This window comes from Diadema setosum, chromosome 20, assembly GCF_964275005.1.
Source record: "Diadema setosum chromosome 20, eeDiaSeto1, whole genome shotgun sequence".
NCBI classification, from domain to species: domain Eukaryota; kingdom Metazoa; phylum Echinodermata; class Echinoidea; order Diadematoida; family Diadematidae; genus Diadema; species Diadema setosum.
The window spans coordinates 34,691,111-34,835,289 of record NC_092704.1 but is presented as its reverse complement, the minus strand read 5'-3'; the positions used below and the strand labels follow the sequence as shown (position 1 = coordinate 34,835,289).

General features: G+C 37.8%; 2 protein-coding genes across 3 annotated transcripts; one reads left to right on the top strand and one right to left on the bottom strand.

Annotated features, from left to right (window-relative positions):
- The first annotated feature begins 10,515 nt into the window (after positions 1-10,515).
- On the top strand, positions 10,516-26,883 carry LOC140243830 (transmembrane protein 177-like). Of its 2 annotated transcripts, none has more exons than XM_072323497.1 (2): positions 10,516-10,610; positions 25,887-26,883. In XM_072323497.1, the coding sequence occupies exon 2, from the start codon at positions 25,927-25,929 to the stop codon at positions 26,854-26,856; it is 930 nt and encodes a 309-aa protein (XP_072179598.1). In that variant the 5' UTR covers positions 10,516-10,610; positions 25,887-25,926; the 3' UTR covers positions 26,857-26,883. The 2 variants fall into 2 exon arrangements, with proteins under 2 accessions (XP_072179598.1, XP_072179599.1); XM_072323498.1 differs by lacking the exon at positions 10,516-10,610 and adding an exon at positions 23,681-23,738.
- Positions 26,884-39,383: 12,500 nt separating this feature from the next.
- On the bottom strand, positions 39,384-138,390 carry LOC140243636 (tyrosine-protein phosphatase non-receptor type 4-like). The gene is made up of 24 exons (XM_072323300.1): positions 138,318-138,390; positions 129,256-129,335; positions 128,533-128,689; positions 122,483-122,600; positions 105,552-105,604; positions 86,774-86,894; positions 85,182-85,269; positions 73,246-73,398; positions 71,073-71,239; positions 69,294-69,359; positions 68,738-68,785; positions 66,166-66,291; positions 64,192-64,248; positions 61,048-61,183; positions 59,018-59,149; positions 56,279-56,435; positions 50,912-51,060; positions 48,526-48,616; positions 47,394-47,461; positions 45,628-45,774; positions 43,833-43,964; positions 43,439-43,587; positions 41,543-41,724; positions 39,384-40,391 (listed from the first exon to the last, which is right to left on the bottom strand). Exons 1-24 carry the CDS (start codon positions 138,388-138,390, stop codon positions 40,354-40,356), a joined length of 2,688 nt encoding a protein of 895 aa, XP_072179401.1. The 3' UTR covers positions 39,384-40,353.
- Between the last annotated feature and the right edge of the window lie 5,789 nt (positions 138,391-144,179).

Genomic DNA, 144,179 nt, shown 5'->3' with positions numbered 1-144,179 from the left:
TGATACCAAACAAGGCACATTTTGAAGCAGGGAGCTGTATAACACACTTGACTTTTGTAATAATAAAAATAAAAAGAAATGAAAAAAGAGGGGTAGACCCTTGCGGTTAGCTACATGTACACCATCCACACTTGCCCAAAACTGGTAGAGATACACACTACAGCCTGTCATGCGATCCTTCGGTACAACTCTGTACAAAAGTATAGCCATCCGTACCTCATCAGCTCCACATCCAGTATACAATTATTGTACCATGATGCTGGAAGATGTGACATAAAAGACTCTGGGGGAAATTTGTAGGGCCTACATGTACATACTGTACATTTGTTTGGCTACTCAGGCTCAGAATTGAGAAACCAAATGTACAGAGTGCTTATCAGGATTGAACATAATCACATTGTACTGTAAACAAAGCCTTCTGCTATGTACAGTACATTGTACAGTTGTACACAGTTTGAAGGAGTACAGTTGTATAATGTTCACTCTACAAGTGATCGCTTTTCCTTTGGAAGATGAATTTATGTTTAATACCAAATTTTCACCGAAATTTGTTTAAAAAAGAGACATTTGGCATGAAAAGTTAATTCATGTCCTGGCTACAATCTGCACAGCGTCCACATTGTACTGTACCTTGTGATTCTGGTGTGGCAAACTCGCAGAATGCCGACATTATCTTTTCAGAATTTCACTGTGTCTTTGAATGCTTTGAGGTATCTTTCCCTAGATGTAGGCCTACACACGTACATGTGTACAATTCTGTAACATACACATGTTATGTGTAGAAGTGACATAGCAAATAAAATCCCCTGTAAACTTTTTGTCACTGGTCTAGATGTCAAGAAGCGTATCTTTTTGTAATCATTTGACTTCGATCATTTACAATGTACAGTAAATGTACATACAGTGTAATTAGTGTATGTATCCACTGAACACACTGTTTCACAATTTAATATAGCACGGTTGTACGTGTACAATACTGTAGGCGTACACTGCACAATACACAAGATGTACCTGGTAGTAGTGTGCTCTTGAATCAAACAGTTTTATTATCTGAATCTGCGGAATCTGAGATTGAATTTTGAAAACTCCAGACTTCTCCTCAAATAAAGAAAATTACGGTACCAGCATCTCTGATGAATAAATTGTATCACTTATATGTGAAATACTCACACATGCACTACATAAATCACCCTTACCCTCCCCCCTCCCCCCCCCCAAAAAAAAAAAAAAAAAAAAACTGTGATGGATTACATTAAAAAAAGATACAGGACTGCATTGTATGTCTATGTTGTAAATATATCATCGATACTGCATGAAACACACACATTACATATCATACAAGCTGTATCATGGAAAAACCAAAGGAATACTGTAAAACGAGGAATGTTCGCTTGCATTTTAATTTTGTGAGAGCCAAGATTCGTGAAATCAAAACGCACGCGAAAGTTCTTGTCTACACCATATGCATTGAATATTTAGAGGCAACTCGCGAAAACTTCATACCGCGAAAATATCTTTTTTTACAGTAGGCTCCACAGTTATTCCTAACATTGGGTATTATGAATTGAATACTGGCATACATGGGTGCGTCATACAGATGTTGTGTGTGGTATTTGTCAATATGAACAACAATGTTTCACAAGGAGTGGTCTACCGGTACTTGTTTGGTTGGTGTTGTTGTTTCTTTTTCCCTGTTGGTATACAATATGTAAGTGCAGTCAACTGCACCAGTGCTTCATGGCATATCATTTGAAGGACCATGACAACCTACCCCAGAGTGGTACATTCCAATTTTCCTTGTTTGTCAGTGTATATGATGACAACAAAAAATAGTGTGAAATTATTGTGAAAAAAAAAAAAAAAATGAGAGAAGAAGTACATTGTAGTTACACACACTAGTCAGCCTGCCTGAAGCATGACATCACATCAGAATGTGATTCTGCACACAAGAACAACAACAACAAAAAAGCACTGAGTACAATGTTCATTGTATTTGTGTGAGGGGGTGTTCACTGACAAAATTCAAGGAGAATGTAGTGTATACAAGAGAAAATCCCCAGCATATGGCAAAAGGGCTAAGAACTGCTCAGCCTTGGCAGTGGTAATTTGCATATCAATGATCTCAGATTTCTCTGTCCAAAGTTCACTACACTCTGTGATATGAGATGTACAGGTGTGATAAGGTTTACCTCCTACAGCTCTGGCAATGTAATCGCATGGACCTGATATTGCAGAAGGGGGACCCTCCATTTACAATGAAAAAAATAAAAGATAAAAAAAAAAAAAGGTTTAGCCTCAGGTATCCATTTGATTATAATGTGTCATTATGAAAGCAATATATCATACCCACAATGACTGCATTGAGAAAGCAAATAGGACTCGGAGTTAGTCATGGTTGTAGTTGTACTTGTTTAGTACCTGCAAATAAATTCACAGCTGTTTAAAAAATAGATGTACAAAAAACATTGTACAATGCACTGATACAATTGTAGCTCACAGAGCACACACAATACACAGCACATCCCTCCCCCTTTTTTTTCAGAGATAGTTGTGCACATTACTTCGCTAAGGTGATTTTGCTGTCTAAAGTTGTTTTTGCTGTCTAATTCTACAAAATATGAGGAACCCGTACAAAGTTGATACAACTGTAGGCCTACATGTATATTTTGATCCATGAAAACAAGAGAACAAGATATGAAGTAACTTTAAAATGCATTCTTTAACCCGTTCAGACGGTTTGATTTTGCTACAACCAAGGAGGTACTAGGCGAGCTCGCCTAGAACCTCCTTGCTACAACACGCATTTCCCTTTATAGACGCTTGCCCGAGTATACTTGGGACTCGTTCTCAACGGGTTAAAGAACAGGTGTTATTTGGTGCAGAACCATCCCCCCCCAAAAAAAAAAACAAAAACAAACAAACAAAAAACAACAACAACAACAACAACAACAACAACAACAACAACAAAGAAATGAACAAAGAAACTAACAAAATGAATGGTGGGATTTAAACTAAAACCAATGAGATCAAAATTTAGGTTTGATGCTACCTGAATGTTAATACCATGATGGTAATAAGGTATCCTATGAGATATAATCTTGTTTATTAACAGCAGGAATGCAATATATTTCTTATTCAAATAGTGGTAGGCCTGTGAAGGAACCAATTTCAATTTTGCTGGCATACATAATAACTTGTATTTCTCAAAATATCATATTCAAGGGAGGTTGCATGCTTAGCCTTGAGAAATAGTATGCACCAAGGTAGACATCAAGGAAGTGTGAAATCACTAGCACTCCTTACAAAGCTCTCAACAAAATTTGAGTTCTCAGGCAATAACATTCCCACCTCCCTGCAATAACCATGTACCAGTCATTGTAACCTGGGTATTCATGTCTACTGAAGTACCAAAAGCACACATTATTGGTAAAGAAAATGATCAAAGACATAAATATTATCTATTTCCCTTAGTCTTACATGTTTTCATACATTTATATTCCTGTAACAATTTCAAACATATTCCACAATCAGATTTATATCTGTTTACTAAACCTTAGAACTTTCCAAAGGGGGCAGAGTCTCGTTGAAATAAAATGAAATCACATAAAATATCCACATTATTCATTTCTAACAGACGAAATGACAGAAGCATCACTGTTCTACTTTTTTCTTTTTTCTTTTTTTGGCTGTAATTTTTGTTTTGATGGCATTATTCTATTGAATGATTAGCTGTGCCAAGATCACCCCATGAGTGCATTTGTAAGGCACTACCATAAGGGCCATGTGTCTTTAATTACAAGTTTGGGTGTGGTTGTTTGTTGTTGTTGTTGTTTGTTTGTTTTTTTTTCATTGCACCTTAATACACTGTCAGCACCTCACAGACTGATCAGCTTTGTGAGGGCCAAAGCTGTTGTGAGGGCCAAAGCTGTTGCTGTACACAAAATAGCCACGTACAAGTACAGTACATGTATCTTGCAACTCTACAGCAGAGCCTCTAACGTGTAACTTTATTCCATGTGTTTAAGCCAACCTGATGAATACTGTGAAATCATGCAACCAAAAAGGCAAAAATTCTGCAGCATAAAATCATTGACATAATTACCGGTATTATAAAGCATTGATGAGATAAAGTTCTGTGAATGGTCACAATTCCACAACTCTGTGTAGCTGACACCATCGTGTCAAGGGTCACATGATAAACCAACTCCTGTCAACATGTCTTACCTCTTAATCTTTTCACCATGACGACAACACACTGAAAAACAGGCTGCCAAAATTCACACAGGTATACAAAATGAGGGAGACAATTGTACTGTATTTCAGGTGTAGAATACACTTTGTATGTGTGTTACAGTGTGCATCCGTATGGGCAGTATTGAGACAAAAAGTTTACAGTGTAACACCAATTTCAACAGTTGTCCTAAGTGGGCCCTAGCGTTAGGGCCTACATACTAGCTACTATCAAGTGATCTAGATTTCTAGCACACGCACACGAGCAATCTACTGTACTGTAGAAGTTCTAGTGTCAAAAGTGATTGTCTAGTAGATCTAGTATGCTTGAGTGACCCGCACCTCGTCATAGTAAATGTTTTTTTTTTTCTTAAATCACACTAGTACATTTCATTACTGAAATTTCTATGAAATCCCACTCACATAAAGGAAAAATGCTGAAGATTCAAATGGAACCACAAGTTCAGTGATCGATACCAGAAATTTGCAGCTATTGTCGTCAAATGCAAACGATGCGGAATTCAGACATGTGCAGGTGACCATGATGATACTGATAACAAGTATTCCTTATTCAATGTAAGGTTTTCAAGAAAAATTGTTTGGTTTTCACCTCAGTTTGCTTGAAAATTGTGGTAACCCTGCAAAGTTTCAAGCGTACTGAACACAGCCCGGGGCAAAAATGTTTGTTCAGTGCGCTTGTAGCAATTTTACGCAGGGTGACGATATTTGGGCCCCTGAGAAGGTGTGGGCACCTAGGTCCTCACATTGATTGAGTCACCTAAGCCCTAACGTTACTTCAAATGAGGCCCGAGGGATGAGCAGAGCAATCTAACCGTTTGGCGTTGGTGTAGTAAACAATTAACAATATTTAGTTGTTGGCCCTTGCTACTGTACTAGTAAATTTAATAGTCTATTAGCAGGGATTACTAAGTATTTAATAGGGCCTAGGCCTAGGTTACTGTGTCTTATTATGAGATACACTTTGTATGACAGGACTTAACGTCAGTAGCAGCAGGCAGGCTTTCCTTTTCTTTCTTCTTTTTTTTTTTTTTTTTTTTAGATGGAATTCTATTAATACCTTACCATACAACGTACAACCAACAAGATGAACCACTGCATTTCTTATACTCATAACATAGGATGATTTCATACCACATGAAGAACAGAAATGTTAATATACCTTGACTTCAAATGTTTTGTCTGTCCCATCCAAGAATAGTACACGACAAACCAGAACATTCTTGTTTCGAGATGGTACGTGGACATGGGTTCCATGCCCGTGCCTTCCCGCCGAGTCTATTCTGTCGCCGGGTCGCTTGCGTCGGGAGAAACGTTTAGAGAGAAATCGCATCATTTTGTCCCATAAATCTTGTGACACAATCCAATCGACTAATGAAGTGGCATCAAATAAGATACGCTGAAAACTATCCGCGGAATTGAGTTCTCGTCAAAGTCATGTGAAAAGGAGCAGCCTCAGAATTTTACCACCAGGATCACCCGCCCCTCTGATAACCGCTAAGCCAACGCTGCGAGATTCAGCTGATTTTACATCCACTTTACGTGCACAGTACATACGTACATAAAGCACGAGCAATACACTACGGAGGGGTACGGTTACGCCAGAAAGATGCCCAACTTCTCGCTGGCTAAGTCAACACCGCGTACCGTGATGCAGCCTAGCTAGCAGCGAGATGTGGAACGATGTTCTCTACACAATACAGTAATTACACATTCCATGAAACGCGCGCGGCGTGCTCCCACTACTACTATGTATGTAGACGGCAGAGCGCGCGCAGATCATGTACTTAGTTTACTGCGCTGCGTGGATTTGTGTTCAAGATTGCGATTGCCGATTTCACAAGCACAGTCTAAAAAAATAACAAAATAGAAACCAATAGATTAAAACATATAGAGAGAAAATTCACTATAATTTCACTTTTCTATAGCATAATGAAAGAGCACTGGACTTACTTCATTCAGAAAGTAGGGGGAATAATGCAAGTCGATGGAATGTTTACTAAATAATGAACAATGAAATTTTGTGGAATTCTCCTTATATTTTATTTGTATTGTTGTTCATACATGACGTCATGAACTGCAGTAGTCTTGTTATCAAGCAATGACGACATGAAAACTATAAACTTTTGAGTCAATGGTTCGATTTTCCTCAAATTTTCATTGATGTATTCTACCAATTTTACTACTTTCACTCAACCCGTTGGGATTTGGTTTCCTTTAAAAGGCTTTTATTTTTTATTATTATTATTATTAGTATCATTATTATAATTATTATAATTATTATCATTATTATTATTATCATCATCATCATCATTACTTTCATCATTTTATCAGGGGGGATCCATCAACGTATGTCAGTCAAGGGACTGTGTAGGCTTACGTACTTTTCCTTTCAAATACATCATTAGGGCCTATTTGTTTGGGATATCTCTGCCATTTCAAAATCAATTTTCATCAAATAAACGTTGATTCCCTCTTGAAACTCCATGCTCTTTCATATTTCATAAGAGATTATCTCACCAAAAAAATGTTAGGTCTCAATTAAAACTACGAGTATGCGAACCCTTTAAATCTCAGATCTCCCCTCAAATTTATTTTATATGCAAATGAATAATGTTGGACTATACATACTGTTTTTCCTCTTCATTCCTATACCAGGGGCGGATCCAGGGAGGACCGCAACCGGCGCACGCCCCCCCCCCTTTATTTTTTGTTGAAACAAAAGAAATAAAAAGAAAAACATGGAGGGAGGGGTGCGTGCGCCCCCCCCCCTTTAATTTTGTAAACACGCCCCCTCTTTACGGAATTCCTGGATCCGCCCCTGCTATACTGCCCTTTGACATTGTTGTTTCTGGCATTTATCATTTACAGCTGAGCCATGACTGACGTGTCAGTTTATCGGCATAACTCAACAAAAGAAACTTAACATAAAAATTAGAAAAAGAAAACACAAACTCATCTGTCACTCATTACATGCACAAATTTTAACTAAACTTCCAACAATACTTGTTCATGAATTATTTTCCCTCAGTTTAACGTGTGTGCTTGTGTGTGTGTGTACTTTTTCCCCCTGTATTCACAGAATCCCCATTATCATGTTTTAGGCCAAAAGTTCCCTTTAAAGAAGTCGATTGTGCAGAGAAATGAAAAGAACTATATAGCAAAACTACAGGTTTGGATTTCGACTAAAATAATTATTATGATGAGGAAGTTTTGTTCTCCAAAACTCGGAGCCTATACCTCTGCCTTATATCATTAATGTTAGATATTCAATATCTAGTAAATTGTGACAAAGGCAGCAGGACATGAAATATAAAATACATTGGTATACATAATATGGGATTTTTTTTTTTTTTTTTGTATACGCATATCGGACGAACCCATGGATGGCCTATATATAATTGTATATATGTTATATTCCATCAAAAGTTATAGTGTTTCTGAATTCACACGGGGAGGACCCAATAGGTTCTTTTGGACTACATAGTGAAAATTGCATGATGTAATGTAATTATAGAAGAATACCGTGCAGCATGTTTAAAGGACGAGTTTACCTTCATAATACATACCTGGATTGAGATAATGCAGCAGTAAGTGGAATACATCAGTGGATGTTTGAGGAAAATTTGACAATCCGTTCAAAAGTTTGCAAAATTTCTCTGCAGTCACTGCTGGATGACAAGACTACTGCACTTGGTATTGATGATATCCAGAGCTACTTAGTCTCACGCATTCTGCGTGAGACTCAAGCATTTAGGGACCATCTGCACGATCTCACGCATGACACCCATTTTTCTCACGCATCGGGCGAAGTCTGCAACTTGGGCCTATAATAATGAGCATAGCTCAAAAGATTAAAGTAATAGTTGCAACTATTATTATTATTATTATTATTTATTCGGCATTTGCAAAACATTACAAGTGATAACAGAGAAACAGAATAAACAAACAAAACACATGAGAACAAAGTGTCAGGCTTTCCCTGTTGAGCTTCCCGAAAAAAAAAAATGAAGGTATATTTCCCTTTTGTCTTTCAAAATAAGTAAAAAATAGTCACTTAAGTATGCTCCTGATCGCACCATTAAGAGCTAAAAATTGTAAAAGCTCCCTACCGTGGGAGGCCACAGGGGGGAAAAAACCCCTCCCATCACCCTCGCTCACGGGCACATTCGCATGCCGAGATGCCGAGTCATGAAAATCTCACTCATTAATTTTTTTTGAACTTGGCATGCCTGGATATCGCATATACCTAGCTCGATGTATTATAAGGAAAATAAGTGAATTAGACAAAATTTCATTTTTTTTTTGGAAAAAAAGTACATTCCCTCAACTTGTAACGGACAATCATTTTTTAATGGTGATATTACTCCCCCTGCCTTCTGAAAGAGGCAAGTCATGTGCTCTTTTATGCAAGATAGAGGAAAATGTTGAATTTTCTTTATATTTTCTTTGTATCGTTCTATAACGACATCACAAACTGTATGTAGGTATAGTCTTCACATCCAGCGATTGCAGTAAACTGAAAACTATAAAATTCTTAATTTTTGAACGAATTGTCTGATTTTACTCAAACTTTCACGTATGTGTTCATATTGATGCACTCTCTCAATCCACGTGTCTATGAAGGTGGACTTGTCCTTTCATTTGACTTCAGAAATGGAAATAAAACAAAAGGAAAAGAACGGTAGAAGTTTCATGCGATTGCATGAACACGAATTAGGCCTAGCATGTTGTAGGCCTACTCAGAAAATTTCGTTTCTTTTTTTCCCCCACAATCGTTAAATCAGATGTCAATGACATGGACAAAATAAACTATATAGAATAAACTAATGGACAAAGAAAAAAATATATATCATGGTCCAGATTACACTAAGTTACGGGTTTGTATAATAACGATTGTAACAGCTAAGTGTAAATGGCCCAATTTATCTTTTATTTATGTACCAGTTATTATCTTAACAAGAATTAAACGAAATTCAGGGAATGTTGTAAATGTAGGCCAATATGGGAGACTTGCGATAACATCTTTACCCCTTAATATGCAACGTTATAATTGCAACCACGAAGCCTTATCCCTTACTCTTAGGGTCAACATGGATGCCACTTTCAAAACCCCATTCTTTGTTGTTTCCACATCCGGATCGCCTCCTGACCACTTGGCTTTGAGTGAATTTAATAAAGGCATTATTTACCATTTACAGATAAAACAAAACCCAGATCTAGTGCTTGAAAATAGACCTAAAATGTGAGTTATCGGGACAGGAACAACCAATGCAAAAATTTTAATCATTATAATCAATGTTAATTAAGTATTGTTAAATATGCAAAACGTGAACATTGTTTCTATCATAGACTAAACCGTCTACAGTTATGGTTTAGCAAGAAAAATGGCGATATCCCCTTATATTTTAGGCTTTATTGCAAAATTTTTACATGATATAGTAGGATGTATAACTGACCTACACATATGCATCAATATTTGCATCCAAAAGTACATCCATAATACTCAATTCAACAATGAGAAACGGGTGTTTTGAGTTTATCACTCCCTTGCAAGTGACTCGCGTTCATCCTAAAAAGGGATGGTATAGTTTTGGGTGAGATGGGGCTTCAGGTTTCCACCTCTTTTTGTGTGAGATAATGAGAAATCTCTTACAATATTTGAAAGAGCGTGTAATTCTAAGAGGAATTCAAAGTTTATTTTGATGAAAATATTGATTTTGAAATTGCAGAGATATCCAAAGCAAAGGGATCCTGTAGAGTAATAAAAGGTATGGGACCCACCTACTATAATAAGATCGTTTTGTTTTACATTGATTTGGGATATCTCGACCATTTCAGTACAGATTTTCATCAAATGAACTTTGAATTCCTCCTAGAATCACATGCTCCTTGACATTCCGTCAATTGATTTCCAAGTATCTAGCAAAAAGTTAAAAGGTGAATCCTCACCTTTACCAGCCGGTGGAAACTTTGACTTTTTTTTTTTTTTAAATTATGGATGGAATACTATATACTGTAGATTTCTACTTCAGACATTGCCGTAAATGTCATGCAGCGCCATCATACGCTTCAAAATGAGCAGGTATGCGCAGCTAGCTTCAACTCAAGGCTGTCCTTTCCGCGTTCCATTGCTAACCACGCACATCGCAGCGCGCTAGCCTAGTAAGTGCTAGCATGGTAGGTCCATGGTGCTACGCTAGTAAGTAACCACTATCACTATATTGAAACGAACTCCTGTACAATGAGGTAATCAAAAATACAATATGTCAGCCTCCATTAGGTGACTGTTACGTGAGGACGACTATCAAAAAGTAACACACGACACACTGCAACTTTAGATTGAAGAAACACGAATTTCAGTAAGTATATGCTCATGATTCTTAATTAGTTTCATTCACGGCCTCATTCACTTTGCTTAGACCAGATGAGCTATTAAAATCTGAGAGTAGGCGAGTGTTTCTTGTTAGACCATCTCAACATGTTTAGCACAAAACAAGTCGGTAGTCGATCTACACGCGTACATAGGTTGCACGTGCACAACGCCCATCGCACCCCAGTCCCGGTCGGTCGGTCCAGCGTCCCGCACGCGTATTTTTTATTTACACGCAAGCCTGTGGCTTTTCGCAATTAAATTCAATGAAACCGCTAGTAATACGTCTATGCTTACTCCGCTCGGGTTCGTTGCGAAGAGTTGTGTGAGTGCCTCTGCTCGCGACGATTCGATTCGTACACGTTCATCAGTGAGTATGTGCCACTGATCTCCCCTGAGATCAGTGGTGTGTGCACGGGCTGTGGAAGTTTTACCTGCCGTGGTAGACTCTCATCGAATTATTATTGTGTAAATTAATAAGTATGTAAACGAGTGCGAAAAACAAAACAATGCAAAACAAACAATCTGACAAGGAGGAGAGGGGGAGAGAGAGAATCATATTTACAGGAAAGAGATAAAAAAGCAATGAATATTCTGTGATATCTCATCAGTCATGCGCAACAGCGATCAATGTTATTGCGGGTTCCATATGGAAGACCGGATGCACAACTGTATTGGTGTAGGCTACGATGTATTTATTTCTCAGCCCCCAACCCCCTCTGTTATATTTGTTGCTATTAAAGGCCCCTAAATTTATCTTCAGACTGTTGGTATATTATTTTGTTTCTCAAACCTGCCCCTCTTTTCTTCATACTAGTTTCAAAGACTCACTGTGCATATGCATTTTCCGACCTCTCTCGACCCCTTCCTTTTTCAAATGCATGACTCGTGTATTTCTTCCCTTCCTCGATCACTGCTTGAATTATCATACAATTTATTTGTTTCTTACTACTTTCTCTGCCTCTCCCCTCCTCTCTTTCTCATTTCAAAACTTTACAATGTTTGTTAACAAGACTACTTTCTACTTTCTACATTGATCAGTTTGTCTAGAAACACTGTACAGTCACGTGTACAGTGTATAGTATTAGTATGAAGGAAAATTACACCACTATTGCATGAATTAATTATCACTTTACTCACTTCTTTTTGTTCAAACACTTTTTTTCATGAAGGTTTATACAGAGATAACCTGATCCTCCAATATCCAAGAATATTGTATAATACAAACTAGAACTATCACTCAATGTGATTTATACCCCCTACTAACAAAGTAACTGACATTTGCCATATCTCACGTCAAGTGCTCAAAACCTGAGTGAGTACAGTAAATAAATCAACAATTTCTATGATTTTCATTAGAAATACTGTTACCATAGCAACACAATGTTTGACATTAAGAAAATATAAAGTTTGCGCAGCTAAATATCATAACTGTCACCGCGATGTGCCAAATCTCAAGTCAAATGCTCAAAACTGAGGGAGTTAAGTGAATTCATGATGTCATTGTATTATGATTTTCATTCAAAATAAAATTATGCTGTCACCATATTGTGTCGAGCCCACTAATGTCAATAATATTCGACCACTAATGTGGCTGTCGTATCTTTAAGCATTTACACTCCCAATACAATGTGCCATAATTCAGTCAGATCATTTGATTGTCTTTATTCCGAGTGGTTCCCAATCGACGTTTTCTCTTACTTTTTTCTTTAATCTGTACACGTAATCTCAGTTTTATATTCGAATGTACACACTGTATGTTCCATTCTCTTGCAAAGCAAAAAAGAAATGACTGTATTTTATTTTTGTAACATATGATCGATGCAGAAAATTCCGGATAAATTCATTTGAATTTGGATCGTGTAATGTCATAACAACCACTAACAGGAAGCTTTAGATTTTAGACGCGCGGACGTTCAAAGGGGAAAAAAAAAAAAGAAAAACATGGTCTGAGCGTGCGCAAAAGCGCACGTCAACTTGACGTACGCTTCTGCGCACGCTCAGAACATGTTTTTTTTTTTCCCCTTTGAACGTCCGCGCGTCTAAAATCTAAAGCTCCCTAATGTCATAAGATGACGACGACAAATGTCATAACAACCACTAATGTCATGACACGTCGACGACAATGTCATAATGACCACTGTAATGTCATGACACGTCTACGATAAATGTCAAGATCGGATTAACACGTCGACGACAAATGTCAAAATCGGATTAACCACAAATGTCATAACACGTCAACGACAAATATCAAAATTTCCATTTTTACTGCAAATGTCATCACGTTGACGACACATTTCATAACAACTACTAATGTCATAACACGTCGACGACAAAAGTCGTAACATCGGACAAATATCAAAGTCTGATTATCCACAAATGTTATAACACGTCGATGACAAATGTTAAAATCGAACTAACCACAAATTTCATAACGCGTCGACCATGAATGTCAAATTTTCCAAATTTATCACAAATTTCAGAATGCGTCACAGGGGCGGATCACGGAATTCCGTAAAGGGGGGGGGGGCGCCTTTATAAAAGTAAAGACTGCCGCACCCCTCCATTTTTCTTTTTTTTTTTTTCGTTTAAACAAATTAGATAAGAAGAACATAATTAGGGGGGTGGAGTTGCGCCAGCCTTTCATTTTGAAAAGGTGTCTCCCCTTTACGGAATTCCTTGATCCGCCCATGAAATGCAAGCAATGAGTTTTGACATTTGTGGATGACGCAGTAGCGGATCGAGACGGGTGCATCTCCCTCTGATGCCCATTTCTGTTTTTGTTAAAACAACAGAAATAAAAAGAAAAAATAGGGGGTTGCGCCAGCTTGTAGTTTTGAAAAGTCGAGTTTTACCATTAACCTGTGGCTGAAGCAGTCGCGGATCTAGAGGGGGCGCGGCGCCCCTCCCCGTCTGTATTTTTGTTAAAATAAAAGAAATACAAATCAAAAAGGGAGGAGGTTGCATCAACCTTTGATTTTGTTAAGGTGTCTCCCCTTTACAGAATTCCTGGATCCTCCCCTGTGATGCATTAGGTCCTATGACATTTGTGGTTGACGCGTTATGAAATTTGTGGTTAATTCGATTTTAACATTATGTCATTGACGTGTTATGACATTTGCAGTAAAAACAAAAATTTTGACATTATGTCGTCGACGTGTTATGAGATTAGTGGTCATGACATCTGTCGTCGACGTCTTATGACATTATTGGTCATTATGAAATCTGTCGTCAACGTGTTATGACATTAGTGGTCGTTATGGCATTTGTCATTGACGTGTTATGACATTTACAGTAAAAAAAAAAAAGAAATTTTCACATTTATTTTGTCGTCGACGTGTTATGAGATTAGTGGTTATGACATTTGTAGTCGACGTCTTATGACATTATCGGTCATTATGAAATTTGTCGTCGACGTGTTATGACATTAGAGGTCGTTATGACATTTGTCGTCGACATAATATTTGCAGTAAAAACTGATCGGAAATTTTGACATTTGCCGTCGACGTGTTATGACATTTGTGGTTAATCCGATTTTGATATTTGTCGTCGACATGTTATGACATTAGTGGTCGCTATGAATTTGTCGTCGACGTGTTATGACATTTGCAGTAAAAATGGACATGGAAAATTTCGACATTTGTTGTCGACGTTATTGGTCGTTATGACATTTCTCGTCGACGTGTTATGACATTAGTGGTCATTATGACATTTGTCGTCGACGTGTTATGAGATTATGGTTATGACATTATTGTCGTCGACGTCTTATGACATTTGCAGCAAAAATGGAAATTTTGACATTTGTCGTCGACGTTATGACATTATTGGTCGCTATGACATTTTGTCGTCGACGTGTTATGACATTAGTGGTCATCATGAGATTTGTCGCCGACGTGTTATGACATGAAAGTGGTCATTGTGACATTTGTCGTTGACGTGTCATGGCATTAGTGGTCGTTATGACATTTGTCGTCGTCTTATGACATTAGTGGTTGTTATGACATTACACGATCCAAATTCAAATGAATTTATCCGGAATTTTCTGCATCGATCATAATATGTTACAAAAATGAAATACAGTCATTTCTTTTTGTTTTGCAAGAGAAAGGAACATACAGTGTGTCTTTTCGAATATAAAACTGAGATTGCGTGTATACAGATTAATCAAAACATGAATCCCCACCTCAGCCAGTACTGTACAGTCCCTTTAAAGAAAAGAGTAAGAGACCACGTCGATTGGGAACCACTCGGAATAAAGAAAATCAAATGATCTGACTGAATTATGGCACATTGTATTGGGAGTGTAAATGTTAAAAGATACGACAGCCACATTAGCGGTCGAATATTATTGACATTAGTGGGCTCGACACAATATGGTGACAGCATAATTTTATTTTGAATGAAAATCATACAATGACATCGTGAATTCCCCTATTCCCTCAGTGTTGAGCATTTGACTTGAGGTTTGGCACATGTGACAGTTATGATATAGCTGGGCAAACTTCATTTTTTTCTTAATGTCAAACATTGTGTTGCTATGGTAACAGTATTTCTAATGAAAATCATAGAAATTGTTGATTTATTTACTGTACTCACTCAGGTTTTGAGCACTTAACATGAGATATGGCAAATGTCAGTTACTTTGTTAGTAGGGGGTATATAAATCACATTGAGTGATAGTTCTAGTTTGTATTACAATACTTCTTGGATATTGGAGGATCAGGTTATCTCTGTATAAACCTTCATGAAAAAAAAAGTGTTTGAACAAAAAGAAGTGAATAAAGTGATAATGAATTCATGCAATAGTGGTGTAATTTTCCTTCATACTAATTTGCACGTGACTGTACAGTGTTTCTAGACAAACTGATCAATGTATAGAAAGTAGTCTTGTTAACAAACATTGTGAAGTTTTGAAATGAGAAAGAGAGGAGGGGAGAGGCAGAGAAAGTCGTAAGAAACAAATAAATTGTATGATAATTCAAGCAGTGATCGAGGAAGGGAAGAAATACATGAGTCATGCATTTGAAAAGGGAAGGGGTCGAGAGAGGTCGGAAAATGCATATGCACAGTGAGTCTTTGAAACTAGTATGAAGAAAAGAGGGGCAGGTTTGAGAAACAAAATAATATACCATCAGTCTGAAGATAAATTTAGGGGCCTTTAATAGCAACAAATATAACAGAGGGGGTTGGGGGCTGAGAAATAAATACATCCCCATCATTTTATATAGGTAGCCTACACCAATACAGTTGTGCATCCGGTCTTCCATATGGAACCCGCAATAACATTGATCACTGTTGCGCATGACTGATGAGATATCACAGAATATTCATTGCTTTTTTATCTCTTTCCTGTAAATATGATTCTCTCTCTCCCCCTCTCCTCCTTGTCAGATTGTTTGTTTTGCATTGTTTTGTTTTTCGCACTCGTTTACATACTTATTAATTTACACAATAATAATTCGATGAGAGTCTACCACGGCAGGTAAAACTTCCACAGCCCGTGCACACGCCACTGATCTCCCCTCTTAGAGGGGAGATCAGTGGCACATACTCACTGATGAACGTGTACGAATCGAATCGTCGCGAGCAGAGGCACTCACACAACTCTTCGCAACGAACCCGAGCGGGGGGGGGGGGGGGGGGGGTGCGCCAGCTTGTACTTTTGTAGAGGGGCGGCGCGTCTCTTATATTTTTGTTATAACAAAAAGAAATAAAATGAAATAAAATGAAGCTGGTTGCGCCAGCTTTTGATTTTGTATAAGGCGCCTCCCCTTTATGGAATTCCTGCAGGATCTTCCCCTGTGATACGTTATGACAGTAAATTTGGAAATTTTGATATTTCTGATCGAGGTGTTATGACATTTGTGGTTAATCCGATTTTGACATTTGTGGTTAAAGGGATGGTACAGTATTGGTGGAGATGAGAATTGGGCTTTTAACTTTTTACAAGATACCAAGAAAACACTTATGAAATAGTACAGAGTATACCACTTTAAGAGGAATTCAAAGTTTATTTGATGAAAATCGGGTTTGGAATGACTGAAACATCCAAAAACAAAGTAAAACAAAGCGATCGTAATAAAGTGTGGGTCCCACACTTATTAGAATCGCTCTGTTTTGGATATCTCAGCCATTTCAAAACCAATTTTCATCGAATAAACATTGAATTCCTCATTGAATTACTTCCTCATTCATATTTCATAAAAGGTTTCTCATTATCTCACCAAATAATGTTAGAAACCTGAAATTAGGTCTCAACCAAAACTATACAATCCCTTTAACGCAATCGCGGATCGAGAGGGGGCGCTTCCCTCTCTTGTGCCCCCTCTCTATATTTGTTAAAACAACAGAAATAAAAAGAAGAAAAGGGGGGGGGGGTTCACGCCAGTCTTTGATTTTGTAAAGGCGGCACGCCGCCTTTACGGAATTCCTGGATCCTCCCCTATGACGCGTTATGACATTTGCAGTAAATTTGAAAAATTTGACATTTGTGGTCGACGAGTTATGACATTTTGTGATTAATTCGATTTTAAATTTTGTCGTCGACGTGTTATGACATTATTGTTATGGCCATTATGACATTTGTCGTCGACGTGTTATGATGATATTATAGTGGTTGTTATGACATTACACGATCCAGATTCAAATGAATTTATTAAGAATTTTCTGCATCGATCATGATATTACAAAAATGAAATACAGTCATTTCTTTTTGTTTACAAGAGAATGAAACATGCAGTGTGTACATCCGAATCTAGTCTTGAAGTTATTAAATGTGGCGTCCCTCAGGGTATATTAAGACCTTTACTTTTCATCATATTACAGAAATTGATTTTTGTAGATCATCCGACATACTTTCTTTTATACCTTTTGCCGATGATTCAAATATTTTCTTCTCCCACCAAAATCCAATCACTCTACTGTTAATTCCGAATTAAAAAAAAAGTGACTCAATGGATAAGAGCCAACAAATTATTACTGAATCTTCAGAAAACTAACTATATATTATTCAGTAAGTCTATAGAAGTTTTACCCACATATCATCTTTGATGACGTTCACTTAGAGCGTGTATCTCATATAAAGTTTCTCGGTATTACAGTGGACGATAAACTTTCGTGGAAGCCTCATATTATTAAAATTATTAAAATAATTTCGCGTAATATTGGTATTATTAATAGACTTAAATCTCATATCCCGTTGTCTTCTTTGCTGACGTTGTATTTTTCATTAATATTACCTTATTTAAATTATGGAATCTTAGCATGGGGTATAGTGCCCATCAAACTTTATTAGATAGATTATTGTTATTACAAAAAAAAAGGCACTTCGTATTATTTGTGGCGTTTCTCCACGTTCCCATGCAGATCCATTATTTGTTAGATATAAGATTTAAAAAATCAAAGATTTGTTTTTCTTACAGCTGGGTCAGTTTACGTTTAATTATAACACAAATGCACTTTCCAGCATTTTTGATTCAATGTTTCCCCGAAATCAATATTTTCATAATTATCCCACCAGGCGATCAAATGAGTTTCATTTACCCCTTCTGAGAACATTATTGGCTCAAAATACATTTATATACACTGGCCCTAGATTTTAGAATTGTGATATAAAAAAAAAAAAAAGTTGTGATATAAAAAATTCTTTATCTTTGAATTCGTTTCAGCGTAAGTTAAAATATTTTTTGTTGAACTCATATTAAGATATATACGATTCATTACTTAGCTGGTCTTTACAGCCTAAGGGTTCATCGTCAATCATTGATTTCATCATTGTGTATTTTTTACATTATCTTATTTGTATACACTTTGCTCGGCTGACTGAGCTGAAACACCTCAATTCCCTCTTACGATCCCGATGTTTAGCGTGTTGGCTTTTCCTTTCATTTCCTTTTTCTTTCTCTCCTTCCTTTCCATTATTCTTTTGTGTTTTATTACTGTCATGGTATACCCTACTGTAAAGTCATGTAATGTCGTTGTGTTTCTATTGTCTTGTCTATTGTCCTGTCTTGTTCTCTCCTGTCTTTGTAAAAAAAAAAAGAAAAAAAGTTTAATGTATTCACAAGAATCCTTTGAGTGGTTCACACAAGCATGCTTTTCAGTGAACCTCTCAGTTCTTTCTTTTTTTCCCCTCCAAACATAACTTTGTATTCTGCCGGTATGCATGTATAATTTCCTATTTGTTAACCATTATCTACCATGTAAAGTCGAATACATGCCTATGTTATATCTTCTGATTCATTTCGTGTTATGTTTGACGAAAAAGAAAGAAGGAATGAAATGAATGAAATGAAATGAAAATGAAATGAAATGAATATAAAATTGAGATATACGTGTATCGACAGATTAAAGAAAAGAGTATGAGAGAACGCGTCGATAGGGAACCACTCGGAATAAAGAAAATCACTGACTGAATTAACGGAGTGTATAAATGCAGAAGACTGTCGTCAAGTAAGCATATAGCTTGAAGATACGGCAGTCACATAAGTGGTTGGACTCTACTGGTCGATTATTGTTGACATTAGTGGGCTCTACACATGGTGACAGCATATTTTGGATGAAAATCTTATGCAATGATATTGTGAATTCACCTAACTCCCTCGGATTTTTAGCATTTGACTTGAAATTTGGCACATGTGACAGCTATGACATATAGTTGTGCAAACTTCATTTTTTCTTAATGTCAAACATTGTGTTGACATGGTAACAGTATTCTTAATGAAAATCATAGAAATTGCTGATTTACTGACTTTACTCACTCAAGTTTTGAGCACTTGACTTGAGATATGGAACATGTGACTATCAGTGAGCATATATAGTAACACATTATTGTTAATTTTATTCAATGTTGAACAATACATTGTCATAGTATTTCTTTTTAAGAAAAGCATATATACAAAGTGATCATTGCCTGTTGAGCTAACTGCCTCAGTGTTTAGTTTTGGGGATATTAATCACATTGAGTGATAGTTCTAGTTTGTAACACAATACTTCTTGGATATTGGAGGATCCGATTACATCTGTAGTATACCTTCATGAAAAAAAGTGCTTGAACATAAAGAAGTGAATAAAGTGCATAATGACTTCATGCAACAGTGGTGTAATTTTCCTAGATAACATGTGACTGTACATGTTTCTAGACAAACTGATCAATGTAGAGAGTAATAAGTGGTCTTCTAAACAAACATTGTAAAGTTTAAGAATCAGAAAGAGAGAATGGGAGAGACAGAGAGAGTATGAAAAACAAATAAATTGTATGATATTATATATATATAGGCTAATTCAAGCAGTGATCGAGGAAGGAATACACGAGTCATGCATTTGAAAAAGGAGAGGGTCCGAGAGAGGTCGGAAAATGAATATGCAGAGTGAGTCTTTGAAACTAGTATGAAGAAAAGAGGGACAGGTTTGAGAAACAAAATAATATACCATCAGTAAGAAGATAGATTTGGGGGCCTTTAATAGCAACAGATATAACAGGGGGTTGGGGTCTGAGAAATAAAGTTAATACATGTACATACAATGTATATATAGAGGGGGTCTTAGAAACAGAAATCATGTGATATGAGAGGGAGTCAAGAGAGATAGAGAGAGCTTGTATTTGGAACAAATACTATGATGTATGGAGAGACGGGAAATGAGAGACGTTTTGGAAAGAAGAGAGTGAGGGGGTCTGAAAGACAAATACAGTACTTTTGATACAATGTATTAATTTTAAAATGAGAAAAAAGGCAAACATTTTCCAATGTATATATGATGTTTGTTCCATTCAGGTGTCATTAGATTTAAGCGATCATGTTATTTCACAACTCTCTGATACATGTACATGCATATGTACCAGCTGTAGCCTATTGCATAACTTTCAACTACTCACCCTTCAAGCTTTCCATCCATGCTCTTCTTCTCCACTCCTTTTCCCTTCAATCTTTCCTGTCAATATCTAAATTATCAATCAACGGAGATGGAAAAGTGTTACATTATATACTTACATTCTGTTAGATTACTCGTCATGTGTAGGCCTATTGTGTCGTTATGCGTTTCAATATCGGGGGGGGGGGGTAGGATTGGCTCCACCTTCAGTCTCCCCCCCCCCCACATATCAGTAAACGCAAACGTGTAGGCCTACAATTTACAAAGGCGAAAAATGACCATCTAAATGTAATTCTTTGGGAGTATGCTCAGCGCCCCTACCATCCCTTTAAAAATCACTCCAACCTGTATATATATATATGAATATAAATGAATATATATATATATATATATATATATATATATATATATATATATATATATATATATATATATATATATATATATATATAATATTCGGTCAGTGTAGCCCATTATATACACCCCCATCATGCATCATACACCAATAATATTTGTCTTCCATGGAATGTACCCTCATTTTTCATTTTTCAAAGGTTCGCCTTTTTGCCGATGATGCAATTTCTTACATGACCATCGACAATCAACATCATACGCAAAATCTTCAAGAGGACCTAAACAAAATTGGTGACTGGGCGAAAAAATGGATGATGGATTTGAACACAGATAAGTGCAAGGTTTTGACAATATCCAGGAAAAGAAGTAAGGTGCAACACGTGTATCATCTAAATAACGCCCCTCTTGAATCTGTTGAATCCGTGAAGTACTTAGGTGTAACCATTACTTCTGATTTGAAGTGGACCCAACACATCAATAATACTGTCAATAAAGCCAATAACGTGCTTGCATTTCTAAAACGCAATCTTCGCATAAAATCTTCTGATGTTAAAGCCACAGCTTACAAAACGTTGGTTCGACCAATTGTTGAGTATGCTTCTACAATTTGGGACCCATTCACCAAGAACCTAATCCACCAAGTGGAAATGGTCCAGAGAAGAGCTGCGCGATTCACTTTAAATCGCTACCATAACACCTCAAGTGTCACCAAAATGCTACAAGAGCTTGATTGGACCACTCTGGAACAGCGCAGAGAAAATGACAGGCTAATTATGATGTACAAAATACACAATAATCTTACTCCTCTTTCAGCACAGGACTATATCATCAAACAGGCTACTCAGTTAACGAGAGCCTCGCAACCACACTCCTATCAGGTACCATATTCGAGAACTGAATCGCATCGCCATTCGTTCTTCCCAAGAACTGTAAGGATCTGGAATTCCCTGTCGTCAGACATTGTTTCTGCGCCATCTGTGGGATCATTTCGAAACCGTCTAACGGTTGATCACTGTGGCTAGTTGTTTTCGTCAAATTTTCTATGTGCTTGTAAATATCTGTAAATAAATTGTATTATAGTGTAAATAGCACCAGTCTGCAAGAATCTTCAGGCTATTGAAGGAGGCAGACTTAACCAGAAGAAGAAGAAGAAGAAGATGAGATATCACAGAATATTCATTGCTTTTTTTATCTCTTTCCTTATGATTCTCTCTCTCTCCCCCTCTCCTCCTGGTCAGATTTTTTGTTTTGTGTTGTTTTCTTTTTCGCACTCTCACTCGTTTACATACGTACATGTACTACTTGGATGCAGGTCTACCACGGCGAGCAAAACTTTCACAGCGCGTACACACACTCACTGATGAACGTGTACGAATCGCAAGCGGAGGGTTCAGTGCTCTTCGCAACCAACAACCCGAGTGGAGTAAGCATAGACGCATCACGAGCGGTTTCATTGAATTAGATTGCGAAAAGCCACAGGCTTGCGTGTAAATAAAAAATACGCGTCCCGCACGTAGAAGCGAGCACGGCAGCGGCTCGCCAGCAAAAACCGTAAACAAGCCCGACTGGGTGCTGGCCTGCGACTGTATGTGACCCGCTACAACAAAAAGGTCCTAAAGTCGCGCACGGTCGAAGCCGTGAAAATCGAGTTTGAAGTCAGAGCATTGAAATTGGTCAAAACATACGATTTTCTGATTTTTATATATTATTGGAGTCTAACATGTCTTCTATCATCTGTCGAAATTTTGAAGCAAAATGATCAAAGGAAAGACCAAAAAATAGCGTTTTTCTGAGCCATGTTTTTTGGCGTTTCAACGAGGCAGAAACTGGTTCGAAAATTTGGATTGAGCGCCACAGATAGGTTCCGCCCTAGCCCGACCAGACGCTGTTAATACGCTACGCGAATACAGTGTCTGACCAGCGAGCGGGCACCTTCACAGTGGGGAACCACAACACAACTACAAAACTTATGAAAATTTATACGTTCTTTATAAACAATGTACACGTTACCAAACGTTACTCACCTTAAGTGCATGCATGTATTACAGAAGGTTCGTAAGTCCATTGAGAGCCCTCGTGATAAGTCCGTGGAACCAAAAAATGATACTTTCTGGCGGATTCCCTGACACCGTCGCGGTTCATCGTTGCAGAATTCAAAATGGCGCCTTGATCTCTGCGGAAATCTTTTGCGTGCGTGCGATGCGCCGCTTGAGTGTTGGTGTAGCAGCACGGTCGACAGCGCGACCTTTTGAAAGGGCATTCAGATCATGTGACCTCCCGAATATTGGAAATGGCCTGGCGTGAAAGACGATGTACCGTTTGTGAACCGTTCACACATGCTGCATATAACCATCAATTTAGGTAAGTTATTGAATCTAAATTTCAATACTCATAGCATAGATATGAAGTCTCATTATCATTTTGTTCGTCAGATGAGTTTGAAGTGGCAAAAAAATGATCTAAAGTATCAAAATTCAATCCGATCGCATGCGATCGTTGGACCCTCTTCGTGTTTGGAGCTTCGTTGGTACAGCCCTGTCGCGCTACGTATGTACAGCGGCGACTGGGCTGTGTATAGTTAGTTCCGCCCCTAACAACGACCAGAGTGATCTCATTGGTCAGTTTGCTGCTTGCTGCTAACCGAAGCGTGAAGCTCGCACACTGCCCAGTCGACTGGTGCGTGCGGGCGGCGGGGTGCGCTATGCTCAGCCGCTTCTCACATCCTGGTCACTGATTGGTTGGTGAGGAGACCGCCGACGCTGATGTGCTTGAATGAACTCTTCGAGGGTTGTTAGGGCTTACCTTCTATTGTCCAGAGGTGAAAACTGACTTGCGTGTCTGTTGATCGCGATTGCATCGAAAGGAAGACTTTTAGGGCGCTTTTCTCGAAACAGTGATTTTCCAAACGTCTCGACATGCTCTCTTTTAAACATCGATATCTCCGCAGCCGATTATTTTTATAAAATGTGTTATATATCAATCTAAAGCAGAAATATTAGGGGATTATATCGTGCAATTTTCAAATAATCGACCTCGCCCGACTTTAGGATCATTTTGTTGTAGCGGGTCACGTATTGTCTGTGCAGTGGCGGAGGCACCGACAGACGTAGAGAAACCGATCTGGATCTGGAAACGTTATGATGTCGTAGTAGAATCTAGAGATTCTACAGTTCTACTGGAAGGGGGCTAATGTTAGAGGGGCTGGTTGTGACATGACAGTTTGTGTTATCGTTTTTGTTTGTGACTTTGAGTGTATTTTGTTTGAATTGTATGAAGTTCATAAATAGACCCAATTTAAACGTTACGCCACGGTTAGCTGAACACTCATTTCTGTAGGGCCGGGCCTGCTACGACTGTGAAGGTACCACCTGTACTGTATCGCCACCTTTTAGAAGGATCTGTTGCTCGTTTTATCCAAAAATGAAACAAGTTCGCCAGAGTTTCACCTCAAATATGCCGTAAATACTGCAGTTTTAAATCTCGTGGTCATCCTGTTGATTCTGAATCTCTGTACTGTAGTAGTAGTGAAATAGGGCTGTTTTATATAGATCTAATAACTTGGTGCATATATGCGTGCGATGCATCAATATCTTCGTGTGGCTTAAAAAGGTACATTGTAACCTTAATTTAAAGGTAGGGAATCCCATTTGCACGCCTTAAATGAAGAGTTGTATAAATACAGTGGTATGTTGAAGGGAGTATCATTTTAGAAACTCCCATAAAGTATTGAAAGTGGAAGGTAACATTTAGTACATTTTTTTGACCGTTAGATTTTGAATTGAATTGTTTTCGGGGCTCACCGTAAATTCCAGTACATTACTAGGCTACCTTTGCAGACCCATGTACCGCATGTGTGTCCATCATGTGTATTTTGTGAATAAAGTTCATCAACACTTACAAACATTTCTATAAACATTCTTGCCACACACTCAATATGTTATTACATCAGCTCTTGTACTTTTAGATTTGTGTTTATAGATCACAAATACAGAAGAATGCAACAAAAGGCTTAAGTGTGGCTGACACACAGAACTACTGAGTAGTTGAGATTTGTGCATTATTCAAATTTTAGATAACTGTTGACTTCCAAATTTCTAAGCAGTGGCCTAAGCAAGTCCCCTGAGGTTCATATTTAATGTTTTGCTGCATTTTGGGAGATCTGTAAAAGGTATCCCCTACCTTTAAGGGGAATTAACTCCAAATATACATATGTGGATTGAGTGAATTAAGCAATATTAGTACTGTAGATAGCAGTCATCAGTGAAAGTTTGAGGGAAATTGGATAATCAGTTGAAAGGTATGAATTTTTGAAATTTGGTGACGAGAACATTTTTCCTTCCTTTGATATGTCATACAGCTGGTGAGTGCATTGTATTTATCAGATGTTGATTTTACTGTATGAGTTTAACTTTGCTGATCAAGGACTGTTTAAATAAGATCAGATGTAAATTGAGAAGGGTGAGGTACAGTCATAGAGCTGCATTTAATCGATACAGCTCTATGGGTACAGTGTACCTTACCTGGGACCTCCATAGGGACAGTGGTTAAGCATTCCCCCACAGTGGTGTCTATAAGAGGCTTCCATCTGTCAAAGTAAAAAAAAAAAAAAATCTTAAAAAACACCTTTAAACAGACAGATTTTACTGTGTATAGTCTACAGTGTGCAGGTTGCCCTATGCCTCATGAGTTCTTGTGGAAAGACTTCCATATGTCCCTCCCCCCTGCCCCCCCACTAATTTTGTCTTACAACTCTGCCTCTTGACTACCCTACAACCCACCACTTGCCAAATGAAACGTGCATGCTTGTGCTGTTTATGCAAAAGCAAATGAGTAGGGTAGGGAATGGTAAAGTTCATCGTTCATCGGGAGGGGGGGGGGGGGGGGGGGACATAATGAAGTCTTCCCACACCTTCAAACTGCTGTGTGGACATTCATTGCAATAGCCTGCACACAAGATTGTATGTTTCAATTTGCATTCATGCTTTGATGTGGTTTGCAGACCTATTCTTATTCTTTCTTTTTTGTTTCTTTCATCTCCCAGATTTCATGAATACTTGGACTGTGGGAAACCCAAATTGAAAATGTCGAGGTTGACAAGATTTTTGCGGAAGCCTCTGAATTTTGGCATCGTTGCTGCCACTAGTGCTGGCATTGTATTCAGCATCAAGACAGCACCTCATCTCTTTCCAAACTACCTATACCGTCCAGTGTTCGAGGCATATCGGACAGGCAACTACTGCAAGCTGACAGAAGAACAGAACCGGGAATTTCTGGAGGTCTGCGATGACCTGGGTATAGACCCTGCAAAATACAATGCCTTTGTCACCAGTCGCTGGGAAGCGAAGTCAGTTGGATTGCCATGGTTCCCATCTGGATGCCATATTGGTGTTCCAGCCACTTTGGTGAGTGAGCCAGACTTGTCCAACATTCGCTTCTCTGGACCCATCAAAGCAAACCTTGACAGTAGGGAGGGACTGTGGCTTAGGGACTCTCTTAAAATGGGAAAGGAGGCCCGTAAGTTTGCTATCGGCCAGCAGATCGCACTGAGTGACAGTAATCTCCCCTTCTACTCCATCGTCTTGGCACCGGTAGCCACTGTGGCAGGATTTGCAACAACATTTATTGTCCAGATACTCTCACCACTTGTTCCCATCTATGTCACTGGTCTCGCTGTGGGAACATGCTTCTACTTTGCCTGCAGCTTCTGCATGGCAGGCCTCAATGAAAGGGTGGATCTGAGAGTGAACCAGCGGCTAGCAAACCTGAGTGATGCATACGTCATGGGAGGGCTGGAGTTCTATGAGAAACTTCTGCAGCGGAACAGGGGGCTAAGGAAGCTTCTTGGGAGCCGAGGGGAACAGCTCTACACATACTACGGCAACGAAACACCAGGCCTTGTGTATTCTTCTGGAGCTACAAACATTCAGAAGAGGGACATCCTGAAAGAGCTCTTTGATCAAAAACAAAAGGAACGGAGTGCTACTGAAAACAGAAAAGCTACTGAATCATGATATTGGAACTTTCTCCAGCAAGAGATCATTTTTATGCCTCCTCCAACGAAGTGGCCGGAGGCATTATGTTTTTCGGGTCGTCCGTCCGTCCGTCCGTCCGTCCGTCCGTCCGTCCGTCCGTCCGTCCGTCCGTACGTCCGTCCGTCCCGTTTTGTTTTTGTCGATATCTCAAGAACCGTGCAGTGGTTTTGCATTAAACTTGGTATGAGGGTATATCCTTGGGGGATTATACTTTGTGTGGATTTTAGGGTCACAGGGTCAAAGGTCAAAGGTCACAGGTTATTTTGTGAAAAAAAAATTGAAATTTCATGTTTTTCTCCATATCTCGCAAATGGTTCAAGGTATCTTCATGGAACTTAGTATATGCTTGTACCGATGGGCAGTGATTATCTAGGGAAGTTGGGGGTCATGGGTCAGAGGTCAGGGGTCAAAGGTCAAGGTCAACTCCTCAAAATATAACTACTTTCCTTATATTTATGCAATGCCTGAAGGATTTTTTTAAAACTTGATGTATGCATGTATAACCCAATATATATTCTGTGGGAAGTTTCTTGCCAAAAGGTCAAAGGTCAAAAGGTCAAAGGTCAAGTGAAAGTGCTAAATTGCACTTTTTCCTCCATATCTCAAAAATAACTCAAGGTATTGTCATGAAACTTACATATTTATGCATGTTCTACCTAACAGTGATTCTCTTTGGAACTGTGGGGTCAAAGGTCAAAGGCCAGGTTTCGATAATACTATTTTACCATTTGATACTGAAATTATACTTTTTCTCAATACCTTGAAAATTACTCAATGCATACACTTGTAAAAGGGTCAAAAGTCAAGTGAAAATCATCAGTTCCCCCAAATACCTGCACTCTGACGTTTTAATCATTCATCCAATTGAACCTAGTTCTAGGAAAGTGAACATTCAGCACATTTGTGGCAAACCTGTCATTTTAATATTTTGCCAATTGTGTGAAACTGTCATCACACATTGTCAAGACATTGTACTATAGACCTATTAGGAGAACCATGTATTATGGCGGAGGCATACACCAGTCGCCGTAGCGACATTTTTTTTTTTTACAAAATACTATCATCTAAAAAGTGCAAGTCAACCATGTCATGTTATGCTGATGGTTGCATAAAACTGGTCCATTGCATGGCACTGATTATTCATTCTTTCCTTGCTCCCTATGAATTATGACACCCAATGCAAGGATGCTGTAAACTGCTTAGGGTGACTTTTGAAGATTGTTTGCTGAGGTACCTTGTACATTGGGCTTCAACAGTTGGAATAGATGTGGATTTCTTGTCTGACTTATTACGAAGTCCCTTTGAAGCAAACCTACTTTTCATTGCAAGTGATTGACAAATTGTCCTACATTGACGTAATGAGCACTGAATAAATTCGGTGATCAGGAGGTCGTAGGTTCGAGTCCTGCTTGAGTATGTACGCCCATGATTTTTTATCATGGCTACTACTAAAACACTGATCAATTCATTGCTTATTACGTCGATGTAGGGCAATCTGTCAATCAGTTGCAATGAAAACATCTCGACAGAAGAATTTCATGAATTTGAAAACCTACTTATGTTTCTTTAAACCTTTCATCATGAAATCTAATAGGACATCTCCCACTCTCTTCTGTGGTTTTTATATGCATGATGTCAGAATACTAGACATAGGAGTACCATTGGTAGACATTTATTTAAAAAAAAACCCCAAAACTAGACATCCATATTTGCTTCTCAACTCTTCATTAGTTACAAATTGAAATTTCACTCATTTTAGTCCCCTTAGACAACAGCTGATCGTCCTCCTGTTTGTATTTGACCAGTGAAGTGCTTTCACATACAATTCTTCAGAAAGATGGGCTTTTTTAAGTACATCACAGTCCTGTTTCATAAAACTTAATATCAGTAACAAATGCTATATTTCTATGACAAATTTGCTTTCGGCCGATCGGATGCAAGAATTTCAGTAGCTTGTAACAACTATCGTACACGTAACTTGTTACAGAGAACAACTTTTATGAAACGGAACCCAAGTAATATACAGTGTTTTGACCCACACCTTTCACTTCGTACACAACCATGAAAGCTCTAGTATACATGTCCTTTTGAGAAGGCTCTGATGGAGATTCTAAAAGCCTGAAGACCACATTTTGATTCACTGGTGGTTGAGGATAGTTGATTCTACGAGATCTTCCATGCTTGCAAAAAGCTACAAAATGTGATGTCTTTGTAGTACAATCATTACTTCTTCTTTCATTTGAGACAGCTAGAAGTGTTGCAAATCTGTTGCAGCCAGGTCTTTGCACTAGATGAGCAGATCCAGGAATTCCGTAAAGGGCAGGCGCCTTCACAAAATTAAAGGTCACGCATGTATACTCCATTTTTTTCTTCTTATTTCTTTTGTTTTAACAAAGAATAAAGAGGGGGCACTCGCCCAGTGCACCCCCCTGGATCTTCCACTGAGATCACACATTTCTGTCTCATTTTCTGGGTATTGGCAAGTTATTTTCTCATCCACGTTTGTTTAGAATTCCCATCAAGTGAACACTTGTGAATGTTTCATATCTAGTCATAATGACTACGGTCATGAAGTAAACCTTGCCCAGCAATTCTGTCACCTGTAATCGAGTACAGTTCAACCTTGCTCAGCAGAGGTTTGATTAAAAAAAGAAAGAAAAAAGAAACCCTGTTCTACATGGTCATTTTGCAGGTCCTTACTTTTTTTTTCTCTCTTCATTTTATACCATGACTTTAATAAACAAAGACCTGATAAACAGTTGTAACAAGGTACAGTACTTTGTCATGGGTTTTATGACCTCATTCTAAGGAGGCTTCCATGTACATGTATTTTTGCAAAACATATCAAAAATGTCACTTGTTTTCAAGCATAAAAATCATGTGTTTTTGGATTTTCCAGAATCCTAAGAATATGTTACCTCTCATTAAACATACAAACCCACTTTGACACTGTGATGATACTTTTTATATCTTGAATTGTAATAAACTGCATAAAGAAGAAGAAATGGATATCTTCCTTTTTCAAATCATTTTCAGTCACTTATGACCACATACATCTACATACTTGTAGTGGTGAGAAGATGAATGCAAATTGTTGACTGATGTTTTAAATTCTTTGATTTGAAGAGTTGATTTAGTCTGTGAACTTTTTGGTTTGCTTTATGATAGAAACGTTGCTTTGGAATAAAACGATAGGTCTGTATTATGAAACCAGAAGTTTTTGCGTGCATGAAACTTTTGTGAATTTTGTGAGGAGCCAGGATTCAACGTGCATGAAAGTGTTTGTCAACACAATGCATTAAATGCCAGTGGTGCATTGAGAAAGTTTCATACCGCAAAAAAATGCTGTTGCCTCCAATTCGCAAAAGTTTCTTGCCGGAAATGTGGCTGGTTGTACGGTAAATTCAGCCCCAACTTTTGTGGTTAAAGTGCAGGAACGCAGGAATTTCTTGGCCTTCATGCAAGATTGATTACATTTGCATTACAAAAATGTATCTCCCTTTCCTAATATCCTGAGCTGGATATGCACTAGTATCGCTTTAACCAATAGCTAGCTTTAGATGTGCGACACAAATGCTAAGACAATGGAAACAGCAGTCTGGCTCATGTGTAGAACATCATTTTTTGCCTAATATCAGAATTTTTACCAGAACTCCATTTTAGCTTTAAGGCTTCTGCTCAGTCACTAACACTTGGACAACTGAACACGCTCATGTTGAAGACCTTGACACACACACACACGCACACACACGCACACACACACAAACACACACACACACAACCACACACACACACACACACACAGTCGACACACAGACGACGTAATTGCAGACATGCATAGTTTACTCACATGCAAAGTGTAGCCTAGCAGGGAGTTAACTGGCATCTGGCCATAGATTGAAACACTTTGCTGGGTATTCTTTTTGTGTCCATTAATTTTTTTCACACCATGTAGTATCACCTGACTTAAAATTTGTACACAAGGAAATCAACTTGCATGTATGTGTTGTATTTTTGTGGTTTTGAACATCAAATCTCATTGACGTAAGTGAGTTGGTGATTTGTTGACTTAGAGATTAGGACTTACAATGTATCATCAGAATTTCATGTACAACAATCTCGGGGAAATTGCAATTCAAGATATTTAAGAGGGAAAAAAAATCTATCCCATAGAACACAGCCTGGCACTCCACTACAAACATACACATACCCACACACATACACTCACAAACTGGCACCTCAACACAAGAAGATAATAATATAATCACAAATTATATACATGAGTCTATTCATTTTTTTTTTCTAGAAAGCAATTTGTTTTGCATTTTATTACAATATCCATTGAGTACAACCATGTACAGTCAGTCACTCACAACAATCATTGTAGCTGGACATCGTGAGGATTAGAGTCATTGAACTTCCTCAGTGTACCAAAGCTAGGACATAAAAATCTCTGTCTGCTTGAGAACAAAACAAAACCAGGTGAAAAGAAAGTGGACGACCATAAAAATGATGATACAAATGATATACATATGTATAATATGCTGGGTTCTACAATGGCATACATTCATAAGGTAATTGATAAATAATTTCTAAATTTACAAATAATGTTCTATATCATAATCATATATATAACAACATGCTTCCGTCTTTGCTACACCTGTACCACACACATGTTGGTCTAGACCTAAAACCTGTAATCCAGCAAGACTGACATCATCCATCTGGTCAACTCGCACAAAGAAACAGAAACCAATCACAAATCAAATGTCAAAATCAGATAGTAGGCGGAAGGAACAAATGTTAATGATACAGTGAGTGTATTTGATGCACTTTAAGCATCAAGTCTGGACCTGGAAAAACAAAAGCAAAGCCTACCAAATCGTTAGTTTTGTCTTCTTCCAACCCTTGTTATTATCCTGTGCACACTGTGAATACATAGAAAGTAATACTTATGTATGGTTGTTATTCTACCTCGGGACTCAGGAGGTTTTTCAATAAATCTGACTGGTGTGTATAAAAACTAATAGTGTGGCAAACCTAAACTTATGAAAGACAAATTAGATTTTATAGACAATATATGATTCAGTATGGTGTGCAGGTGCAAGTTTGGACTTGTAATGTGTGCTTGCATCATTTATACATCTGTCTTGGACACTGGAGGACAGGTTACACAGAGCTGTAGCCCTTAAAGAGACACTCACAGTGAGCTGTAGCCCTTAAAGGGACACTCACAGTGAGCTGTAGCCCTTAAAGGGATGCTCACAATGAGCTGTAGCCCTTAAAGGGACATTCACAGTGAGCTGTAGCCCTTAAAGGGACACTCACAGTGAGCTGTAGCCCTTAAAGGGACACTCACAGTGAGCTGTAGCCCTTTAAAGGGATGCTCACAATGAGCTGTAGCCTTTAAAGGGACACTCACAATGAGCTGTGGCCCTTAAAGGGATGCTCACAATGAGCTTTAGCCCTTAAAGGGACACTCACAATGAGAGATGGCTGTTTTCATTTCTAAGCTCTTTCTCTCCTTTTCTTCTTTTTCTCTCTCTCTCACTCTCATTCTCTTCCAGGGCTTGTTAACCCTATTCTAACTGGGCTATTTGAGACCAAGTTTTTACTGGGGGGGGGTCAATTTGACCCCCCCTTCAGATCTCGGCCGCCGATCGCGCGATCGCCGCAAAATTTTGCCTGAACATAGAGCCGGATGTCAACTACAAGATTACATGGTCATACAATAGAAAAATTTTGATTTCATATTTTTTGATAAATTAATTATGCAAATGAACGCATGAAATCATATTTTCACCTATAACTCCATCAAAAAGACTGAAGGATTATTGAATTTTTGTGTCAGAGTTCCTCAAGACACATCAAACAATTTTCTAGTAAAAAAATAGCGCAATCAAAATCATTTTCTTTTGTTTTTTATTGTTTTGTTAATTTCTTATGTATTTTATTGTTTTTTCGATCTTTTGTTTTCTATTGTTTTTTTGCCAAAATTTGTTGGAGGCACTTTTTCAAGCTTATCTACATTAGAATTGATTTATTTCAATGGTTAAAAGTTGAAATAATCTAATTTATATCAATTAAACAAAAAAACACAGTTTGCATTGGATTTGCACACGAAATCATGAATTCGAGCGTTTTTCGGGTTGACATGCATATGCAAAACATTGCATAACTTCAGAACGGTGTACCCGGACGTCGCAAATTTGGTCTCAAAATATGCGGGAGACTCGAATGAAAAAAGTCACGAAACGACGCGGCAAAATCTTTGCGCGTTGCGGAATCATGGCGCGAAACGTCGAGGGGGGGGTCAATTTGACCCCCCCCCAGTTAGAATAGGGTTAAAGTGGGTTTACAAATTCCTACAACAACTTAAGGCATATGACAAAACATATAGTAATGAAATTCCTTAGTTTCAACACATTTGTATACGTCTTGTTTCATACAAGCAAGCACACACACATGCACACACACACACACAAACGCTCAACAAATCTTGTGAAGGCCTTCCAATGTGAACCTTTCCACTTTGTGTGAATTTCTATACCATCTTACCGAGGACCCTACAGCATAGGAATATTCTAGGCAGCCATGGACCCAATTTCTTTACATCTGCTTGATGCAGCAATATCAGTATCACCCCTCCCCAAACCTTTTCTACATGACATTTGATTTGCTTCATACAGACTGAGGACACCCATAGACTGTGTGTGTGTTCCTGCCATGGTCCTCACAAGGAGGCATTCATACACACTGGCCATAACCATACAACCCTGATATGCTTGTCCAGATTCTTTGAAGAATCAAATATTTATCTTAATTCTTCAATCACCACGGCTACACTTAGTACCCCTTTTACATCAAATCATACAGAGTATTAGATCAGGTATAACTGTATTTCAACTCTTACATTATTCTCATGTGAATTGGTCAAGGCTATTTCTGTGCATATCACACTGAAAATCTGTGGTGCCCAGTCAGATACCATATCCAATCTTTTTATGAAACCCCTTTCAGTCACACAATGGCAAATAATATTCATAACTTCTTTCCAATCACATACAAAACAACCCCTTGCCCAGAGTTGCAGAGGTCATTCTGTGGTGCTTGACTACAGGGCATATACTTCTGTCAAGTCTTCATAAGACGAGGTGTGAGAAAAACAAAACAAATGTATGTTGACCATATGTCACCACGGAAATATATGAATGTACAACATTCTAGAAATGCATGGTATACACCCAATCACACCTGTCTTGTTCCTTCCACAATACAGTTGCTGGAGAACAGAGGGAAACAGATATTCAGTAATCAATCTGTATCACTTTTCACCGCCCCAGACAATGGCATAAAAATATGTCATTCTTGAGGCTCTGTATGGTAACATTCTGATAGCATACACTGTACAAAAACCCAGTCAACACTGAAAAACAACAACTGAACTGACTCCTGGACTACAAGAGATTTCTGTTCTATGAACAGAAATGACATGTAGAAGTTAAGAAATCTCATAAACGACATACATTTCAATCACAATGATTGCAACAATATGTACATATCTCTAAAAAAATGTTAGAAAAAAAAAATCAAGTCCACTATGCATTTCTTTGTTTCATTAAAATATCTGACACATTCTGAGGACTATTCATGAAGGACAATTACAAATATATAAATTAAGTCACCACTTCTCTGCATATACATATACATATACAACATTTGCAATTGACAATTGCTAAAAGGAATAGAAATGCGCAGTCCACTTCCTTTACATTGAGATGGGTACAGTATCAGTCTAAAACTATGTACATAATAACATATTATTTTTCTCTCAAAAAGCTTTATATACAGTGTAAACAAAATTTTGCAATGCTTGTCACTGCATGATGAAAAAATAGGTATGTTGAAATATAGAGCACTTGAACACTCATCATATGCTTCGGTAGTACCAGGGAGGTACACTCTCTCACCTCCCTGGTAGTACCAAAGCTCTTCAAGTCTAGATACAACAGCTGTGCTAGAAATGTTGAAACAAGTGGGAGGCTCATGTAGAAAATGACAAGTTTAGAAACCAGATGCATGACACTTGTTTGTACAAGAGTTTCTCACAAATCTCTGAAAATGTATCTACACTACAAAATTTAAAAGGATTCAGTAAAATTGTATGTGTGAAGTGTGTGGGGGTGGGGGTGGGGGTGGGTGGGGGGAGGGGGGGCAATGATCAATTCTAAGATAAAATGAAAGATTAATTCCAAATTTTAGCCTGAATAGTTATTCTTCCTATTCAGATTTCATGCAAGATAGCACAATTGCTCAAAAATACCAGTTCAATAGTTCAAAATACACTGAACTACACTGTAAAAGTGGAACATGATCAGGGATATCCTATAGGCACTGTGTGCTAGATTCTTTGCATTCATGTGGAATTCTTTTTTTTTTTCATATATTTCCATATAACTAGGGACATACTGAATTTTGAAAGTGTGCAAGGAAAGCTGAGAAAATGACATACAAAACATGGCTCTGTATTAGACATTGGTACACCATTGTAGTTTCTCACATTGGTCCAGATTTCATTATCACTGTAATGTGATCCACTCCTGTATATGCCATATATATCACAAGGCTTTTATTTTCGCAAATTCAATGAGTAGGATGCTATTTGCAAATCTAACAATATGCAAAAATATTTATCTCAATAAAAATGTTGTGTGCATGTATACATTTATCCGCTCATTAATGTACTCCACACTCGTGAATTTAACCAACTGTCAGGAAGTCCCGATTTGCAAAAAATTAGACGCGCCAAATACATGGCATACACACATTATTCCTCATGTCTATTTGGGGCATATTTACACAAAATGACTTCTGGTAGTTTCAGAACACATACATGTAGTCAAACAGCCTTACTGACAGCTGAACAGTGTAATGTCCTTGGTATGAGGTATGGTCACAAAATGTCTACTCCTTCATTTCAACATTGATTACCAAGTCTACTGAGACAGGGCCCTGACACATGTACAAAATACAACATATTCATTTTTTTCTCTCTCTGTATTTTTTTCTTTTAATGTCTGTAGCCGCATGTATTTTTTTTGCCTTTCTTTTGGGGAAACTTTGAATCTAATTGTCAAAGGATGTGAAATTACTAGCATCCAAGTCGACCAAGTTTTCATGAAAGTTTCTGCAAACATTGTTTGACAGAACATGTAATTTGTAGAGGGCATGTCAACATTGATGGTTTCGGTGTTCAACTGCATTTGCACACCTCCATACATCTGATGAATCTTACTATGATGCAAACAGGCAAGATTTTTAATATATATAGATATACAGTATAGCATGTGTAAAAAAGGGGACAAGTCTAAAAAGTTTAACATAGGATATCCACAGTATCAGGAATTAGGGAATGTATACATAATGGAGAGTAGAAAGTTACACAAAAAATGCTTAGACACAGATAGTTAGAAATATTCATAAAGTCTGATGCAAGAAGTCTGAACAAGGTCGAACTGAAAAAAAAAAAGTAGTCGGTTTTTATAACCGAGGCACTTACATGTGTCAATTATTCTCACGATCAGGGACTTGACAATATTAGATATTGTTCACAGCACAAAATGTCTAGTGTAGGCCTAAACATGGGGGTAAAATTGTCTCTGTACACACCATACAGTGCATGTACAACACCAACCATAGCTAGGGAACACACACAATGTTCTTCACTGGCATACTTTATTTAAAATAATCTGCAGTGGTACGGCAGTGTGGTGTATGTCATTGCAACTCAAAAGGCTTGTAAGTCTGAAGGAAAGCATACCATGTTACATTCGAGATGTCCTCAACCAAAGGCTGACCCACAAACTGCAAACTTCTATCACAATCAATGCCTTCCTCCTTGGTGTGTTCCTGGCAGACTTGATCATACCTGCAGTTTCAAACTGATGACTCTTTCATTTACTTGACATTGGGGATTCACTGGTTTAAATACCAATGATAACATTTTACTCCCTTTAAATCAACATCACCATTTGGATCATTTACTTTACTGGTCTTGCAACTCCTTTTCAAGTCGCACTGCCGTCACAAGATAAAGACATTCAAGAAGGACTGAAAAGTTTGGCGATTTACCAGCTTACATTTTGCGTGCAAGCTTTGAGACTTCTGCTTTCATCAGATATTATGTAATGCACAACACGGCTCACAGAAATGGACATTGACGAGAACAGAGGGAGCAAACAGGGGAACTCCTCCTTTCAGGTGCACTAACATCTTATGGCTGAAGCCTTTTCACTTTAATTTCACAACATACACAAGAGAGCGAGAGAGTGTATCTAAAATTTACGTCAATATCAAAATATCTGCAAGTACCTACAGTCTCCCACACTGGACAGAAGAATTAGTGGAGAGTGCTCGTAATTATTCCGCAAGGCATAGTAGTCAAGAAGCGACTACAAGTCACTACTTGTGCTTCATTTGCATAGATATATAAAAACACTTTTTAATCTTCCAGTAAGAATGGATGCCCACAAAAGCAAACATTTAATGGCTGGTGGAGAGGATCTTGACTAGTGATGCCCTCACCTTAGCTTAGCAAGTATCACGGAGGGAAACATCACAAGAAGAAATGGGAATTCCCCAAAGAAGATGGCTATCTGTCAGGTTATGAGTACATTAGACATTCATCTCTCATGCTGGAACATATATCTCTCAAGCTTAAAACTGCTCACTCCTCAACTAGCAGCACAAGAAGACAATTTCACAACTGTAAACAGACTAAATAATCATGATGATGGCACTAAAATACTGAAGAAAAGAATGCAAAATTAAACTATTAAAAAGTATACTCTCTTTGCCAGTTTTCAGACCTGACAAACATGTTGAATACAATATGCTGATGTTGTTGAAATCCTGATATAGTGATAAAAGCTAATTTAAAAATGAATTCTGAATCTGCAGCTGTTAAAATTTCTTAGCAAATGATGAAAAATGATAATGCTCAGTTTTAACACACAATCTACAATGCAGACGTGAGTTTTTCTTTGGTATTGGACAAACCTAAAATAAAACTCAATATTCCCTGTAAGTGTACCCACACAAATTGCTTCAAAAAAGACTTCTGAAGGTAATGAATGTTCACTTTGAGTACAAGGATAATGTGAAAGTGTTCTGAAGCAAATGATAACATGTTGTGATGTTCAGTGCATTGCTTGCAGATCTCATGGTGGACTAAACTTTATTGGGAGAAGAAATAAAGCAGTACCAGCACATATCTCTTTTCTATTGTATGCAAAATGGCATTCTTCCTCTTTCAAGTTGAGGTGCTTTGTTTTTGTATCTTTTTACCCACTCACTTAGCAAGGCACAGAAAGGAGTCTAGTTCTGAAGACTATAGTGAATCAAAATCGAATTGATCAGTCCCTTATTTGCCACACAATTCATCACTTTTCCAAGTATGTAACATAATGGAAATAGTAGCAAAAAAGAAAGAAATATATATATATACATATCCTGCTACTATTATCACACTAAAATTTTGTGAACAAACTAGACTTCTGTCAGTACTTTCCTCTATGTAATCAAGTAAAAAGAAATGATACACTTCTCTTTTCTTAAATTAGTGGTTTGTAGAGAAAAGTCAACATTGTTGAATTACAAATGGGCGAAGATTTAACAGGTAATAAATGTAAAATTTTCATACATTTACTAAGAATATGCCATGCATACATAGTATATTCACTTTAATTCAAAACTTAACAAGTAAGTTGAGCCATTAGAAAAGGGAAATTCATGCATGGGAAATTATCATTATCATATCAGTTTGATCCACCTAATGCAAGTTAGAGTGCAGATGTTGTTTAACATTGGTTGTGATCTGATCTGCATGGACCTGTTTACTTTATATTATATATTAAAATATCCAAAGTCTGCTGAAGTAGTACTTTGGGGTATTCTTGACTCTAAATATATCACAGCAATTCACTGCATCCTTCTCTCAGTCAAACAATACAAATGCTTTATACCAAAGAATTATCACATACTTTTTCTTATTTGTGTAAATAATAACAAACAGACAACCAACCAACCAACCCTTTGTCTTTAGTTTCAGAGGAATCAAGAGGGCAATTTAAATGTGGATTATTTGATGAATTTTACGTCTATACAAGACAGTACGCAGACAGTACGGGACAGTACAAAGTGGGTGGAGAAAATTTTGCGATCTCACTGGTTAAGAGATGTGTGCTGATTTTTACTGGCGGCCCATTGCTTCACTGATGATACCCATTGTTAACATGCCATCATATACTTGTAGCAATAGTCTGCATACTTAGCAAGCAATTGCACTGATAGTAAAAGGTGCCTTTTGGCTAGCTAACCATGCCTTCTGTAAATTCACCAGGCATCCAGTAAATTTGCTGTCAGGTTACATGATTAAAAAATGGATTTCCACCAAAAGATCTGTCCACCATGCTGCAAACTAAATGATGCACCTGTTTTGTTTTGTTTTGTTTTGTTTTTGTTTTTCATGCATCAGTAGGAATAGTGTACATACAGTAACTACTGAAACAATTCCATAGTTACATTATGCACACAATTCCTACTGATGTACTCATACCTATACATCATTAGTGTGTTGTCTCTTCATGATCAAGCTCAAAAAGTCTGTTCAGGAGAATGAATGTTTATTATGAATTTATTTCATGTGAATGGCCACATCTGCACCTACTACTCATTTGAAAGAAATGCTAAAAGAAGAGAACCAATGTGGGCACCGCATTCCATCATGACCATTACATCATAATCCCTCACATCACAGCAACTAGCCCACTTCAATTTCTCATCACAACAAAATATTGCATGGTGTGAAAAGGTACTCCAAAAATATGTGCTGCAATCACCTCTCTTATATCAACTGAAATCAACTCAGTACAATCTCTTAAAAAACAAACAAGGTCGTACGAACATCGCATACGTCATTGCATTAGTTACATTGAACACTAGCAAAAATCTACAAATCTGATCTTGTCTTCATTATTTTTGCATCTTCTTTAGCAAACAACAGACATGTACACAACAAATATATATAGATATATATTTTTCATCTTTTTTAAATATACAAATCATGCCCAAAAGTAGATTTCTATTTTCTTCATTTATCACAAAAATAACTCATCTACTCTTTATCAAAATGGGGAGCAAATCTAGAGAGATGTAGAGCACCAGGCGTGTCGCTCGTTTCCGCTGCTTGAGCTCATTCTCCCTCATCTTCCCTCCTCATCCTAAGCTCGGGAGAGGCATCGCAGAACTTTGGCCACCGGTATCAACGATGCGGGGTAGCAGAGCTGGGGAGCACGGGAGAAGCATCCTTCCTTTTACTGATTGCAGACTCGACAAGCAAACAAACAGGGGAAAAACTGGCTGGCAAACGACAAATGTTCGATAAAACCATGGAAGACTGGATGGTTGAAGCTTGACTCATGACTTTTCTTCTACCAGCGGCCTCACGATCCCATCTGCATGGAGATATGAGGGAGCAACAATACAACAATGGTCCATTAATCTTGGTTTAATATACACTGATCCTGAAGGCAGATCCTGGCCAAGCTCTAGGACTGTTCACACATATTCATCTGTTCAGGCTCTACACTTTGCAAACTCTACATCAGCTCAGCATTGGCATTTTGAGTCAGAGATATAGAGGCATATGAAAGGTCACACATGTGTGAAAAGCTAGCATCAAACAAGGAAAGATTTGCACCAACAATTAGAAAGACTCTGGCTTGCCTCATGTCTGCCTGTAACCACTGGTGGGTGGAACTGGTTCAAATCTTCATAGACTGTCCAAACACTGCAGGTTGGTTCTGGCCAGCTGCGTTATCTTCACCCTATTCTTTATTTTATTTTTACATCACACTTATCAAAATCTGCAAGCCTTACATGCAAGTTTCTGCACCAAGGGGATTTTAAAGTACAGATTACCCAAACATAACTTTTTATCTACTTCTCAAGTGGCAAGCATATCTTAATGGTTAATTTTTGGTGATATCAAATCTTCTTTTTCAGCAAAAGGCACAGAACAGATACAGTAACTAAAACATTCAAAGAACATCTCAGAATTTGAGGAATGATTTCATCTCTAAAGAAAAGATATATGACCAAGATTTTGGCATCTACAATTTTCTAATCAACTGTTCAATGGCAGATACAGCAAGCGTGAATGAGCATAAGCTGCCTTGAATTCTTTTAATTTAAATTTGATCCACTGTTATCAAAACAGAACAAAAATTTGCCCCTCCCCAAAAAAAAACAAAAAACAAAAACAAACAAACAAACAAACAAACAAACAAAAAACCCACTGGTAAATAGAGCAACAACATTCATCATAGTGACAGGAAAACATCCTGTAGTTGGCACTGTGTCCCTTCAGTAACTTTTCCTCAAATGTGTATAAACAAATGTCTTTGACTCAGTTTAAATGCATTAGATTGGCAAGTTCACCTTTACACCAACCTAACATCCTACAAAAAATAGTTGATGGATGAGATGAAGAGGAGGAAGTCATCCTAGTTTGTTCACTGAAATCACCACGAAAAAAACCAAACATCTTGCCTTTCTTTTCTTGCCTTGCCTTTCTTTCCAAAACATTTGTCAGAGATTATCTTACCCATGTAGACTCGGATGATGGCCTCACAGACAAACTTGTACTGAGCAGCGGTCTGGATGAGCATCGGTCGTTGGTCCCGCATCGTCCGGACGATGTCCAGTGGGTAGACAGGTTCATTGGCCTCAATCAGGCACATTGCTGTCTCCATGGTGACTAGCACACCTGTCCTCCCTATTCCCGCGCTAAAAGGTCATAAGTTAGAAAAAAAAAAGCTCTAAATACCCATTTTTTTTTTTCTTATTTTAGCAAGTTCAGATTTACCTGAAATAACTACATAACAGGAATAATCTTTTGTTTCAAGTTTATTTCTTTTTATTTCACTTTGAAATCAAAGTTCCATATATTCAACAAGACCACTGAAAAAAAAAGAAGAAGAAAGCAAACTACCATGAAAAGTTTATTGATATTACTGGTATAATGGCACAAGTTGCCCGGCTAAGACAACTTCTATGCTTTATCATAACGGTATCTTTTCTCTTTTAAAACCACCTACCTGACAGGAATATTGACACTGTCACTATACTAAAATGAGAAAAACAGAATAACGTTTTGCAGATACACTGCCTTCAGAATTTGTAAAATTGAATGCTTTTTGATTAACAAACATTTTCTATCAAAATTGCTAGATACAGTACTTGGCTATATTGAACACTTTGCTGCTGTCAGGTGGATGTGCTGGCAAACAACATTTATAAGGATTACATGAATAACCATTACATCACAGATGCCTCGTAGGACTGGGGGGCTGATTGGGCCCTCCCCCCCCAAGATCTTGGCCGTTGACCACGTGATCGCAAGGAAAATTGGCACCCGCGTCACCCACAAGGTAATCGACAAAACTGAATAGGTAATTATTTCACAAATATTCAAATTTATTTTTAATGAATTAATTACGCTAATTTATGCATGAATTTTTAAAAAATGGCTGTAAATCTGTAATTAAAGGTAAAAAACTGCTGATTTTTGGTTTAGGTACTCTGTGTAGGATTCTTATTGAATGTACATTAAAAAAGACGGCGGTATCAAAATTTTTTTTCTCATGTATTTTATTGTTTTTAAAATTTATTGTGTGTTTTTTATTGTTTATTTCGACTTTTTGTTTTTTATTGTTTTTTTTTCGATGGAAATCATCGGCGACACTATTTCGATCATAAACAACATGAAATTGATTGATTTTGATCAGTAAAAGTAAAAAATAAAAGATATATTTATGAATTTTGATCAGGAACAGAATTTGCATTGGACTTGTACATGAAATCACGTTTTTGAGCAATTTTGGGTCTGACATGCACTTACAAAATATTGCGTAACTTCAGAACCGCGTACCCGGGCGTCGCGGCCTCAAAAGTTGCGCAAAACTTAAAAGAAAAAGTCATAAAACATCGCGGCGCTAGATTTTTACGTTCCAGATTTATCGCGAAAAATGTCGAGGGGGGGCCCAAAAAGCCCCCCCCCCCCCCAGTCTTTTTAGGGTCAACGCAGTGAATTTAAAAACCGACATGCATGTCAGTACAAGTGACCTTTTTCTGCCTGTGCTCAAAGGGAAACTATGAACTGGCTTATTAGCGCTTTCGTAATAGAAACTTTAGTAATAAGCACTTTATAAATGATATTTATCATTATTATGAGTAGCAGTAGTAGTGAGTTTTGCCACAAAGTGCTGGATTTGAAATTTGGTATTTCAAAGGTGAAGATAGTAAATTGGGATGGGTGTCTACAAACACTCTTGCAGGTGGCTTGACTCTGGACACTTGATTCTCCTGCAATTACTACAGCAAGAGGGTCTTAGACACAGGTTAGAATTAGGTAAACCTTCATGGTAGCTGCCATCATACGGGTGAATCTGTGAAATTTGAGAGAATCTGCCCAGGAAGGGTGTCTGGGCTCAGTACTGACCTGCAGTGGACGATGGTGGGAACCTCCATGCCCACCCTACACTGTCTGACCCGCAGCACAAAGTCCAGGAAGTCGGAGGAGTCGTCCGGCACACCGTGGTCCGGCCACGCCACATACTGCATCTGGAGGACCACTCTCTCCTCTTTTGTCTGCAGGTGAGGGGTGGGGCAAGACAAAAATTGTAGGAAATCTAATGCATTCAGCATCAATTGGTTTTGGGCCATGAACAAAAAATTATACATGAATAAGTTACACATTTGTGTCTACTTTGCACAACTTTATGCAAAAATTTAAGAAATGACATTATTGTATGGAACAATTTGACCACTCAAATTTGACCTCTAATCCACATCCATGGATCACCATGGAGACAAGAATGAAGGTAGAAACATACCTCTGTGTTGGCAATGATGAAATCCCTGTAGGCAAAGGACGGTGTCTCGTCGCAGCGTGTGCAGCGGATCTCAAGGTTGGGACCAAACTCGAGCGTGTCTTCATAGTCTGGCCAGTACTTGTGACATTTGACCTGGACAGGCACACCAAAGAAACAAACAAATATTGAGTCATCAGATTTAACACAAATTAAACATAGAGGAGACATTGCCTCTCTCAAACTCTATTGCAAGTCCTTTGTCTTTGACACTTTGAATCTAATGGCATGAATCAGACATCAGTTATTATGACCAATGTGTTTAGCAGTGGCAAACATGAACATTCTCTTGTTTCTTTGCTGTGATAAATGCATGAGAACAATAGCTTTAGCTCTGATGATTTGCAATGAATCATACCAATTCATTCTTGGATGACTGTGATCAGAAAAAAGGCCAGGATCTTACTCATCCATGAAAGAATCTTCAGGGTGCAACACAAACCAATGAAGTCTGAGTTTCTCACCATACAAACCATCCAAGAACACAGTGAGGTGGTAACATTGCCTTATCTACCATGTTGAATATGATTACTCTTAACCCGTTCCTTCCGCAACTCTCTGAGTGCCTTTAATGCCCCCAAACGAGATTCTTTTCGCCCGTCGACAGAGAGGCACACAGGTTGGTAATACAGCTGTTTGAAGGCAGTCAAGCGGTTCATTGTGTCCCCCTTTCTACGGTCAACTACATGTGCCCGTGAACAATGGAAATATCGATCGGGTGCGAGGTATGAATAGAGCGTGCGCTGATGAGCTCTTAGAATCTTTTGTTCTACGCAAAACCAGGTACCTGAATGAGGTGACTGGGGTCAGCGAACCCGCATTTCTAACTGATCTCAGCCTTGATCATTATGTACATGTTCGTACGAGTTTACAGCAGAACAAGCAAAACACTAAATCAGGAAAAGGTACATAATACTGTAAAACCCCCTTTTTTAAACAGCAGGAGAACAAATCCTGATAGAATAAACTCTGATCTTTTTATCAAACCCACTTTTCTGAGCATTTTAACACAAAGAAACATGGATTTAGGTCACTGAAGCAGGCACCCTTGTCTTCATTTTGGGAACCTGGTAAACTAGGTTCCCGTATATCAGTTGCTCCCACGGGAACCTGGTAAACCAGGTTCCCGTAAGGAACGGGTTAATATCAACATTTCATCCAAACCTAAGAAATAAAACACCATCCCCTCCCCCATTCTTCACTCATGCTGTTCAACCCTTTCCTACCTTCACCATTGTGTTGTTCCTGATCTAAAATCTCAAGTGAGGTTACCCACTATTCATCTTCATCATTCACAGGTTGCCTCCTATTATCCTTGGGATCATCACTGACCCACCTCTGCCTTTTGTCTGTTCAACCCCTTGCTTTAATCCCCCTCCATACCTGTATGGCCCCCTGCCTTTGATTCCCAGACTACCCCTTTTGTTTTCTTTGTTCTGTGTCCCTAGCCCCTCCCAAGTCAGTGCATGCTATGTGTAATCCATATATGTGTGTGCTCACTTACTGTATATGTTGGTCATTTTGCCTCTGACAAAGATTCTGCTGAGATCAAAAGCTCAGTCCCATTTTGACTCAATCAAACATAAGAAACATCAAAATGCCATCATGATCTTGGGGTACAATTCTACCGACACATCTACCACTCTACTCTTCTGAATTTACGTAACCTAGCTTAGAACTTTGTGTGGAATTGCACTCTGAGATCAAGATATTCAAACTTGACCAACTGGTGGCTTGGCCAGTAATACAGCGTACTTACTCTTCCCCTTTCCACATTAGTGGTAAGCATGACGATGAGTGTCGACTTCTGTTCCCACACCATGTACCAGAAATCCGAGACAGTGTTGGGAAGGGGCCCCTGGGCTGCTATGTACCTATTTACTAGACTTGAGCCAGGGATTTCCATCTGTGAGAAAGGAGGGTTAGGATACAAGAAACATAAACAATTATGCAAAAAGGAATACTCAACATTGACTACATGGACATTTTGTGAGTGAATGAAATGGAATGGCATGGAAAACAATCACTACTGTAATTGATAGCAACACTGCGGACTCGTTTACAAAATTACACATTAATGATACAGTGATACAAGCGTAATGAGTTGCAATTAAGAGAAACATATGCATGTAAATATCACTACCCTGATTTTTGATTTAGAAAAAATCAGTAAAACCAGCTGGTGTCATTCTTTGACATGTATTCAAGTATCACTTTGACTCTGCAAATATGATTAAGTATCTATGATATTTTAAATGAGTTGGATACCCAGATAATCAATGCCTTAAAAAAAGAACAAAAAAGATAAAAAAGCTTTTTTTTTCTGTCTTTGTGCAAAAAACAAACATCCATTACTACAGAAATCAAAGATTAATGTCCTTTCCACAGTCCCTACAGATTCAACCTTTTCTAGGTTGGCTGCAAATGTACTAAACATCAACCGCAAATTCCCCTCTAACCAGATGCTGGCTTTAATACTGAATAATTGTCGACTGTGCTTAAAATGCATTGAATTATCCTGATAAGAATGTGGTTATTTTGTCTAAAACATTTCTTTACTTTGAAAGTTTACTGATAAAGAGAATCATAATGCAAGAAGCAGAGCAATGATGATAGAAGGAGAAAGAATTGGTGTTGAAGTCATCACGACCGAGTTGTCCAGAGCCTAACTTTGTTTCTCACGCAGTAATTGAGTGCTCACAATGAGACACCAGCACATAGTGGTTAAGCCCTGAGACTGTCCCCATCCAATCCCATGAAGACAAGTGTGTGGTACACTGTATCATGTTGTACTCTATGTCACTATACAGCACTGCTTGCCTACTGGGTGCTCTAACTGGTGAAGGCTTTGATGATCATGGAGCTCAACTGATCACAATTTTTATCTTCAATCAAATAAAGTAACAAGTGTTTTCCTATTGGCATGACATAAGAACCAACATGGTCCATCCTCCAATCTTTACCAGTTTCTTTTATTTTCAGCTCTATAAAATACCAGATAAGACCAAACTTCCTTGAAGAAAGAAAAATATGTTAAAAGTTTGAGAACTTTAATATAACCTTTTTGAAACAAACAAACAGTCACCACTGAATAAAGAGCATGCATAAAAAAAATGCAATTCAAACAAAAAACTAACCTTTCTTATTCTATTTTTTATGTATGATTTACATTTGTACTGTGATTGAACGGGAAATGTAACATCTAAAGGTATTCAATCACTGCCTGAAGAACGTCTGGATAATTACATAAATGTATGAAACATGTGTTACTGGAGAAGGAATATTTGATATACCATAACAGTCACCATGAGAAGAATTGATGTGATTCTCTTTAACCCACTGAGGACGAGTCCCGAGTATCCTCGGGCAAGTGTCTATGGGAAATGCACGTTGTAGCAAAATCAGCCCATCCTCAGCGGGTTAATGGACTAAGCAGAGGAGAGCACATACCCAGCGTGCCCAGATACCTGGAGAAAGAGATACGTCTGTTCTCCGATTGCGGTAACGGAGTGTTTTGGTACTCACATTAATGAGGTTTGCATTGATGTAATCTCCCGTGTCGGCATCTTGTAAGATGACTCGGGTTGCATCGTCTGCATGAGGGAAACAGAAAAAGCAATAGGATGAATTGGAAAACATGGAGAGACAGAGAAGATAGGAGAAACAGAAAGTAAGAGAAGGAGATATAACAAGAAATGAAGAGAGAGAGAGAGAGAGATAAAATGAAATAGATAAAAAGAGAGACAGAGAGGGAGAGAGAAGAAGAGAGGAAGGAAGAGAGAGATTATAAGAATTGGATATATAAAGAGAAAGAGAGAGATTATTAAAATTGGATATATAAAGAGAGGGAGAGAGAGAGAGGAAGAGCAAGGAAAACAGAATAACGAGCCACAATAGGGAGAGAACAGGAAATTAGAGAGAAAATATATCAGAGAAAGAGGAAGAGAAAAAGAGACAGTGAAAGAGAAAAACCAACAAATTTAGATTCTCAGAGAATGAGAGGGTGGGGAAAGGGAAAAGGAAAAGGCAGTTCATATATAAACATTTATTGGGTATAACAAAAGGAAGGAAGAAGGGGGTGAAAAGTGATGAAACATGCAGGAAATAGGTGGAAAGAAAAGGGCATTAGAGGAAAAAGACCAGATGGCAGTTCTCAATTTTTGGCCCATCAATGCAAAACATAAATACACAGTATGTGTCTCTGTGACTCCACAATGTTTTAGTTCCATTTGATTGCCAAAAGCCATAACTCTCGAGTCATATATTTGTAGTTAGGAACTCAGACAGTGTACACACATTTGATAGACTGATGGCTAATCTGTTAAAAATAATTCACAATTGTATTGCATCTTTATTTCAACTTTTTGAAATGCATTTCTTACAATACTCACATACATGTATTAAGTAGGATCATCTATAATTCCTTTAAAGGTCCCATCTTAAACTAGTGAAATATTTTTGTAGAAACTGTTCTTCATGTATTTTTTCTATCTATACAAAATACAATTATTCATTACATTTGCATTCAGAGCCATTTAAATGCTTTGTTATACCACTAACAACAATATAACAACATAGACATATATTGAGACAACTATCAATATCATCTATATAGTTGGCTTCTATGTTTCACATTGTTTGAAAGCAGTATACTCACATGGTGATATATCTCTATATCTGTTCTTGGCAATATTCTCTGCAAGTCTGCAAGCACCCATCGTCATGCCTGGCTTTTTCCTGTACAATTGCTGAAAGACAACACAAACACACAATTTACCACCTGCAAATGATTTCCTAAAGTAACTTTGTGGAATTACAGTGCGCAGGATAGCATGTGCAGCGTTCATCAAGAAATATGGTCGAAGCACCAAATTTGACATTAGGTACTGAATCTGCTGTAGAATCTATACATACATGTATGACTCTGCATCTTTCATCTTTCTCAGCAGCGCTATTTGATTATTGATACATATGTGAAATGATGTCAAAAACTGGCAAATAATTTGAGCAAAACTGTGAATGAGATTTGTCAAATAACACATATCCTCTCTAAAGGAAATGTGGTTCTCATTAAAAGATCCTGCCAGCCACATCATCATCATCAGATATTGGATTTGGTCAAGAAAACTTGAAAAATTCTATTTCCTGATTTCATTTCATCTCTCCAAATGTCATCTGCATTATGTCAGAGACTGATTAAAGGAACTGAAGTTCCGATCAAATCTCCTTCCTAGTCGCAGTGTGTGAAGATCTTTAAGACATGCACAGCTATGCCTGCATCTACTTCCTTTCCTTCCATGTATTCAAGGATGAACTCTACTCATCTTTACCACAGTGATGACATAGGTGGATACTTGGGGTAAGCAAGACCATATTGGTATCACTGCTCTGATTGCTGCCTTCCTCTTCTTCTTTTTTTTTTCTTACAACCAGTGACTTCTTCCACACTGAATTTCTTTGCAATTGGCTTTAGTCTTTGTGTAATGTTGCTTTTTGCACAGATTGAAGGGGAATGAACCCAATATATATGTGGACTGAGTGAGTGCATCAAAATTGGTAGAATACATTAGTGAAGTTTGAGGAAAATCGGATAATCCAATCAAAAGTTGTTAATTTTTTAAGTTTTAGTGGTACCATCCCTTGATGAGAAGACTATAACAGTTTGTGGTGTCACTGCAGAATGATACAAAGAAAATATAACTTAGAGAATTCCACAAAATTTCATTTCTATGAAAAGCACACTTCCTTTGACTTGCTACTGATGTACATGTATGCTGAGGGTAATATTATTGACCCTGCTTTTCTAAAAGAGGGAAGTCAATTGCTCTTTCATTATGCTACAAATATGGGAAAAAAAATCATAACTTTTGAATGGATTGACAAATTTCTCTCAAATTTCACTCATGTGTCCTACTAATATTGCTGCATTCACTCAATCTACATGTGTATTTGGGTAAATTTCCCCTTTAAATAAATACATGCTAATCCTGTTTCTATTGAAAAGATATTCAAAACTACCTTGCTTTCTCACTAATCTGAATTTATTCATAATGGCTAATTGCCCTGTCAATGTTGTGTCTCAATTCTAATCGTTTTCAATGTCAAACACTACGTCATTGGAGTGGTGTCTCTCAAAAGTCATGGCCCTAAACCCATGGCAAAACAAGCATTTTTCCAGGAAAAGTCTGTTGTGGTTTGGTTGATTATTCTATTTGGACTTCACATGTGATTCACAGCCACAATATTATGTGAACCACACACAATTCATTCATCTGATTTCATCTACAGGATAATCTAATAAAAGGTTTGTTTCTCAATGTCACTGTGTGAGGGAGCTTAGGTTGCAGTTCATGGAAAGCCAAGCTGACGTCAATCACAAATTAAAGATGAAATCTCATGAAACTTCGGAAGGTTTAAGAATTAGGACTGCGCATATTACAGGTAAAACATAGTTTCCATGTCTGCAGAAACTGTTGATTTTTCACTCTAAAATGGAGATATACAAGTATGCATAGGAAATATGTGAAATAATGCGGAGATAACACAATTGCAGTTGGGTAACGATGAAAATGTAAAATATTAGCCAAAAAGGTACGCTGACAGTATTTGAATCTGAAAACACATCTGAACATAGTTGCTACGTAACATTTTCTGATTGATTTCAAATTGGGCCATAGCAGTATCCATTGATCTTCCACACGAGAGTGAATATCGGGAAATACTACTGCTAGGGCATGATCTATCATCACCTAACATTCTAAATACCCACTACTGAATGGGGAGGGTGCTTCTGGAACAAGTCAGGTACACCGCTCAAAATTATTTTCAACTTTTGATCTCGAAATACTCCAAAACAATCCATTATCCTGGCAAATTACATCAGTTAGACAAGTTTCTTGGTAGACCCTTCTGATATTACAAGCAAAGTTCAAGTGGTGGAAGATGAATTTTGAGCCCTTTTAAAGTGGTGCTGTAACAGTTTTTTCATTGTTTTTCTCTATCTTTACCAGACAAACCTAGAGAGAAAATTGTGGAAGACTCACATCAAACTGGGCTTGTGCCATCCCTGTCTCCAGAGCTTCCTGGAGCAGCATGATGGATTCCGTCAGAGAATCGATCTCACCGTTGATGATGCGAGGACTCTCTGGGATGTACTGAAAGACGGGCTCCTCCACCTCCTCACCGACATACACTACAAGACAGACAGACAGACAGACATAACAGAATTACCTGGTGAATGCAATGCTCAAATACATGAGGATACACCAATCATTACGTGAAAAGCAAAGGTTTTACGCATGAATACACTGAGATTAATCTGTGTTGATACACCTACAGATAAAAGTTGAGAATCAGATATTGTCAAAGACAATATTTTGGCGTGAGTAATTTTTCGCGCTCGGTCGGGTAAGACAAGTTTAGTGGGTTTTTAATTCTGCGGAATCAAGATATCAACTACTGAAACATATGGCAAGCAAAAATATTCGCGTGCTTTTATTTTTTTTGCTAGTTTCCAGTTGCGTCAAATGCGCAAAAATTTCACCCTGCAAAAATGTCCACTTTTACAGCAAGATACTACGCAATTGATGAGACAGAGGAAGGTCAACATATAGAACATGGAGTAGAGCAAAAAATTTCTGTATGTAGACCACCAACAAGTAGTTTAATAGAAAGAGATAGATAGAACAATAAGAACAAATGGACAAACTTAAACACACAGAGGTGAATAGATAGTGGTCAAATACACCGACAGCGGATTGTACACGTAAGTTGATACATGTAGCTGGATTAATCGATAGACAGATATTGCATTTCAGTATCAAAATGAAAAATATGAATGTGCAGTGCCAGATGAGAAAAAAAACTTGAAAGTACACATGTAAAAACATGAAAGTGGTTAGACCCTTCTACGAAAGAAAGTAAAAAGTGTATATTACAACCTTGTGTATGTCCACAAAGCGTCAGTTTACAAGCAATAAAAAAAACAAATACCCATAGATACTTACGAGAATTTCTCATCGAAAAATAAAAGTATATATAAACAGAAAAGTTTAATAAACTTTCTACAGGCTAATCCAAATTCAATTTTCACACCTTATTATACTTAAAGATTATAAAATGAATCACTACCACAACCACGATATTCTCCAATTTTCACATTTATACTTGAAACGTGTCCAATTTTCACATTCAGACTGGAAATATCTAATTACACTACAGTGTAAACTGACTGCATGATGGCAGGCACATGTTAGTAGTCTTGTTCTGCATGACATTATTTGAATGCTGCCAAAGGTGGGGGCCTGATACCATACAACATCCTGCCTTGTGCAATCAGGTGTCATATTAAAGGGTGTGTACAATTCTGGAAGAGGTGAGGATTTAGCTTTTAACGTTTTGCCAGATATTCAGAAACCACTCTATGAGATGTCAAAGAGCATGCAATTTTATGGGGTATCAAAAGTTTATTTGATGAAAGTCAGTTTTGAAATGGCTGAGATATCCAAAAACAAGGTGAAACAAAGAGACCCTAATAAAAGGCGTGGCCTGTCGCCTTTTATTATTATCTTTTTTTGGATATCTCAGCCATTTGAAAACCAATTTTCATCAAATAAACGTTGAATCCTTCTTTAAATTACATGCTCTTTCATATTTCATAAGAGGTTTCTCATTATCTCACTTAGGAATGTTCAAAACATGAATACCCACCTCAACCAGTACTGTACAGTCCCTTTAAGCACCATTCAGCAATTTCAATACTGAACCAGTTTAAGGCATGCAGACTCCATGATTGTTTTGTGGTCTAGCCATCCGATGCTTTTATTATCATTTTGAGATACACTGTCTCTTTGCTAAGCCACTATGATCAGTTAACACTGCATACAGGGTATTTGCACAGTCACATCGGTTTTCAAAGTTACAGATTCTTTTTACAGGTGAGCATAAAATAAAATAAAAAATTCTGGTACACAGAGGATGTTTGTTTTGAGGTCTAACCACAGTATGCTTTCAATATCACTCTGGAATACATTATCTCTCACATTACCAAGATTGGTTTACACCCTACCTATAGATTGTTTGCACATTAAACAAGTTCTCAAAACTACATATTATTTTTCAACTTGAGCTTGAAATTAGAATTATGATATTTCCTCTGAAATTTCCCCTGAACGCAATACATTTATCAAGCTTGCTTTCTAAAAAATTATACCACAAAACGTGATCATCTACCCTATCTCCACCACACATGATTCAGTATTTAGACAAATCTAAATAGAATAAACTGCATGCTTTGCTCCAATCCAATGTATGGTGTACTGAAATTGAGAAACATTGAATCTACCTCAATGAGATATTCCCCACAGTATTAAAACATAGAAAGGGTGAATATATTTGGGCTAGTCATGTGAATTGAACATGAACTTTTGTGCAATAATATAAAAGGCAAATCAATTTTACAGAGAAGCAGTTACAAGGCTTCTGATTTTCAAAATTTGCCATGGTGATTAAATAAATCTCTCTTCTTCTTCTTCTTCTACTACTACTGCTACTTTTTTGTTGTATTTATGCTTCAAGATTTCTGTACATAAGCTGGCATCTTTGCTTGCAAGGCTGCCCACATCCTTTCTGTCAGACTGCAGTGCATTTTCAATAGAGTCTACACAATAACTTAGAGTAGAATCACAAAGAAAGTGCAAAATTAAAATCTTGGGTATGTCTTAAGCTTTACAATTTCAACATGCTGTGGACAAAACATTGAACTAAGGATACCAACATAGGAAAAAATTATGATGTGTAATGACAATATGAAAATTAAGCCCTTTATAAAGTGTTTGCAACTCTTATGGTAGTATCATGGCAGAGGGTTTAATCTTCTTATATATGATCATTGATTTATGGCAAGCCACTAGGCAATGTATCAGTTTATACACGTTATATCAATTTTGTGCACTCAAGAACAAAAATATAAGGGTAAAAGGCAAATAACAACTGGTAAAATTATTCATTGCAAACAATGCCTGTGATACTACGTCTTCATGTCTATTCCTGAAAGAATTTGTGAATGCTTCTTTCCTCACCCTGCCCCATCCCCCCCCCCAAAAAAAAATCTGACTTTGAATAGTTTCATTGTTTGTTTCTTTTTTCTTCCTTTCTTGTTAAGCATCTTTTAGTGTTGTGTCTCAGCGGAAAAGCAGGAGGGAAGAATTGCACCTTCTTTTCCGTTTTCGTCTCTTACGTCAGAAAACACACAGTGATAATCTTTACATCTTGACACTACACACAGACAGACAGACAGACACATATAATTTCCTGAAAAAATCCCCACAAAAACACTGAAGGTGACATTGACACAAGCCAGCATATCCTAGGCATGAGTCATGATTGAGGCTTGTTTGTTGCCATAGCAACAGACCTCTGACAGGGTGAGTGACAGAGGAAATCATGGCTTCTCATTCATCATGTGCTGAAAATTTACAAACACACATCAACTAGCATTGTTAGCTGCAGCTCTTTCTTACAATTCATTGTCTGGGGGAATAAAAAAGCATTTGGTGAATGAAAAATGATGGCCTTGTACAAAGGAAATTCAGTAACAGGTTATGATCGATCACTGCAAGTACAATGTATAAATATTAACTTTAACTTTGTCTAATTAATGTCTACATTTGTCTGAAGAAGGGAGAGGGGAAAGTAAGATATTGTTCTACTGCAGTTAATTTTCTGTGTAACTTGTGTACGCTTTTCACTTCCAAAAACTGTACGGATGAACTTTCAAGTTTTGCTGGCTACTCTTGTGGCAGGCAGTATCACACAAATTCAAAGAAACAGCTTCTTCCTCTTCACCTCCCCCCCCCCCCCAAAAAAAAAAACGACAACATCAACAACACTGTGATTAGTGTTTTTCATTGCGTGGAAACTCTGTCTCCCTGAAAAGACTAGACTTTAAAGGTGCATGGTCCCAGTGTTTTAGTCAAATACGTACGCGGGCGCACGGCGCAAGTTTCCTATAGAGACCTACGCTATTGACTCCTCTTAAGCGCTTACGCTTTGGCCCACTTTCCCGAGTCCGAAGAAGTCCGATTCACTGTAGCCAGTGGTCGGATCACAGTTCGGCTCATGATTCGGCTGAGGGGGATGATAGCTTTAGCAAACTGCTTTTGTGATGTCATAATAACAAGCACATATGCACGCACCCTGGCATTACTACAGACTGCGCGATGCGCAAAGAAGACAACAAAGGCAACGTTACTTAGCAACACCTACGCACTTTACTCTTCATGACAGCTCAACTTCGGTAATCTTCATATCAATGCTAACGGTGATCGGGAGTATCATCAACAGCGCCATCTACACTACCGGGACTATGCCCCTTTAATATTCTACTTTATATATACTGTAAATTTGTCCAAGAGCTAGGAAGAGATCTCATACACTGTACTTCTTACATAGAAGCTGTTACACTTTTTCAATCAGTTATATGAATACAGTGGACTTCCATTATAATGAAGCTCTCCGGACTGGGAGTTTCCTTTCGTTATATCAAAATTTCATGATAACTGAACAAATAAACAATACAAATCAAAGAGTGGATAAAGTTGCGGTCTTAATATTTACTTTGTTGTAACTAGAATTTCGTTATAACCGTGTTTGTTACAATGGGAGTGCACTGTACAGCAGAAAAATGCTTCATACAACAAACAAATTTTTATGGAGACAACATGATTCTGCTGCTCAAGGGACCAATTCAAAACCTAAGCCTTCACTGGGAGAGTGAAGGGTTGATTTCAGCCTACGTCATGTGTTTGGGAGTAAAATCTGATCCCTGACAATGTACATTGTACATGTGAGGCAAACGTTCCGGCACTTGCAGGAACGTCCAAATTTTCTTGGCTGAGATTGTGTTTTGGAGGAAATCCTCATTGGAACGGGATGACATAATCATAAAATGTGATTTCCAATGAATGAGGGACTCTGAATAGGGCTGGCAGTGCTGTTACCATGGCAACGGCTGTAGTCACAACATCCTGTGGTGAAGTTAATATATCTCATCTTGACAGAAGAAAGAGAACAGGTGGACAAGAAAGAAAAAAAATGTTTCCTGACAGAGTATTATGTGAAGATATTTTCTTTGTTCTCCAGACAGAGATACATATCTGGCAAAGGAGATGACATGTATTGGGTTCAACGGCAACAGAGACTATATCACTACGTACACTTGTACAGTTCAACTCTAACAGGAGAACAAACATATATATATCTATGATATCACAATTTTTTAATGCTATTCCTAAGACATCTCTTATGGTACTTACATGTACCTTCCATACAATCTCCTTAAGAAAGAAGAAGCCAAATTAAGAATTTGCAAGTTTTGTATTTTTGCTATCCTGCTTTCATCATTCACCCACCATTTGGTCGTACAGTCAGAACCAAGTCCTTGTTGCCGGCATCCCCTATGGCACGAATGATTGAAACCACCTGATCATTAGTTGATGAGGATACATCTTGGTTGTTCAGTCTGAGAATCTGGTCTCCTTCATTCAATCGAGGTATGCACAGGTCCGCCTGTAAGGGAGGGACAGCACAACCAGCAAATAGGTTACTCTGCCAAAGCACCAACATCATAGAATTTCATAGTTTCTTCAATATATCTGCCCTGCATGTTGATGAGGTTATGCATATGTATGCAAAACATGAAGAGTAAAATTTGTGTCTCTATCCTGTCTGCAAAAACTATTGAAACACATGGAGAGGCATACACTTACATCTTTTATCTGCAACATCTTGAAGTATGACTTGAAAGAAATGAGTATATGAATATAAGAACGACCCAAGTCCATGGAAGACCATTTCAAGTAAACTTAAAAAAAAAACTTCATATCTTTTTTATTTGTCCAACAATATTCTATTTAACTGTGATGGGAAGGCAGCATTGTATATACAAATTAGAACATGTATTATTACGACAATTAACATTTACATTAATTGTGGAGAGGCCATTTTGTGTGATGGACTTGGGTCGTTCTTTGATTCATATACACGATATTCTGCTATAGAGATGAGAGAAGGACGAGAGAGGGTGCTATAATATGAATGTAAGAATGACCCAAGTCCTTCATTCTTACACTCATATAAGATTTAACTCATTTATTTCAGGCACTTCCGGGGGTAATTAGGATTTATCATTTATACACAAGATGAGTCCATGCATAAGCTACAATTTCCCATGTCAAACTGAATTTGGCCAAAAAGTGGACTTGGGTCGTTCTTATATTCAGGTCTTCAAATATCAAATATGGTTGCTACTTCCATGTCTTCTTTTTCTTGTAATTTTGTCCATTTTGCTGCTTGTGAAGTCTGGTTATAAAATCAACCAGTTTTATTCAAATGAACAACCTATAAAAATCATCAAGAAAAGGGACTGTTTATCTGCAAATTAAGCCTTTACAAACTCCCTCCTTATTTCCATGGAGAAATGACTAAACCCTATAATGCTGATAAGGAGTCACATCACACTCAAGAAATGACCTTATTATATCAAGTAAAAGAAAGTTCCTTTCTATTTCTGGAATATGCTGATAAATTCTCATTCTAAGTGATGAATATCCCAGATAGGACATCATGCCTGTTCTGCCATGATTCAGACTTTATTCAGAAAGTAAATTTCTGATGCAATCTATCGTATGTTTCCATCTATGTTCACGCGATGAATCATGAAAACCTTGCCCACGAGGTCATGTAGCGCTGGCCTTATAAAAATATACTGCCACGCACAGACGTAGTAGGGTGAAAGGGGGAGTGTAAACAATCGCACAAGGATATCAGATTTCATTCTTGGTAAAGGAGATGAACAGTGAGTGTGGGTGACACATATATTCTATTCAAGGATCTGTGGAAGGAGAGCTTGGGAAAGAGGATAGTATCTGTTAGTTCTCCTGTAGCTGGCTTCCTTCCTTCCGACTCCTACCAGTGTGGCAAAGAAAAATGTGCCAAGTCCACAGTAGTGTGGTAACAACATTTATGAAAGACAGCAAGTCAGCTCACAAGACTAAGGGTGTGTTTATGCTTAATTTGCGAAGGCAGAATCAGCGTTTCAACGCTGATTCAAAATGCTGATTCAAAACGCCGTTCACCGGAGCACTGTTTATGCTCACTTTCTTCGAGTCTTGGAAAGAGCGTTTGTGATTGCTTCGCTGACCTCAGCAGAGGCAGGTCAAATTGGGGCGCGCTGCGATCAGTGGCCTGGGCTGGGAGATCAGCTGGGAAAGACATGCGTATGCACAGTACATGGGAAAACTACACAGGCCCGGGTAACTGGCTGGCCGGGCGCGCGCTTTTTCACGTGAACCGGAAAGGCATTTAGATGACGTCACTCTAAACGCGTTTAGAAACGCTGTTACGTTTATGCTTCCCCGTCAAACGTGATTAGTCAGAAACGCCGATCGTAAACACACCTTTTTGTGCGTTTTGGATTGGCGTTTTGAATCAGCATTTCTATCGAAGTGAGCATGAACGCAACAGCGTTTTGCACTATTCACGTTTCAAAACGCTGATTCTGGCCCGAAAAGGGGAAGCATAAACACCGCCTTAAAGGGTCTTGACTACCGGTTTCTACACAAATAATCCTCTACCCAATGAAATCATCTTCTTGCACAAAGTCTAGTCTGAGGTATAGAGGACTCGTGGATTGCATGATGTGCTTACAATAAGAAAGTTAAGGGTGCAAGCCCTGCTCTGGCATCTCTGTGAGACACTTTACCCACAATGCAATTTCCTTTTCTCAATAGTTCAGCAAAGATTAATCTTTTGGAAAAAAAATGACTGCATTGCAAAACATTCTATACTACCATAATGGCTTCTATTGTAATTTTAAATGATAACTGATGGAAAATTGCCTGTTGGAGTCAAATAATAATGATAATGGTATAGGTGACGACAGTGGCATGAAAATGACAATGAAAATGATGATGATGATGATGATTATGATAATGAGAATGATAACGCAAATGATACTGACAGAGATAAAGATTGTGTTGATGATGATGGTAATTATGATAATGATTATGATATTGATAATGGTAATGATATTTGCACAGATTGTGTTGATGAACATGCCACTCCTGTGCAGGAAACTTGAGGTAACGTACCGGTGTGTTTGGGGCTACTCTCGACACAATGATCGGGGCACCCTGGTCTGCTCCGCCTTTCACGTTGAACCCAAACCGCCCTCTGTCGTCTGGCAGCATGCGTATCACTACTAAGGCATCACCGTTTGATTGCTGATGAAAAAATGGAGATTACGCTCTTTTGTGTGTGTACAATCAACCATGCATGAATGGGACACTTTGTGTATGCTCACAGAATCAACACTGAGAATAAACAAAACCAAATCATTGTAGAAAAAGCTTGAAATAATACGCAACTCATATGACATGCTTTGAGGTATCACGATATATGGCATACACTGAACAGCTGGGCAATTCAGGCAAATGCGATTGATCAATTTCATGTCTCTTCACTTTCTTTGCCTTACCTGTTGTCTCTTTTTTAATATGGTATCAAACTTGACAAATAGATGTGATATTTTCAACCTCCATCCCTAAACAAATAAACAAACAAAAACCAGTTCTCGTTGGAATCTGAATCACATTGAGAATGCTGTTACACAGATATAATCACAGATGAGAAATGTAACAAGCAGTTTTCTCGTTCATTTGCTTTGTCTAAAATCTCTCAACATATCAGTTGATATAACTCCATCTTCTTCTCAGTAATATTCGACTTCTGATTACCGTACACGTCATATATTCTGCAGGGCTTTTATTTTTGCTAATTTCGTGAGTCAGATACTGTTATCAGATTATACAACATGCAAAATATCAAATTTGATCCTGTCATACATGCACTGTGTACACATATATTTCTCTCTTCATTACTGCACTCCACAACCGTGAATCACTTATGAAATTGTTGGCAAGTCCCAATATGTGGAAAATTAGACTCGCTGAATACATGGCGAATACAGTTCTAGTACTCTTGGACACATGCTAACATGATCAAAGATGTTTAAGAAGTGCACTGCATGTAATGTAGTTATGATGAGGTACAACAAACACAGAAAATATCATAGCTGTATTGGATGAAAATTATGTAGTGTAAAACCAGAAATGTTCACATGCATTTGAATTTCATGAATTTTGTGAGAGAAAAAAATTGTGAAATTGAAATGCACATCAAAGTTCTTGTCTACACTATATGCACCGAATGCCAGTGGCAATTTGCGGAATTTCATGCCACAAATAAGGTTGTCGGGTCAATTCATGAAAGTGTCATGCCGCGAATATTTCTGATTTTACAAAAAGACTGATGCTAATCTAACCGCCAATCCATATCATGTCGTGCAGGGTCATTGTATCACAATGACAACCTGAACAAGACATACAATGTACACTTAGAACTTTCTTTCACTTTCGTTTTACATCCCTACATGATAAGCACACTTAGTTCAGAAAGATTAATGAAGCTATACGTATATATAACAATCCTTCCAGGGGACCCGGAAAAGTCATACACATCGAAACACAAAAGGACACCACAATAATTCCTTCTCTCTGATTGCTTCCTGAATTATTAATTCCTTCATAATTCCTTCTTTCTGTCTCTAACGCCCTGGAGGTCACATCAAGTAATTTCTTCTGTTGTAACACCTATTCCTGCATCCAGAAATGCTAACCAACTATCGTCACAGCTTTGTTACTATGGTTACACACAGCAAAGATGCAATGAGAGAAATGTTGATTATGATGTATCCCTTGAAAAAAGTAAAAAAAAAAAAAAAAAAAAAAAAAATAAAATAATATGACAGCACATATGTTGAGATGACTTGTTTTATGTGACCATGAAGGAAGCATTTAAAAACCGACAGCTTTGAGTCCATGAAGGACTACGCAATGAGGATGAAGTGCTTTAAACCCAGGGCACAAACTCTGCAGCAAAGGGACTTGAATCAGGGACCTTGTGACTGACAGTCTTTGGTCTTAACCACTGAACCATAACACCTCCTCTGATTCACAATAAAAAGCAAAATCACGCTGAAATTCTTTTTTGCTTGTTTGTTCCTTATTTTCCTGAGCAGCTAATATAGAGAATCTTGTTTCTCAAGCAGGAAAAGACTTACCGTCTTGTAGCCGTTGCCTAGCAGCTCGTATGAGTTACCAGTACCCAGGCTGACATCACTCCCACCGTTATCGTCCATGTACGTCATGTGAGGTGGTACGTTCAGCATCTCAGCGCTCCGTGACAGGCCATTCTCTCTAAAAATGAAAAGAAAACTAGAGTTTCACTGCTGACTATCAGAACATAGTAAGTTAGTCAGAAGATAAAAGATTGTAAGATGGTCAGAAGATGGTCAAAAGTCAACCTTGCAGAACCAGTTCAACTGCTTTCTTATTGTTGACCATTTCTTCCAGTCTACCTTCTATGCATTTCAATAAATGTCAATGGGTTGCAGAAAATCGATAAGTGTGCACCACAGCTTGTAACTCACAGACGCTTCCTTTTCTTTGGTATAAAGTTTCATTCATGTTACAATATCTCCCCTTCTTTGATTTTGTAATTAAAGTGTGGGTGGATTTTCCCTAAGCAGTGATAACTATGCATGGATAATGATTGAAAAGTTCTCATGATTCCTGCAATACATATCACATACCCACTTTATGTTAACAACATTATTCTGTTACATTTAATAATGTGGAGTACAGATATAACATGTATTAACACAAACACAAGTAAATAAAAGTGACCTAAGATACTTCTGGGAGAAGAAATTTCTGAGCACAACTCATGAGGGATACAAATTTACATTATATATACTTTCATGACACACAGACAGACAAAATAAAGATGTTTGTGAGAAAAGAAAATTAAATTTGCACATGATCAATGTGGATGTGTGTATACACCAAAATAGATGCATGGAGAATAAAATATAAATTTTCGTATTGCCACATGGATTTTATTTTTTCAAAAAAAACAAAAAGAAAATACAATATGACACAGGCAAGTGAAAATTGCAAATGGTGAGTTAAAATAGCAAAACACATGACTACAATTTGCTTCAACACTCACAGCTGGCAAGAAGAGGAAAGAAAAGAGGAGAATATGAGATACGGAGAGATAGATAGGGAGAGAGAGAGAGATAGAGAGATACACATAAAAAAGATATAGAGATAGACAGAGATAGATAAATAGATACAAAAAGAGACAGAGATAGAGAGATACATATAAAAAGATATAGAGATAGACAGAGATAGATAGACAGATACAAAAAGAGACAGAGATAGAGAGATAGATAGAAAAAAGAGATAGAGATAGAGATATATAGAGATAGAAAATAGAGAGAAATAGATAGGGAGAGGAAGAGAGAGAGAAAAAAAAGAGATAGAGGGACAGAAAAATATAGAGATATTAAAGAAAGATAGAAAGAGAAATAGAGAGATAAAAAGGGAGACAAAAATAGAGACAACACCCTTGAATTTTTATTCAACCGCAACTGATCTGAGAGTGCTTGAAGCAAAGTCAATTGAGTGGAGTGAGAATGAAGATAATCTATGGAGGGAACCTCTGCTGACCAGAAGGAGGCCCTCGTGTGACTGTCAGAGGGGGGAGAGGTTGAGGAGAAAATCCCAGAGCTCTTCTTTAAAAGGCTTTGCCACACACACACACACACACACACAACAGAACAATGCCTGGTTAAATGTCCATGTTCTGTCAGAGCATACAAAGGTCTTTACCCTCCATGCTTCCCACTCTACATTCTATAGTCTTCACAAACATATATTATATTCACATTTGCTTCATCAAAGTGTTTTACCTCAAGCTCTTGTTGTTTTCTTTAATTTCTGAGCATCTTTGTCACATTGTATCTTGAAAATAATACTTGGTGATGCTTAAAGGGACTGTACAGTACTGGTTGAGGTGGGGATTCATGTTTTGAACATTCCTAAGTGAGATAATGAGAAACCTCTTATGAAATATCAAAGAGCATGTAGTTTTAAGAAGGATTCAATGTTTATTTGATGAAAATTAGTTTTCAAATGGCTGAGATATCAAAAAAAGTGATAATAATAGAAGGTGACAGGCCACACTTTTATCAGGATCTCTTTATTTCACCTTGTTTTTGGATATCTCAGCCATTTCAAAACCGATTTTCATCAAATAAACGTTTGATACCCCTTAGAATTGCATGCTCTTTGGTATCTCATAGGATGGTTTCTGAATATCTTGCAAAACGTTAAAAGCTAAATCCTCACCTCAACCAGAACTGTACACACCCTTTAAATGCTTTTTTTTTTTAAAGAGCCAGAAAATTAGTCAGAAGTATCTGTGAAGTAGATCTGAGTGGCCAAAAAAAGAAGAAGTTGTGTTCACTTACTGCAAATAGCTTTATACAGAGGTGTCATTATATTCAATTTCAAGGTCAAGTTCAAGCAGTATATTCCTCTACTTAAAATCATATCTTGTCTTATATTACATTATATAAAATTCATATTATATTATATTAAATTATATTATATTATATTATATTATATTATATTATACTATATTATATTATACTAGTATTATATTGTATTACGTTATATTATATTACAATGTGTCATATTACATCATATCATATCATATCATATCATCAGCATAATCATTATTTTGTATTTCCTTTTTATCACAGGCAGTTGTAAATGAAGTAGAATTTAGAGTAGTACTTACTTGTAACTAATCTTGACTGTAAAATGACAAGTAAACCAAGTGCGACAAAGGTCATGGTTCCTATCAAATTGTACTTGTGGGGATAATATCAATTCATATAATGTTTTCTTTTGCACACCATGTATACATGGTACACTGTTTATAATGGTTTGCTTCCCTGAAACTTTTCTTTCATGGTTGACATATCATTACATTGGGATACCAGCAATTACAAGATTTATAGCGGGATAAGTATGAAGTGGTAGCAGCGTTATATGAGGTATAGTAAAAGTGTTGCTGTAGACTTCTTGCAATTCTTCCAAACTTGTATTAAAGCATAGTTTCCACTGAATGAATTTGTAGCCTGTATCAGCTTGGTATTCATTTGTGGGTCAGTGTGTGTGGGTGTGTGTGTGTGTGTGTGTGTGTGTGTGTGTGTCTGTCTGTCTGTCTGTGTCTGTCTGTGTCTGTGTCTCTCCAAGTATCTATGTGGTTGGTGAAATAGATAAAGCTAAAAAGTTACTGACGCTATCATGTTCTCTTTTCCCCACTGGGTATGTGGTTGGGTTGAACTTACCTAGGCTGGCCATTGGGTGAGGCAGGGGGGACCTGGCCATCAAAACTGGGCATTCGGCTGGGTGAGTGAAAGAAGAGATGAGTGCAGCACCAAGCCAAACAAACCCCACGGTGCATGAGAGCATTAACCCTTAGCATACCACATCACCATGCCAACAAATGCCTTTTCACCATGACAACCAAACAAAAACATTCAATGCAGATTTTTATTATTTTGTTTTAAAGCTATGCAGAGCAGCTTTGGATAGGTTAATCGGCAGAAAGCTTGCATCCAACTTTGCATACATTGTCCATGTCTGTGCAAAAGCCACCTGTTCAATTTGTTTACACATCCAGAGAGTAACACTAGTGCTATATTTGAACATCAACACTCAAAATGGTGACCTAAAGTGATCACATGTGACCGTGTCTGATCTCACAAAGTTTTCTGCATTCTCAAACAACTGTCTGCACTTACATTGCATCTGCTGTGAACTCTGACACTACAGCACCTCTGTACATCTTTATGATTTAAGTTAACCACTCTCAAAACTGCTCTGTATAAATGCAATTTTCCATGAAGTACAAAATAAAGGACAAACAACGTATGCAAAACAAAACTGCAACTTTTGTAACAATGTGGCACCATGGCATGAGCACAAAATGCCTACAAACACGAGAAGTAAGAAGAGAAAATGACAAAGACATTCAGTTGTGTGCAAATGTTAACTGTGATGCATCACACCTATGACCCGATCAAGAAAACAAAGAGGATTTAAAGAAAACAATAATACTATCCCCAAACAAACATGCAAAGTGTAAGATGGATAAGCGATCCCAAAGCTCCCATCACTCAGTACGAAACCACACATTCACTGGAAATATAATACATGCAAGGAGCTAGAAGGTGGGATCATTAGCTGCAAGATTCACTCCTCTCCCCCCTAAATTTACTAGTACACCTATCCTAGTTTGGCTTCTGTATGCTATTGAGTTTCAAACATAGAAATGAAATAAGGGTTACAGCAGGAAACTCATAGAAAACAAACAGGCTGAGGTACTTTGGGAAAGCCTGATAAACCCTGTCTGTGTCAGGAACTTCTGGACAGTGTGTACAATGCTATGAGGAGTTCTGTGCCTATGGGCACTCTATGCCCACATGGGGTTAATAGTGAAAATCAGAACAGAATAACTGAGAGATAAAGAAAGAAAAGCGTAAAATTATGGAAATGACAGACATACAGTGCTAGAAGACTGTAAATTTAAAAGAGATATAGAGATGGAGACAGATGGATAGAGAGATAGAAAAGATGGAGAGGCAGATTTAAGTAAAAAGAAGGATGAGCAAAGAGAGGTATCCGTGGATGGACAGGTCAGTTGTAGATAGTCGTATCTCCAGAAAAGCAGTCAAAAGCAGGAAGGTATATGGGCAGAATTGAATAAACTACATAGAGACAGACTGATGAAAATCCTATGCAAATAAAACTAAACTACCCATTTAATCCTGACATATAAACTGATGTATTATTTGCTGCATAGTGAAGGACACACAGCAGTTGCTTTGTGTGAAGCATTGCTAGTCATCCATCTAAGGCACTAAAAAACAACTTAAAGCAATGTGATGATGCTTTTCTTTTGATTTATAATAAAGTTTGAGAAAAAGCTTGAGAGGGTGCATTGATGCAAGACTAAAGTAAAAAGGCAGCATACACTTGTTGCAGCTACGGCTATGATTACAGCCATGTTGTGTCGCTGTCTAGTACTCAATTCAAGCTTTGCATTCACGCACCATGATGTAGTGACATTTTTTCCCCAGGTTTAAGAGTGGAACAGTGATGATTGCAAGAGGGCTTGAGGTTAAGGTACTAAAGGGAGGGGAGGGGGGAGGGGGAGGGAATTTGGGGAGAGGCAAGGGGGACCCGGGAAGAGGGAGGGAACTGGAGTTTGGTAGAGGCAGCTGGGATGAGGGGATTGGGATTCTGCTAGCGACACTCACTGGTTGTCTTTGAGTGGCTTGTACTTTTGGGTGGTCCTTGAGGGCAGGCTTCGCGTTTCTGTCCGGATAATCTCCGCCACTGTACCGCCCACTGTCCGCCGGAAGGCACGCTTGTTTGGCGACGACCTGCGGGTTCAAATGTTATGGGTCAAAGGTTGCTAGTGCACAGGTAGGGCAGAAGAAGGACTCTGCTTGAATAATCACAAGAAATCACTGATGAAATGCCCCCAAATTCCCACCAACTTTGAAAAAGCTGCTTCAAGGAAAAGATTCCTATGTTACAAGTCAGCTGAGAAGAGGAGATTGATGTCATAAATGCTGCTCTACAGCTTGGCATCATTCCTAGTACTCATGGAACATTTGTTGTTCAACTACATTTCCTACAGTTTCCACAGGATACCGGTGGTTTTGACTGAGATACGGCAAGAAGGAAAGGATTTCCACACACAATCTGGTCACAGACATAAACTATTCAAAGAACAGGGGGAAAATATACCTGCATATCATTGAATGACTTTACACCATGGGAAAGGAAGGGGAAATGGTCTGCTCTTTAAAAACAAAAACAAATAAACAAATACACAAAGAAACAAACATACAAACAAACAAAAAACTCAATTCTCATTTAACGGCCATCTCATCAATGTCATCATTGTTCATCAATGACATTTACAACTGAGGTTATTCTGGGCCCAATGACTTTACAAGCTCGCTTCTATGTAGTCCCCATCATATTTCTGCTACTTTGTACGATTATAGTCACCAATACTACTGTAAATTGACCATTATGTTTATCTTCATATCAGGATAGCTGTACATTCTGGTGAATGTTTCATTTAATTTGAACATTGCAACTGCTGTATAGCTCTGTATAATTATATTTTCTTTTTGTGTATTTCATTTTTCTTGAGAAATATGACATAAATTGAAACTGACGTTGACAAAACTCTATCCATCCAGACTTATTTTGACACTATTTCTTGTGTTTCATACACACCACTGAATAGACTCAAAACTAAAAAAAAAAAAACCACAAATATTCTGAAAGCAGACAAATGTCAATAGTCTGCATTGCTAATTAGACAAAGAACATGACACAAGCAATCTTATCATGACTACTATTCCACTGAGATGAAAAATGGTAGAAAATGGGACTTTACAGAACATGAATTTACACATAAAATTTGCCTATTTTCTTGCACATATCAGAGTTATCTTGCCTTTACAACCAGACAAGGACACCTTTTAGCTGGGAGTTATATATCATGGTAATATTATAGATGCCTAGTTGTCTTTTAAATAGATGTAGAGGGGTGGGCAGATGAAGCCTCGCTCCAAGGCTTAGAACACTTTCCTTGTCTTTTTTTTTTTTTTTTTTTTTTGTCCTGGACTACTCTTCTTCTTCTCCTCCTATGGCACAATATGCCTGGTTGATATGGACCATTCATCAACGAACAAGATCAATAACCAAAGGGGGCTATCAACAGTTTTTGCACAGAAAGTACCTTCAGCATTAAACAGGAAACCACCTAAACATGTCCTCTGCACCCCCCCCCATCATGTCTAACATTTTACATCAAGCACAAGTCAGAAACTAAAACAACAACAAATACACAGTGAGAAGAAGTTATAATCTGCATACCAAGTTCATAGAGACAAGCAAGACTAAGGAAACACGGGGGAAGGCTACCGAAGCACAATAATGAGGACCACAAAGTTCTACAATCGAGACCAGCCTAGAGAAAAGGGGAGGAGGTACCAAACATGCTAGAGAAAAGAGGGGAGGGGGAGGGGAGGGGGAGGGTTATGGAGGGGAGGGAGTCCACCTAGATGTTAAAGGTCTGCTCAAGAACTTATGATATGTTTTCTTTCAAACATCTACAATGTCTTATTATGTAGAAATCTGTCTTTTTCCATTTCTGAAAAGAAACAAGATTCAGGGAAATATTTGAAATAGGATGTAACGACAAAAACAAACATCAGCACTTCATCATGGACAATGTCCTCTTAGTACAGACTGCAAAAAAAAATAGGAGAATGTAGACTGTAAATACTGCACACTTCGCAGCCAGATTCGCACTGGACTTTAAAGCAAAAGTTAGGCAGTACAGCAAAGATGGCAGTGAAGATTCCAGAACAGTGTGATGGAAATGTCAAATAGCTTTGATGGCTAAACAATTATTTTCAGGGGGCTGGAATGCCGTGAAACTACAGGGGAATGTCATATTTAGGAGTAAAAGGGTTAAGACAAGCACAGCAACAGGTGACTTGCTCACTTCATATCAGCTCATACCGTGATTTCAAGGCAACTAGAAAGCATCATTAGATATCAGAATGTTTTAATCGCAAGTCACATCACGTTCTCTCAGTAACAGCTCAAGAATTAGAGGAAAGCAAGGCACACGATCGCTGGATTCTACACAAGGTGGGGGGAGAAGGCATACATCGTGTAGACGCATACGAGTACTCTCACAGAGTTTCGGCAAATTGTGGATTCTGCGAATAGGGGAACAAACAGACATTCAAGCACAGCAGGGGAAGCTAAGGGGGCAAACAGTGAGGAGAGGCCTACCCTTTTGACTCCGGCTGAGAGCTGAGAAAAATCTCAGCATTCCTGTTGCTGCATGGGTAATGGTGTTAAACAAGAGTCATACAATGTTTGATATATGGGTGCTGGGAAATGAATGGGAATCGCACATAAAACAAATTTACCAGCCCTCCTTTTGTTTCACAATTTTATTGTTGTATTGTCACAGAGCTAAATATAAATTTCAAGAAATGAAAAACTCAAATGAGTTTTGAAGCAATGCATTTGAAAGATCTATGATATTCTAGTGGACAATATCATATGCATTATATGCAGCTTTCAAAAGTACATAAACACCTTCTAAAAGCATAATTGAAAACAGGATCTTAAGTACGACCCTTCAAGAGTAAGCTTTTGCAAAGGCTTTTGGCAAATAGACAACTGAATGCTTCAGCATGTGGTAAAAACTAAACTCATGGATATTTCAAAGCAACCAATCTAAATGAAGACTGCGGAAGCTGTTCAACAATGCTGTCTTGATTTCAGTGTGGGTCAGGTATACAGTTCTCATGAAGACATGCTAGCATGATGACAAACCAACCTGCAAATTTCTCTCTCTGCTAATCTCTTCTTTGTCTCTTCCATCGTCTGTGTTTCTGTCCTCCCGCTGCAGACAAGGAAAAGAAAAGAGACAGAGCCTAACTAATCCACACCATACTGAATTCTGAAATCTGCATAGACTTAATACACAGACTGCCAGGTTCCCGTAGGGAATGGGTTAAAGGGATCATACAGTTTTGGTTGAGACCTAATTTCGGGTTTCTAACATTTTTTAGTGAGATGATGAGAAACCTCTTATGAAATATGAAAGAGCATGTAATTCTATGAGGAATTCAACTTTTATTTGATGAAAATTGGTATTGAAATGGCTGAGATATCCCAAAAAGAGCGATTCTAATAAAGTGTGGGACCCACACTTTATTACTATCGCTTTGTTTACTTTGTTTTTTAATGTTTCAGTCATTCCAAACCCGATTTTCATCAAATAAACTTTGAATTCCTCTTAAAATGGTATCCTCTGTACTATATCATACATGTTTTCTTGGTATCTCACAAAAAGTTAAAAGCGAAATTCTCATCTCCACCAATACTGTACCATCTCTTTAATCACTCATCCATGATCTACACTTACATCATTATGTAACAGATATCGTAACATATAGTACTTGCAACATCATCAATTGATTCACAGTCATGAAAAAACTTTGTATCATGCACAAAATGATCCATGAGAAAATGTTTTCTCTTTTCACAGCAGCACCAAGAGACAGTTTCATACCTGCCAACATTTCAAGATGAAATATCTTACTCGTGGATTGCAAAAATCTTATTTTATATGCAAACTGAAGTTAAAAATCTTACTTCTGGTCAAATCTTCAGAAAATACACATGAAAGGTGTATCTAAATATCTTGTAAAAATCTGATTTCTCTGACAGAAAATCTGATTTTGCTATTTTTAATGTAAAAAATCTTACTGAATCTGATAAAATCTTACTAGTTGGCAAGTATGCAGTTTGATCAGATTGGAAGATTCGGAGCTCAAATTTATAGTATGCGTTGAGCGTGAAACTGTCTGCCTAAAATTCATCAATTTCTGTATGTATGTGATTGCTGTGTTGGCAGAGTGGTAATCAACATCTGATGACTACAATTTGAAACTTCAAGAAAAAAATGGTGTGATTTAATATCAAATTTTGTTTGCTATCAATAAAGTGCTGTACAAGGGAGGTAAGAGGCTTCTACTTTCAAGCATCAACTCTCAATTCTGTGGTTCTGTTTCAAGCCTGCTAAAAGCAGCAGTCATGCCCCTATACAAGACTCTTATATTCATCTAGTAGTCCTCCAGAGGGGAAGCTATAGGTCATCCTGCAGCTTGTTAATAAGCTGTCAAAGCCTCCATAGCAGGCTTGTCAACTTGATTCAAACACAAACAAACAAACAAACAAACAAACAAACAAACAAACAAACAATCAAACAAACAAACAAACTACATTGTAACTAACTTCTGTATAAGTTGTTATATTCGTGAGGTTTTAATTATCGCAAATCTCGCGAATCACAGTTGGAGTGTGAATTCAACAACACGCGAAAATGTCGTCATGCGCTAGGCTAATAGCGAATGAACAATAGCCTCGGTGTCAATTCGTGAAAACAGCATCTCACGAAAATGTCTGTCAGCTCCTCATTCGCGAAAATATCTGTATGCGAAAATAACAGCTTATGCACTAACTAATCAACGAACGAACGAACTAACTAAGCCTGCCAATTAAAACATGCCCAATAAACCGGAGTTCAAATGTCATGATTCTGTTCACTGACCTGTATCTGAACTTTGACCCCAGTTGAAAGAAAGTTCTCCTCTTGGCAGGTGGCTGGGGGTCCACCATGCGGAAGAATGTATGGTGCTCCACACAGGATTTCCAGAGATTCTTGCAAGCTCGGTAGCTGGTCATGTTGAACCCTATTACCATGTCTCTTGTTTCACCCTGTGTTAAGCAGAATCGGAAAACGGATGAAAATTACTTTTACAATTATCATAGTTTAAAGTCATGATCTGAATATGAAATACAGAAATACAGAATGATCTGAATATGAAATATAGATTATCTACAATGACCATGATATCAAATATAAATAAACCTAGAAAATTATGTTAACTTTCTCTTTGTAGCTAATTATTACATGATGCAAATTTAAGTAACTGTACTGATACTACTATTGAGGTTGAAATGAAAAGGTGAAGAGTTAACGCAAAAATAATAATACTTGATGTGATAAACATGATAATCCAAATCATCAAAATAAAAAAAAAATAAAAAATCATCTTCATCATCAACACAGTTTTCAGTTCTAATGCATATCAAAAGCATCAGAGAAGAGCCTCACTATACTGAAAAGGAGCAAAGGTGTTGCATCATCCTGAACACCGGATTTTTATTTTAAAAAAAAAGTAGGTATATGATAATTTTGGATGGTGGTTTCAATACCACATACGGTCATCCTTTAAATATTTTGGCTTGGTGTCAACAACACACCAGATTGGCGAACCGGCAAGAATTGTGTGACCGATGCTCTTCAGTCAACAGTGTGTTTCTCAGCACCTTTCTTGCATCTTGGCAATTATTATCATCACTTTTTCCCCCCATTTTTGAGACAAAGTAACCCCTCTCTCTCTCCATACCATTTGAATGTTGGGAAAGAGAGGGTGGGGGAACTTGTACATAACTAATAATTTTGGATGGAGGTTTCCATCCCACACGGGTAATCCTTAAAAATTCATTGCTTAGTCTCAATACCTGTCATATTATTAAACCTTCCAAGAATTGTGTGACCGATGCTCTTCATTCAATAGTGTGGCTCTCAGCACTTTCCTTGCCTCTTGGCAATTCTATTTCATTCTCACTATTTGTTTTTGAGACAAAGTAACTTCCTCTCTCCCCTATACCATTGGATTGTCGGGATAAAAGGGGTAGGGGAGGTTGCAATTTCTGAATCACAATGACTACTTTGCTCTGCTAACATCCAGACGAATTGACTCCAGCGTGAAAGGAGTTTGGTTAAAGCCCCCTGGCAGCAGCTGTACCTCCCAGCACCCATCTGAGTCAGCTAAAACTGAGACGCATTCCCATCCCGATGGACGGACGGAGGACACTACGAACTCATTCATGCTCTCCCAGCGAGGCCTTCCTAGAGAGATTACTAGGCAAATCCTTCCAGACGTGAGCCCAAGACGTATTGCCTTCCGTAAGGGGGCTGAGCTAAAAATAAAAAGCTACACTTGTATGGCCCCCTCACTGGATAAGAGGCATTACATACCCATTGTGATTTCCCGCAGCCACTGCTTCCATTATAGCAGTATGAACTTGCCAGTGTTTAATGGCACTGATGAAAGTGAGCAAACATATCTAATTTTGTGTCTTGAAGCTTGCATAGAGATGAAACTACTCTTCAGTTTTCTTTAAAAAGCACCAAACAAACAATTGCAGCACTCTCACAAAAATTAACAAAAATCTATGGCTACTACTGCAACTTATACTTCATCTGGTATTACACTGTACTTTTCCTGCAGCTACTTGTGTAATTTCATATTACAAAAAACAAACAAACAAACAAACAAACAAACAAACAAACCCATAATATTTCTGCTGTTCCTCCCTCTCCTACCTCTACCAATTCTACTACAACAGTACTGCTACTACCATTATGACTACTTTGATGACTACCACTTCTAATAATACAACTATTCATACTACTTTTACTACTACTACTACCACTACTACTTCACTATTTCTACTGCTACTACCATTACTACAATCATAACCATAACCACAACCACAACCACAACCATAACCATAACCATAACCACAACCATAACTATAACAATTTCTACAATTATCATTACTATTACTAACCCCACTATTACCATCACCACCACTACCACCACCCCTACAACTTCTACAACAAATAAAGCCACTACAACAAGCATCCTTACTATTTCTCTCCTTTGCTGGATGAAGAACTGTTTGCGTTTGAAGGAGATCTTGACGATCTTTGCCCACGAGAACTGGTTGATCCGGACGCCGTTCTGGAAGATGCTCAGCCCAGCTGACACTACCCCGATGTCGATTTCAGTCCCAAGTTGATCCTGATGAAATTGACAAGATTGACATCACTAAGTTAGGCCAGGAGGATCTTCATTAGCTCTACATCTTGTATATTTATTTATCCGTTTTTCTATTACAGCATACCTATCACACACTGACCAAAACAACAACAGCAACAACAACAAAAGCAGAAAAAAAAAATCATATGACTGATTTTTTTTTTTCTCATACACCTAAAAAGTGCAATCTCAGTGTCTACAATGTTGTACAAATGCTGTGTTCTTTAGTCTACTAAACAGGGGATGCCATGATGATATCAGGAGTTTTGTGTTTTGTATTTCAATTTTGGCGGACAGCTGTCTAATTCTCCAAAACATTTTTTTTTTTGCTTCCTAAAAAAAGCAAAAAACAAACAAACAAACAAACAAACAACAACAGCATACACACAGACACAGACACATACACTCCCAACCAATGCAGTCTCTATTCCTCTTGAATCCAGAACTGCCAAGCAATCAGGATACTTGTCTTTCGCTGTGTTGCGCATATCTCAATCAGCGAAAGAATTCCCAACTGAGAGGGAGGCTTTCACATTCTCTTGCAAGGACAGAGAGAATATTTACTTTTTTGGTAATCCTCCTACAGAATCTGCTATCCCCATTTCCCTGAATAAAGCAACACGAAACATGTCTCCTCAGTCCCACTCATTCGCTTTGATATTAGGTGTCTCACTTCTCACATGGTATGTACCAAATTAGAGCCAGTGGGTGAAATCTTATAAGTCCTATGTAGGATCATGAGCAACAGCCTTGTGTTTATAGCACTCTAAAGAAGCTGTAAATCTCACTTTCCTTAATGAGGAAAAGTGTTACTTCTAAGATAAGAACATGGCTAACTTTCTCTCAACTATACCCTTCCCTCAAAAAAACAAAAAACAAAAACAAAACAGATCAGTGAAGAGATGTGTATTGGTTTCAGATATCAGAGGAATAAAATGGTATAAGTATGCATATGTAAGCTGAACAGAGCGTGAAACTAAATATAAACCAGTGAATCAAAACCCTCTTTTAATTGTTGTCAGGCTAGCAAATTTTATTGAAAATAAAATTACATTATCAATGAGATATTATAAGGGAGAAATGCACATTGACTTACATTTTTTTTTTCTAAAGTAAAATTCTTCACTGCTGGTATTAAAAAATGTTAACGATATCAAAAAGGTGCCTTTATGATCTCCATGTTCTTATACACTCACCAACTTGATTATTTTATTAGTGACAAGCTAAGAATAAAATGATAAAGCTAGGACACTTGTATCACAAGATGCAAGTTGCTTTTCCCTTTCTCTGCTTGTTTAGTTTTGTATTTCCCATGCAAAGTATGATGCAAGCCCTTTAGAGTGCTCATTCTCTCTTCAAGTTCATCTTTAGGATATAAACTAAATTCAGAGTGATCAGAAACTAAAATTCACAAAGACTGATGAAAGATGACGAAGATGAAAATATTTGATCCTCACATTTTCTCCTTTGCAACGCATTTAAAAGTGAAACCATGTTGCGGTCAATACAGCTTGTCCAAAACCTACTGAGACTCATTGCAAACGGTTGTTTGCCACTCTTGGGGCTTGAAATGACAGCGCATGTCGCCCCCCCCCCCACGAGCTCAACACAAATTAAACCCTGCAGCTTTTGATGATATTTATAATGACCCATATACGGTCTAATGGGGAGAGGGTGCCTGTTTTGCCATTCAAGGGACATTTACTGCACAGTGAAATTGCACTGAATGGAATGACAACTGACAACATTAAAGAAAATCACAGCGACTGCTCATCCCAAAATTGTATAAAATCAAACAGATATAAAGACAACCATGAAAATTTGAAAAACAAGAAGTTTTTGCACATGGCATTGATATGCAACCTAATACAAGTCATTTTTAGCATGACTATAGCATTGCTTGTGTGTGCAAGAAGATCAAAGTATAACAAAGTATGAATCTGTATGAAAAAAATAACCTTACTCATGGTACAGAATATGTCACAGCATAACATTCTTAATAAATTCCAAGTAGAATCAGAAAGACAGCCTATTTTAGCCCCTTTTATATCTAACTGCACTGATGCAAGACAGACTCTTTTGTTTTCCTACGATCATCTAAACAGCATACTACATGAGAATATTTAAAAAGAGCACATCAACCTCTAGACTAAAGGTAAGACATAGTGTCTATATGACTGCAGAAAGTGTTGATTTTTTTGCTCTGAAATGGAAACATCAAAGAAATGTGTGAACTATTGCTGTGGTAACACCATTTCATTTGGGTAACAACAAAAATGTGAAATAATACCCACAAAGGTACACCAGAAGCACTGCAATCTCAGAGCATTCTTGATCATGGTTAATACAATATACTGTAAAACGAGGAATGTTCGCGTGCATCTTAATTTCGCGAATTTCGCGAGCGCCAAGATTCGCAAAATTAAAATTCACGCGAAGGCTCTTGTCTACATTACATGCATTGAATGCCAGTGGCAATTCGCGAAAATTTCATGCCCTGAAAAAAGCTGTCGGCTCCAATTCGCGAAAATTTCATGGTGTGAATATACCATGTTTTACAGTATGTGATTACATCAATTAAACTACACTGTATATTGGGCCTTAGCAGTAATCACTGCACAAGAGTGTCGCACATGCAGCTTGTTAACTGCATACAATTCAATACTAGTTACTACTGCTGGGGCACATTTCATACATCACATACAATGTACCAGTCACATTCTACCTAATAGATCACTACTGATCGAGGACAGTACTTCAAGAATGAAAGTTAGGTGCTCCGATGTTATTTCACACTTTTGATCTCATAATACTCTAAAACAACTCGTTATTCTGACATACTGCAAAAGACACACAAGTTTCTTAGTACAGCTTGTTGATATATTGCAAGCAAATTCAAATGGTGGAACTTCCGGAAACTATGTAAGACTTTAAATTGTGCTGTCATAACATTTGCTTTGTTTTTCCCTGTGAACTGAAATAGTACCTGGTTTTGAGTGTTTAATGTGGTCAAATGTATTGATAATCAGGTATGCAATGATACAGTGACCATCTTAAGTGGCCTTAAAAGAAAAAAAATGTATTTGTTTCTAGGGTCATTTTGTAACATAAGACCATACATTTGCTTGGTTTAGATGAACAATAACAACCAGATCATCATGTCATTAATATGACACTTTGCCAACTGGTCTCAGTTTCTATGCTTTATAGTATATTATATAAACCCCTTACATGCCCATAAACATAGTGCTATCTTGCCCAAGTAATTTCCAAGGTCTTTATAAGATAATCCCTCTAAAACTTGATCTCAAGTGTAGTGTTTGACGACCCATCCAGGCATAACAATAGCTCATTGTCTGCACACACTGCCTCAAGCCCTGTTTTAACAGACCTCACCATGGCAAAGTCGCGACAATGTTCAAGAACAAAATTCCTCGCCTCCGGCAATAAAACCGCAGGAGAGAGTGATGGGTAGCGTATGAACAAACACAAACCAAAAACCTTACCTGGGTACATCATAGGTTTCCATGAAGGGGGTGTGTTCAGTGGTGCCACTACCCTGCCGCCTATTGTTCTATACTGTGCACATACAAAACGTGGTTACAATCACTGATCTCAACTACATTTGTACAGTGAGATCAGTGTTTACGATCCATGCACTCAATTGGAGTTCGGTACGTCAATCATTCTCTGTCTGCAATGTTGCACATGCCGGTTGAATGTATCAAAGAAATATCACCACAGTTGCGCTCCAATAGGAGAGTTGCCAAGGTAGTGTGGCAGTAACATCAGGGTAATATCGTGGCAATAACCCCTCGCTGGGTAGGGTAGAATTTGGCAAAAATTACCACGGCAGCATTTTTGCGGGGACTGTTTTAACAGGCATGATGAAAAAAGATTACCTTGATGTTACCTGGATGTTGCCAAGGTAACTCTAGTTTGAAAGGCTCTGCTAAAACGGGGCTTCAGAGGCCAAACTCCTGACCGAAACACAAAGTACTCTTGGGATGTGTTCTATGGAGATGATGAACTCGAAGTCGTTTTGGAGCTGGCCCACGCCAACCCACTGCCACCTACACATCTCCCCTCCTTGGGCCAAACTGCACGATGAAGCTGCACAGTGACAAGGCCACCCCCTCGACTCACGATAGGGATGATATTAAAGCGCAACAACTCAAGGAATGCGATCCGAAAGACCTTTGCAAACACATTTTGATAGTGGGTATTGAAACGTGTTTCAAACATAGGAAAAATAATACAAGAAGCCTTGGAGGAAGAGAAGGAAATCTGGATTTGGATTTTGTATGTTACTGTATCAGCACAGGTTTATGACCATAGTACCATTATCATTGCAAAAAGGTTGAAATTTGGATCGCGATTTGGTGACATCTTTTTGAGTCATCGTTCTCGCTGTAAACAAATTTCAAACTAGGGTCGTGTTTATTGGCGAAGAGCTTACCTAAGCATGTACATGAATAATATGGTATGCTTTATACTGCGTCACAATGCCAATTTAATTGATCATGCGCAACACAGTTGGTAAAAATAGCACCTACATTTGTAGGCAAAACACATGCAGTGTACTGTGGGATTTAAAATTCCAAATATTTTGCAGTTATAGTTCACATTGTACAGATTCATGTCTTTTTGCAAAAAAAAATCACACAAATTATTGAGATTTGGGTCGCGACCCAAATCTCCCAAAATAATGCTTTATTTCTGTCCACGTTGTAAAAATGTAGAAATTGGAGTTGCAATTCTTGTCGCAACCCAAAATAATGCATTATTTTGAATGCAATGAGAATGGTACTCATGTGACATGGAGCATATGTGTCAATGGGACATGGATGTACAAGTAAAAGTTGTCTTAGTTCTTAAACGATGCAAAATCACAGGGGGGGGGGGGGGGGAGGAGGGATGTCCAGGACAAAATAACCCCACCTGGCACTGGGTAAAGGGCCCACTACTTTAATACCCCTTTCATAAACTCAATAATGCGGATAATATCCGCAACATTTGGTCGTAAAATCGGAGCGGGGATAGAATAATGCGCATTATTTCGACCCTTCTATTATCCGCATAATAGCAGCATCGGGACCAGATTTTGAGTTTATGAACGCAAACCCAAATAATGCGGATAATTGCCGGGGTGCGGTCAAACGTCACCTGTCTTTCCCGCAGGAGGGACGTGTGCAGTCACCATGACGATTATCCGCCTTTTCCAGGACGGGCGCTCGTAAAAATAATGCGGATTATTTTCAGAGTTTGTGAACGCATTTTTTATTGAATTGTCCGCATTATTCTTATGCGGATAATAGGAGGATGAGTTTATGAAAGGGGTATTAGCCAGGGGTAGCCCTGGAATACAGCTGCAGGATAGCTGCTGCTGCAGGCATTTGCACTTTGGGTCTTATATCATTCGCTTTATCATGTGAGCTAGAAGACCCATGACGTGACAGTGTTTCAAATGACCGAACAGAGTAAGACAAACTAGGTCGACTGCCAAATTATGGTTATTATGCATTCCATGACATTAATCAACTGAGAACCACCAGAAAAAAATAAAAAAAAATAAAAGCAAGTTGATCTAAATACAGGCAGAGACAGAGGCTGTATGGAATCTGTGGAATTTCGAGCAAAATGAGACATATGATGAAAGATTTATGATATTTCATCTCTCATTTCACAGCCTTCTCTCGACAGCCGTTTTGTCATCTAACACGGATATCTTCCTCTACTTCACACCCAAACAACCCTTCAAGATATAACTTTTTTCCCTCTAAACTCACGAAGGATTCCACTTCCTGCATCTTCGTTTATGTCTACGAACAAAATATATCTGATGCAATTAGGCAGAATACTGTCACCGACATAAATAGAGCACAGGGAAATATTTCTGTCATGAAATCGTAAAATTCATGCCATTTCACGAACCACAAGAAATTACGAGGAGTTTCACACCCGTAATGTGACTGATACGACTCATTCACACTCTCCATGGGGCATTGAGGCAACCGACTCACGAACCATTAAATGGCTGTAATTTCCTTTTTCTATTTGTTAAGCATGATTCTATTCTCTCTTGATCCAGTGCTCCTATATCATTTCTTCATTTAAAATGACTTCCTGCCTTGGGTATCTTTCCTCTTGGAGGTAGGCAGACATCCCCCACTCTCTTCATCACTCAAAAGCTTGATTTGATCTCACATTTCACCATCTGGTAGGGTACTCTCTCCTCTCATACATAATGCATTGTAGCAAATTATTGATATGCAGGGGACAAACATTACATACATTTGCAAAGCTTCTTTTCTGCCAGTACTCATGGCATGCTAATGTTGATGTCGGCCTGATACTGTATGCTAATAATACCAATACATCCTCTGTGCATCCCTAAAGCATATGAAGACCATGGCATCCAAGCTATGCCTCCTCTGTATGTTAATGTTTTTTTCTGTAAATTTCTGTGACTACTCTTTGATTAAACAGACAATTGCGGGACAAAGGACAGTTTATGACATGTCATCCAAAATTCAGTCTGCAGGAAATGTCTTCAATTTCATGCACTTTCCTCCTGAAAGTGAACATGCAATCCACTTCTGCAACCTTTCCTTTTCCTCTTCAGTTTGATCTGCCCCCCCCCCCCCCCTCCTCCCCCTTTCTCATTGTATTGTTTCAAACAAGCTCATCTCCAAAAGTCAATCCTGGATATACTTCTCTCCATATGTCACTGTCTAGATCAATTTAAACAGACAGCCTCATCAATTGCAGTGAAATCTCTCGGAGGCAAATCTCGGGGCCTCTCCAGCCAGCTCAACATCTGACATGGGGTGCGCAGAAAGCCTTAATGATAAATCTAACCTTTTTTTTTTTCTACTCTTGGGACCCCCCACTATCTCCCTATAAAAAAAATGTAATATGGGGGTCACCTTGCTATAAGTGCAGCCAAGTTCGGGTCCTGCAATATTTATGACAAATCTATTTTCATAGACGTCACTGGCTGAACGCAAAAAGGGCACTGATGCAAATGTGTTTTTGGTAAATCCATTGTTGCAAGGCTTTTAAATATTCATTCTTCTGGCATGCATAATTCCTTTCCATGTTTCCATGATGGCCTCGTTGGGAAGGGTCCCCTCTGGAGCCAAATGACTGCTTCCAAATAATGCCCTTTTCCTTTTTAGAATCTGACCTTTCATGTTTAAAGTAACAATCACACAGAAATGTAACTAGAATATTGAAGAGTTTTTGATTTACGGATGAGGTTGCATAAAAAAAAAAAAAGGAGACAGACACAAACCAACAACACAAACCTCAGCATTCCAGAAGAGTGACATACTCCTTTTTAGCTCTCTTATACCAGATGTGTCATAAGTGCGGAGTACTGGTAGTCAGTCATGCCCCACCCACCTACTTATGTACATATCAAACGAAGGAAAGATATGTGAATATCACAATAGTTGGGATGGATGACATAGCTAGCGTGTTCGTGGCAGAATGACGAATGGGGAGAATGTCCCATGAAGGAATTTGTGGCTGTCGTGATCGGAGACTTACGGCGTTGGGATGGAAACAGCGCCTCCACGACTGGACGGAGATGACAGATACTCCTCCATTCTCCACGCTGCATCCGATCATCTTTCTTGGGTGAATGGAAACCAAACAGGATGTCTGGCTTCCTGATAGGATTCAGACACATAATACCCTAATGTAAACTGCATGGTTTTTCGCGAAAGAAAGAAATGATCCATCTTTCAATGTAAATGCAGAAAAGCGGTAAGGATGGATCGCTTGTCAGCTTTGGCGCCAAGAGTACGCTCAAAGACATTTGCATATCATTGCTGCTACTCTTGCAATGGTGAAATACCCCCTCCAAAAAATTAATCATATCTGCTAATCAAGAAATCGAATGAATGAGTGAACGAAGGGAAGTGCAGAGTGTTTTGTCTCAAAACACATCGATCAGAGATATGGTTTATGTTTTGCTGGCCAGTAGTAACATAAACTCTCCTTGAAACTTCCAGAGAAGTGAACAGAGACACAACTGATCCAGGGGATGAAGAAGCCTAGTGGTAAAGCTTTAGGCACTAGGTCTAAAGGTTGCTGGTTCAAATCCTGATAGACACAAACTGACAATCTGGTGCTGCATCGAATCAAAACTGAAACAGAAAATATAACAGGCATCATGTATTTTATCCAGGGCAGGTTGGAAGAAAACAGAAGTGAAAGGACCAATCCCACAATGCAGTGAAATTTAAGACTTCCTGCAAAGAACTTCCCGCCTTTGTGCAAAGATATGTCCTGGTGATAGGTGACTTCCTTAATGATATCACATACACACAGCTTGGTCTACTTTTCACACAATGTATAATATCCTCAGTTTCAAAAAGGGTTACCAAACTCTCCTACTCAAACTTTCAATCATGATGCCTCCTATGATATAAATGATTAATAATCACAGCAATAAGCATCACCTTTCACCATTTCATCCACCATCTTTCTCCTAGGTTCTTTATTACCTCTGCCAAGGGAGGAGGTTATGCTTTCATTACCGTTTGTTTGTTTGTTTGTTTGTCTGTGCGCAAAATAGCTCAAAAATTTGAGCACGGATTTAAATGAAACTCCAGAAAAGGTTGCGAATGACACAAGGAACAGATGATTAAATAATTGTAGTGATCCAGTAATTTTTACGGATTTTATGAAAGATTTTTGATATTTTGGCAGGTAGGATCAATGAACTTGGGAGTTCAAGCTGCACATTCTTAAGGTTTTTATACACGCACTAAAGTGCGTGCTCTAGTTTCTGTTAGGGCGAGGAGCGCCATGCAGCTGAAGGTTTATGACGTAACAAAGGCTTCTGTATTGGGAAATTGGGCAATTTTTCAGCATGCATACTAGTACGTATGGGTGGAAATCACTGATCTCTGTGGAAGAGCAAGATCATCGGTGGAAATGATCTCTGCTTGGCAAAGGTCTGTGCTCTCAGAGTGCTTTTCTAGTTCTTATTGTTTCTTTGTTCCTATGAAATAGAAATAAAAAGTATGCTTCTTTCCTTCGTCTTCTGTTCTACTTTCTTCCCATCTCTTACTTTTTTCTTCTCCTTTAGTTTCTTCTTCTGATAAATTTCCTATACTGATAAAATTTCGTCAACTGATAAATTTCCTGTGTTATCAATTCATTCCATTCCTGTTATCATGCTTGCTATGCCTGCCTGCTATTTTTAGTCTCTCTCCGTCACACACACGATACGTCTTGTCTCGGTCTATTATCCTAACAAGTGTTATTCACTCAATCGTGTTTGCTTGTAATGGAAGGCTAGATTTGACAGGACGTGAATTTGTATTTTCTTCCACATTGCCTACTACAGCAGTCACTCACTGGTAATTCATGCAGTCAGACATTGTTTGAGCACAGATATCGGGCTGACCACTTATTTCTGCCAGACCAAATACATTAGACTCCACCTTTTCCAATATTGGGAGATACGCATCTCCTACAACACTAATATGTGGGATGCCAACTTTGTGAACAACACTGCTGTATTCTGAGGGCTGGAATGGCAAATTCTTGGCAAAAAACCCCCAACAAAACATTATTTTCACCTTTTCTGCAATAGATGTGTTAAGAAATAGAAAATGGGAAAAACAGTATTTTCCATGAAACCTGCAGTATTTGTGGCATTAAAAAAAAATAACACACAGTACAAAATATTGCAAAATGAAGCACTTGGCATCTCTGCTATTATAGGTCAGCATGGACACTTGTTATTAAAGATGTGTAGAATCACACTCATGTGGCTAGGCCAGCATATTTTTGGAATAGCCTGAAACAAAAATAAGGACGGACACAGGAGCAGTAAACTGGCTTCCTCCATTTAGCAGAGGCTGCCGGTTACATAACGAATCCAGGCAGTGCACAACTAGGTCTCCACACACTGGGTCACACAACTGGGCAGAAATCATTGTCCTTATCCCAGTTTCTTCTGACAGAAAATTGGCAACACAGCTGACTTTTGGGGTGCATTTATAGCAAACTTTTCAGTGTAGAAACATAGTTCAGAAACTGTATTTTGTGGTTTAAATATTGCTATATAAATGGTACTCATGATTACAAATACAGTTTTTGAAGCATGGTTTCAAAACACACTTTTCAAGTGTAATTCAAAACGGTGTTTCACTAGAATCAAGGTTTTGAAAGCCTGATAAATGCAACCATGATTTGAAACCACAGTTTATATGACATCATAGTTTCACATGCCCCATGTGATCAATCTAATTTGCTATTAAGGGGCAAGCTGTGTATAATAGGGAGCTTTAGATTTTAGACGCACGGATGTTCAGAGGGGAAAAAAAAAATGTTCTGAGCGTGCGCAGAAGCGCGCGTCAAGTCGACTTATTTTTAGCTTGCGTCGCCTGATTTTTTCACTACGCGTACTGGGCTATTTTTACGTCCGCAAAGTTTGCAACGTAGAGAACTACTTCATGCACTGATCATATGGGGGCGCCATTTTATTTTTTATACGTTGCGTCCCAGCGTAATTTAAAGCTACTTTTCAGCATGACGCAGGGGAGAGGAGAACGTCCAGCACACTCGTCATCTCATACGTCCGTGCGTCAAAATCTAAAGCTCCCTAGTAAGATACACGATGGCACAGCCTGAGCAAGCCAGCAACACCCTTGGGATAAGCTCTTATAAACACTCCTCTGTCAAACCATGTTTCAAAACTGTGTTTCAAAATCATGTTTTCAACACGATGTTTCTTGGTACCCAAATCTCATAATGTCTTGGCCAAAGCAATTGCTTGGGATCGCCAGCCATAACAATCCAACATTTAATTATCAAATACAGACATGCAGAATAAACCCTTTACAAGTTGAAAACAGGAGCTGGAGACTTTTAAAGGTCCACAAATTGTGATGTCCCAAGGAAACAGTAACTATCAGATCTGAACAAGCTTTTGTGACAAAATGTTGCAATGCCCAGTAGAATACACTGAAATGATCAGGCCTATAATAAACCTATAATGAGACTGTGAAGTGGCCATGGGGTAGGCTTAAAGAAAGTTAAAACAAAAGGATTGGGTTATTTTTACCAAAGTAAACTTTAGTATAATTGACAAAATGTACAATTACATCAGTTTGTAGTACAAAGTTATTTGATAGTAGTATATCTCCATATTGTTCCTGGCGTAACACGGCATCTTATCTAAAAAATAATAAATTTAGGACAGCATCTTTTTTTTTTTTCTAATCTTTGTACAGTACTTGCAAAGTAAGATCACTGTTAATATCAAATAATGTTGAAACATTGTTTTGGATTACATTAAGAATTGTAATGGTCAATAACTGAAATCATTTTTTCTTTTTAAATAAAGAACTTATGGTTTATCTGAGATACAATAATCTTGCTAGGGACAATATGTCATAGTCTCCACACAGCTCTGCGTGAATCAGCGGATATCTAAAGGTTCTTGCAAAAGTACATCTACCTTCGACTGATCTATACCTTTCATAATGATGCTGGATCTACACTTGTGGCAGAGAGAGAAAAAAAAATGTGTGACTTAAAAGTGAGATCTGTAAACATAATGTTCACAAACTGCTGCATCTGAATGATCTAAGAATCATGTTTACCAAGGCCGTCCACATGACTCAAAGAAGGTCTGGTCAGTTCTAAATTTAAACCGAGAACTTCCTCCAAGGGGGGGGGGGGGGGGGGTGGAGCATCCCCCCAAATCTAATAGAGCAATAAAATTCATCTCATCTCACCCTTGCATGGTGCAGATCCACCCCGTAGAGCTCCAGGTTCTTGACGGTGTTGAGAAAGTTGAACTCGGCATCGGCAGGAAGCTGCCCGCTGTCGAGGGAGGAAATAAGATGGTGGAAGATGAAGGAGCCTAGGGGACGGAAGATCGGGGACTGCTTCACGTTGGAAAATTACTTCGTAATTAAGGAGCCCATGCCCCGTTCACACTGAAAAGCCTTCACACAATGACACTCTTTGTAATACCACCTGCATTCCACGTGCATAATAATCACCTAATTCCACAGAGACCTTGTTTGCTTTTATTAATAGATGTGAAGTACTTTTAACCTTTTTTCACTCAAATTCTTTACTCATTCATCTACAAATGTGATATCCTCATAATCAATTGCAAGTTTGACAGTTCATATAATTTTCAAGGAGTACAACTCATGTACAAACTAGACAGTAAAATAATTACATTCATTGCTCATATTTGATTCCTTCTGTTCAAATTCTATCAACAGTGAAAGAGGCGCTCATGAAGAAATGTTGACTATGAGGACTATAAGAGTGACAGAGAGGGTTGTAACGTTTGTGTTTCAGGGGGGCTTGTAAGTGCTACCCTTCCTCCACACACTTTCTCTACACTCCGTGTGTATTATATACAGTATATGGATACATCTTTCTGTGGTGTGTGACCCATGTATGAACTACACTTGCAGCCACAAATAGCAGAAAATAAACCATCTCTTGGTCTTTCTAGACAAGATGAATATCTCAAGCTTTAGACACGATACACCCCCACATGTAGCTCTGTGTGCGATGCGATGGAGTCACTTATGGAAAGCACACGGCTGGCATGTATTTTAATTTCTTTTCTTGGTTTATTCCAGAGTTTCAAGGGAACTTTGGCAGGGCAGTGCTCTTTATCGGGTCCCTTCAATTCCTTGCTTGCCCTGCTGGGCTGGAGGATCACTATAGAGTGTTTCCTTGGCTCATCTTTGCATCTATTATACACTGATAGTCAGAGTCATGTGTGTGTAGTTTTACGGGCAGCTATCACTGAAGTTTAGCTAGTCACACTGGCTAACATACATTTTCACAGCTCAAAAAGAATGTACTGAGATTTAATGCAAGACTGGCACATATTGGCCACCCTCTTTGGATGTGATGATACTGCAAATGTAGTTTATTTTGGAGCAGTCTGCAGTCATTCAGATTATTTCACTGTGATTCAGAGCTCTGAGCAGTTCCATCAAATAAATGTGCACATTTTGATCTAAAAAAAAGAAGAGTGTTAAGTCCAGGTAAACAACCACAAGCAGTGACACTCCAATAACAGTGATATTAACACTATAACTTTATGTTTACCACCATAACTTTTCTCTTTCTTTGGACACATGTAGCACTGATGATGAAAGTGTCATGGTGCAGACGATACAATAGCAAATGGGCCTTGTTGCATAAAAAGATGCAATTAACCACAAGTCAATTATCAGCCAATCAGAATTCAGTATTCACAGAGTTATGTTTGATTTTCTGACTTATGTTTGATTGCAACTCTTATACACCAGGGCCCAGGATTGGAATACACCGTGTTGAATGGAGTACTCACAAGTTTCCCTTGTGAAGATGGTGCACAGTGTCGGTGAACTCCTGTGTCTGGAATGGGACGAATTGGAAGCGACTAAGGTAGCCCTCGGGATGATCCTGGGGGTCGTAGTCTCCAAGCTCAGCTGAAGAAGAATCATAAAGAAAGGAGGAGGAAGAGGAAGAGGACAGAGATGAAGAAAAGATATTGAAATGACAGATATACAAAGGAAGAGGAAGGAAGATGAGTGTGAGAGAGACAGATATAATTGAAAGCAGAGCATGATTAGAAAGACAGGGAAAAAAGACAGACCGAGAAAAGAGAATGAATAAAATTGAGATACATGTTAATAGGGGAAGAAATACATGCAAAAATCATAATACATTGACCTACTTCAAAGTACAGTACGTCCCATAGAAGGTGTGCTCATGGGTACATTACAAAGATCACCACATAGCAAAGATTCCATGGCATTCAAAACACTCCATCAAAACATTGGTGTCATCGATTGCAAAATATATGCATCACATGGGAGGTAGTCTTCACCGTTCTTGTCTGGTCAGAATGCCAAGGGACACTAAGGACACTATTTCCAGGGAACAGACTCACCCAGTTTTTGATGACTCTTTCCCAGTAAGACACAAGGCATCCTGTGCACTAGATAATCTGCAGTATTCAGAATTCTATACGTGGAATAATAATGAGTGATTTTTTTTTCTCTTTTTTTTTTATACAGTGGGAGATACACAATGCATTCATCACCATTTTCTTCCTCTGCAAATCTCTTGCAACTCTTGTCTGTTAAAACACTCGGTGATTTTTTTTTTTCAAAGAATTCTCTTTTCTCTGTTTTATTCATTGTTTCTGCCATCTCGAACGTCTGTCTTTGTATCATAATCCTTTCTTTTTTTTTCTTGTGTATCTATAAAAATGTATCCCATATATCTGTTATGCTGTCTTCAGTCCTTCTGTCTTTCATTCCATTTCAAATTCTTCTTTCTACTGCATTCCCTTCAGGAATTTATCATATGAGAATTCTTTGCTGTAACAATAGCATTTGAGGAATTTCACTTAAAGACCCTGCAGCAAGGGAATTTAAATGGAGTGGGAAGGTTGGCTCCTGTTCAGATATTTTCGAGAATTCCTGCAAAGAATTGTGTATAGTCTGATCACTGATCTCTGTGTAAATACACACACAGTCAAAGAACCTCGGCTGGAGTTGACTTTTACCAATGAGTGTTATGCTTCAGTGCATATATCTATTCACTAGCTGGTGCTACATGTGGTTCTGACTGTACCCCGGCAGGTAGCAAATAAATCGGACCACCCTTTAATCCCCACTCTACCAAGTGTTTAATATCAAAACAGAGACACAATTACGGTATTGCAGAGAAAAAGAGTCCAAATATGCACATCTATATAAATATACAACTCCTCCTCTGCTCTCCCGATTTCTGTTCTAAGTCACCATCTATCCCGAAGTTCCTTCACCACAGACCATACAAACATTGTGTGGAGGTAAAAGTTCCTTCACCCACAGACCATACAAACATTGTGTGGAGGCCAAAAATATGTTCATATCTGATCAAGATGTACGGTCTCTGCACTTAATTACAATACGGGCTAACAGTCCCACCAACTGCATGCCGTCTTAGTGTCTCTCAACTTGCAGGATGCTACATAAGCACTTGCCCGACTGTCCAAGGCAAGTGGAAATCAAATTCAGGCAAGTGTTTTTGAACAATGAGAATGGATGCTTGCCCGAATTGGGCAAGCAAAAAGTTTTGAAGCCACTTTTTTTTTCACTTATTCCCCCAACAAACCCACCCCCCCCCCCCAATGCCATCTCTCCCTTTCCCTATCAAGGAAGTTACCTCTGGCTATCTACTCTCTCTCCATCCACCAGATTGAAAATCTAGTTCTGTCGTGATCCATCACCCGTCTCAATTTCATTTTATAGCGCTGTATATTGTTTGTTCAGTATAAGTGTTCTGCACACACATGATTCCCCTGTGTGTGGGTAGAGGGGTTGGATTTGTTTGCATGGTGTAACTTTGCACTGCTCAAAACATACAAAAAGCAGAAGTCTTTTGAGGAATCTTTGTCAAGAGATCTTCTTCTCTCACATTACATCCACATAGACTCAACATTATTTCTCTTAAAAACCTCCTCAATCTTTTCTGGAATCTATTTCCCTCCCTTCACAATTACCACTGATGCCTCTTTAAAACTCTCTTTACTATACCACTGTTTCTCCTTTTTTCATATTTTCCCACCTAATTACACATATCTCATCCCTCTTTTAAAACACGATTCAAAACGTAAAACCATAACGTTGCTGAGGTGACAAGACCTTGCATCTCAAAATTTGTTGAAAATTACTTTTTTGGATTAATGGTCAGATGATCAGTTACGTGATGTCCTGCCCAAATCCCAGCTGTCTTACCTCCAAAATGAAGCCACCATGGCATGCCAAAAGAAAGAATATGTAATTTGATGTAGTGCTTTGGCCACTATGTGAATTTACTCTCCTGAACATTTGACATTTTGTAGATACGAGGTCTTGTCGCCCAAAGCAACGATAAATGTTCACATGTACTTTAATTTTAAGAATTTTGCGAGAGCCAAGATTCACAAAATTAAAATGCACGCAAAAAGTTCTTGTTTACACTATGTGTGCATTAAATACCAGGAGCAATTTGTGAAAATTTTGTGCCGCCAAAAAAACTGTACACTCTGATTCATTAACCAATTTCATGCTGAGAAAATATCATGCTGTACAGTATCTATTCTGCGACAGGTTTCACACTTGCAGGAAAACTTGTTTGTAATCACATTTTATGTTTTTAGACTCTAGAAGGGATGTTCACACAAGTGAATAAATCTCCATGCTGACCTTCAATTGCACGACACTCCATACAACAGATATGGAACAAACTTCCTTAACTTGATAATCGGGAAAACAGCTCTTGGTACAATTATCGGAAAGAATTTGTATACCTATTCAGACCTCCCAACCTTTCTGACCGAAAAATAGGGATGTTTTGACTGAAAAGTAGGAAAGAAAGAGCAGATCCATAGGCATGTGTCGAAAAATCATGAAAATTACCTATAGTAATTACATGCACCAAACCAAGTTTCATCTGTGTGTGCTCAGACACTCAGCTTAACTTTAACCCATTGAGGAGAGTTTGATTTTGCTGCGACACACATTTCCCATAAATGCTTGCCCTGAGTATACTCGCGACTCGTCCTCAATGGGTGAAAGGTAGATAGTCCCAGTAGTGTAGAGGGCGCTGTTGATGATACTGCCGATCACCGTTAGCATTGATACGAAGATTACCGAAGTTTAGCTTTCATCAAGAGTAAAGCGCGTAGGTGTTGCTAAGTAATGTTGCCTTTGTTGTCTTCTCTGCGCATTGCGCAGTCTGTAGTAATGCCAGGGTGCGTGCATAATGTGCTTGTTATTATGACATCACAAAAGAAGTTTGCTAAAGCTGTCATCCCCCTCAGCCGAATCATGAGCCGAACTGTGATCCGACCACTGACTACAGTGAATCGGACTTCTTCGGACTCGGGAAAGTGGACCAAAGCGTAAGCGCTAAAGAGGAGTCAATAGCGTAGGTCTCTATAGGAAACTTGCGTCGTGCGCCCGCGTACGCATTTGACTAAAACACCAGGACCATGCACCTTTAACGTAACAAGCTTCTACATTAGTTTTCTGATATCCCTTCAAACCTGACCTTAGATACGTATTTAGCAAGCCCACTCAGGTGTAGCAGAGTGCCTTAGTCTACCAGTAAGGCCACTCAGGTGTAGCAGAGTGCCTTAGTCTACCAGCAAGGCCACTCAGGTGTAGCTGAGTGCCTTAGTCTACCAGCAAGCCCACTCAGGTGTAGCAGAGTGCCTTAGTCTACCAGTAAGCCCACTCAGGTGTAGCAGAGTGCCTTAGTCTACCAGTAAGCCCACTCAGGTGTAGCAGAGTGCCTTAGTCTACCAGTAAGCCCACTCAGGTGTAGCAGAGTGCCTTAGTCTACCAGTAAGCCCACTCAGGTGTAGCAGAGTGCCTTAGTCTACCAGTAAGCCCACTCAGGTGTAGCAGAGTGCCTTAGTCTACCAGTAAGCCCACTCAGGTGTAGCAGAGTGCCTTAGTCTACCAGTAAGGCCACTCAGGTGTAGCAGAGTGCCTTAGTCTACCAGTAAGCCCACTCAGGTGTAGCAGAGTGCCTTAGTCTACCAGTAAGCCCACTCAGGTGTAGCAGAGTGCCTTAGTCTACCAGTAAGCCCACTCAGGTGTAGCAGAGTGCCTTAGTCTACCAGTAAGGCCATGGTGACACGATAGGGGATTGAGAGGATTAGATTTTAATCTATTCATGGATAATTACTTTCCAGACATCTGAACCAACAAGAAAGCAGTCAAGTGTACATACCAATCAAGGAATCAAACACAGTATTGACAAATTAACTATGTATATTTTACAAGCCAAACTTTTTGAACTGCAAATAAATACCTGTAATTTGAGCAATAGCAGATTAGAAAACACTTTCACACTTTAAATAGAATGGCAAGACATGACTTCAGTATTACATAAATGTTCTCAGGATACCTGATTTAAATTCACTTTCTGACTTTCAAAGAGTTACTCTGCCAGCATGTAATGTGTTTCTAAACACGTTTACAAACAGGTTTTTCTGTCGATATGAAAGGGCTCTAATTCTACACTCATACTGGGTTTTTGAGTTCAGTAAAGGGGCCAGATCGATACATTGACTGTAAATCTGTCTGGCAAGGCTTCAGTGAAATAGGAGTCAGTGGGCTCCATTTGAAAAACATTTAGAGGTGTCAGGGCGGGGCTGTTCCCACTGTACTCCAATACATGTCACAGGCAAAATACAGGTCTCTGAGGCAGTAGCAGTCTCATGTGGCAAATCTATGCCATAAATTGGTAAAAAGGAAAAAAAAATGATACCAGGGTACATTAGGCTAATTCAGGTTTACATGTATCTTCTTCTGATGCATTTTTTTCCCCCTAATACACGTTTTCTACACTTTCAGCTCTTGAACATACATGTAGTGGTCTGAAATGTACAGCGAGGAGGTTCACCTGTATTTCAAGTACAGCTCTCCCCCATTTCTCTCTCTCTCTCTCTCTCCTCTGCTCTCTCATGCATGCACACACACACACACACACACACACACATGCTTACACAATTACTCCCACTCACACACACACACACATGATTGCATACATGCACACATACATACATGCTTAAATACATACATACATATATGGGTATGTATATGCGCTTGCATACATCCTGTATGCAGAATATGTCTTGACCTAATTCTAGAACCGCACACCATTAGCTTCATCACTTCTCCATGCAATAAAAGGGGAAAAACAATGTTCTCCACATTAAGATAAAAATGCTTGGGGCAAGGCTGCTGTTACCATGGTTACATCAAAAAGACAAGATAAGTTGCTGATCATTGTCTCTCATAACTCGTATAACAATTACACAGCGGATACAATGTAGGAGAAATACTGGGCCTATTTTTCCGGACTGTCTGGGCTGAAGGTTACAACAGAGTCTGATGATCACATCTCAACCAGCCTTCTGTGAGGGTAATTTCACCTAAATTTAGCAACTTCGCTGTTAGACGTTCTTGATTCACTGAAGATATTTTCTTCTATTTATGGATGCAGATCTTTTCAGTCTTCTATTTAAAGATGCAGAAATCTGATCAGACAATGGTGAAAGAACAGTTTCATATTTCTTGACAGCAATTATGAATCATGTTTTGTACGTTCAAATGTACAGGTCTGTGCATGAGCTGAGAGAACATAAAAAGCATTACTGTATAAATTTATGTCAATATCAACAAGAGGCGGGATTAAAAAAAAAAGCATTTCCATTTCAAGAGTCAGATTTTTAGCATCAAAATTCCACTCTGCGACCTTGGGGAGGGGGAAAATGAAGACTACCTAGAAATTAATGAGGAATAATACCAGTAAGTCCTACAGGAATACTGTATAAGCTGTTACTTTCGCGAGGGTTTAATTTTCACAAATTTCGCAAATCACAGTTAGATCGCAAATTTAACAGCACTTGGAAATGTCTCCATGCGCTAGGGTAATAGTGCATTTACGTTACTGTCGGCATCAGTTCGCGAAAACAACATCTCGCGAAAATGTCTACGACCTATTCATTCGCGAAAATATCTATACATGAAAATAACAGCGTATACAGTATCATCTCTGTCCTAAAATGATTCATACCATATTTACAATTTAGTTTATAAGCAAAAAAAGAAAGAAAGAAAAAATGAAGAAGCATCTGAGAAACCGGAATCTTTCTGCTTCTGATGGCTTAACAATTAGACAAAACTTGTATGCATGCAGTAATGAGAGCAATCTTGAAAATCTAAGACAAACTGTTCCCAAGTGATTACATTTTATACATCGTCATTTTGTATGAGATCGAGCATCTTGTATCATTCAGGATTCTGAAGACACTGAAATGTATTTGGTATCAACGTGTGTACTGTGTGTGTGTGGCGTATATCCCCAGTCCCTTGTATGTGAAATCCTGTTGGCTTGCAGTCCTGCAGTAGATCTGACCGTACCACAAACGAGCGTGTTTGCAAAGCCGGAGCAGACAATTGACTCCTGCTCTATCGGCCCAACCTGGGCTTCATCTGGGTTACCATTGATCAATAAATGTGACTCCAATCATTTAGGTCCAATAAAGTTGGCCCATTCTGGTCAGAGCATCGTCCCCGATTCCACCTCATAAATCCAATCTGGACTCATTACCCCTACCTCACAATGATTTGATCTGTCATATGAGCTCTGCTTCTCTCTCCTAACTCTCTTTTATTCACTCTCCTTTATGAATGCATCTCTTTTTTTCAAACATCCTCCATCCTTCTCATCTCCTCTTTCTCTCTCCCCTTCCATCTCCTTCTCCTCCTCCTTCCTCTCCTCCAACCCCTTTATTTCTACATGCAGCTCTTTCTTTCTATCTCTCACAATCTCCATTTTTTTCTGTGTCTGTTCTTCTGTCAGTCTCCAGACTTCCTCTATTTTTTTTTGTTTTGTTTTGGTGTTCATATTGTGCTTTATCTCTTCCTTTTCTCTCTTGGCCTCATTCTTTCAATTGTCCTCGTCAGGGTGCATGTATTTCTCCTTCCCCCAGCAATGGTAGTCTTTTCTTCTTTTTTTTTTCCTCCTCCTCCTTCTTCTTCTTTTGTTACTCTTTCCCACTCTCCTTTTCCAACCCCTCCCCTCTGACTGAATCTCCTCTATCCTGTATTGTTCTCATTCCTCTTGCCTTTCATCCCACGTTCTCTTCGTGCCCTCTCCTTCATTTTCTCTGATTAATTTTCTCTCAAATACATCTGCTTCTCCTTCTCTCCCTCCTCAATTCTTTCCTTCCTTCTTTCTATTGCTTTCCTCTTTCTCATTCTGTCTCTATCTCCCCTTCTCTTTCTCTCAATGATCCTCCCTGTCAGATGAAATTGCCAGATATTTTCAGTTATTGCTCCATGATCAGGCAGATTACTCTGTACTTTCACCTCTATCTTCACCTACCACCACCCCTCCTCTCCCCCCCTCCCCCTCCCCCCTCCCCCCTCCTCACCCCATTCCAATTTTCAAGCCCTTTCAGGATCTTCAGTACAGTATCCATTTGTGACCGACACAAAGATGACTCTGAGGGGCATTCCAGTGCAGCAGATATTGGAAGAAAGCTGATGCTAGGTTGGGTATCTTTGTTTGGAGTAATGAAGAATAGATGCAAAGTACAGAGAATGGCATTGTACAAGAAATAATGTCCATACTATCTTACTATTCCTGTTTTACCACTACAAACCCTGAATTCTATCTCACAGCCCTTTCTGTTCTGAAAGAGATGACAAATCATATTCATGGAAAACCTCTCAGTGCTTCAATTTTGTGTCTTTGTGGAAAGATTTAAACATACTAGGTGCATTCACATTGGAATTACCATGGCAACAGATACCATGGCAATTTGTTGTCACTGTTCTCATTGATAAAATACCATGGTAATACTAACAGATGCCGCAGTATTTCGGCTTTCTTGGCAGAACCATCGCTACTGGGAGGTGAGAGTAAGGTGGGTAGGGCGGGGTCTGGGAAAAATGGGTTCATTGCCCTTTTAAAATCAACATTTAATATGGAACATTATTCACAACATTCAATGCATGATCAGGAGAATCCATTGGGTAATGTGGATTGTTTCTCTCAAATGACAAGCACAAAGCCGTATGCATTATGTAAAAGTACTACAAAATTCTCAGAATTTGCCGTTGATAAAATGCATGACACCCACACATCTTGAGCGGAAATTTGATGCATGGTGGCTTGTATACCAAATGGAAAATGCCACCTTCACGCGGAATCACGACACAGTAGAAATATGTATGGCAATACAGACGTACATCGCACTTGCAAAATTCTGTGTGCTGTTTTGAATTATTACAGGCATTATGGCTGATTGTGCGACCATACACAATTTAGCATAGAAAGAAAAAGAGGTGATGTGCAAGCAGGCAGGAGATTCCGTGTACAAACACACACACCAAATTTTTGACATTAGCATGATGCTCCCAAACAAATATGAGTTGGTTAGAAAGAGAAAAAGACCAGGGAGAGAAAAATTACACATTAAAATTGCGCATCATGAGTGAAGGACTTCAGACTGTCGAGTCTGTCTTCTTCATAAGATATGAACATATTTTTGTATTTTACGGCTAGTGGGTCTTGCAAGTTGGTGTGGTTTCAGTGACATATTTTGATGAAAACAATTTGAGGCATGTTACTTAACAATGTAATTAATCTATTCATGGCCATGACTTTAAAAATCAGAACTTTCTTGGTAGATTTTGCCTCCATGTGCTCTATTTTGTTTAAAGACTGGCCTTGTTTGGTAATGGTTGTAATAGTGCTGGTGGGTGTGGTGGTGGTGGGAGGAAAAGGAGGAGTGTTAGAGAGGGGAAGATGTCGGGGGAACAGAGCCATTTATGTGCATGCGAGATGTAATGTACACAAGAATGTGCGCATTTCTCGTCCTCCCAGTACACTCAACATTTTTGTCATAACAGCTGTTTCTCTACATCACATCTCAGTCTCTTTCCCATTCTACCATTTTGATCAAGTCTTCTGCACGCTATCAGTCAAATTACTGCCGTTTCATCACCCCTATTGTCTCAAGCATGTCCGGATTTGGTGTCACCCCATAGAGAACATGCTGAATGCATGTAAGGCTGTGAGAAATAAAATATCCCTTTAAATACCTATGAAGTACTCTGGCTTGTGCCAAACACCAGGAATGCAATTCATTGCTTGCCTCTTCTTCTCCTTTTCTCTATCTGGATTGGAATTCATCACCATTGTTCATGTTGTTTCATTTGCTTGCTTCATCCTTGGCTGGGATGTGGGGTGTTACCATGGCAACAGTCCTCTCTGGTTTCCTCCTCTTCCTGGAGGATGATGGAGAGTCCTCTAGCTTTTCATCCAGGGTCCTCCACACTCCTAAAAGTCTTCAGATGCAACCTTTTACCTCACAACTCTATTTGAAGAAGTGAACTTGTCAGTTTTGTGCAATACCTTGCCAGCGAATGTGCAGGCAAATGGTGAATTCATTTTTTTTTTTCTTTCCTTACCTTTTAGGGGGAGGGGGTGATGTCTTCATATGATGGTATACGTGACAAAAATCTGTTACAGCTTCTCCGGAAAACATTTGAGATTGAAAATGTCATCCAGAACAAAAGAAATTGCCCCTAACCTGTTTCGATATTGATCAAGAATTTTATCAGAGCTAAAACACTCAAGAGCCACTTGAGGCATTGTTGCATCTTTTCTTTTGATAATCTAAGATTTGTGTAGTGTTTATGCCCCATACAAATTAAGTGCTTATGTCAAAAAACATTATTTCTTTGCATACATACATGTGCAGGATTCATAATCAGAACCAATCACCCTGTTTTGAAAAGAAAGGGGGGAAATGCAGATACTATTCATGCAATAGAGAGGTAAACCACTGTTAAAAAAATACAAAAACAAAACCTGGAAATCACTGGTACTGCTCCATTGGACATGTTTTAGAGAATACACAAGACAGTGATCATCACTTATTTGGGACTTGGAAAAACACAAACACCTGCTAATTGCTGATCGCGATAATTTGTTGACCAAACTGTGCATGCCCACAATCTATACCAAAATGGTGACCCATGCCCTTGTGTTCATGTGCTGTTGCAATGTGTGAATGAAAGATTAAAAAATCTTAAGATTTTTTGCTCCAGCATTCACACACTCGCCGCAGTGCAAAGTATCATGCTATTTCTAAAATAATCGTGACAATTCCAAAACAATCGCAAGATTTCTTGAGATATGGATCACGATGCTGATCATGCTATTTAGTGGGATGTTTATGTCCACTATAAGGTAAAAAATATCTGGATTATGATACAAATCTCAAGAGTTGTACCCCACTAATTTGTGTCAGTGTAAATCCCACTATAGTTCTGTGAATGGCATGTGAGGTAGGATGAGAACAGAGATTGCCAGTGGCAAAACACACAGCCTGCCAACCTTCCACAGAGAAATGCCAACTCTAATTAGGGTCCAAAATTAGGGACCAAATTTGATTTGAAATTTCATTCTTAATTTGATGAACCACACACTCCTGCAAAGTGGAGCTAAAATATCAAGGGTGAATGGAACTAAATTCAAATTTTACCTGCCTGTCATGCATGAGTAAATAGAGGAAACTTCTTCCATTGTTTAGGAATTATTCCCCCCCCCCCTCCCTTGGGAAAATTCTTTGAAATTAAAAAGTGACACAAAAGCTTGAGATCAACAGAAAATTCAGTGACACTAAAATCACAACTTTAAGAAAGTCTGCAAGTCATTACCTAACATATGGCAACCGATGACTTCTATTTGGGTCACATGACTTAAATATTGCTCTGCTACACTGCAAACTTGAATATCATAAAGTGAAATTTATTTCACATTTATATTCTCAATGATTTTGATCAATGCATATTGCAATCTTCATATTCTCTCTTATTCAAAAAGACAAAAGAAATTCCTTCCTTCAGTGAACCTCAGAAGAATGTTTTGTATAATAATGCAAAAATAGATGGTCTTCAGAGACTTTACTTAGATAGCCATGTGACCAAAGTGATTCTTTTGCAGTGGAAAGATTTTACATTGGACATCAATATTACTGATAGTCATTATTTTTCATTATTTCTTGTTAAATTTCTATGTGTCCTTCTGGTATAAGGTAGTTGAACTCTGAGCAAATTCATGTACGGTAAAAGTGGAAATTGTTGCGCATTTCGCGCAACCAGAAACTAGCGCAAAAATAAAAGAATGCGAATATTTTTGCATGCCATATATTCCAGTAGTTGATGTCTTGATTCCGCAGAATTAGAAACAATCAAAATGCTCAGGATATTTATTACTAACCAACAGATCACCAAAAGAGAAAGTGTTTGATGAGGCATGTGTCAATAGATCACTTTTAAATATCATTAGGAAAAAGGCAAGATCAGACTGAAGGTCAAATAATTCAATTCAATTCAATTCAATTCAATTCAATTCGATTTTATTGTCCATTTCTGGAAATTCGTTTTGTTTGCATATGTACACATTACATCGGTACATAGGCCTACATACAAAGCACACATATAACATAGATATGTATTAGAACAGAATGTATTAAAAAGAAAATAAATATTGACTGGCAAATCCCGGGAATCAGATGTAGAGGTGGAGCTAAATAGATGGATTGATTTGGTTTGCGCTAACTGGCATCAGTAATGCAAACATGCTACAAAATGACCTAAGACAGAAGAAGGTGGAAAGTTGTGATTGCAAATGTCTGGAACAGACGAGGCACCGAACAATCTAGCTCTTCTGTTTAAAACAACACTCTCTCTAGCCATCTAAATCCTCAATGAATGAATGCTCTGATTTGCCAGAGGCCTACTAAAGTCATATTGTCTCCCCCCCCTTCCCAACTATCCCCCCCCCCACACACACACACACATACATGCTAAACAGTTGCAGGTTACTGAAATATTTGGATTTTAGATGTGTGTGAAATGGATGATTTCAGACTTGCCTGTCCCTGACAATTTAAAGGGGGATAATAAAAGGGAACAATACATCAGTAGAATTCCAGAGAAGTTGCTGGTGGTGAATCCTGTTCAAACACCCCATCCCCTCGTCTTAATCAAAATTCATATCGTCTGTAACCCTAAAAATAATATGTGCAGTGCCTTTGCACTTTCCAATTCTAGCGTATCTTGAGGGTTGGATGGAGCTATGAGTCATGTGGATCAGAAAAGAGAAATGTTGGTTTAATAAGGCCATACCTAGAAGGACTTTATGTTGGCTAGGAGATTTTTATCAAATTCTGAATTATTTGATTTTGGGTGTGTGTGTATATTAGCATCCAGGTGGCCAGTGAAGCGCATACAGTATGACTGCTTAGTTTGATCAAAAGACAAAGCTTGGTTTTGGAAGACATCCAATTTCTGTATATTACCTATTTCATATTCTTTTAATAGTCATGATCATTTGTCTCTTTCTTAACCCGTTCAGGACGAGTCCCGAGAATACTTCGGCAGCAGTCTATGGGAAATGTGCGTTGTCGCAAAATCAGCCCGTCCTCAACGGGTTAATAGAACACATGCGGTGAAAAGACCATATCCCTGAGGGCAGGATTTTTACTTAATTACTTGAGATGTACACTAGCCGTATTTAGATAGGAAATCTAAAGTTCACTCAGGTCAATGTAACAGGGGAATGTCTTTCAGAAGGCTTTCTCCTTGAAAAACAAATGACCAAGAGAAGATGCAAATTTGAAGATTTTCTTCTGAGTTGCTATGACTCAAACCATTGTGGTCACCACAAAGTCTGGAAGAGAACTTAATATTGTCATTCTCAATATCATTGGCATTCTGTTAACCCGTTGACGACAAGTTGATTTTGCTTAGATACATTTCGTATAGACATCTGCTTGAGTATACACAGGACTAGTCTTCAGTAGGTTAAAGCCCGCCGTACACTACACGATTTTGCCCCGACTCACCGGTCTTGAAACCTTAAGACTAGAAGTGTGATGTCACAGTCTTGCCACTTTCTAGTCGTACGACTGGGTCTTAGCGCCAGTCGTAGAGATTTAACATGTTGAATTTCTATGACCGGTCGTAGGCTTTCAGCCATTCACAATGCAGTAAAATGCAAGTGCACACAGTGCGCACTGCACGCGCTTTACAGTCGTAAGCCCACTCGTAAGGTTCGGTCGTATAGTGTGTGGTGTCTGGTCGTACGACTGGTCTCAAGACCCAGCTTGGCTTAAGACTTTAAGACCAGTCTGATCGTGTAGTGTGCGGTGGCCTTAAGGCTTCCAATGTCATCACCTTAACCCATTGAGGATGGGCTGATTTTGCTGTAGCATGCATTTCCCATAGACACCTGCCCGAGTATACTCGGGACTCGTCTTCAATGGGTTAAAGGGATCGTATAGTTTTGGTTGAGACCTAATTTCAGGCTTCTGACAACTTTTGGTAAGATAATGAGAAACCTCTTATGAAATATGAAAGAGCATGTAATTCTATGAGGAATTCAACATTTATTTGATGGAAATTGGTTTTGAAATGGCTGAGATATCCAAAAAAGATCGATTCTAACAAAGTGTGGGACCCACACTTTATCATGATCGCTTTGTTTTACTTTGTTTTTGGATGTTTCAGTCATTCCAAACCTGATTTTCATCAAATAAACTTTGAATTCTTCTGAAAATGGCATGCTCTGTACTATATCAGGAGTGTTTTCTTGGTATCTCGCAAAAAGTTAAAAGCCCAATTCTCATCTCCACCAATACTGTACCATCCCTTTAACCTATACTGGTCTTTGTTTGGCAAGTGGTACAGGTGTCTGGAAATAACTGTTACTGAATAGAGATTAACTAATGCTCCTGATCTCTATTGCATTACCAAGGCCTTCCTGTTAGACTGAGGTACACTGCTACACCTGAGTGGGTTTGCTAACTTTACAACTATTGTCAAGTTTAGAAGGATTATCATTAATGATGAAAAAGCTTGGCCCGTTAAAGCTATCATGAAGTGTCTGGTCACTCAAAGAGTTAATCACATCTAGAGTCAATCACATACTTTGGTAAATATCACTTTGAGCCGAGTGACTGGAACATCATAATAAAGTTGCATTACTTAGAAGGTTACCACCATGATAAAATTACTGATGACTGAGGTGCAATTTGTAGATCTATTGAAAGCAACAGAAAAGTGAACACTGGCACGTTGTTATTATATACATGGTGTATTCTGTGTTTTTTCCTTTCATAAAATTGCGAGTCAGCTGTGAATATAATATAGTGTATTACTTCTGTAACATACATGCCTTGTGTCACCTCTATTGCGAAAACTTTTCTCATGAAAAGGAGAAACACTTATTTGTTTATTTGTACGGCATGAGTGTGTTTTTCGATTGTGAATTCAACCATCTTTAAAGCTGTCTTTATACATGTTTCAATTTGCAAACCGTTATACTCCAGATATAAACAGGAGTATACAGTACTTCCTACATTTGATGGATCATGTTGTATGTCTTTCTTCTCTTACGTCACACAACCACCACTTCATCACATGATATTGATCTTGTTGTACTGTTTGATACATGAACCATCAATGATAGCACTTTCTCAAGGAGGTATTAAACACATTCCTCACTACACTACTCAAGATATTTCAAAGTATGTCAACAAATGATCTCTCTCATCTGCAATGACATTGTATGTTTGTATCTTCATAAATTTAATGGTGGAAAAAAAAAAAGAAATGCATCTCACAAGGTGTTCTGTGAGTATGGCATACCATTCCCTCAATAAATCACATAGATTTACTGAATTCATCAAAATCAGCCAAAAGAAAAAAAGTCCACCCTGTTGATCTCTCTATAGAGTGCTGTATAGATCCACATTCTATTAATTTTCAAATGCAAAATGGTCCACTTCAGAAATAGTGCAATACCACATTTCATGGATCTACTCAATCTATTCTCAGTGATTTTCATATTTCTTTTAATTAGACAGAATTATGTTACTATCGCTCTAGTCTCAATCTCAGTTCAATTTTCAGTCTAATTTTGATATTCTTGATCATGCTCATCTTTTACATTCACTTATATTCTCATATATTATACATTATCATTCTTATGTGCATTGTATATACATTTTTTTTTTTATGTCGATGATTAATCTGTATGCATTTTTACACTATAAAACAGATAATTTAAGCCCTTGGGATGTTAATTATGGTTTTATGTGAAATTAACCATTGCTTGAATATGATTACATATACTATGATCTAAAAATAAGTTCCTGTTCATATGCACCTTGTCAACTACCGAGAGAAACAATGGCTCCCTCTCAAGTCCAGAAATACATTTCACTATTATAGCAGTCTCCAGAGAAATAATATCTAAGGGTGCGTTTATGCTTCCATTTTTAAGGCCAAAATCAGGCTTTTGAAACGTGATTAGTGCAAAACGCTGTTGCGTTCATGCTCATTTCGATAGAAACACTGATTCAAAACGCCGATCCAAAATGCACAAAAAGGTGCGTTTACGATCGGCGTTTCTCACTAATCACGTTTGACGGGGAAGCATGAACGCAACAGCGTTTCTAAATGCATTTAGAGTGACGTCATCTAAACACCTTTCCGGTTCACGTGAAAAAGCGCGCGCCCGGCCAGCCAGCTACCCTGGCCTGAGCAGTTTTCCCATGTACTGTGCATACGCATGTCTTTCCCAGCTGCTCTCCCAGGCCAGGCTACCGATCGCAGCGTGCGCCCCAATTTTGACCTGCCTCTGCTGATGTCACGAAGCAATCGCGAACGCTCTTTCCAAGGCTCGAAGAAAGTGAGCCTAAACAGTGCTCCCGTGAACAGCGTTTTGAATCAGCGTTTTGAATCAGCATTTCAAAACGCTGATTCTGCCTTCGCAAATTGAGCATAAACACACCCTAAGTTGCTCACAGAATGTAACCTTCAGAGTATAACTGGAGACTGCATGTACGCAATGTACTAAACTTGTTTTTACTTTCTTTTGTTTTTAATCAAAACAATAGCAACTACAGGAAATATCTGTGATAATATTTGAGGACAATTTCACGAGAAACCATATACCTATTTTTGTTTATAGTAAATATCCTATTTCACTTAGCTCCTACTAACTCTGCAAGTTATCACATTTCTGCAAGTTATTACATTTCTGGAAAACAACCAGGGTTTGGGGACTTGCAAAAAAAAAAAATGCTTGTAAAAGCACAGGTTCTAGATCTACATAAGGAAATTTGTGATGGTATAAATATTCAATACAGCACATGGTCACAAGACATGCACAAAGGATGCCGATTTGTCACCAAGAAATTTAGCTATATTTGAGTCTTAGCACAAGCTGTATTAAAGTTGAAGGACTTATGAGAGGTACCAGCATGTAGTACAAATCATAGAACCCATATTATCAAAAAAACAAAACAAAAACAAAACACTGTGATCCTTTTACAAACAGGGAGTAAAATCAAATCAGTACAATGGTGGACGCTTTGTTAAAATGAGACAGGTTTCACATGATAATATTGATGTAGTGATATTGGATATGATCACCTATAGCAGTCATGTTTTCTTTTTGTTTGTTTTCATTTTCCATCTGATGTGATGGCTGGATAGCCCATATTCGGCTGCACTAGTAGGTCTTCAATGGGGTCTAGGTGTGAGTACTTGGGGTAGACCACTTCCCCAGGTTATGCATCCTGCTCGATGTGATGAATGCATGAATGAAGCAGGATCTTTTACGTGCATGAGTTGTGATTCTCTCACAAACAGTACCTCCATTTGGCATCCTGTCTGAGGGACAGAGCATTTCGCCTAGACTAGAGTAACACTCACTGGGATTTGAACCCACGCCCGAACCCAATACATCGATTGTAAGGCAGATGCTCCACCAATTGAGCCACCTCGACACCCTGTGATCACTTCAAAGCTTTACCACTCATGTGCATATCAATCTGAACCTAATTTCTACTTGCAAAGAATGAATCATGTGAAATTACTGCTAAGTGTAAGTGGTAATAATGATTTTTCATTGGGAGGATATTGTAGTTTAGCTAAACTATGAACAGAAAGTGTGATTTTTACTTTCACAAACACACAAGCAGCGCTTTATGAACTACAGTCAAACCTGTCTATAGCGGCCACCCAAGGGAAACAAAAAGAGTGGCCGTTATAGACAGGTGGCCGCTACAGACAGGTTATCCAGCTCTGTGTGCATTGTCTATTTGTACATGTTTCATTGTTGTGTACTTCTGTAAGTACATGTACATGTATGTGTATACTAATGCACACGTGTGTTTCATGCATTGAACAATGCTGTTGTTTATGAAACTGTTGCACAGTATAGCATATGTGCAGTCGTGAAGAAAGCTTAACACTAGTGCATTATCATGACTGAGATTTGAAAGCAGTGATGGCGATCACTGAACGTTCCCCATGAATGACTAGCACGGCTACTAAGCAGAAAATCACGCTGAATTATCGGCTCAGCTCAGGCTCCATCGGGTATGTGGCCGCTATAGACAGGTTAAAATCTACCGCGGGAAACAAAGTTTGTGTCCGCTGGCCACGTTAGACAGGTGGCCGCTATACACAGGGTCTGTAACAGGACTTTTCTCTCGGGGGGATTTTTCAGTGGCCGCTATAGACAGGTGGCTGCTAAGGCAGGTTTGACTGTATATAAAAATGTGTGAAATTTCAACATTTAGTTGCTTTCATGCATTCTGTTCAGCTCTCATAAAATTCTATTTAATTGACTCTTTTTGAATAGTTGAAGTCAGCCTGAAGATAGAATGATGCCACAACTCACTGTATCATGGTTAACACAAACAGAAGGAAGCTGTTTGGACGTTAGCGTGATCTCAACTGAACGTAAACAGATCTCCAGGATGCTACGTAGGCTATAACTCTGACATTGTAACCATCCCAGTCCACTTAATCTAAATATAAATTGACTGCATCCATGGGAAAATGCAACATGAGCTGCAATCTCCTGGCCATTGTCAGCTAAAATCACTTTCTATACTTCCCAGGAAGTCACAATGTACCATGCTTGGGAATCAATGACATGATATGAAATCTCCACCAGCAAAGAACTGATCAAAATGAGTGAGTGATGGCAGTTACAATACTGATAATTGTTACAACAATAACAATAACAATATACATTATTTTGAATAAGTGCTTGGTACTGCAAAATCGGAAAATAGCATTCAACACAGACATACTAAAGCTTTTCAACATGCACTCATCAGAGTAAAAATCGCATGAATAAACAGAAAGCCAGAAACGAAACAATATAAAGGAAGCGAAGGAAACCACACGGGCAAAATGGCGAGCTGTGATTGGCTTTATATATCCTTTCAATATCCTCTTGTGGAATTAATGTCAGTCTCATAAAATAATCAAACCTGGCATTCCACAACAACAACAACAACAAAACAAAACAAACAAACAACAAAATAAACTACCAGTTTTGCCATAAATGATAAGCACAGTGTGCAATTAACATTTTCATTGTGTATTACAATAAGTCCTCATTACAAAAAAAAAAAAAAAAAAAAATACTTGAGATAGAACACTCTTGAGCAGACAAGCAGAGACCTTAACAAACATTTGTGTGCTCACCTTGTACAAGGTATGACGCTAGTAAGGTTCCGACTTCAGCTGTGCATGTAAGGCTGTGAGGGGTCAAGAAAATACAGAAGAATGGAGCAACATGTCAAAAAAGTAGTAATACTTCAAAAAAGTATAAAAGGCAAGTTTATTGATTTAAAGGAAATTGTTTATTTGGAACCAACGAACGAAGGATTGGAAGTGTATCAATATTCACACTTTAAGTAATGATGATAAATCTGTAGTAATTAGCACAACAGTAATTTCAAAACTCATGTAATAAGATACAATGCGATTCTGTGCAACTTGAGTTTTAAGATGCTGTTCACATTACCTGAAAAGGAACATTTTAATCATTAGTAACTTTCGCTGAACCTTAGGGATATGTATACACGTAAGTGTACGAATTTGAGGGAGTAAAAAACGATCCCTTTTACAACCTATGATGAGGACTAGAATACATCACTTTGAATATTATAGGATTTATTGTCAAAACTTATCTCACTTTGGTTGAGGATCAACAACTGCTAGGAATATATGAAATGTTTCATAATCTGTCTCTTTTTGGCTCTGTGTATTCAGAAGATCCGCCACAATGTTGCTGCTGCTAATGTGCCACCAACTCCCAAGGGCTCACCATTCGGAAGTGAAGGTGACAGGAGAAAATGTGTCAAAGCTACAATTGTAACACAAGTTCAATGACCATCTACAGGATGTTGATGTATTTCAGTGATTATTCTTCACACAGCCTGCGACTAAGGTTTCACCTACACCACCACCCGTGCGGAAGTCTGACAGATTGCGTAGTTATCATCGTCTTAAAAAAGCAACGGACACTGCATACCAGTAAGTCTCTCAAAGGAGCATTTTGATTCATATTTTTGAAATATGTCTCCCCTCACAATGAATTTACAAGAATTCCTAAAGGAAGTTGTTTTTAGGAGGTATTACAGTAGTTCTCAGGAGTCTTAAAGGGAAGATAAACCCCAAGAGCAATGTGGATTGAGTGAAAGCAGCAACATTAGTAGAACACATCAGTGAAAGTTTGAAGAAAATCGGACAATCGATGCAAAAGTTATGAATTTTTAAAGTTTTGGTGTTGGAACCGCTGGATGAGGAGACTACTAGAGGTTATGACGTATGAGTGGACAACAATACCAAGAAAATATAAAGAAAATTCTACAAAAATCCATTTTTCATGAAAATTACAAATTCCATCAACTTGATATTGACATATGTTAAGGGTAGCAATTATTCCCCCTGCTTTCTGAAAGAGGTTGGTCCATTGCTCTTTCATGATTCTAGAAAAGTGAATTTTTGTTGAATTTCCTTTATATTTTCTTTGTATTGTTGTCCACTCATACGTCATATCCTCTAGTAGTCTCCTCATCCAGCGGTTCCAACACCAAAACTTTAAAAATTCATAACTTTTGCATTGATTGTCCGATTTTCCTAAAACTTTCACTGATGTGTTCTACTAATGTTGCTGCTTTCACTCAATCCACATTGCTCTTGGGGTTTATCTTCCCTTTAAAGGTCCTGTTTACCTTTGGGAGCAGTGATTTCAAAAAATGCTCAAGATATCACATTTGATGCATACACGTGTACATCTGTCGTATCACAAAACATCCTCCCATTATATACAATTTTTCCAATAAAGCCTAATATATAAGGAGATATTGGCATTTTTTCTCAATAAACCATAACTGTAGATGGTTTGGATTTTCAACACCACTATTGTTCACATTCTGTATATTTAAAGATATTTAACATCAATTTCACTGATTCAAATTTTTACAGTGGTTGTTTCTATCCCTAACTCACATTCTAAAACTATTTCAAAGCACTAATGCTGGGTTTCTGTTTTATCTGCAAGTGGTAAATTATGCCTTTAACTTCAGTTCTGCTACACTTGGTGACAGGTGACAAGAACACAGGCATCATACAGTTGTCCAAGCGCTCCATGTGTGATTGTAATTTGCGAGTAACAGACAGATACATGCGGACATAATACCGGTTGAATGGGGAATAGATAGACATCATTTAGAGTGGAAAATGCATTGGACAGACAAAGGAACGAAAACAAAAGGGGGAAGAAAAAAGTAAGGCAGGAATTGCAATTATCTCTGATGATGACACCAATCGGAAAACGGTCATACAAGAGCAATCAGGAATTCACTATCTACCGCAGCTATCACCAACATTTCCTCTATCAGGAAAGAGAGATAAGGCCTGCCCCCGATAAGGATCTGCGTCCTGTTGGTGTACAGAAGCCGCAGAGAGTCGACGGCGCAATGACATTGGGAGACAACGCCGAGAATGGAGAGGGAATTTCACGCTCAATTAAGCATGATCATGACAGGGGAGAAGAATTCCTGATTGTTGTCATTAATACAAACTATGATACCACAGGGATATCATTATGCTCCCCCCTCCCCTCCTCCTTCCAAGCAAAATCCCCAGCTATTATGGAAAGCATTTCTTATTCATAAAAACATGCGCGTGGCTAGTATGGCGATGCATCTCTGACATATACATTATACACTCCACTATAGGGGTGGAGAAACGCACAAAAGGCACTTCAAACGAAGCTGCATGAATATATGTACTGGCAAATAACAAGAATAAGATGCCAATTATCTCAAAGTACGACCACTGGAACGAAACAATGCTGAGGCGTAGGGTCCTGAAGGCTTTAAGTGTTCACCCTTGAAGAGATATGGAATATTCAAAGAACACTGTTCGATTTTCACCATCCAGTCACAGGTGGTTTGATGCTAAAGGTCCTGTTTACCTTTGGGAGCAGTAATTTAAAAAATGTTCAAGATATCACATTTTATGCACATGTGTAGGTCTGTTGTATTACAAAACATCCTACCATATAAAATTTTTGCAATAAAATAAAGCCTAAAATATAAGGAGATATCAGTATTTTTCTCATTAAACTGTAACTGTAGACGATTTAGTCTGGAAACATTTTTTATTATAACTATTGTTCACATTTCGTGTATTTAACAATACTTAACATCGATTATATGGATTCAAATTTTTACAGTGGTTGTTTCTATCCGTAACTCACATTTTAGAACTATTTTAAAGCACTAATGCTGCCAGGTTTTTGTTTCTACTGCAAATGGTAAATTATGCCTTTAAAATTTGACCAATGCAAACCTGATGTCAACATGCATGCTCGAAGTAGTTTGGTAGAAATTAGCTAGATATGAAAAGAGAGTGTTGCTATCACATATTTGTCAACACCACAGAGAAGTGGCTTGTAAAACAAGCTGAAATCTCAAGTGACTTCTAAAATCTACATTTCTTGCTTTCTGAAATGGTAGATACTAATATATTCAAATCTAAAGGTAGCCATACTTTTCTCTTTATTTTTCTACTTCACAATAAAAGATTTATGTGATGTATTTTTCTTAAACATATATACATAATGTATCTTTCAAGCAGGATTTTGAAGAAGAGGAAATATATTGTATGTGAGAGAGGGGATAGGGAGAGAGAATGTGTGTGCGTGTGTGTGTGTGTTTGCGTGTGTGATACTATATGTGTGTGGTGTGTTTACTCTTAATTAATTTGATAGACTTGAGACAGAACTTACAGTATAAATATCCTTGCACCTGACAAAATTTGATTTAATCCCTACACAGAATGGATACATGCACATACAGATTGTATGAAGGGGAGGGGGTAAGAGAAAAACTCAAAGAATATGTCAGCGAGAGTAGACAAAAAATAAATGAATATAAGAAGTAGGAAAGATAAATGTAAACATGAATGCCACTGTACTGTACTGACACACTTGTCAGACAAATTCATAGACAAAATGTTCACAATGCAGACATACTATTAACCAAAAGGTTGTACACAGGATGCACAAATCATAAAGCTACTGTATCTAGATCTACTTCAATACTTCTAAACAGGTAAAAGTAGACTAATCACAATGGTCATAAGCAAAATTAATAGGTAGAGCTTTATTATGTACTTCATTCTAGTTGTCCTTGACAATCAAAGTCATCAATTTGATATGGGTACCAGAGAGGAATAATTCACGCCATCCCTAGATCTCATACAGCATCAATCATCATCTTCTCTGCTGGAAGTCCTCCTAAAATGCTCCATTTTTTAAATTCTCTTCCCCCAATGATTTCTTGTTTGGAAGAGTGAGGTCATTTTTCCAACTGGGATGAGGCCATGAATTAATTTCAAACGCAGTCCAGCTTTAGTCCCATCTATAGGCAAACCTGCTGGATTTAGTTGGTGGGGCCAGCTTGGCTCTTCCGCTACCGACCGCTGACCGAATTATGCTCCACATGAAATGGGTGGTAATTGGGGCAAAATATCGATTCCATACTTCCTGCCAGAACACCGGTGCGGGCTGGAATACTGACAAACGTAATAAATTGAAACATATGACCCGCGGTGGAACGTCAGTGACAGCTTAAAGGGGAGAATCTACATGCAGTGCAGCTGTACAAAATTTGCTATATATGTTCTGCTTTTTGCCACATCAGCAAACAAACTGCATCATAATGCCACATACGCTAATATGTGTATATGAATAGCGCAATAAAATGAATAGCACAGTAAAAAGAATAATCAATTCATATGTCATCATCTGCTCATCATTTCATGAACTAATTAGTTTGTAGTGACGAAATCATTTGATTTCTTTCTGCACTTTGAATGAAAGGTACACATCATGCAATGTTTGCTCTATTTCATTTCTTTCTTTTTTTTTTATTCGTGAGACGTCAAATACAACTTAAATGTCAAATTAGAATTTTAAACTTTTCTTTCCTCTTTCCTTTGTTAAAGAGTATGTGCCATCATATATTCACTCACAGATATCATGGTGTGCTCCACACACACAACCATGCAGAAAACAAGAGTGATAAAGTACCAGAATGAAATTTTCTGCAAAAAAGTCTTCCTAGTGCAAACTTTACCAAAAGTTAAACACATTTGCCTTGTTTTGTTTTTTTGATTTCACATTTTTTCTTTTATTCCTCAATATATCAATATTATCCACTCATCCATTTTTTATTTACTTTTATTATCTTATATCAATCCATGTACTAATCCATCTTTCTATCTACATTACCTTTTTATAGAATTCCTTGATGTATCCATAAACATACATACAAATGTAAACATTCAAATTTATTTCTTTTCCCTGCTTTTCAATTCATTCCTTGTACACCTACAGTGTATCAATCTACATGCTGTATCTACCTTGTAACCCCTTACTTTTGTGATTTAGGCCTAGGCCTACATCATCTCAGGCTTGGACTGGACTTGGTTGACCAGGATTTACGTGTATGAAAGACAGACACACAACTCGATGGGATTACCTCCCTTTCACTCTAGAGACTTCTCATACCGACATAGGACATTATCATTTGTCTGACTGCTCATATTTTGAAATGTGGTGTATGGATACACTGTATCCATATGACATTCATTCATGCTTGAATGCTCTCATATCTGTACGTCATATGAGAAGGCGGGGCTCATTTGCTATGCACAATAGGGTTTGCGCAAACTGCCAGATGAATGCACTGATACAAGTATAAACACAAGGTGCAAAGCCCACACAAAAGTTTGTACTGTACAAGGGAGTCTTCCCATGAAACAGGTCAGTGCGCAAGGTCTCATGTTGCCATATGGCCATTTTTACAATCAGTGGTGTAAAACACGGTTTTGGCACTAATTGGTGTATAACTTTCTTATACACTGACAGATATGCATTATTTTTTCTCATAAACTTACCACCCACAGTGTCTACCTTGGGTACCTTAATGAACTTTCCTCTCTTTTTCTTTCAGATATGGCATGCACTTACATGCTTGAAATCCAACACTTTTGGTGTATGCACTCTGACATGGTTTTTTTGTCAGACCTAGCATATTAAATTGTTTATTCCTTTTCATTATTTTTGTTGTTGTGGTGATAGACAGGTATCCAAACTTAAGAACTATTATGTTTACCAGGTTCTGCTTTGTCTTTTTTAAAGACTGAAATTTTCCAAACTTTATGTTTCGGAGGTGACATTTTCCGTTAACAATTAACCCCTCTTTTGAGTTAGCTCTTGCTCACAATTATAAAATTCAACTTTGCTAATTTCCATCAAAACAGAATAGTAATCAATCTGACTTAACTTCGATCCAAAGATTATTTGATTCAAATCGCTTGTCATTTTTTGGTGAGTGTTTATAAATTTATGCAACTTTTCCGTTAACTTTTCTGTCACCTCCGAGACAACAGATTTATGTATTTGATTTTTTTATTCTTGACATCAGTTATACATTACATTTACAAAAATGTAACATATCCCCTCACATTATCTCTGAAGGAAGGTAGTAGAAATATAGCCTGTTGTTTTCATTTCGGAGCAATTTACAATTTTCCGTTAACACTTGTCACCTCCGAAACAATTGTCACCTCCGAAACAACAAGCGTATTATATTTGATAATTTCTCGAAGACAAAGCAATTTTGTTTGATTCTGTCCAATTGACAGGAATCTGTTTTGGATGAAAATAGTAATATGGCAACAGGAAGTGAGAATTTTCTAGAGATTAATAAAAGATCTAATAAAAACTAAGAATTACTGTTTCGGAGGTGACAAAACACTGTTAACAAGAGTTTTTGTTCATTTCTATTGAAGAGAAACCATATCATGTACACCAATGGTTTCATTTATTTTAGTAACATAAGTCTCAAAGTGGAGAAATCAACTAACACACTCTCACTCTTATTTTTATTACTATACTGTACGTTTTAGGGCAAATTTACATTTTTTCACTTTTTTAACAAAGAGAATGCACAAAATACACCCATCTGTTGTATATATAATATTGTAATCAAGATCAATTCTCCTGCTTTAATTAAGTAAACATATAGATGCTTTCATCTTAGAAGCTTGATTTCCAATTTAAGCAATTTAGTTGTGAAGATTTACCAATCACAGCTTTCCATGTAGGTTGCTTTTTCTTGTGTTTCGGAGGTGACATTGTTTGTTAACACCATATTGTTATGTGATAGTGAAAGGCAAGACTTCAGTTCCTTTTCACTATCTATTAACATTTTCAAATACATTTAATATCTACAAAATCATCACAATAGAAGTGACTTTTGTATACCTAGCTCACCAGAATTCCCTTGATACCAAAGTGATACATGTGGCAGTTCATGCATGCCCTAGTCCACAATCTTAAAAAAAATCATAAAATAATCAAACTCCACAAAAAGGCCACATGCCTATAGCTGGTGCACAACTTGTTCTTAAATTCTTAGTTGTTGTTTTTCCATGTACAACGTGGTAATCATAAACAAAATTATGTGATTTTTTTTTTTAATATGACAATAATTATTACATTTTCCAAGTTGAACCAACTGTTTATGACATTGTATTTTTTAAGATTATTGAAGTTATCTGACTACATGTACTAAAGTGAACAGAGGAACAAGTCCCCAGGACTGGAAAGGGAAAGATCCAAAAACAAGATTTGTAGTTCTATCTCAATATAATTTTGATGACGTGTTTTCCTTGTTTTGTTATTATGTTTTATCTTAGAATTTGGCTTTAAGTACTGGAATTTCAAGGAAAAGAAAATGGTTTCTTGAAGGACAAGTCCACCTTCATATATACATGTGGATTGAGTGAATGCAACAACATTAGTAGAACACATCATTGAAAGTTTGGGAAATTGGACAATGCATTCAAAAGTTATGTTTTTTTTTTAAAATATCTATGCAATCACTGCTGGATGAGACGACTACGACAATGAAGTCACATGCATACAACGATATAAAGAAAATATAAGTGAATTTCACAAAACTTTACTTTTTGAAAAAAGTGCACATTTCTTAAACTTGCTACTGGTGTATGTTAGGGCAATATTATTCACCCTGCCTTCCAAAAGAGAGAAGTCAAGTGTTCTTTTGTTATGCAAGAAAAGTGAAAATATGTTGAATTTTCTTGATACTTTCTCTATATCCTTGTACATGTGTGACACCACAAGCTATAGAAGTCTTCTCATTCAGCTTTGACTGAGCAGAAACTTCAAAAATTCATAACTCTGGAACGGATTGCCTTATTTTCCTTAAACTCTCACTGATGTGTTTTACTAATATTGCTGTATTTACTCAACCCTCGTGTCTATTGAGGTGAACTTGTCCTTTTTTGGTCCCTTATAGGGTTATTTGAGACCAGTTTGTGTCCGGGACCTTCTGTGAAGTTGATGGGTAAAATTACTGAACTAAAAAAACTTTTCCCCATAAGTTCACACAAAAGCATTATGCTGCTCTCTTCAGCTGGGAAACACAAACTGTTGTCTTAACCAAACTGTAAAAACTTGCTAAAGATTAGTATGAATTACAATCCAAAACAAAATATGAGCTGGTATCCACTATCATGAAAGAGAATAACTAAACAAAATAACAAGTAAGAACTGAAAGAAAGAGCTTATATTTGAAAATCAAAGCCATGAGGAAAGACATGAATGTTCACAATTGTATTAGTTAACACCTGAGAAGTTGGGTTGTCTCTGTGTTGTGTCACCTCCAAAACAATAAAATGATTTTTTCTTATCTTATACTTTTTACTCTCAAAAGTGACTATGATTTGCTGGTAATTTTCAAGCAATTCAGAAAGATACATAAAATATATTTTAGTAATGTCAACAGTTTAAATGAATCTGGTATATAGAAAATTTATCCCAGATGAACCAAACACCTTTCACCAGTATTATAACATTTGTATGGTGGCTATCAAGAATGATGAAGAATTCATGAACATCCTTGAATTAATCTATTTATAATACTATGTGCAAACAAAAACATAATACAAGTCAAATAAGAATTTTTGCTTTTGGCATTCATAACCTATGTCCTCACCAAAAAATTACAATGGTACCCTCCGCAACGATAACTTTAAAGATAGTGAATCAATCTAAAATACAATTTGAGGGATTGAAACTATAACTCATTGCCCACACCTTACAGAAAACACCATTCAATTTGCTTCAGAGGTCAAAGACAAATGAGGATTTTTGTAGAGCATGTCAGGAATCCCTTCCCTCCAAGTTCTGTATATTGTGTTTACACATTAATATGCAGTTCCAAGAGCATCCAAGTGCTAAACTTGGAAGAATCAGACTCCTGACATCCTTCATAACAATCCACATTTCTTTGAGACCACTTAACCAAATTGACTGGGGCTTTCTGCAAAATAGAGCTAAGATGTTATAATTCAAGACCCCAAAGTAGATTTTAGCTGATGTAATCATATTGGGTGCTATCAATGCAAAAGTCTAATTGTAATTTTTTTTATTTTTTATTTTTTTTATTTTTTTTTTTTTTGGGGGGGGGGGGACATACTATATGAATACTTGAACACAATGTTAACATTGAATGTCACCACCGAAACAAAGTTATTCTTCCCTGGTGTTGTGGAAAAAAATGTTCTGAGAGCAAAGAAACATTACTAAAAAGATCTTACACACTCATTTCAATTTAAGGTAGAAAATGGAATGCCATGTTTCTTCAGATTACAATATCTAGCTTTAAATATGTCCGTCATATTCTTACTGTAAATGAATATTCAACACAATGTTAACATTGAATGTCACCTCCGAAACGAAGTGATTCTTCCCCGGTGTTGTGGAATAAAATGTTCTGAGAGCAAAGAAACATTACTAAAATGATCTCACACCCTCATCTCAATTTAAGGTAGAAAATGGAATGCCACGTTTCTTCAGATTACAATATTTAGCTTACAACCTTCGTCCAAATGGAAGGCAAACTACCGGTGCCCATGCTAATTAATGAAGTGTAAAAAAACACTTGTTCTGTGTGGTTTATCTGCTTGAAACAGGAGTTAATTTCTTGTTCTCGAGTTATAATTATTAAAAACATTGATAAAAAGAAGAAGTTTTGTGTTATTGTCACTTATTCTCAAAAAAACTGAGTGTTAATATTAATGTCACCTCCGAAACATTCTATTATGTTAACTGTCACCTCCGAAACATCCATGTGTGAAAAATCCAAGATTTAAAGAAATGATTCGAATTTCATTTAACCTACATAGGAAGGTAGCCCTTCTTAAAGACTTGTTATAGTATAGAGTTTGACCTGGCTTGCCCTCCATTAAATAGTTAAAATCTTAAAAATTGCATGTCAATTGGTATTTTTACCAAAAATTTATAAATCTCATGTATTTTTTTTTAATTCACTTTATATTCAACCCCCAAATAGTTTTGATTCACAAACTATATATTGTTGTTAACCATATAAACTTTGCATGGTGAAGTTTGACTACAGAGTTTTGTCATTATGGTGCAATTCATGAAAACAAAATTTTGCTTAAATTTACTCCAGGTGCCAGGGTTTTCCTTAAATTACACCAATACCTCTTGAGCTTTAAGGTCTGAAATGTTATTTTTTCAAAAATGTGAATACTTTCCAACAGGAATCAAACAGAATAATGAAAAAATATTTTGTTTGAAATTTTGACCCTCTGAGTACAAAAGTTACACCACTGATCGTAAAAAAGGCCATATGATTACCATACATGTACATAGTATCGGAATGTTGTGTCTGAATGCTCAAGTATCAATATGTTGTATATCCATGCATCATATAAATATATGATAACTCGGCGTGAATGGTTACATATCATTATGTCATATATCAATATGACGTATGGATACTGTGAAGCCAGAAATATTTGCAGCATGAAACTTTGATGCATTAGAGCCGCAGCCTCTTCCGCGGCATGAAACTTTCGAGAATTGCTGCCCACGTTTAATGCATTGTGTAGACAAAGACTTTTGAGTGCATTTTACTTTCATGAATCTTGCTCCTCGCAAAATTTTCGAAAGTTTCATGCACACAAACATTTCTGGTATTACCGTTTATGATAACTCAGTGTGTCTGAAAGCAGCATCATAGAGAAGGGAGAAAATAGAAAGACAGAAAGAGAGAAAGAGAGAAAGAGAGGGAGAGATGGAAGGAGAGAAATCAAGAGAGAGGAAAAGAAAGAGATAGAGAGGGAGAGGGAGCTAGCTTTACACTGTATCAATTACAGGGGAATTATCTGGGGGAAATAGTTGTCTGTCTGGACATGAGCCTAATCCCCTGGGCCTTGTGATATCAGGTTCAAAGCCCGATACAGTTACAGCTATGAAATTCTATTGCATGAAGAACTGGTTAACCATGTTATCTGAGATGGCTGATAATGCAAAATCTCATCTTTATATATTCTGATCACTTACAGGTGTAGGCTCATGCAATTAAACGAAAATTGCGAACAATGGCTGATAAAATGTGCATACCTTGTCAAGTGCAAACAATGTCATAATTAAGTATAATCACTACTACAATCACAGTTCACCAAAGTGAATATTGAGGGAGCAAATGAGTTGCAAAATATTTGAGGTTTCGACCTATTTTTGTTTTTTCTTTTGTTATATACCCCTAAGTATATGTACATTGTGCATGCTTTATATCTCATAGGAACAAAGGAAAAGCCAAATATGAAAATCCATTTATTTCCTGGATTGTTTGCAATCAAATCCCACATCTAAAGGGATCCTTTCAACCATTTTCAGGTGTTTACTTTTAAATGTACACCTGAAAATTAAAAATGTAACAAGAAGAATGAAAGGGGTAAAAAAACACAGCTGGTGTTTATTCAGGTCTACTTAAACTGGAATTGATAACTTTTCTGAATGAGAGCACGAGGCGAAAAGTACACATTTGTGATAGTGTAAAACCAGAATCTTTGCGTGCATTTTAATGTCGCAAATTTTGCAAGAGCCAAGATTCGCGAAATTAAAATGCATGTGAAAGTTCTTGTCTGCACTATATATACATTGAATGCCGGTACAAATTTGTGAAAAATCTATGCTGCAAAAAAGGCAATTGGCTCCAATTCGCGAAAATTTCATGCCACAAAAAATATTTTGCTTTACAGTATTTCCTTTTTTCTGGTGCTTTCCCTAAATCTACTCTCTGCAATGAAAGTTTGATTCTCCTGCTGCTAACATAAGAGTAAGGAAGGAGACCAAAGAAGCAAAAGAAAAGAAAACTAACATAGGCTGAAAGAGGGAAAAGATGTGTTATCTTCTTCACTTCCTTCCTTGTTCCTTCTCACCTAGTGACCCACCTGTTCCATGCAATATTCCCTGCCTGAAATTTGGTAGCAATCTTAATGTCTCAGCCACAGGGTCAGGAGTCACAGTCCCTATCTCAGAAAGTGGCTGCATTAACATAACAATCATTTGATTTGGCATTCGGGGTGTGATCATATACCATCTCTGCCCTATCTCAGGAACTGGTTGCATTAGCATGGCAATCATATGATTCCTCTTGCCATAACTTTATAGGATACCATCATACCCCTGGTTACAGTATTGTGTAGCACCACCTTGTTTACTTAATATAGATAAGTTACGCACTGCTATAATGACTGCAGATCAGCAATCTATAAAAATGATCCAAATGCAAATTCATCCTGCTATGATTTGTATTACGTCATTACAATAATTTTTTGGGAAAAAATATTATCATAATTTTGACAGAATTCATATAGAGACCATTTTATTCCACAAACTAGGCCCCTGATTTCTTATTTTCATATGTGGACCGCTAATGCAGAGTGTAGTGGTACTGGTGCTGCTGCTGCTAAGCGCTCAGGCAGAGCTGCAATCATAGGACACATCTGTAGTGTGGCTTTCTCTCCATGATCTGCTCTTGATTGGTTGGAAGTATTTACTTATTCACTCATTTCCTGTATCTATTTCCATTAATGAGTTGGAAATCCCATTCAGCAGTGCTGATTTTCAGAGGATCAAACACTTACAAACATTTTGTTTACTACAGGAAGGGTTAGCATACATGGCACTTTATATTTTGTTAAAAGTTAGAACATCTTTAACAATTACTTTTAATCAAATTTTGATAAGATTTTCAACAAACTCTTTTCTTTGCCTTGATATTAACATCCTTCTCAGAGAATAGATAGAATAATGTCTTCATCAAAAGGATCGAACAATTCTGACACCCTTGCAACTAGTTTGGTTGAAACTCTAGCACCTGATCAGCTCCGCAATCTTTGCAGTCTGAGAGGCACGCTTAACACAGCTTCAAACAGTCACAAAAACACCTATTAAGATTACATACATTTAACCATTGGGGATTTTGTTTTGTGACATTTTGTTTCTGCTTTAACTGCCCTCTCACATTGAAACAAAAATAATGGGAGGGCACCCCCTTTTGTTTCCTCTCTATCATTTTCTTGGCAGTTATTCATGGGATTCAAAGACAATCACTTTCAGCTCTTCACCAAGTATTGGTTACCATTGTTCTGAAAACATGGTCTCACCAAGTACCTCACAAAGGGGGGGGGGGGGAGGGGGAACTATCTCAAATAGAGAGTATAGAGCTTTCTTGTTCAGAGTTTTTTTTTTTTGTTCAGATTGGAGCAGTTGATTAACAGAACATAGGCTTTCAGCAGCTGGCAATTGGTGAGATAGCTTGCCTCTATTTTCTGATCTCGCGGCTTGCTTCAAGTCAGCAATTACAGATTTCAGAGGAAAGAGTTGAAATAAGTACAGGCTCACATGGGAAACTACTGGCCTGGTTTGTCTAGGATAGCTAAAATCTATTTCATAAGGGGGGGGGGGGGGGGGGAAGGCAAATACAGAGACTTTTAAAGGACAAGTTCACCTTCATAGACTTGTGGGTTGAGTGAATGCAGCAATATTGGTAGAACACATAAGTGAAAGTTTGAGAAAAATCAGACAATCCGTTCAAAAGTTATGAATATTTGAAGTTTGTAATCAGTCACGGCTTGACGAGAAGACTACTATAGCTTGTGATGTCACATGTGTACAACGATATAAAGAAAGAATAAAGAAAATTCAACATATTTTCACTTTTCTCGCATAACAACAGAACACTCGATTTCTCTCTTTCAGAAGGCAGGGGGAATAATAATACCCTTAATATACGTCAGTAACAAGTCAAAGAAATGTGCACTTTATTAAAAAAAGGAAAGTTTGGTAGAATTCTCTTTTTATTTTCCGTGTATTGTCGGACGCATGTGACATCATTCACTGCAGTAGTCTTCTCATCCAGTAGTGACTGTGCTGACACTTTAAAAATTCATAACTTTGGAACAGATTGCCCGATTTTCCTCAAACTTCCGCTGATGTGTTTTACTAATACTGTTGCATTCACTCAATCCACATGTATATGAAGGTGGACTTGTCCTTGAAAGAAACAGTGCATTATTTACAAACTAGCCTAATGATTGAAGGGGGAAATCATCCTGAGAAAAACAAATGCAAACTGTGAGTGACAGGATTTGGAAAATGTCCTGTTATTGCTGGATTTTTCACCATAAGGGATTATCAGAACAATTATGTCTACACCACATTATCGTAGTTATATGGGCTGACGGCTATCATTTTCCTTCAGTCAATTAACCTGCTCTCTATTAAAAATAGGGAGGTTAATTACCGGGCCTTGTCAAAAAATATCAAAATGCTCATAATTTAACAGGGTAAGGTTATATGGTCTTATAATTGAAATATATAACCTTCCATCTTAAACGCTCTTCCGTTTAGGTTGAATTTCAGAGGTAACACAAAATCAAACGAAACAGTACAAGTTTCATGACCATCAAACAAAAATACAAAGAAAAAGATAAGAACAATGTCTTATATATAGACATATTCATACAAAATAATGAGGTTACCATAGTCACACTTCAATAGTCTTCTACTGATCTGCACACATACTATTGCTAATCTTTTTTTTTTCTTTAATATATGAAAAACAAGAAAAGTCTTTTTATAGTTTAATCATATGTTTTCAGAACATATGGTAATTTACCAAATATGACTTGATAAAGGAAGACTTGTTATATTTGCTAAATCATGGGCACAATAGAAACCGTATGTTATGTTCATGTACTCGCCAATATAGTCATAATACCAAATGTAAGAGAATGCTGCAATAAGGGGTACCCCCTAGTTCTTTCCAGGCTTTACAGTATGTGAAAGTGGTTTCTTGAGGTCCATCGTTTGTTACCTAGAAATCTAGACGTGCAGGATGAACCGTGTCTGCAACTTTCTCTTTGAAAAAGAAAATGTCTTCACAAATGGAAGTGGAAAGTATCAAGGATCATCCACTTGTCTGTGAAATATTAGAGTGCCACATACTGACAGAGAAAGAGAAAAGAATGCACAGGGAAGAAATTTTTGTGCAAACACAAAGAAATCAGGTGAGGAAATGTCAGGGAATGCCGACGAACTGTCAGCGAGTAATTTCAGCTTGTTCACCTGAACCAATGCCGTGTCAGAATCAATCAAAGTGTCTGCACAACACTGATCAGCTGTAGGCTCTAGGGAAATGCAGCTCGCTGCGTGTTTCCCAGCTCAGCCACTCTCCTCGTGGACTCGTCGACAATTTCTGATTGTGCAAAGTCATTTGAGCAGGATTTCACTTTTGCAAACTTAACCACAGAGCTGTAAATATTTCAATGGATGGTGACAGAGCTCAATAATGGTGCTTGTTCAGCTTCTTTATTTGTCCATTTCTTGCATTCAATTTTTGAGTGCATTCACTTGCCATCTACATCACAGACAAGATATGATATACGATGTAAGTGAGGGCTTTCATTGTGGTTTAGCAGACAAAGCTCTAGACTTTAGACCAATCATGGGACAAGGTGTTTTACGAACTATATGTCTCCCTTGACCCATGAGAAAGATGAACACCTGGTTATACTGGGGTAATAATGGAGACACCTTCTGGGAGAACAGTGGGTGAAGGAAACCATCATGGTATTGTTGTTGTTGTTGTAGTCATTCTCATTCTCATTATCTTTATTATCATTATCATTATTGCTATCTTCATAATAGTCACCATCTTCATCATCATCATCATCATCATCATCATCATCATCATAATCATTATCGTCAACATCATCATCCATAACTGTTATGAACACTAGCATGAGCAGTACAGTATGTGCTATACCATGTCATCAGACATAGGGGCATGTCCTGGAGGGGGCCTACAGGAGCGGAATTCGCCCTGCACCAACCCTCTATAGCACATGCATCATTTCATCGATGCAGAAGATGTTGTATCCATGCTGGTCCAGCAGAGACAAATCTCATTATTTAGCCAACGTTTCATGTGAGTTTGAAACATGTCTCTTCTCATTCATTTTGATTGGGGAGAGAAAGAGAATATCAGAACATTTTTTCCTTTTTTTTTTTCATTTGTAACTTTCTCTCTGCAATATTTTATCACAAAATTTGCAGGCATACCTTTGTTTGCTCGCTAAAAATTTGACCATGATCGATGGCAATAATAAAGTATAATGATGTTACAGTCTAATGTCATAGCTTTAATAGGTTGGAACCAGGTGTGAGCATGGTGAGCAACAATATACTGTTTACAGAATATGATACCGTAAAATGAGGAATATTCGCGTGCATTCTAATTTTGCAAATTTTGTGAGAGCCAAGATTCATGAAATTAAAATGCACGCGAAGGCTCTTGTCTACACTATATGCACTGAATGCCAGAGGCACTTTGCGAAAATTTCATTCCGTGAAAAAGGCTGTCGGCTCCAGTTTGTGAAAATTTCATGCCGCTAAAATATCATGTTTTACAGTATTTGGGTCAAGTGAGGTTGTTTAGAACCAGTTTCCATGGAAATGAATAGCAATGATATAACACTTTTGTACTCCAATCTACTTAGTTTCAAAATCAATGTATTTTGAGAGATGCTTTGAGAGAGGGCTTGGTATCTCATGTAGCATGATAGTTGAACAAGGACTTCCTTTATTTCTCTCACTAGAAACAAGCTGGCTAGGGAAGAGGAAGTGTGAGTAGAGTGTGACTTACTTTCCTTCGAGGAGATCCTTCTTGAGCTGAAGCACGTACTGATAACGAGTGTACTCCTCAAGGAGTTTGCTGGGGTCCGTTACAAAGAACTTGACCTGGAAGTGAAAATACAAGGCCCCTGGAGCACAGATGGGAGGAAAAAAAGGAAAGAAAATGAAAATCAGACGGACATTTTTGGCACAGATATCTCATGCATGACTGGAAAATTGTGTAGGTGCATTCACATGAAAGATTACACTAACAGTGGTATCAAATACCACGGTAGCTTGTTGGCACTGATCTCCTTGGCGAAATGCCACGTATAATCACGGTAATTCATTTGGTACCATTCTCATTCATAAAATACTGTGGTATTTCAGGAAAGCAAATTGCACATATGTATACATCTTCTGTAAAACGAGGAATGTTCGCGTGCATTTTAATTTCGCAAGAGCCGAGTTTCGCGAAATTAAAATGCACGCTAAAGATCTTGTCTACACTATATGCATTGAATGTAAGAGGCAACTCACAAAAATTTCATGCTGCGAATAAGTCCGGCGGCTCCCATTCGTGAAAATTTTATGCAGCGAAAATATCATGTTTTACAGTATCCGCAGGAAAACACACAGTGTGTCAGTCCATGTGAGAAATATCATACTGCCATACAATCATTGGTATTTCATGACACGATTCACAATCAAATCTTATATGCATATTTTGTGCAAAGTTTGTACTTAATCCTCAGAATAGAGATGCATTTTGCAGTGTATTTTGTGGCATATTTGTGTTTGCTTTATAAAATGCCACGGTAATTTATTTCACCATCAATGTCAATGTAACTAGTGACACACTCTCCTTATCAGACTTTTTTTTTTCCAGGTTCACATAACACACAAAATATTTGTAAAATACTTGTGTATATTATCTGCCCTCTTCTTCAAGAATGTAATAGATTCATCATGCAACGAGTACACCAGGGCTGCTGGAATTCTTCATACAGCTACATTAACAAACAAAAAAAAAAATATACACACACACACACAGAAACACACACAAACCTATCACAACTGGAAACTGGCTAATTGGGTTGAAATTTTGTAAAGAGTAAAGCAAACATTTTGCATCAAGACCAACCCTAATACAGGGGCTACCAAGATCAAATCATTTAACATCATTTTCTATGTAAAGGTACATGTAAATGAATCATTCAAAGCATTCACAATGCACAAATTCAATGTTGCTGTTTGATAAAATTTTTGTTTCTATGTTCTTATCTCTCATTTGTATAATAAACTCTATTAATATGTTATCTCAAGAAGTAACAGCATTAAACATACACTGTACATGTACAACTGATGTCAAATCATCATTGTACAATGGTAAATGTCTGTTTACTCAATTAGTCAGCATTTATGCTTTGAAGTTCAAACAGGTTTTTGATTGATAGCTTCCAGAGTGTCTTAAATTTGAGGCTACAGTTAAATGTGAAATATACTATTCTTGCATTAAAGCCACTATTTATCATTTGCAGATGAAAAAAAAAAGCTTTAGTGCTTCAAAATAGTTCTTAAATGTGAGTTAGGGAGAGAAACATCCCACATCAAAATGTTAATCAGTATGATCAATGTTTAGCAATGTTAAGTATACAAAATGTGAACAATACTAAATTATCAAAATTGCTTCTAGAATATATACTGTCTACACTTAAGGGGTTTATTGAGAAATCTAGTGACATCTCCTTACATTTGCGGCTTTATTGCCAAATTTCTTATGGTAAAATGTTTTGTGATACAACTGAACTATATATAGATATGCATCAAATGTGATAATTTGAACATTTTTTTGTAATCACTGCTCCCAATGGTACAATGGTGGCTTTAAGCATTCCTTTGTCTTTAAGAAACTTCATGCACAAGCAACTTCAGTCTTCCAGCTGGCAAAGTTAATGTCTAATGTAACAAAAATTTGACAAGATTCATAAGAAACTTATTTAGTATACCTAAAAAAATCTCATATCATGGGCCAAATATTGATTCATAATTCATCATCCCTTGCCCATAACAACCACCCCCCCCCCACAACTCTTGTAGTGCTCTTACCATTGTTTTGGTCTCACTAAGATTAAAAATAAATTACAGCGTGTAGGAGGCATCAAGTATTATCATGTCTTCTCCAGACATGATGTATTAAGGCTGAGTGGAATTTGGTCGTCTCTAGCAAGACTGAATAATGAGCTACACTACTTTGCTTCCCTGTTCAAAAGATCTTGAAAGTTGATACCACAGTATCCATGCTCTACAACATAAAACACACATCATGACATCTTACATCTATGATATTAAATGAATTCATACAGCAATATATTCCTATGTATCTAAATCATGGCATTGTCTGTGGTGCAGATATCCATTTGAGACGAATTATGAATCGAAGAACTGGAATTTAACTTACGTTTTTGGCAACGTTTCGCTGATTAATCACAATCAGCTTCATCTGGCATCCTTCCAGAAGAAGGCTGGTCGTTATATACGTGAAGCTGTGTAGGAACGTCACGCAAGGGTGCACTACCCGTGCGTGACAGACGACTTGGAATCTCACGGACTGCCCGGTCCCACGTATGTGACAAGTTGAACCGTAAGCCCCCCTTCTTGTTCAGTTTAGGTTCCTCCACTCGTTCCCAAATGGCCTCTTTAACACCGCGCTTGAACCAATTGGCTTCCCTGTCTAGAATGACCACGTCTTTTGTGTTAAATGAGTGGCCTTTCTCTTTTAGATGTGTGTATACCGCTGAGTCAGGGTTGAAATCCACACGTGAGATTCCAAGTCGTCTGTCACGCACGGGTAGTGCACCCTTGCGTGACGTTCCTACACAGCTTCACGTATATAACGACCAGCCTTCTTCTGGAAGGATGCCAGATGAAGCTGATTGTGATTAATCAGCGAAACGTTGCCAAAAACGTAAGTTAAATTCCAGTTCTTCGATTCATAATTCGTCTCAAATCTACATCGACTGGATGAATAATAACTTTCATCAACATAGCAGATATCCATTGTTTTTGATATCTTCTTTGCTTGTGCATCTAGTACAAAGCAAACCCACTTTTCTACTTCATGATTATACATGATTATGAATGCGCAGAGAGAGGTATATCTATCCCACTTTACCAATTTCATATCTAAGGCATAAATGAGCTCAATGACAGCAGTCAATTGAAAGCAGAGAGAAATATAATCCGTTGAGGACGAGTCCCGAGTATACTCGTCCAGATGTCTATGGGAAATATGTGTTGTAGCAAAATCAGACCGTCCTCAACGGGATAAAGACTCCTGTGCCTGCCAAATTATTTCTTGACTTTGTCCAGATCTGGATTAGTCGAGAGATCGATTCTTCCTTCATATCCTACTAGCTACATTTCATACTCAAGGAGCAGGATGTACAGGTAAAACCTTATCTACTCTTTTTCCTCATTTGAGGCTTCTTGCTCAAAACCTACACCACATACACATACATTCTTTTTTTTTCACCCTCTCCCCCAATAAAAGTCTATTTTTCATATCCAATTTCAAAATTAATTCAAATTTTCAGGATATCTGTCGTCATCCGATCTGTGAGATGAGCTAGGATGGCGGTCGGGGGAGTTCCTCGCTGAAACCGTACGAACATTACTTTTTGTTGGAGATTCATACCCACAGATTATCACATGTGAAACCCAAAAGTACAAAGCATTCTCCTGCCTAGTCTTGCTTCAAGACATCCTTGATATTGCCAGATTTTAAGTGATCCATGGTATCATGCTTTACAGCAATATTGCGTTGGTACTGACTGTGATAGCCTTAAATAAATGGAAAAACAAATATACCACAAACGATCCTGACTTTCACATGAATCCCATTAGAAAATATATTCTGAATAATTTCTGAATCATATCAACGCTAAATGGTGTTGTTAGTTTCTCAACATCAACAACAACAACAAAAACAACAACAAAGAGTCTGAAGGGCTACAGACTAATATGGGGCACATCAGTGACACAATTGAATTCTCCTAGCTCCACATTTGTCTGAGAGCAGAGAGAGGGAGTTTATCAAACTGGGAAGGAAAAAGTTCGAGGTTTTTAATTTTTCTTTGTTGTGGCTTGGACTGTCATCAGAGGAGGGATTGTCATTGAAGGTAGTACCAATATTTCAAAATCCTGCTATATTCCTGAAAGAAAAAAAGCCACGTACTTTAGACCTGCGACACAGGCTGTCATGACCACATACAAAATATGATGAGAAATTGACCATTTCCTCAAGTTTCTGCTTATTTTCTCCATGCAGGCATCCTTGGGATCCCAGACAGAAAGTTGTCCTTTTCTAGCAAACAATCCTCATCTCCAAGGAGTTTCTTGAAGATGATGAATTTTATATGTAACAACATGTGTGCAGTAACTTGTAATACTGCACTAGTTCAATGTTAAGTATATTTCCACTATACGTTCACAAGGAATTTGACAAAAGATTGACACTCCTGTACTGGTACACAGTCAAGAATGGTATGTCTTGTGCAAGTTTACATCACAATCACTATGTGAGCCAAAGTTCTTCTAAACTGAGTTAAAGACTAGAGAAGAAGTTTAATTGGTAAGATGTTCCTCTCTCCCCCCCATTTGGGGGCCATAATGCATTGATACTGTAGCAACACCCACTACTACTGAAATGTGTCTTGCACAACTTTCACACTGAGATTTTCTCCTGTGCTAATATTTTTATAAATCATTAAAACCTGGAGAAGCAATTCCATCTGCAAACCTTTTTCCTGATATGGGAGAGAAAATGCGCTGTCACCATGGCAATGTACTTTTTACTGTTGAGATGAAATGTCTTTCACAACTTTAGACTTAGCTCAACATATGCACTAAATTTTGAATCACTCAGAAACTGGAGAAGTAGTTAACCCCCAATATTTGCAATGGACTGGCCAATAGTCCAACCAACCTATCACATCTGAATTCCTATACCCCTTCCAAACTTCATTTGAACTTTGTGGGGGTATAATTACTGAGGCAATGTAGACTGTTTTGTCACTGAAACATTGATAGTGCTTCAACACTGCAGTGAAATAGGACACTCTTCCGTAGAGCCAACCTCCACTGCAACACTAGAGGTTCAACAACCCTTGTGTTTGTAAGTCTTGAGAACTGCTTTTTTCCTCTCCAGAAACACAAGAAACCAAAACACTCGAGCAGAACAATTGCAAGTCTGCTTGTGTTTGTATAGAGGGAACACACTTCGTCAAATTTTTGAGATTCTTTTACAGTTCAATCTTGGATGATGTAAAGAGTGTGGCGGAAATATCAAACACTGCACTAACAAAATTAACTGATAACATATCTAGACTCTCAAAGGTATGGGGTTTCAATGTTTGGAAGATAAACTGTTCCTCAGTCTTGCTGCCCTCACTGCCCTCACAGACATAAGATATGTTTTTATAGCTAAACACAAGTTTGCAAATTTGAAGTACCAAAAAGTATGGGATGAACGTCTAGGCCAAAAGAATGTTTTGCTTTCAGACTTGCAGTGGACAGTTGAGAACTGGCATAAACATTAACTTTTTTGGAAATGCATATTATCACTGACTGTACTATCAAATAGTTCTATACAGTAAATAGAAAAACAATTTTCACTTTCACCATGTCTGACAAAAGTTTATGTTGACACAACAAAGAGAGCACGGTGTAAATACAGAATATTTTGATGTGGGGGAATTTTTGGTCAAATTGTACTGCGAGATCAATTGGGGCAAAAATCAAAATGTGGAGAATATTTTGTTTACCATATTTTGTCCAAAACAATCAACACTAATATGTAAAATACACCAAAAGTGAGGGAAATCACACCCCCCCCCCCAAAAAAAAATGATTTCACTCAATAGAGCACGACAAATCATTCATGCAAAATTCCACCCTGTTTCCCATCTTTATTTAAAAAAATCGTTTTGACAAATGCATTCTGCCCTCCACTCGTGGAAATGAAATGGGGGTGAGACGCGGTGGGGGGGGGGGGGGGGAGTTGGGGGGAAGACCACTGACCTTTGACCTGTTTCCTGATGGACTTCCTGGGGTCCAGCCACCTTTTACTGTCCACTGAGTTTTCCATTTCTGTGTAGCGGACTCCAAAGTAGTCACACTCAAGGAGTTCGAGGTGCTCAAAGACCTTGTCCAGTAGATCTTGACCTTTGGCTCTCCTCTGGAAGAACAAATATGGAGAAGACGGGGACTGTCAGATGATGACCATCTAGATATAGGCCTATATGAAGTGATATGAATGACAACTCTTAGTTTCTACTGACACTTCCTGTCATTCACTTACCACAATTGATGGTGTACTGTGTGCTGTCACATGATGCATATTAAATGGAAAAGAGCATACAGTTCTGCCCTGCTGCAAGAGGAGCTACCCTGCTTTACAGCACACATATAATTTATGCATATAATATATGTGGGACGGTACTATCAACGCATGTACATGTTGAGTATTATTGCACAGAATTAAAAACAAACAGACCAACAAAAACAAAGAAACACACAGTGCTTCTAGTCAAAATGTTTCAAGTACAACATTTTTAATTTTGAGCCCAAGCCAAAACTGTCCCATCTGAAACAAGGCAAACACCATGCGATGTCTTGCCTGCATTTGCGTGGAATTTTTTAGAATAGCATTTTTTAAAACATAAGTTCATTTGATCTCTTGACCTTTGACCTTATTGGACTTCACCAATATTCGATTTTGACCAGCATCTTTAGGTGAAGTACCTTGGTGATGCCACGACCTCTACCGACAACAATGCCAGCGACGGCGATGACGGAAAAGACACGCCTATGTCTTGCTTCTCCTCGCAGGCGAGGCAAAAACAAGTGCCAGCAAAATGATCTGTTTGAATAAATATGGCCCACATATCCTGGTATACACTTAATGTATGTTCACTGTACTAATGTATGACAAATGAAGTCAATTTAACTGGCAAAAATCACAGACACTAGTGAAGACCTTCCTTTGCATTAAGCCTATGCTTCTATATATCACAATGGTTGAGTCCCATTCACACTGAAAAATGCCATAGCTTGAAAAAGAAGGGTCCAGATAAACATACTGCATACAACTGTATCAAATCATGGTTTTTTTTTTTTTTTTTTTTGTTGTTTTTTAAACAGCACATTCCATGAATGCAAAAACTAGATGTATACCATAGGACCATTAATTCTGGATATCTGAAGTTTGCAGAGTCTGTCTCTTCGGAATATAAGGATCTGTCCGCATTATTACACTCCCGACACCCATAAGCTGCAGTCAGACTGGCATAAGATTGAGAGTTTTAGATTGTGAAGTCTTTGCAACATTTGGTCATCCATTCACACTGGCAGCCAAACTTCTCAATCTTCGGATCGAGAAATTTGGATCAAGAAGTTTGAGTCATTTGTGCACCGGCACAAGGAAGAAGAAAGAGTATGCCATCTGATAGCAAGTGATTGTCACGTAGCAATGAACACCTGTACATCACAAAATGTCTGCGTGCTTCGGAGGCATCGTTTGCAAAAACATAGTGGACTGGTCACATGACAAACTTTGTGGAGATTAAGTTTCTAGCGTTCACACTGGCAAAAGTTTTGGGGAGAAGTTTCAAGGGAAGTTTGTGGTCACACTAGCAAAATATCAAGTTCCTGAAGATCACGATTTTAAACTTCACGATCTTTTGCCACTGTGACTGCATCTAATGAGTACTAAAGTGTAATGCAATAGTTATTTATCGCCACAGAAACTGGTTCTAAGCAACCTCAAATGGCCAGAGTGTTCATACTCACACATGGTTCCAACCAAAGCTACAACAAAAGACTGTGACATCATCACTTCGCTGCTCTTACATGTAGGTTCATGAAACTTTCTCGTTAGTGAAAAGTCAGTGGTTTTCAGATATGCTTAGCAAACCACAAACTATTGTGTGCATGAAACTTTCACAATCTCGTAAGGAACCGAGGTTTGTGAAAGTAAAATGCATGCATTTTTTTTTTCTTCTACACAATGCATTGGCAGGCCAGGGGCAATTTGCAAAAGTTTCACGCGGAAAAAAAAGAAAGAAAGAAAGAAAAAGAACAAAAACAAAACAAAACTAGAAATGTCGCTTTGGCGACTGGTATGCCTCCGCCATAATGCATGATTTTCCCAATAGGTCTAGATAGTACATGTGGACAATGTGTGGTTACATTTTCACAAAACTGGCAAAATATTGAAATGACAAGTTTGTCACAAATGTGTTGAATGTTCACCTTCCTTGACCTAGGTTTAATTGGATGAATAGGAGAGCATGTATCTAGGGATTTAAGGACTTACATTGTAACTCGACTTTGACCCATTCATACATTTAGGCATTGAGTAATTTTCAAGGTACAGGTGTGGAGAAAAAGTGCAATTTCTGAATTGAATAGTAAATTGTTACCATTTTCATCTGGCCCTTGACCCTAAAATTCATAAGATAATCACTTTCAGGTAGAACATGCATAATATGTACTATGTTTCAAGATAACTTGAGCCACTTCCGAGATATGGAGGAAAAAGTTAGTTCAGCACTTTCACTTGATCTTTGACCTTTTGACCTTTGAGGCAAAAAAAAGAAGAAAAAAAAAAAAACTTTCCAGAGAATTTCTATTAGGTTACACATGTATGCATACATCAAGTGTTAAAAAAAAAATAACCCTGCTGGCATTGCATGATAGGAGGGAAATAGTAAAATTTTGAAGTGTTGCACTTGACCTTTGACCCCTGACCTTGACCCCATGAACCCTACATTCTCTAGATAATCACTTCCAGTCAGTATATGTATTATATGTTCCATGAAGATACCTTGAACAATTTTCCAAGGTATGGAGAAAAAAAAAGAAGTTTTAATATTTTTACTTGACCTTTTGACCTTTGACCTTTGACCTCATGACCCAAACTTTCACCAGATAATCTTCATTGGGTAATACATGTATACACTAAGTTTCAAGAAAATATCTTCAGGTATTCAATAGATATGGTGGAAATAGTGAAATTTTATGTATTTGACCCTGACCTTTTGACCTTTGACCTTTGACCTCATGACCCAAACTTTCACCAGAGAATCTTAATTGGGTAATACATGTATACACTAAGTTTCAAGAAAATATCTTCAGGCATTCAATAGATATGGTGGAAATAGTGAAATTTTATGTATTTGACCTTGACCTTTTGACCTTTGACCTTGAGCATGTGCACCCAAAAGTTGATAGGCACAACTTCACCCCCTAATACACATACATGCCAAGTTTCATTAGGATACCTCAACAGGTTTTGATAGTTACCTTGTCCACAAAATTCATTATGGACGGACGGAAGGACGGACGGACGGACGGACAACCCGAAAACATAATGCCTCCGGCACCACTTCGTGGCAGAGGCAAAAAAAGGGTGTCAGCTCCAAATTGCGAAAGTTTCATGAAGCGAAAAAGACCATCAGCTCCAATTCACGAAAGTTTCATGCCGCATATATTTCTGGTTTTACAGTAGGCCCTGGAAATTAAGTAATTTGTTGGAAAGGGAAGCAAAATATCTCATGCTTCTGTCACCAAATATTTTATCCCTCTTTGAATTTCATTCTTTTTTTAATGGTGGAAGAGGAAAGCACCCCACTCCCTCCTGACAATGTGAAAAAGAAGTGACACATCATTCTTCCTGATGGAAGTGAGAGAAAATTGGAGCTGGGATCTGCTTTGATTTCCTGCTTCATGCAAGTTTCATAGCACTGTGCGACATTTTAGGAGCACAATATAGAGGAAATGCCCAATGGGTGGCTATGATATTCTTACATCCAGTGTGATCACAAACACTTATCAACAGTATATCTCGCACTTTCCCATTTCTCATGCCCTAGTAAACTCTCTAGTGCTCTGCATTCACACACACACCCCTGAAATTAATTTGCAACGTGATGCGAAAACTGTTACATCACGTGTGTGGACACACACACATAAAATTGTTAATTCTCGTAATCTGCATCATGAAGCAAAAATCCGTCCCACTTGATTTTTTTCTTTTTTTTAAATGATAATTTGTACTGTGCGGTGTGTGTGAGCACCAAGTGAAGACTGCATCCATTCTTTAAATCCCATAATGCAACCTGCCACTGTTGCTCCGCAAACAAGGGTGCCTCGGGTCATAATTCGGTCACTCTTAGCTTACTGTAAAAGTGGATATTTTCGCGCTTGGCCGGGTAAGAAGAGTTTCGCGTGTTTTTAATTCTGCGAAACAAACTACTGGAATGTATGGCACGCAAAAATATTTGCGTGCTTTTATTTTCGCGCTAGCTTCTGTTTGCGCGAAATGCGCGAAAATTTTAACACCGCGAAAATTTCCACTTTTACAGTATTCTCTTCTTCTTTTTTTGAACTTGCATGATAATTTGTCAGCATCTGTGAATAGTAGCATATAAATTTATGTTTGCATCGCGATGAAGAAAGTCTATAATTCCTGTGTGTGAATGCAGTTTGTGATGGCTATATTTTTGTGTACAGGGATGTTCTAGAGCGACTTGTGGAATGTTACATTTTTGTCTACCTTTCTCCGTGAATATACACCTGTATCTATTAAAAAATGTGAGCTACTAACCATTCAATGTTTTTATGGATCTCTTTGCAAAGCTCAATACAGATTCTACGTGATACACTTTCTATTGAGATAACAATTTCAAGCAGACACATAACAAATATAAGTGAAGAAAATTACAAAAGGGCAGACAGTGAAAATGTATAGAAGCTAACAGACAAAAGCACAAGAAAGGGGAAAATAACAAGGAAACCCCCAAAACGGAAGAAGAAAAGTAAGAGAGCCAAACGATGTCAGTGTGAAAAAAAAGGGGGAAAATGAGACACAAAGAGTGAAATTTCAGCAGGAAATGGCTGAAAACAAAAGACTGAAGGAAATGAAGAAAAGGAGGTATTTGGAAACATGAATTCAGACAGTCTCAAACCACATGTTTCTCTTCAAGTATACAACTCTTGACAGAAAGAGTAGCAGACATGATAGGAAAAAGAAAAGAATGGTCTCCTTTGTCCTATAAAATTGTGGTTTATAGTCACAAAGAATTTTGCCATTTCTCTGCATACAGACCTTTTTTTTTTCAGTTCAATGTGGCCCTTGGTGGTTCATGTGGATACAAAAAAGGAATCAGTCATGACATTTTCACCATTTCAAAAGGCCCCATATGATCAATTAGCAGTTTAGCCTCTATGTAGTAATATACCTTCGTCTAGACATAACTTGTGAAAACTCTCCCCAGTCGAGGGTGAAAGGCAAATTCACTGTTTGATTTCAAATTTCAATGTGGAGAGGGCTCATGCATAAAACGGCATATAATACAAGCCAATCCAAATCCCCTTCTGTATGAGAAGCAACTCTCATTGCCATTTAACAGTCTTCTACAATGTAATAACCAGCTTCTGAGATACCTAATCTCCCAAGAGAGCATAAAATGACAGAGGCACAGTAATTCTCGCTTTCAATACTGATCATGCACTAAGAAGCACAAATCAAAACTGCTTTTTACTGTTTGCAAATCAACCCTCAATTTTGTTAAATTTTCATGTTTACAATAAGATTGGTAACTTTAAATATTAACTTCAGCATTTGTTGCTCTACATTTCATAGAAAAGTGGCAAATTACATGGTTCTATATTGGTACATAATTCCACGCTGAGATGACAACATATAAACCAAATTCTTACATCCTTGCTGTATGAGGTGCATGCCAAAAAGCAGGAGTATACATAATGGGCATATACATGTATATGGGCGAACGTGTAGGTGAAATTCGTTTTCATTCTGAAGAACACTAGGACTAAAATCAGAAAGCCAAAATTGTCATCTTAAAGGCATACTCTGTTCTGAGCCTATATATCTATATTGTATGAGGTGACATTCATTCAATTGTGCATTATACGCAAATTGTAAAAATTTTTCCTTTTTTTCTGGCAATATATTTGCAGACTGTTAGATAGTAACAACTTTGGACTTTGTCTCAGACACTTAAGTCAGTACATTATGTTTTGGAAAGTGTGTCGTACAATGTGGCTCTGTCACTCTCTTGTGGACATGGCAGTTCAAAGACCTCCGGCAAATCTCACTGAAATGTTTGCAGTTGTGGTAATAATTGCCTTTATCACAGCAGCAACTTAAATGCTTATGCCTGATTGGTTGATTCTTAGTTGTTCCCATGGTGACCACTGTCATAGCAACTATCAGTAATCATCTATATGAAAAGGGCTCCTGGTGCATAAAGTAAACACATAATATTAATTTTCAGAGGAGAGTTCACAGAAATGTGGCTATCTTTAATGGGTAAACAGTAAAGACTTAACTCACATTTTTAATAAGACACAAGCAGTCACATGATAACTCATACAACCTTTTGTTTGAAAAGGATCATCACAGAGCTCAATTCTTCCAAACAAACTTGACAGATCCAATATGATTCTTTATCCCTTCTCAAATTTAGCATGATATGCCATATATTTAGTGAGTCTAATATTTCATGAATTAGGATTTCCTGACAATTTTGTGAGTGATTAAATTTGCAATCGCAGAGTACAGTAATGAAAGGAGAAATGTAAGTGTGCATGCTGCATTCATGTCGGCATCACATTTAATATGTTCGCATATGTTTAAATTTGTGAATTCATACCAACCAACTCACAAAATTTGCAAAAAAAAATAAAAATTCTTGGAAAGATACCTCATTTTAAAATGAAACATTATCAGCATCAAGAAGTGGCATCTGGTGTGGTCCCGAACAGCAAAGGCCCTTTAACTTGAGAGGCACTCTGTCGACCATGTTTATATTCATAGTCTAGTGGGTTGGGGCCCCATGTATAATTCATTTCATAAGCAGTAAATGGATGCAAAATGATACACTTGGGTTTTCAGAAGGAATTGAAAGGAAGCTTCTTTGTCCTCACAAAATAGCCAAAAGCTATTACACATTCTTTTAGTTTCCTTCCAATATGGTGAATTCTTTACTTTCATGCAAAAAACCTTATCTTTCTTTTTCTTCTCTGTTCTGATAAGAACCTAGGCAAATCTGACAAGTATGCATTGTGACTTAAACATACAATGTCATTGCTTTATGGCAAGAGCTGTTTGTTGAGAACTTTGCTGTTTGTTTAGCAAGAACAGGATTTGACTTACTGTAAAACCAGAAATGTTCACGCGCATTTTAACTTTGAGAATATCATGAGAGCAAAGATTTGCGAAATCAAAATGCACATGAAAGTTCTTGTCTACACTATTGTACGCACTGAATACCGGTGCCAATTTGCAAAAATATTAAAGGGGATAAAACACAGGTCCCCTTAATGATCAACACAAAATGGACAACCACTAAAGACCATTTGAAGCCATGTTATGTCAGTAAACAAACTAATGTGTTCTTCCTGTTTGAGATAGAATCTTATCAATTCAGAAACTTCAGACCTTTAAGTGTATTTTTATGTATTAATGCTTCCACATTATTTATGTATGCTACATTATATATGTTTTATGAACTTTGTGCTTTTGAATTATTTTATAGTATACTATTGCACCTTTTAATGAGGTGAAAACAGATGAAAGTAAAGAAAATATCCATGATTAAAGAAAGCATACTTTTGGTACATACATCTCAAGGTATAAGGTCATGAGGGAAAGACTTAACTGACATGCCATTCTCAGATTTTGACTTTTTGTACACAGAGACACTGTGTAACAAACAGGTACCATTGTTGGCTTCCCTGACATTATCAAACAGGAAGGAAAGACCCAAGGAATGTATATTTTTCTACTTGACCTGCATCCATCAGACACGTAATACATCCATCTGAAAATCATTTAAATCCCCCCCCCCCACCCCGGAGGTACGTTCACACAACGTTTGTCATATTCAAAGTCTACAATTTTGATGCTTGGCTCGTAGTTTTTAACTAATATGCACATATATCTATCTTTATAAAATGCACTATTGGTGATGAAGATCCGTACCTTACTTCAGCTTGAAAAAACACTGCTCATGTTTTATCATGCAGAGATGTTATATAGCAGTTCTACTGATACTGAAAAATAGGCAAGGGGCATTATCATCTACAGGTGATGTAATCAACAAGGCATTTCGATCCATCTTAAATCAAATCTTAAATTTTGAAATGTCACATTCATTTTTGTTCACAATCATATAAGTAATACCCGGCAATAGCATATATTACTAGACACAAATAAAAAGAACAAAATAAATGAAAAGTCAATGAAAAATATACTGATACAAATAAACAGACAACTATATTTGGCATGAGGTCATGCATACATTTATGATGATCTCATCATGTGAAGGTATAATACTTTAGATGAATTGGGGCTTTTTTCTTTTTTTTTTTGCTATTTATCTGTCATTGCCGTTCCCACTTGATATCAAATCCAAAAGAAATTAAAAAGAAGCAACAATTTTAAGTGAAGAGGAGTGGCAAGGCCACATATTACTGGTTTTTTTCCAATGGCCAATAGCACATGTACATCAACCCAAGACAGCATAATCTCTCCTACAAATATGAGCAAGTATTTATACTGATTGCATGCATCAGGCTTAGGGGAGTTTTGGATACGAATGGCATGGGCATGAATCACCAGCGATGCCAAGATTTCTGGTCTTATGTGGGCATGAATGCACTTGAACTTTGATCCTCAGATTTTCCATCAGATTCATATTTCAATTTTTGTTAAAATTCTATTATCAGAAAACATAGAATGACCAGTGTATGAAAATATGAGAACATACAACATGTCAGTACCACTGAATAAGTTCTTGATATTTTTTCTTTATTTTGTATAGAATTTCTCAAGATGTTGTACAACTTAATCTCATCACTGATTCATATCTTCAGAGGATCATTATAAGTGCAAAGAAATGCACAATCTGTCTTTCCCTGTATTACTCATCTGACCATGCATGAAATCTACGAACGTATCCTTTTACTGTAAATCATATTTGCAGTATGAAATATCCACCAATTGGAGCCGGCGGCCTCTTTTGGGACATGAATTTTTCACGAATTGCCATTGGCATTCGAAGCATACAGTGTAGACCAGAACTTTCACATGTATGCAATTTATTTTGCAAATCTTGGTTCTTTCAAAATTTGCAAAATTAAAATGCATGCAAACATTGCTGGTTTTACAGTATATGTCTACTGAGAAAAGCTCAATGAAAGTAAGAAAGTTTATCATGAATTTTCACACTTAAAAATGTTATTTTAGAATGCATTTGAAAAGTAACTCTACAGAACTATCTGACATTTGTATGCACACAATTTCTTTTTTCCAAATGCACAACACTTTATCTGGACAATTTTCCTTCATATTGAACATATTCTCATCGATGTACAATTTTGAAAAACAGTTTTAATTTTGACTGACATTGTCTTGGAGACATGCACATTATTATCATCAGTATGGACATTCTATTTCATTACCTATGCATACATACTTTGGTAATGCGGTATAGCAACATGGGAAAGAAAATTAGATGAATTCCGAAATGTCAACATTATGATTGCTCAGAACAGGGCAGGGAATAAACCACAGCACATTCCACAGATCACATCCGCTTTGCCGCTGGAGACCCGAAACTGCAGGGGGCCTCCCGCGATGCCAGAAAACACTTTTACGATCAAACACACTCTTTGAGAGCCCTGAGACTTTAATCGCCCAGCCTCACGGGGAAACCGACGCCTGAGAAACGATCAAAACCCATGAAAATACCCCATCACGGAGCAAAGATTATCACCGGCATGAGTATTCTCCTGGACAGCATTGAGCTCATCACTGGCGTGATGTTGGAGAATGAGGTATCCCCTCATCATCGGCGTTCTTGCCAGTCTCCATCCCTCAACCCCCCCCCCCCCCACTTTCCCTTTGGTGTCTATGAATGAAAGGTGGGGCCATATCAAGTTCATGTCTGTGAAAAAGATTAGTTCTTGGGAGAAACGGGGGGGGGGGGGGGGCATGTTAAAAGAAGGTTCATGATCTGATCCACTTACAATGTCATGTCATTGGGATGATGTTTGACTTTAAAGGGACTGTACAGTACTGGTTGAGGTGGGGATTCATGTTTTGAACATTCCTAAGTGAGATAATGAGAAACCTCTTATGAAATATGAAAGAGCATGTAATTTTAAGAAGGATTCAATGTTTATTTGATGAAAATTGGTTTTCAAATGGCTGAGATGTCAAAAAAAGTGATAATGATAAAAGGCGACATGCCATGCCTTTTATTAGGATCTCTTTATTTCATCGTGTTTGGAATATCTCAGCCATTTCAAAACCGATTTCCATCGAATAAACTTTTGATACCCCTTAGAATTGCATGCTCTTTGGCATCTCTAGAGTGGTTTCTGAATATCTCGCAAAACGTTAAAAGCCAAATCCTCACCGCAACCAGAACTGTACACACCCTTTAAATCATGGTAAAAGTACACAATATGAGTGTCAGGTTGCCTCCTTCTCCTCTCTCTCTCTCTCTCTCTATATATAAACTCACTCCCTCTCTTTCATATTCCTCTTTAAATGTATTTGGCCCGTTTCACAGTTAGGCGCCACTTTTCGTCAACCTAGGTGTCAAAATTTCAAGTTCTGTTTTAGAGATAGAATGTCATGATTTTTTATTCCTAAGAATGTGAATTTAATGGAAAATGTAATGCCTGAGCTTAATTATTATCGCAATATTTGATACCAGGAATGATTCTATTGGAGATGAAGGTAATTTTGGTGAAAGATTGTGCTATAATGTCATGGACAGAGCTGAAGCACTATGTGTCCAACAGATGATTTGAAACTGTAACATGATTAAGTGATGTTTAAGCAAACTTGGTGCCAGATTTTGTGTTCTTATTTCGATTTATTGGAAAATTGTACCACTTTGAAGGAAAAATATAGTGTAAAATAGAGTATATGACTTCAAAAAGTTTCTGTTGTTTTACACTTCCTCCTTCAGGATGTGTAATATTTCATGGAGATAATACTTATGTTGGGGCACATACACACACTTAATACTAACATTGTGAGTGTCCATCTTTTTACATTTAAAATTTCAGCTGGAAGATATGGTGGATGTGACAAAAAACAGATGTGAACGGACATTTTACACCTTCACCAATAAACAACAGAAATAAGGCAAATGATTACCCAAAGAATAGTCAGCACAAGTCAGTTCACACTAAGAAACAAATTGTTTTACAAGAAAGTATTGTTTCCAGCATAAATGACATCAGTAAGAGCCAATAGTGGCGGATGTGACATGTGAACGGAACACCTATTTCCTTGGTATTTTGTTTTGTACACACCTTGCATATAACAAATGATTTTGCATGCAAAACCACCGAGAATACTATATTCTATAAATTCACAACTCACTGCTGATAAGGCCTCATGTGCTGTAAAGTTACATATGTATAAATGCCTGAAATCCCATATGGCGGATGTGACGGATTGAAGATGTGAACAGACATTTTCAGTCTTCTCAAATCTATACTCAATAGTAATAGTTCAAACCATTATTGAAATTTTTATCAGCTTACATACACTGTACGATCAAAGTATAAGGTTGGTTTTTTTTAACACTATGTTCACTGGACTCTGAATGTTTTTCAGAGTAAATTGGATCCAACATGGTGGACATGATGCTGAAATTTAGAACAGAATTCCAAATATTCGTCTTTATCATCAACTGGTAATTGTTCAGCAGTAGGGCCTACTCTGTTTGCATGAACCACATAGGACAGTCTTTTTTTTTTTTTTTTTAGAACACAAATCGTTGCACACAAGCGTCCACATATTTTCAAGTTACAATGTATGAATGCAAGAAACTCCTTGTGGATGTGACAAAATCAGATATGAACAGACACTTTTTACCCGCAATTGATGTGCAGTTGTGGCATCCTTATTCATTAACCAGTCAAATCATAATGTTTTTGTTAAAGCAACTATTCATTCAAGTTTTTTTTTTTTTTTTTCACAGTTAATGATATCCAATGTGGTGGATGTGACATATTTGTTGTGATCAGAATCCCAAATAAATGCAAAATCTTGCTGAAAGTGTTTTCCCAGAGAATTAAAAGGAAAAGGTAGGCCTTCAAGTACTGTGAGTCTTAGTCTTACCGTATGTAAGTTAATTGTCCACCTATAGTTTCTGCCTGTGATGAACCTAGAAGTGAAAACCTACATGTAGTATAAGGACCAATCCAATTTACACTAATCCTAATTATAATAGATAAAATGCAGATTATGCGGTTATGGCCCCGTTTTCATTACATGCATTGGAAATCTATAGTACAGGATAAAGCTACACTAACACTCTAATACATCACCTACCAGGATTCCCCAAGAAACTTTGTCATGCTGGGTAAAAATCACATTTCCAATTTGCCTTAATTTGTGAACATGTGAACTCACAGGGTAAACTTTCATACTTATTGACAAACTGAACTTATACAATTGTGTTCTGAAAAAAAAAAAATCTGCTCCTTCATTGTATGCCACCCTTCCACCTCTTCTACTTGTACATCATCACCAATAGGAGCCATTCTTTCCTAATGACTGTTCATTTTTTTTCATGTTTTTAATAACAAGTCTTATTTCACTTTTTTGGCTTTATGAGGCTGTTTCAGCAGGGGGCACTGGGCATGCAGTATTTCCCAAAGGTTGTTTCCTTCTTGGTCATGTCTTTATAGGGTTGTGTGTGCAAATACCAATTATATCTCTCCCCACCCCCCCCCAAAAAAAGAAAAAAAGATATTCAAAGGCATTTAACTAAATTATCACCTCTCTTGCCAAAACCTCTTCTAATCGTGCAGACATAGCTCTGATTGTTCCATTAAAAACTGACAGTATAGACCTTGATCACAAAATCAATCTGATCTGTAATAAGGGTTATTGATATGCCACAGTGGTCAAGTTTGCCCATGCACCTGCATTCATTTTACCTGACCAACAACAAAAAAAATGGACCTCCCCCCCCCCAAAAAAAAAAAAATAAATAAAAAATAAAAAATATGAGCATTTTTCAGGAAAAGTAAGGGATTCTGAAGAAAGTTACTAGGGGCCTCTTTAGCTTCAACCAGATCCTATCCTGTGTTACTACAGAAAAATCTTGGGACATACTTGTATACTTATTACAGAGATGGGATTAACCAAGGTTAGGAGATCAGTTTTAACCCACTTTTCCCTACCTGTTGCTATTTAGGATTAGAACCTGTACTGTCGGGCAGAAGCTTGGTAACTTGGTGGATACTTAGCCCCTATGGACTTAGCCTGTCTAGTAACCAAGACCAGTAAATTAGGATATAGTTGGTTGGAAATTTAACCCAAGTTGAATGCCCATGATTTTGTCATGGCGACTACTAAAACACTGCATAACCAGTGTTTATGATATGTTGGAGGCTAATTGTTCAATCAGTTGTGCAAAATAATTTACAAACCAATTTATTTTTTTTTTTCACCCCTCAATCTTAGTTAACTATGCCAATGGTTGTGGATCATTTCACACTGTGTTCAAGTCTTGTTGCAGGGTAGCACATTAGGGAACTAATGCTGAAAAATGCTATGCATGAGAGATACACTCTGTGTCCGTTCACACCCAAAAATGTCACATCCACCATATATTTAATCATTATTAAACATATCAAATACATGGTGCAGCAAAGGTTCAATTAATGTAATCAAATAACATTTATATTCTTTTGCCTTTATGAGATCAATCATCTGGAAAATTGATTAAAATATGTAGAACATCAGCTTTCACAGGTAGAGTGACAAGATCATGCTACATCCTCACTGTGAATAAGTATTTCAATGTAAAATTAAGGTGAATATGATGTTAAAGTGGGTGTCTGATATCTAGATATCTTGGTAATGACATACTTTTAGAAATCTAAACATACTTTGCCCCCCAAAATAAGTTGTCCCTAGATTTTACTTAATATTCATTGAAATGTCCGTTCACATCTGGAAATGTCACATCCACCAGGGCATTTCAAGCATTCTTGAAGTTTTTCAAATTTTTAGTTTTATAGCAATGTCAGTATCAATGGCATTTGTAAGCTTAGTACAGATGCTAAAATGTCTGAAGATTCGCAGTCAATCAGGCCAGTATTTAATGAGATGCACACCAAAATGTGTTTCTGACAAGAAAGGCTGGTGGATGTGACATGTGTGAACGGACACCATGTTATTTGACATAAAATAAGCATTTGAATTTCAAATGCTGAATTGTTTTGGAGGGATGGACACCCAACTGTGTATCATTGATTTATGCAAAAATTTTAGAAATAAGCTAAACCATTAACAAGTTATAGTTATATAAAATTTTGGTAGATGTGACAAAAATGTGAACGGACATTTAAATTTCGTTTTCATATTACTGTCATTTCATCAAATGGAACTGAAGCACAAACAAACTTTCTACAGTTACTCATACAAAGCTATACTTCACTCTTACATTATTTTCCTGAGACTTGCCTTTGTTTTCTTACTTACACAACCCATATAAGCAGATGCTAAAATGTGAACGGACAATGTCACATCCACCAAGAGAATTTTGGGGTGGAAAAAATGAATCAAAAAGGAGTTGAAACTTTTTGACTCTGATATGATTCATTATGGCCACTCATTCACTACACATAGATATGTTCAGTTAACTCAAAGCCAGATATGTTAAAGAATGGCAAAGTTTGCAAAAAAGGGATGTTTGCCAGGTTGACACCCAGTAGGTCAGATTTGGGCACATTTTGCTTCACTGTGAGCAAATGCTTTGGAGTTACATTTTCGTTATGCTATGGGAGGTAGACCCCATGGGGGTCTAACATATGCATAGCAAAACATTTCATGAATCTGCTCTTATTCTGTGTAGAAGACTGAAAACTGAAAAAAATGAAAAGTGGCGCCTAACCATGAAACGGGCCATTTGCATATTTACATAATGTACTGGATTTTTTTTTTCACTTCTCGTGCTGATTCACATAAACCACAACAAGTATGTACACAGCCTGTACATACATACATTACATTAACATAATACCAGTGCTTGCAGTGATTTTTGATATTTGAATTACATTGTGCCTAAAATCCAATGTTGCTTTCTTTATGGAGGAGTGTCATAGCATAAAGTAATGGTGCCTTTTTTGTTTTTTTCTCATGTACAACTGTATAATGGTCATTTACAACCCATATTACCTACAAAAGAAAAAACATCATCATCATTGCCATGAATACAACTTACAAGTACATGTAGATCCTTTTTACGTTTATGGTGCATCAAGGACCATGAAGGACTGGAACAACCTTTGATAATATTATAGTGGCTGCTTCAACCCTTGACACATTTCATATCATATAAAAATGTCAAGGATCAGCAAATAATCAACCATTATCACACATCATAAAAAAAAATGTACACTATAAATATCAGTTTGGTAGGTCAATGCAGGACAGGTTAAGTCTGGACTACATCCCTAGTGCCATGACAGTCAACTTATTGATTGTGGGCATCTTTGGCAACATATCCCATTTGTGACCTCATAATGAGCCAGTTTTGTCATTTATGAAATTTGGGTCCTTATGACTTTGTTTGATTTAATCTGTATATCTTTTGGAA

Bases quoted from the DNA above. Each gene is read 5' to 3' on its own strand.
- LOC140243830 (XM_072323497.1), top strand. From the start codon at position 25,927: ATGTCGAGGTTGACAAGATTTTTGCGGAAGCCTCTGAATTTTGGCATC.
- LOC140243636 (XM_072323300.1), bottom strand. From the start codon at position 138,390: ATGAGGGGATACCTCATTCTCCAACATCACGCCAGTGATGAGCTCAAT. The intron at 48,617-50,911 runs GTGAGTCTTCCA...GTTGTCTTTCAG, and splicing joins TGGCACAAGCCCAGTTTGAT to CAATTGTACAGGAAAAAGCC. The intron at 47,462-48,525 runs GTGAGTATACTG...TCCCTCATGCAG, and splicing joins ATATAGAGATATATCACCAT to ACGATGCAACCCGAGTCATC.